The sequence below is a fragment of the Felis catus genome, chromosome B1, assembly GCF_018350175.1.
Source record: "Felis catus isolate Fca126 chromosome B1, F.catus_Fca126_mat1.0, whole genome shotgun sequence".
Taxonomy (NCBI): domain Eukaryota; kingdom Metazoa; phylum Chordata; class Mammalia; order Carnivora; family Felidae; genus Felis; species Felis catus.
This window is the reverse complement of record NC_058371.1, coordinates 204,770,962-204,899,597: the sequence shown is the minus strand read 5'-3', so window position 1 is coordinate 204,899,597 and position 128,636 is coordinate 204,770,962. Positions and strand designations below refer to the sequence as shown.

The window sequence follows — 128,636 nt, the reverse complement described above, 5'->3', positions numbered from 1 at the left end:
CTATGTTGCACCACTCCTGGGAGGACATCAGTGCCCACCTGGATGCCCCTTGACCCCGGCTACTGTCCCCTCCATTTGGTGTCCTCTCCCATGCAGGGACAGCCGATGGGACAGCAGCGGGGATAGACTGGTAGGTCTAGGGTGGGGGGTGGGGGCTGGGGACAGTAGGCACTGGTCCCGGGTGTGGGGGCTGTGGCTTGCAGAGCGTGTGAAAGACAGGGCGCAGCCTCACAAGCCCGGGGGTCCGAGGGCCGGGCCTCATCAAGCAGACGTTTGCTGACTGGCCAGCAGTGGGCTTCTCTGGGAGCCTGGCCGTTCCGCCCCCCTCCCCTTACAGCCGAGCCCACACCTGTGTCTCTGCAGGTGTCCTATGGCCCTTTGGGGACTCCCAAGCCTGATGCAGACGGAGGAGACTCGGTTGGTGCTAAGGATGGGGTCCCCCACCCAGGATGGGGCCCTGGGAACAGAGAGAAGGGGTGGGTGCGGAAGCGGGCTTCCCCTGCCCCTTCTGCCCACCCCTGCACGGCCAGAAAGTCAGTGGGCAACTGCCAAAGCCATGGGGACCACTACAAGAACACCATGCCTGGTGCCCCCAGCTCTGTGGGGCTCTCCGGGGCCCCGTCTGTAGGCAGGTGCACCCTCAGAGTGACCCCCGGCCGAGCCAGGCTGGATGAGGACTTCTGATGGGCCATTTTGGGAGGACGCTCCCGGCATCCTGGGTGGGATGCCGGTGTACTGGGTAGGCGGGACCTGAGTACTGAGCCGGGCCAGCACCCTTCCCTCTGATCCGTTCCTGTGTGGTGATAAGCCGGTTCCCGTGAAGCCAGAGACCTTGAAAGGGCAGCTCACGCTCTAACACTTTGGGTGTGACCCCCCCCCCCCCGCCGCATGCTTCCCGCCATCCTGGCTTCAAAGGGGAGTCTCATCCCACAGCTGTCCAGAGTGGGGGCCTCAGGCTGACAAGGATGGGTCGGGAGGGCCTGGCAGGAGATCAGAGCCTTGTCCTGGGGTCAGGCCAGGGGACCGGGGACAGGAATGCAGGATCCGGGACGCAGGAGAGGCGTCGGGAACATGGGGATATACAGTCAGGACACAGGATGGGGACAGATCAGCCTTGGCCTGGGACTCAGGGCTCAGGGTTAGGGGCCCACAGGTGACGGCCAGGCTGCCGGCCTCTGAGGCTGAGCTGTGTAGGGCTTCTGAGGTCACGGACCCGCCGCAGGGGCCGGCCTCACCAGGGGCTGCATGTCGGCCCAGGCCCAGGGCACAAGGCCAGGCCACCCAGGGACAGGCCGGCCTGTGGGGCAGGGGCGGCTGTGAGGTGAGGTATAGACAGGGCCAAGGCTGTTCAGGGAGCTGGGTCCCCCAGCTGGGCTGGGGGGAGGGGAGCAGACCCTGCCCCAATCCCGGCACCAGCACAGGGTGTGAGAACCTCCTGGGAGTCCTAGGAGACCAGGGCCCGGTGGGGGGGTGGGGGGCAGGCTGCTCATCACGTGGGGGAGCTAGCCCTGGGGGCGGGACGGGGGTGGGACCTGTTGGGCAGGGGCGGGGCCTGGGGCGGGGGTGGGGCCTGTTGGGCAGGGGCGCCCTCTGTGCCCTGTGCTGACCTCAGCATGTGCCCAGCTGGACACGGCCACCCAGGCCTGGGGGAACCCGGGGCCTAGAAACTCTCCTGGGGGGGCCTGGGTGATGTAGGGTCCTCGGGTCCAAGGTTTATTTTTAGGCCTCATGAGGTGTCTCTGAGGAAATATTTGCTTCAGGGGTACTAGTCCTGCCCAGGGCGGTGGCTGGGGTGCTGATGGGGGGCCCTATCCCCACTGTCGCCCGTGGCCAGCCCTGGTGGGCAGGCAGGACCCAGGGAGGACCCCGCTCGCTGCCGGACCTCCAACCCCCACCCTGGGCTCCCGGTGGGCGTGGCCTCTGGAACAGGGGCGGGTCCAAGTGCTCCCTGGGGTGGAGCAGGGCCGGTTTGCCGCAGAAGTGAAGGAGGGACAGACCTGGTCTGCAGGCAGCCGCACCCCCGCCCCCCCCACCTGGTGGAGGCAGGGCCACCCCCGGGGGAAAGGCCCGTCCCCCTGGGCGTCTGGGGGCCTAGCAGGACTGCCGTGCATGTGCAAGGCCTCCGGGCCACGGGCTCCGCACCGAGCCCTCGTGCTGTCTGGCTCCCTCGCAGGTAGGTGTGGTCACCATGACACGGACGCTCACGAGGCCTGGTGGGGGCTTCTGGGCCAGCCCCTCACCGTGGCCCCTGGTGCAGTCCCTCAGGTGTCCGCTCCCCAGCCTGGGCCTGGCCCATGGGCAGCCCCAGCCTCCCGCACTGATGGCCCAGCTCTGCCTGCTGGACCTTGTGAAGGTCTGTTCTGTCCTTCCTGAGGCCCCACCCAGGGCACACCCCGCCCCCCGCCCATGTCTGCCCTGCTGAGCTCTCCACAGATCCACTGCAGCCGCACAGCCCCACCTCTCTGACCCCCGAACGCGGCTGCCTGCACGTGAGACTCAGCACCCCCCCACCCTGCACAGGCCCATGTGCTTTGGGACCCTGGGGAGGAGCTGGTGCCCGCCCCCGGGCCCAAGGGGGTCTGGAGTACTGAACCTGCCTCCCACCTGGGCTCCTCCTTGGAGACCACCCAGGGCCAGCCCCCATGGAGCCACTCCTGATGGCTTGTCCCAGCCTCACAGACCCAGTCCTCTGCACTTCCGGGGGTCGGGGTTGGCCTGGGGTCCCGCCTGGTGGGCTCAGGAGCTCACCCCCAAAACTGCCTCTGCAGGGCAGCAGCCTGGCCCAGATGCTGCGGCCGCTGAGGCCTGGCCGGCTGCTCGTGTCCTAGCACCGCTGCTTTGCGGGCGGGAGCCGCTGAGCCCGGACGTGCACTAGCCCCCGCCCGTCTACCACGTGTCCCCTGCCAGCCAGGCTTCCTGTGCCCCCACCCTGGGAATCTCGGTCAGCTCAGGGCGTGGGTGGGTGGGGACTCAGCACAAATTCAGCATCAGCTTGGGACAGGCCAAGGCTCTGGGGTCAGGGGCCCCTCCGCACACGTCTGCCTCTCAGGGTGCCGCCTGGTCCCTCTCGGGGGAGTCTTGAGTCTGCCGTTCGTCTGGGAGGACAAGACAGCGTGTTTGGGTCGGGCCCTGTGGCCCGCACAGGGGCCCGAGGCTTCCTGGGAGCCGGAACCCCGAAGCCGAGGTTCTGCGCCGGGCACACACATCACCTCTCGCTCCCACTCGGGCCGGGTCCAGCTGGCCATGCCTGCTGGCTGGAGACTTGCTCCCTCCTCTGGCCGGGGAGGGCTCACCCCCCAGAGGCTGCAGTGACCCCTGCCCGCAGTGTACCTTTGGGGTTCTGGGAAGGCCGAGGGGAGAGCCAAGCCCCGGGGAGGAGTGCACTGGCCTGGCGGGCATCTCAAAGGGGGAGCAGTGTGCTGTGGAGGGATCTGGGCGGGGGTGGGGGTGGGGGGTGACTCCAGGGAGGGGACCGGACCGGGCCAGATGTCTATCCCCCACAGTGGCTGAGTTGAAACACACAGTCCCAGGCGGGGCTCGGGGACCCCCGAAGGGTCTGCACTAACCCCAGGTAAGGGAGTGGTGGGGCCTGAGGCTCCCACACCCCCAGACAGCTGTGTGCCCACTCCCACTGCCTGCGACAGCCGGGAGCGGGGGGCATCTGGCCCTCGGCCGGCAGGTGGTGACAGCTGCCAACAGCTGGCCGGAGGGGCGGGCGCCGGCCTTTTCCTGAATCGCAGGGTGGGGGGTGGGGTGGGTGGTGGGTTTTGCTGGGCCCTCAGGGAGCCGGACCACGTTGCCATGGAAGGGGGTTGCGCGGTCCTAGAGAAGGCCGAGCTGCTGTGCTCCCGCCTAGCCGGGCCCTGGGCTCCGGAAGGGGAGCCGGAAGGGGTGTCTCGGCCCGTGCGGCCCGTGCGCATGGGCTGAGGACTCCAGGAGGTTCCATCTGCCTCTTGCGGGGGCGCAGGGTCTGGGGGCTTCCTGAAGGGAGGGGCAAGGGTGGCAGAGCAGGGGAGGTGAGGGAATGGAGGAGGCTGGGCAGTGGGCAGATGTCTTTGCTGGAAGGCAGTATCCCCTCCACCCCACCCCCCGCCCCCGGAGGGAGACAGAGCAGGTGAGCTACTGGGGGGAGGGGGAGGCCCTGGCAAGAGAGGAAGCCCGACTCCGGCTCTGGGCGCCCAACTCCCCAAGCTTGAGATAAGGGGGTGGGGGCAGCGGGTCCTACCCAGATTCTCGACCTTCCTGGAAAACCATGAGCCTCTGCCGGTTCCTGGAGACCCGTGTGACTCTTCCCTGGGATGACTGTCCCTGTTCCCCCAGACCCTTCCCAGCATCAACCCAGCAGCCTCCCAGGAAGACCCCCAACTGGGGCGGCACCAGGGCTGCTGCGACTGCCTGGCCCAGACCCTCCTCTGGGCCATGCCCCGGGGCCCTGGTTTGGGGGGGGGTCACCTAGCTTTGGGCAGGCCCTCGGGGGCACGGGGCAACGGGCTCTGGGGGTCGCGAGCCCCTGCCCTCTCGGAGCCTCTCTGTGAGCCGGTGTCTGGCTCTGACCTTCTGACGTGTGGGCAGGAAGGTGGGAGTCCCGGGTCACAACCCCACCCCTGCCTGGCCCCGGGGAAGCACCGCCCACCACCCCGAGCCTGGCCGCTCCCCCAGGGCTCTGACTCAGCCTTGGGCACGGAGGGGGGCGGGATGGGCAGGGCTCCGCAGAGGCGAATTCCTTATTCCTTCACAGCTTTTTCCTCTATTTTGTTTCCACTCTCTTCTAAAAGCCGTTCTCCACTGTTCGTTCCTGGAGCCCCTCCAAGACCATCGGCACCCGGCTCCGCGGGGCAGCCACAGAGCTCCTTTGACGGTGGTGGTGTGGTGGCGCTAAACCAACAGTGGGGCGGGGGCTGGTGGCAGGGCGCCTGAGGCCTCGCGGAGGCTGTGCAGCCCGGCGGGGTGGTGCTGTGCCCGGGGCCCCGGGCTCTGCCGGCCGAGCTGGCTGTGGCCAGGCTCCCCGCCTCCCCTCCCCTCCGGCTCCTCTGGATGGGGCTCAGACACGCTCAGCGCTGGCCCCGGGTGTTCTGGGGGAGGCCTTGGAGCACGTCCCCGGCCCCGCCAGTGTCCCGAGCGCGGGTGTCTGGCCAGCAGGGCCAGACTGCCTGTCGAGGCAGCGCGCAGCCCCAGGACCTTGGAACCGCCTGGGAGAAGGGGTCCCGGCTGCCTTAGGTTGTCTGTCCCCTGCCAGATGTCCCCCAACCTCGGGCTCAGGAAGGCTGTGGTTCTGGTGCCCACAACTGCACACAGTGGCACTCATTAAATGCTGGTGGGAGAAGCAGCGATGGGGCCCAGAATGTCGTGGTGTGTGGCACCAGAGTGTGTCTGCCTCCCTCCTCTCCCCCAGTGACCCAGGAGACCTGGCCGTAGACAGACAACAGGGGCTTTCCTCCTGGCCCAGCAGCCGTCACAGACCACGGGGAACCCAGGCTGGGGGCAGGGGGGGCGAGGCTGGACAGCCATGAGCCACGGCCTGGCGACCGGAAGGGTCTGCATAGGGAAAGGCATGCGGAGGGCACGGCCGAGAACATCCCGGCTGATGTCCCTGGATGTGCGGTGGTCGTGCGGTGGCCACTGGAGAGGACGGCCCAGGACAGACTCCCAGGCTCCCGGGCCTGTAGCTGGTGCCCACGGCCCTCTGCTCACTGGGCCCTCGCAGGCTGGAGGAGCCGTAGCTACAGACATGAGCACTGCCTACGGGGCCCGGCAAGGGCAGTGGCCCGGCCAGGGAGCGGGCCCAGAACGAGGCACAATCCACCCTTTGTTCCTGCGGCTGCTGGAGCCTGCGGGCCAAGAGGAAATGAGGGAGAGCCAGCCAGCAGCCCTCACCCGCCCGGCAGGCCCGGCGGCCAGAGGCTGGCGGACGCCACGGCAGGGCCCAGCGGAGGGTTGGAGGGGCTGCTCCAGGGAGGGGCCGGCTGCCCGCCTCGCCACCCTCCGGCCCCGCACAGAGGGGCGTCTGCAAGGGGCCTGGGAGTCCCGGGCCGCAGCCTCCTGTGCCCCGACTGGGCAGCCGGCTCTGTGCACCCCAGCCCTCTCCCCTGCCCGCCCCCTCCGCTCCCAGGCACTGGCGGCCGGGGTGGCTGAGGGTGGCGGAGGCAGCGCGCCCTCGGACGCGAGCAAAGGGGTCCGCCGTCCGTCCCGTGGCAGGCTGGGCTTGCTGCCTTGCCCGTGGGGAGGGGGCACCCGGGAGGGCCAGCGCCCTGCCCCGTCTCACCCAGGGACAGTACAAGGCCTCGGATGGGAGTGTGTGCACACGTGTGATGCGTGGCTGTGTGTGTGTGTGCACACACGTGGGCATGTGTACTAGTGGGGGGGGCGGGTGTGTGGGGCTCGAGACCCCTTGCATCCCTTCCCCTCCTCAAACTGCATGCACCCCTGCTGGGGCCTCGTTCAGGAGGCTGCTGGTGGGGTCTCCCTTGGGGTCTCAGGGGAGCCGTGAGGAGGCCCGAGGCCGCCCGATCTGTCTCGGGGTGCATGGCAGCCTTTGCCTGAACCTGTGTAGAGGCTGAAAGTGACCCCGACGCCCCTTTGTGGCGCCATGATCCTTCTCTCCCCTGGGAAGAGCTGACTCTGCCCAGCCGGGCCCGGCTTTGATCTTCACGGGCCGCAGTCCCCATCAGGGCTGGGCAGCCCAGCAAGCTGGCCCCGAGGGGGCCTTATCAGGTGCCACCGGGAACCCGAGCCCTGGCCTGCGGCCCCTCACCGGGGGCACGGCAGCGTTCGGGTCACCAGGGAGCGGGTCCTGGGGGCAAACCCCACGGCCACCGTGCCCACCCTCAGGGTCTGGGTGCGGGCCCTCTGGGAGGCCTGGGGTCTGAAGGCCGCCCAGAAGTGGCAAAGGCTCTGGGGGGCGAGAGGGCCTGTCCCAGGGCAGAGCAGGGGGATCGCCGTATCCCCAAGGTCCAGGCTCAGCCAGGGGATCCCGGACGAGCTGGCTCCCTAACTGGGTGGCACCGCCGTCAGGGGTGCCTGGACGCCCACCTCGGGGAGGGCGGATGGCAGCCGGCCTGCAGTTCTCACCCAATAGCAGACCTGAGCCCACTCCTGTGGGCCACGTGTCGACGTGCGTGGACACGCATGTGCGTAAGGACCCTGCCAACTGCCACGCACCAGGGTCTGCGCACACCCACCCAAACAGCCCCGTGGCCTTGGGCTGAGGTGGCGACCGCTGCTTGGAAGGCTGGGGCCTCAAACAACGCGGCCTGCCTTCCCCACGCCTGAGAAGGGGCCCTGCCTCTGGTTTCAGGGCGGCCGGGCCAGTCTGGCCTCACCCTGGCTCTCCCAACTGCTGGGTCCCCCAGACTTTCCCCCAGCCTCCTGCTGGCCACAGGGAGCTCGCCCAGATGGAGGGGGGTCCCAGGGCTGGGGTCCTGGCGCACGGCAGACGCTTCCGTCTTGAGGCCGGGGGGGGGGGGGGCGGGGGGCGGGCAGCCCGAGCTGTGACATGGCAGCTGGAGCTGTGGCACCAAGTGCTCCCGAGGCGAGGCTGACCTACTGTGGCCTTCAGGCCCCGTCGAGCCCCTGGTGCCCAGTGCTTATCCAGGAGTCTGTCAGAGCTGAGTCGAATGCCAGCCCGACCCCCTAACCCGATGAGGTGTCCCCTGGCAATGTCCCCTTCCACTGCTGGGCCTGGAAGGTCAGGCGGACTGCAGACTCAGGACCCAGGAGCACGTCCTCCAATTCAGGGGACCCTCCCCCCTACCCCCCGCTGCCGATCGTCCCACGGCAGGTCTGGCTCTGTTCTCTCCCCACGGACTCAGTGAGGCAGGGGAGTGGCACATGTCCCTCTGGTGGGGCCGCACCGTGTACAGGACTACACTTTCACGTGACAGGTGAACAATTTTGCCAAGGGGTGGCCTTGGCGTTGGTGAAGCATGCGACTCTTGATCTTGGGGTCGAACCCCATGTTGAGTGTAGAGGTTACTTAAAAAAAATAATAAAATCCGTAAAAAAATATTGCCAAGAAGGCATGTACCAAGGAAGCCGGGATGGTGAGCAGGTGACAGGCTGCCTCTGCAGAGACGCTGTCCCCGGGGGTCACCTGGAGTCAGGTGTGCTGGCGTGTAGCCCCAGGACCCTCTGGGCCCGGAGGGGGGCCGCCGCTGGGTCTGGCAAGGAGTCCTCAGCGCAGGTCGAGTGTCCAAAGGTCACACGCCTCCCCCAGTGCTCACCTCCAGAGGCCAACCAAGACCGTGGTTTGTTCGTGTCCTTCTGGGAGGTGGGCGGGGCAGCAGCCTGGGGATGCGGTCCGTGCGGCAGGGACCCACCTCTGCACCCCTGCAGCCGCAGCACCAGGGACCCCGGTGGCCTGCACGCATGCTCAGGGGTGCTCCGTCCACAGCTAGTGGGGGGGGCTCTGTCTTCTAGACACGTTTGCACCGGGGCCTGGGGCTCCACGTCCAGGTGGGTGGGAACAGACGCCCCCCAGTGGGGTGTCAGGGCAGTGGGCCGGGGCTCTCAGTCCTCCCTTGGGACCGAGGTTCCTAAAGGGAACGTTGGTGAGGACAGCCCTGCCGGGGATCAGGAAGGGTGGGGGCAGGGCAGACCCCGCTGGCGAGTCTCGGGGAAGCTTCTTCTTCCGGAGGCTGCAGTGCTGCAACTGAGGTTCCAAAGGGCCACCACTTATCCGCTTGATCCACCGACATGGACAAAACACCGCGGGCCCCTGCCTCCCGGAAGGTCTCCGGGCCGCAAAGCCGGTAACTGTTGTCTGTCACCTGCAGCTTCTTCCGGGGAGGATGAGGCTGCAGGGGAGCCCAGCCTGGCAGCCTCAGGGCCCTCGGCCCCTGGGGAGCCTGACCCCCCCCCCCCCCGCCAGGCTCACGGCTCAGACGCCCACTACCCGGTGGTCTGGGGTCACGGCCTCGAGGGTGTCCTTGGAGGAACAGGCATCTGTCAGGAGCTGCCTGAAGCCAGAGCCCCTGTGGTGGGTTCCTCTTCTCGCGTCCCCCCCCCCGGCCGGCCAGGGCGCTGAGGGACCAGCCTGGCCTGGCAGAGGGCTGGGGGCGCACGAGGGGGGCTCACTCGGGCAGGGAGCAGAGACTCTGCCGGGGCGTCTTCGGAGTCTTCCCAGCCCTCACCCTCCACCCCCCCGCCTGGCCTGGCGCATCCATGGGCAGGAGGGGGCTCTGGGCGTGTGCAGGGCCGGGCGGGTGCCGCCGCGGGGGCCACCCTTGGCGGGGTGCGGGAGCTGGCCGGGCACGGTGGCAGAGCCGGGCGCCAGTCTCGCGTGCAGGGGCGTCGGGGCGTCTGTGTGCGGCGAGCGGGCGGGAGCGGTTCTGGGCTCACGTTACAGTTTCCACTGGAAAACAGCCCCATTCTGAACATTGGCTCCGAGCTTTTAAAAAATTGCAAATATATCCAGTTTCCAGACGAGCGCTCACCAAGTGAACTTGGCTGTTTCTGCCGGGCCCACCGAGGGGGGGCGCCTGGCCCAGTCGCAGCCACAGGCTGGGGCCAGGTGGGCGGGGCCGGCCCGCAGCTCCGGGGGGCGCCTCGGCTGGCCTGGCCCAGGGCTACCGGGCCCCTGGCACCCAGAGGGACACAGGGCACAGGCCGAGGTTCAGGGAGTGGCCACCTCCCCACCACGCAGGGCTGTGTCAGGCCGCACCCTGGGGCCAAGGTGTGTGGCCACCGACTGCCACGTGCTACTGAGCCCTGTGCGTGCCACACACTCACGTGCGGCTGGAGACGGAGCAAACCCAGGCTTCTGGGGTGTCGGGGCCACGAGGTGGCGGCTGACTCCGGGGCCCTCCCTAGCTGTCACCTGCAGTTGTGTGTGTGGAGGGGGCTCGGTGTGCACACGTGAGTGTGCAGTGTGCGTGTGTGTGTGTGTGTGCGTGTGTGGGTGTCCCACGCCTCCCTCACACTCAGGGATCAGGGCAGGGCTCAGGCCCCCAGCACCCTTAGGACATCGGGGAGACCAGGTCCCCAGGGAGGTCCCGGCCCTGGGGGCAGGCGGGCCATGCTGGGCCCTGGGAGGCAGGCCCTTTGTTGACCTTGGCACCCCTGGGGAGTGGACCGTGGGGGGCAGAAGTCTGCTGGCCTGGTCCCTGTGTGTCCCCACGCCAGGCACCCCAGGTCAGGAGTGAAAGCCCCATGCCTCCCTCTGGATGGCCTGTTTTCCTTGGAAGGCGGGAAACATTCTCCCGTGCAGTGTGGCTGAGACACCAGAGGGCAACAGTGCCCACCCGGTGAACCCGGACCCCCGCCCCAGCTGCGTCCCCAGCTTCAGAGAAGGCTCTTTCTGATGCCAGAAACACGTGGAGACTCTTCCAAGGACCAGATTCGAGCTCTTGGCGGGTGGGAGTCGGGCAGCCCAGAGTAGGAAGGGGGGTGCAGGCAGCTGGGAGCCCGGGCCCTGCCCCTGCTGCCTGCACTGCCCACACGGGACATCTCAGCTCCCGGGGGAGGCGGCCGGGGCTGGACACGGTTCAGGAAGGTGCTGACCCATCTCACAGATGGGACAGCGGCCCCGCTCATTCGTCCTGAGGGGAGCTGGTGTTTCTTCCTTTTAAACCTAGGTTCTGTCAAATGTCTCCTCTGAAGGTGGGGATCCCTCGGAGGGTTCTAGAAGCGCTGGTGACCCCAGTTCCTCCCCGAGGGTGGGGGCCACCGGCAGGGCCCTGGGGTTGTGTGCCCGGAGACTTCCGTGCTTTTCCTCATGGGGGACACACCCCTTGTTGGTTTATGCCCAGGAGGCGCACTCGGCAGGAAGAAAACAAGTCTCGCGGCTAAGAACCCCCCTCCCCCTGCCTCCGCGCCCTGTCTGTGCTCCCAACCGCCCGCCCCTCCTCCCCACCACCTCCGCGCTCCGACCGTGCTCCCAAACCGCCCGCCCCGGGTCCTGGCTCTGAAAAGTCCTGAGGCAAATCGTTTTTCTGCCAAATTTCAGTGTGAGATGTAGAAAGGCAGAAACCAGAAGCAGTAAAAGCGAAAACAGAAAGAAAGGAGGCTTTCCTCAGGGGAGAAAGGTCTGGAAGGGGCGCGGGAGCTGGCCACCTGCCTGGGGGACACAAAGTGGGGTCAGGAGGGCCTCGCCTGGCACATCCTGCTCACGCCCACCAGGGCCAAGGCCCCACATTAGGGCCAGTCACCCAGGGCCGGGGACACAGCCAGCAGCCCGCGAAGGCCATGGCCCTCCGGGCCCGGCCCCAGGGCGGTGTCCCATGTCCAGGAGCGGGAAGGGGTTTGCCGAGAGGGTCCTGAGGGTGCCAGCCGTACGTGTGGTGTGGCCGGCCCGTGTCCTGGAGGCCCGTGCCACGTCCGCACACGACGGCAATGGACAGCCTCACCCGGGAGGGCAGGCCAGGCAGGGAGCAGGGGCTCTGCCCTCACTGAACACGCGGTGAGGCTCGGAGCGGCTTTGTGCCTCAGTCTCCCCAGTTCTGCAGCCACGAGACTGCACTCACAATCCCCGCACTCTGCGGACTCCAATGCCCTTGGTCGTGTCTGGACCCTTCAAGGACACTGGCGTCCACGACGTCATATCACTCCTCACCCCTGGGTCAGCCCCTACCCCCCAGCAGGGGCTCCAGTCACCCCCACGACGCAATACCTGTTTGGGCCACCCCCTGCCCGGTGCCTGCCGGGGAGAGCAGGGGGGGCGCTGGACGGGGACCCTGTGTCCACTCCCTCCCAGCCTGGCTCTGCGCTGTCCCCTGGCTCCCGCCCTGTGTTCTGAGCCGCCCCCCCCCGCCACCACCCCTACACGTGGCCCCAGCCCGAAGGGCAGGGGGCTTGCTGTCTGCGGGGTCCAGGCTGCATCTCAGTGTCTCTACAACGGTGAACTAACATTTCCTGAAGATGAATTTATGAGGTTCCTGAAGGTCTGTAACTCTAGTTACCGAATTCCTTCCTCCCTCCCGCGCTTCTGCAGCTGGCGATTTCCCTTCCTCGGGGAAAACGCTCCTCCTCCCCGCCCCCCCCACCCCCCAGCTGTGCACGTGAGGCCCCACACCTGCCGCCAGAGGACACAGTCCGGCCGCAGTGGCCACAGTGACAAGTGAGGGGTCCGGGGTCAGGTGCAGAGCTCCCCCCGCAGTCCCGGGAGGCAGGAGGCCCTGCTTTCCAGCCGCACGTGAGGCCATGAATCCTGAGGAGGGGCATCTGAGACCCCCAGCCGATGGGTCCCAGGCCCTCCGCTCAGGATGTGGCCACCGTCCTGCGCTGTGAGCCCCGGTGTGGCCGCCGGGCACACCCACCGCACAGACCACAGTGTCACTGAGTGTGTTCGGTGTCCCTGGGGTCAGGCTGGCTCTTCTAGAAGCAATTTTCCAAGTAACGTGGGTGCTGACTGTGACACACAATTACTTGCTGGAAAGATGTGGAAGCCCCCACCCCAGCCCCCTCCCGCTCTTGCAGGAATCTCCTACCGCACCTGGGATCTGCCAGTCCTGTCCAGAAGCTTCCGCCCACTCTGTGCACACCCTGAGCACGCTAGACCTGCAGTCACCCTCCCGCCAGGCTCCAGGAGGTGGCTGTGCCCGTCTCAGCCCGTCAACATCGGCTTCCTGGGCTGTGGGTGCAGCCAGCACGCGTCCACGAGCCCAGCAGGCAGCGCGGTGAGTGCCAGAGACACAGGCCCTGCAGCCCCCTCCCCAGATCGCCTCCAAGGACACAGGCAGCTTCGCCCAGACTTCTAATCGCTCCGTGACGGGTTGGAAATGTGAGAGTGAAAGTCCTCTGCCACAGAGATCCCAGGGCGTCCTTGGCCGGGGCTCACGGCGGCCCCGGTGTCTCCGCAGCCGGCAGGACAACAGGCCCTTGGGCGCCTCAACCACACGGGCTCCCTCCACCCTTCGCCGGGCCCGGATGCGAGTTGGTCACTCGGACTTTCTGAAGCAAGTATCTACACGGCAGTGCCCGGACGGCCACCCGAGTGTAGGTTTTCATCTGGAACGCCTGCTTTGGCCACGAGGAAACGTCGGCTGAAGCCGGATGAGAATCCTTCCGCTTGCGGGATTGGCCCCTGTGCTTAGAACATGCCCGTGGTCGTGGCTCAGGGAGGCACGTGTCGGTGTGAGCATGCCGCGTGTGCGTGTGCCAGCCTGCGTGGCACCAGCAAGGAAGGGCGGCTGTGTGACTTTTCTGTGTGTATGAAAGTTGAGGCGAAGGGCTCAGCTCGGCAGGGGAGCCCGAGGAGGCCCCCCGGGGGGGGTGGCCTGACATCCGAGCACCAAGCACCTGCCCCGGGGTGTGGTACCAACCTTCTCACCAGGCAGCGGGGTGCCTCCCGTGACACAGAGTCCAAGGCTGTGTGGACATCTGCCGGTGTGGCCGTCCCTCCCGGGGCCTCTCCCTGCCCGGATAGCGGGAAGATCGAGGGTCCAAGATGGGGCGCAAACAGGGAGTCAGGGACGCCCGCCCCTCCTCCTGCCGTGTGAGTCCCGGCTCCACGGGTCCCTTAAGCACAACGCAAAATCGGTGCAGACTTGGATTTACCACCGAAGAATTTGAGGAATTTCCTCCCGTCTGAGAAGAAAACTCCCTCCATGTCACTACTGCGGGGGCGTGGCAGGCCTCTGTGCCCTGGGGGTGCGCTTTGAGCCTCTGGCTGCACAGTTTAAGGTCCAGAGCACCAGGGCGTCCGGGCCGGGCCGGGGGCCTGGTGGCGGCAGAGCCCACACCCGCTCCCTCCACGCTCGCCCTTCCCGGGCTCAGGTCCTCCTGTCTCCCTGGCAGTCCCAGTTCTGCATCACTGTCCCCAGAAGGCTCACTGCTGGCCACGGGCGGGGGTCCACGGCGGCCCGGTCTCCGCTGCTCCCGGTGGCTGTAGTTGGGAGACAGTGCCGGTCGGACACCCTTTCTTTCACTTTGTAAACTAATATCCAATTTGACACTTCATCCAGGGACATTTTACAGCTAAAACCAAAGTTTCTGACAGACGGCGTCAGCTCGGTCTTAGAGGCCGGCGCCTGGAAGAGGCCGGGGGCGCAGCCTTCTGCAGGCTGCTGGCCTCCGAGGGGGGCGGGGGGCGGGGGAGGACGGCGAGCGCTTAGTGACCTGTCCTCCGCAAGGCAAGGTCGCGCCGGGTGCACGGGGCCACCGTGTCTGTGAGCTTGTGAGCACTGGTCCCAGATGCAGGACGTGGGAACGCAAGCCGGGGAAACCTTCTTATCTAGGGAAAAGGGACCAGAATGTGTCCTTGCTTACATGAAAAAAGGAACCACAGGACTAGGGCTGTCCAGGGGAGTGGGGAGCCGGGGGCCAGGTGGTCCTCTTTAAAGGCCCTCCTTTTGGGCATGTTGGGCTTTAGAACCAGGTAAACGTGTGCTGCAATGATAGAGAATTCGATGGAAAACAATCCCTAAAAATGAGGGGTTTGGAGAAACTGCACCAGCTGCAGGCGGGGATCCCCGGGTGGTCCCTTCACCCGAGTCCCCACGCAGCCCAGGGGCTCCGGGGCTGGCCTCAAGGCGCAGGTGACGGAGCTTCTGCAACACCCAGCCAGGGATCCCCACCCCTGCCACCTGCCCTGCCCTCCCCTCCCCTCCCCTCCCCTCCCCTCCCCTCCAAGCTCCAACAGTCACCCTAGCCCTTCACCGGGCTTTCCCGGGCCAGGGGCTCTGGGGGCTTTGGGGTGCCCGTGACTCACAACCTGCTGTCCCTCCCCACCGGGCCTCCCTCCTGTCCTTTCCCGGCACCCAAGAGGAGCAAGGCTTCCAGGCCTCCGTGGGAGGGGGAGGGCGAGCAGGGTGGGGTGAGTGCACTTCCCTCAAAGTGCCTGTTACAGAAGCTGCTCCGGGGCCCAGTTTGGCTGAAACCAAAACAAATGGTCCCACAAGTCCGGCGTCCTCCGAAAGATGACAGTCTGGAAGGTCCTTTCTGGCCAAATGGCAGACTGAGCCCTTGGGGAGGGGGCAGGCAAGGAGGGAGGGGGATTGGGGGCCGGGGGGTGTGGGGAGGAGGGTGCAGGAGGGGGCAGGGATTGGGGGTGGAACTGGGGGACGGAGAGGGAAGGGGATTGGGGCCAGGGTGGACGGGGGACTCTGCCCCAAAGCTAGGCTATTTCCAGGCATAAGTGTCATCTTGTAATTGAGACAAGATGAGGAGCACACTGAACACATGGCAGATAAACTGTCAAATATCTACTCCGCACGTATTGGGCGCACCGGGTCAAGGGGGTTGGGTACAACACGCAACCCTACTGGGCGCACCGTGTCGAGGGGGTTGGGAACAACACGCAACCCTACTGGGCGCACCGTGTCGAGGGGGTTGGGAATAACACGCAACCCTACTGGGCGCACCGGGTCGAGGGGGTTGGGAAGAACATGCAAATAGCCTTCACAGGCACATTTGAACAGAGTACATTATAAAAACGGGGCCAGTGCTGCCACCTGAGAGGCCTGCTCTCATGGTTTCACACCCACCCCTGCACGGAAGCCCTGAAGTGCATTGAAGAGGTTTGTCCCACCTGTAGAGGTAAGAGCTCAGTCCAGAGATGGGCCCGAGGCCCGGTCTGCACTTGCAAATATGCAGGTTTCTGGGCACCTTACTACCACTGGTGCTCAAGGACCTTCCCTGGGGGCCGAATGCCAGCCCCCCCTCCCCACAGCCCCCTCCCCACAGCACATCCTGGGTGGTGTCCCTCAGACAGGTGACCAGGCCTCCGGTGGCCGTGAGGGGGCCGCTCCGCACTGCCGTCCCGCGTGACAGAGCCCCGTGGGGCAGATGGTCGCACACTGGAGGCGCCCGGCGCTGCCCCCCAGGCCGCGTGTGCGGGGCACGGCTGCCATGTTTGTTCGCGGCAGGGATGGCACTATTAATCAGATATCTCATTTAGTTTTGCCTTTCCAGTGAAAATTATTAAACAATTTTTTTTATTATTAAGGTTTATTTATTTTTGAGAGAGAGAGAGAGACAGAGCGTGAGCGGGGGAGGGGCAGAGAGAGAGGGAGACACAGAATGCGAAGCAGGCTCCAGGCTCTGAGCGGTCAGCACAGAACCCGACGCGGGGCCTGAACCCGGACCGTGAGATCACGACCCAAGCCGAGGCCGGACGCTCAACCGACCGAGCCACCGATGTGCCCCGGAAGTTCTAAACACATCACATGACGCCATCCCAGGTCATCAGAAAAATGCTTTATTCAACGGCGTTACTTCATTCCACGCAGACGCACGCACGAGCACGTTTACTGCCTAACGCACACACGCCAGCGCCGAGGGGGCCCGGAGGGCCAGGCCGGGGACGGGAGCTCGTTCACCTTCCGTGCGGGACTCCCTCGAGGCCAGCAGACCCTGCGGGAGCATGGACAGCCGTGACCCGAGGTGGACACGCCCGGGACCGCCACTCACGTCTCAGCCACTCACCAAAGCGCCGCGGCACGACCGTCAGGAACGCGCAACGCGTCGCGTCTGCTTCTGCCACACACGCGCGCGTGCGGGAGAAGCAGCTGCCCTCGGAGCGGGGCACACTTGCCTGCGTGCTGTCTCTGCAGCAGTGCGGAGATGCTGATGGGCTGCCTGGGGGCCGCTGCCTGGGAGCCCCCCAGGCTGGGCGAGCCCCCTCTTCCTGCTCGGCCTGGGGCCTGGGGCGCGGGCACCTGGGACAGCCCCTTGCCGGGGACAGGCAGCGGTGGGACCCTAGGAGTAAACCCGACAGACACAGAATCCTCAGCGACAGGGCCTCCCCGGCCCCCCCCGCCCCCCGCCCCCCTCCCCCCCACCCCACCGCATCGACCACGCCCCCTCGGAGCTTTCCAGTTCTTCGGTTTTAAAAAGCAAAGCATGAAGCGGTCTACACGACATAACCCTCCTCGGAACACACGCAGAGGGGTTTAAGAAGCAGTACACAAAGGTCAGCGGCATGAACTGCAGTGAGTCAGGTGGTGGACACCTGGGGCGGGGACACTACCTGAGGGCCTGGGGCAGCTCCCTGTGACTTGGCGTCGGGCCGAGGGGCTGAGGGCCGCGGCGGGCGACGCTGCCTGCGGTGGACAGGAGCAAAAGGTGAAGACAAACACAGAGGCCCGTCCCTCTGCCCTCGGCCGCCCCCTGCCACATCCCCGACCTCCCGCACCCACACCCTTCCCGACCGGGCGGACGCACCCACAGGACTGGAACGGAACTCCTGGGATCCAGTGCTGTGGCCCCCGTGCCCGGCAGCTGCCCAGGGCACACCCGGACCGGACCGCCAGCCCCGCAGAGCCTCTGCCCGACACCGAGCTCTGGGCCGCAGGCTGGGCTGGGGAGGGCACCCGGGATGCAGACGGCTCAAGACGTGTGCGGAGACCTGCTCTCTGTCTTACTCTGTCCCTGCTCCTGTCACTCAGAATCACTGGCAGGGAAAGGCACTTTCACCAGCTTCTGGCTCTGAGTCCCTTAGCCCCAGGACCGGCTCTGGTCTCCGCCCACACCGCCAAGCTCCCGAATTTCTGCTGACATCCTCCGTGCTAATAAGAAGCTTCTTTGAAAGACGCAAACAGCCCCTGGCACGCATTAGTCACAGCAGAGAGCAAATCTGAAGACTACTAGCGTTTAACACCCGAATTCCTTTGCATCCAAATCTTGGAGAATTTGAACAGAAGAATGGCAGGGAGAACGGGGAAGACAGCATTGAGGCTCCCCGTGTTTCCTTTCACATTGAAGAACCCGGATCAGAGAGGGGCAGCGCCTTTCCCAGGGCCGCACGGCACCCGGTGGCCAACAGGGACCTCGTGTCTCTGCCTACCGGCCGTGCCGCAGCACAATGGCTGAGACCAGAGACGCAAAATGACTCGTTACTTATCTCCTGTGTTTTATGATGGTTTGACACCACGGGGCCTTGCTTATTCCGGGAAGACCACCCCTCCCAGGGCTAGCTGACTCCCAAAGAGTAACGACTCGTCGGTGAGCTGGCCTGTGACATGAAATCTGAGTGCCTAGAGGTGCTCCCCATCACCTCGCCGCTCTGCCCTACCCCCACCCCCAAAACTGCTGAAATGATCCCAAGTAGCCAATCCCAAGCCGTCCTCACCGCCCACCACTCCTTCCGGTGAAGACCAGCCTCCCTGCTCCCTCTGCCCGAGGGCCCCTGTGGGGCGTGCCCGCCTCCGGCTGCCGGGGCTGTGAGGAAAACCTTGTCTCCTGGTGGGCTGGCCACACATCTCATCAGACAAGTCCCGGGACATTTTAACCCCGGCGCAACACAAACGGTAATGGCAGGTTACGTGCTCAACGTGCTACAGCCCACGGAGAGGGAGTCTTAGTTACTCTTTGCGGGACTCGTGGCGATGACGGTTATCCACAGCGATGAGGGAACCGAGGCCCCCGGAGGTGAACTCACAGGGGTTTGGGGTTGACGCCCCGCATGCGGCAGGTGGGAACCTCGTGGCACACGGGGTCTGAGCGGGAACCCCGGCCACGCGGGAACTCCAGAGCAGGGCACGACCGAGCACTCGGGCGCTGGGGCGTATCCCCTGCTTCAGCCCCGCTGGGACCGGGCGCTCAGACCGAGGCTCCCCGACCGACAGGACGGGCAGCAAGTCAAGGCCCGTAGCTCCTGTTCCAGAAAGCCATGCCGTTCAATGAGGTTAGAAAGATTTCCGTTGGCAAACGAGAAATTGGCCGTTTAGAGAGGACAAGTTCCCTTATCCAGAACACGGAAAACCTCACCGGCCTGTGGCGGCAGACGGACGAGCCCGCGCTGTTTCCTGAACGAGGCACCAACGTGCCACCGAGGCAGGTGCCGGCGGGCGGTCGCTGAGGGGGAGGGGTCCCGGGCGGCGGGGAGCAGGGCGGCTGTGCCCGGGGCAGGGGGGAGCTCCCCGCTCCGTCAAGCGCGCTCGTGGGGAAGGGGCCCAGGCCGCGCAGAAGCCGGGACCAGCCGGACACAGACGTGAACCCCGGCACGGCCGCCACACGGGGCAGCCGGCAGCCACACGTGGACCGGGTGGTGGCACAGCGAGGTGGGGACAGCCAGGGGCGGGCGGTGCCGAGCCGGCTCCCGCACGAGAGACGAGACGGTCTTAAGACGACAAGGCCGGAGGGCTCCCCGCTCGAGGAGGAAACCAGGGCGGCCCAGGGCAGCATGACTCAGGGCCGACTTCTCACCGGCGGCAGCAGGAACCTCCACGGGCTGGAAGCGGTGGCCCACGGAGCCACGTCCAGGGAAGCGAGCCTCCGAGATGCACACGAAGCGAAGCCACTCAGACGTGGACAGAGACCGGGAGAACCCACCGCCGGCTGCCCTGCCCTTCGACGACAGCGCGCTTCAGGCCGAAGGGAAAGGAGAGAGGCCGGTAACGAAGCCCCGGAGGCGGTCAAGTAAAGGGTGTGTACGCGTGCCTTTGTCTCAAGACCTTCAAGAAACGGGAGTTTAAAATCATTCGCGTGCCGTGTTCCTGGCTGACACGTGTGGATGCCGTATGCGTCCCCACAGCACACGTGGTTATACGTCAACGAGACGGCACGCAGCGGAGGAGGGGTGTCGGGGGACAGCGCTGCTGAATCTCGCCACAGGTAAGTCAGCTTTCACGTCAAGTACGTTGCGATGGGCGCGCGGCCCAATTCCTAGGCAATCACGGAAAATCACAACACGTTGCCGGAATATCAGCCGCAGAATCGAACGTGTGTCGATTCAGTGGGCTCGGCCACCCTGACACGGCACCCCAGGCCGGGGCCGGGTTTTACCAGCGGACACGGTCCTGGAGGCCGGCTGGCGTCCAGGAGGGCCTGTCCCCGGTTCCCCGCTGGCACCTTCTCTGTGCGCCCTCACCGACCTCTGGGGCGGGGAGCCAGTGAGCTCCCCGGTGTCTCCTTTCTTTGTTGCTGTTTTACGGTTTTGTTGACATAAATACAACGTGCTTTTTCCCCCCTCTCCTGGTGTCTCTTCTTATAAAGACACCAACCATAGCAGACTGGGGTCCCACCCAAGGACCTCATTTACCTCTTAGAGGCTCAGTCTCCAAATACAGTCATGTGGCAGGGGGTTAGGGCTTTAACGTGAATTTTGAGGGGAAACGATCCAGCCCATAGCAAAATCATACACTAAAAATATTTAATGCGAAAAAGGCAGTTAAGGAGATACAGACAACAAATCCCAAGACATACATAAAATAAGAGCAAAACGGCAGACATATATCCAAACATACTAATAACTGTGTTAACTATCAGTGGACCAAGCAGTCAAGAGGCAGGGATTTTAAGAATGCAACCAGGCAAGAAGGAAAACATCTCATACTGTCTGCAACAGGCACACTTTGCATTCAGACACAAATAGGCTGAACATTTTAAAATGGGAAAAGACGGGATAGAAGGAACATACTTAAAGATCATAAAAGCCATTTATGAAAAGCCCACAGCTAACATCATCCTCAACGGGGAAAAACTGAGAGCTTTTTCCCTGAGATCAGGAACACGACAAGGATGCCCACTCTCACCGCTGCTGTTTAACATAGTGCTGGAAGTTCTAGCATCAGCAATCAGACAACAAAAGGAAATCAAAGGCATCCAAATTGGCAAAGATGAAGTCAAGCTTTCGCTTTTTGCAGATGACATGATATTATACATGGAAAATCCGATAGACTCCACCAAAAGTCTGCTAGAACGGATACAGGAATTCAGCAAAGTTGCAGGATACAAAATCAATGTACAGAAATCAGTTGCATTCTTATACACTAACAATGAAGCAACAGAAAGACAAATAAAGAAACTGATCCCATTCACAATTGCACCAAGAAGCATAAAATACCTAGGAATAAATCTAACCAAAGATGTAAAGGATCTGTATGCTGAAAACTATAGAAAGCTTATGAAGGAAATTGAAGAAGATTTAAAGAAATGGAAAGACATTCCCTGCTCATGGATTGGAAAAATAAATATTGTCAAAATGTCAATACTACCCAAAGCTATCTACACATTCAATGCAATCCCAATCAAAATTGCACCAGCATTCTTCTCGAAACTAGAACAAGCAATCCTAAAATTCATATGGAACCACAAAAGGCCCCGAATAGCCAAAGGAATTTTGAAGAAGAAGACCAAAGCGGGAGGCATCACAATCCCAGACTTTAGCCTCTACTACAAAGCTGTCATCATCAAGACAGCATGGTATTGGCACAAACACAGACACATAGACCAATGGAATAGAATAGAAACCCCAGAACTAGACCCACAAACGTATGGCCAACTCATCTTTGACAAAGCAGGAAAGAACATCCAATGGAAAAAAGACAGTCTCTTTAACAATGGTGCTGGGAGATCTGGACAGCAACATGCAGAAGGTTGAAACTAGACCACTTTCTCACACCATTCACAAAAATAAACTCAAAATGGATAAAGGACCTGAATGTGAGACAGGAAACCATCAAAACCTTAGAGGAGAAAGCAGGAAAAGACCTCTCTGACCTCAGCCGTAGCAATCTCTTACTCGACACATCCCCAAAGGCAAGGGAATTAAAAGCAAAAGTGAATTACTGGGACCTTATGAAGATAAAAAGCTTCTGCACAGCAAAGGAAACAACCAACAAAACTAAAAGGCAACCAACGGAATGGGAAAAGATATTCGCAAATGACATATCGGACAAAGGGCTAGTATCCAAAATCTATAAAGAGCTCACCAAACTCCACACCCGAAAAACAAATAACCCAGTGAAGAAATGGGCAGAAAACATGAATAGACACTTCTCTAAAGAAGACATCCGGATGGCCAACAGGCACATGAAAAGATATTCAGCGTCGCTCCTTATCAGGGAAATACAAATCAAAACCACACTCAGGTATCACCTCACGCCAGTCAGAGTGGCCAAAATGAACAAATCAGGAGACTATAGATGCTGGAGAGGATGTGGAGAAACGGGAACCCTCTGGCACTGCTGGTGGGAATGCAAATTGGTGCAGCCGCTCTGGAAAGCAGTGTGGAGGTTCCTCAGAAAATTAAAAATAGACCTACCCTATGACCCAGCAATAACACTGCTAGGAATTTACCCAAGGGATACAGGAGTACTGATGCATAGGGCCACTTGTACCCCAATGTTCATAGCAGCACTCTCAACAATAGCCAAATTATGGAAAGAGCCTAAATGTCCATCAACTGATGAATGGATAAAGAAATTGTGGTTTATATACACAATGGAGTACTACGTGGCAATGAGAAAAAATGAAATATGGCCTTTTGTAGCAACGTGGATGGAACTGGAGAGTGTGATGCTAAGTGAAATAAGCCATACAGAGAAAGACAGATACCATATGGTTTCACTCTTATGTGGATCCTGAGAAACTTAACAGGAACCCATGGAGGAGGGGAAGGGAAAAAAAAAAAAAAAAGGTTAGAGTGGGAGAGAGCCAAAGCATAAGAGACTGTTAAAAACTGAGAACAGACTGAGGGTTGATGGGGGGGGTGGGAGGGAGGAGAGGGTGGGTGATGGGTATTGAGGAGGGCACCTTTTGGGATGAGCACTGGGTGTTGTATGGAAACCAATTAGTCAATAAATTTCATATATATAAAAAATAAATAAAATAAAATAAAATGGGAAAAGATACGCTATGCAAACCGTCACCAACCTAAAAATTGAATGAAGAAAATCCCACCATCAAACATAATTACTGAGGCAGGAACGTATCAGTAGAAATGAGACCTGTACGCTGAAAACCGCAAAAGATCCCTTGGGTAAATCAGAGATGCGAGAAGCGAGGAGACGTCACCAACGGATCCCGAGACTCAAAACTCTTAAGACATCAGTTCTCCCCCAAACTGATTTGCAGATGCAATGTAACTGCTATCAAAATCTTAGCAGGATTTTTTGGTAGAATTTGACAAATGGATCTTACGATTAATGTAAAAACGCAAAGGACCTAGAACAGCCAAGATTATTTGGGTAAATTAAGAACAAAGTCAGACGGCTCCCACTGATTTCAAAATTTACGGTAAAGCAAGAGTAAGAAGATGGTATTTTGGGGGCGCCTGGGTGGCTGAGTCGGTTGAGCATCCGACTTTGGCTTGGGTCATGATCTTGCGGTCCATGAGTTCAAGCCCCGCGTCGGGCTCTGTGCTGACAGCTGGGAGACTGGAGCCTGTTTCAGATCCTGTGTCTCCCTCTACCCCTCCTCCGTTCATGCTCTGTCTCTCTCAAAAATAAACATTAAAAGATGGTATTTTTGAAATTTTTATTTATTTTTAAGTAATCTCTATACCCAATGTGGGGTCAAACTCATGACCGTGAGATCATGAGTCACATGCTCCACCAACTAAGCCAGCCAGGCATCTCCAGGAACACAGTATTTTGATTAGTGGAAGAGAATACAAAGTGCAGAAGAATACTTTGACAGGACCGACCAATTAACTTCAATTTTGGACTTTTTATATGCAGAATTACAACTGACTTTTACGTATGGATCTTGTATCCTACAATCTTACCAACCTTGTTTATGATTCCCAGTATTCTTAAAGATCCCTCATGATTTTCTGCACACAAGGGCACACCATCTACAATAAAGACACTCTACTCATTCTCACCCAATCGATGTGCCTCTCACTTCCTTCTCTGGCTTCCCTGCACCGGCTGGAGCCCTCAGTGGATGTCGGACAGGAGAGGGGCTGTGGACTGGAGGCATCTCACCATGTCCCCGGTCTCAGAGTACAGCATGATCCCTCTCAACAGTACCTGGTCAGCTCTGGGCTTTCTGCAGATGCCCTTTACCTGGCGAAGAGGTTGCCTTTTATGACATGTTTCTTGAGAGTTTCTACAGTGAATGATTGTAGAATTTTGTCAAATTATCTGTTGAAAAGCTCTAATGTTTTTTAGGTCCTTTACTTCTACTAATATACTAATTAGTCGATCTTCAGATGTCAAATAACCTTGAATTCATAGGATAAATCCCACTTGGTGATGGCATACAATCCTTTTCCTAGGTTGCTAGATTTGATTGCCTCATATGTTTTTGAAGAATTTTGTATCCATATTCATAAGGAATACTGCTCAATTATTTTTCTTGTGCTGTCATTGGCCTTAAGATATTGCTGACCTTATGAAAACTGGAAAGTGTTCAGTCCCCTCCTACTTTCTAAAAGAACTCATATAGGACATTAGCTCATTAAATGTCACATAAAATTCACCCATAAAGATATTGGGAAAAGGGCTTTTCTTTATGGAAAGATATTAAAATTACTAATTCAACTTCTTGATGGAGGTCTATCCAGATTTACTATTTCTTCTTGAGGTAGTTTTGATAATGTCGATAGGAATTTATTCACTTCACGTAAGTCATCTACTTTGGTAGTATAGAAGTATTCACAATATTCTTATAACCCTTTTAATATCTGTAGGGCATATAGTGGTACTCCTGATACTGGTAATTTGTGCTTTCTTGGTCACTGTAGGTAAAAAGTTTACCAATTTTGCTCCTCTTTTCAAAGGACAAGCTTTAAGCTCCACTTTTTCTCTGAGAGTTTTCTATTTTATACATTTCAAATTTATTTCGTTGTAGTTAACTCCCTAAGGTGGAAGCTCACTGGTTTTAGGTCTCCTTCCTTTCTCATGCATTTATTTTTTTTAATGTTTTTTTTTTACTTATTTTTGAGAGAGACAGAGCAAGTGGGAGAGGGGCAGAGAGAGAGAGGGAGACACAGAATCTGAAACAGGCTCCAGGCTCTGAGCTGTCAGCACAGAGCCTGACACGGGGCTCAAACTCACGAACTGTGAGATCATGCCCCAAGCCGAAGTCAGACGCTCAACTGACTGAGCCACCCAGGCGCCCCTCTCACACAAGCATTTAAAGCTATACATTTCCCTCTAAGCACTGCTTCACCTGCATCTCGTATATTTTGATATGTTGTATTTTCTTTCATTCATTTTCTGGTGTTACTAGCAATTTTTTCTCCTTGATCCATTAAAAGCTATAATTGTGTTAATACTTGTTTTATTATCGGATTTTCCTTCTGCTGACTTCCAATTTAATTCCACTGTAGTCTGAAAATATACTTTACGTGATCATGATCCCTTTAAAGGTGTTGGGACTTGTTTTGTATCCTGGTATGTGGCCTACCCTGCAGAGTCCCCCTTTGCCCTGGCAAGGAACGCACGCCGTGCTGTTGTCAGGCGGGGGACAGTGCCGTTCACGTTACTGGAGCGGGGAACTGAAATACCCAAATCTCAACTGTTGAATTAACCATCTCCGCTTTTGTGTTTCGACCTTATGTACTTCCCATTTTGGTGTGTCTACACTAATAATTATTACATCTTCCTGGTGTGTTGACCCTTTAATCATCATGAAATGCCCTTCCTGATCTCTGGGAATATTTATCTCAAAAAACCTGCTTTGTCTGATGTGAAAATAGCCTCCCCAGCTCTGTACTTGCTATGCCTTTCCCCATAATTTTTCTATTTGTCTCCTTGAATCTACAAGTGTGCCTTCGGTCAGGGTAGCTCTTGTGCTGTCTGACAATCTCCGCTCTTCCACTGGGGTGTTTAGCACGTTCACATTTAATGTCGGCCCCGATGGATCAGATCTGTGCGTGGCCACGATGCTATTTGTTTCCTTTTACCTTCCTGGTCTAGCTGCCCCATTAACCTCTGAGAAGAGAGCACTGAGATCTCTAAGACCGAGTCTATTCCTTTCCTTCTCATCTGCTTTTGCTTCGTTAATCGCCTCTGTTGTTGCGTGCGTACCGCTGAGACGTTGCTCGTCTCCAGAAGCGTCCTTTGTCCAAAACCACTTTGCTCGTTATTCACACCGCAGCTCCAGCTCATCTGCTTACTGTCCACACGGTGCGTTTTCCACCCTGTCCTCCGCTTCCTTGTGCTGCTGGATTACAGGCCTCCGGCAGACAGCGCGTGGCTACAGCTTCTCCACCCGGTCTGACGAGCTCTGCCTTTTCATCGGTCTTTAGCGTTCGTGATGAAGGGAAGCATCGATAGGATCTGGTTTGTACCTATTCTGCTATTTATCGTCTACGGTCTCGTGTCTTTTCCCTTCTAGTCTGCCTCGCCTTCTTTTGTGGCAAACAAATGCCTTTTAATGCAATATTTGAATTCCTCTCGACTTAACTGTATCTTTGAAGTCATGTTTGTTTGTGTTTACTTGAAACAAATCGACTTCCAGGTAAGGCTGACTTCATTCTGCTGGGCTGTGTCACCTCTGCTCCGACGCGGCCCTGTCCCCCGCTCTGTGCGTACCGCCCCAGGTGCTGGTTTGTTGTGTTACACTTGCCACTTCCACCAACTCAGGTCTGCAAAGCACCAGAGAATGAGACCCTGTTCCCTCCAGTCCCGTCGGTGTGTATCCTCCACTCAGTGCCTCCCATTGGATTTCCTGTAGGGCAGGTCTGCTAGAGACCCTTGTTTGAGTTACTCTGTAATGTGTTTATTTTGTCTCAACTCGATTTTTTTAATGTTTATTTGAGAGAGAGTGAGCGTGAGGGAGGGGCAGAGAGAGAGAGAGAATCCCAAGCAGGCTTCAAGCTGTTGCAGAGCCCGATGTGGGCCTCAATCTCAGGAACCGTGAGATCATGACCTGAGCCGAAATCAACAGTCAGAAGCTCCACCAACTGGGCCACCAGGCACCCCTGTTTTGTGTAAACTTTTAAAGGAGAATTCTATTAGATACAGAATTCTTGGCTGACCCAGGCCTGGGGGGTCTCTCAGTCTCTGTTAGAATTGAAGGTCTATAACTCTTAAAACTGCTGAAGACAGAAAAGACAAGGAAAGTGACTGAGACACAGTGGCTGTATGAGATGCAGGGTATCCTCACAGGGGACTCTGAGCCCGAGAGCAAACAAGGCTTCTCAATGGTCAAGGGCAGAACCATGCTGACGCTGAGCTGCCTGCAGGCTGTGCTGGTGCTGTGAGCACCCCTGTCCTTTGTGGGGGGGCTGGGGCGCCATGCCTGCAACATGCTCTCAGTGGTTCAAAGAAACACGGACTATAAAGGGTAGGCAGCAAATGTGGCAAAATCTTAACAGTTGGGGAATCTGGGTAAGGGGAACAGGGAGTTTCTCATACTTTTCTTACCATTTTTCTGTGTGTTATTTCGGAAATATTTTCAAAACAAATTATAAAAATACCAGGTTGGGACACTCATATTACAATATATCTCAAAATACACTGTAAAGATTTTGGAGAAAGATAAATATTAAGAACTAGAATAAAATGATATAGGTATGGAAAAAATCTGTCCAAACAGAAATGTGGAAACAAATAAAAATTAACAGATTTGAGAACATAAAAATGTTAAGCATTTATGGCACAAAAACAGACACTCAGATCAATGGAACAGAACAGAGAACCCAGAAATGGACCCACACACATATAGCAAGCTAATCTTGGACAAAGCAGGAAAGAATATCCAATGGAATAAAGACAGTGTCTTCAGCAAGTGGTGCTGGGAAAACTGGACAGCGACATGCAGAAGAATGAACCTGGACCACTTTCTTACACCAGACACAAAAAGAAACTCAAAATGGATGAAACACCTCAAAGTAGGAGAGGAAGCCATCAAAATCCTCAAGGAGAAAGCAGGCAAAAGCCTCTTTGATCTTGGCTGCATCAACTTCTTACTCAACACGTCTCCAGAGGCAAGGGAAACAAAAGCAAAAATGAACTACTGGGACTTCATCAAAATAAAAAGCTTCTGCACAGAGAAGGAAACAATCAGCAAAACTAAAAGGCAACTGACAGAATGGGAGAAGATATTTGCAAACGACATATCAGATAAAGGGTTAGGATCCAAAATCTACAAAGAACTTATCAAACTCAACACCCCAAAACCAAATAATCCAGTGAAGAAATGGGCAAAAGACATGAACAGACATTTCTCCAAAGAAGACATCCAGATGGCCAACAGACGCATGAAAAGATGCTCAACATCACTCATCATCAGGGAAATACAAATCGAAACCACAATGAGATAGCACCTCACACCCGTCAGAATAGCTAACATTCACAACTCAGGCAACAACAGATGTTGTGAGGATGCGGAGAGAGAGGATCTCTTTTGCACTGTTGGTGGGAATGCAGCCACTCTGGAAAACGGTATGGAGGTTCCTTAGAAAATTAAAAATACAACTACCCTATGACCCAGAAATTGCACTACTAGGCACTTATCCAAGGGATACAGGTGTGTGTTTCGAAGGGACACATGCACCCCCATGTTTATAGCAGCACTATTGACAATAGCCAAAGTATGGAAAGAGCCCAAATGTCCGTCGATGGATGAATGAATAAAGAAGATGTGTGTGTATATATGTATATATATATGTATATATATATATATATATATATATATACACACACATATATATGTGTATATATATACACACAATTTGATCTTGTATATGTATACACACACACACACACACACACACACACACACAATGGAGTATTACTTGGCAATCAAAAAGAAGGAAATCTTGCCATTTGCAACTACGTGGATGGAACTGGAGGGTATTATGCTAAGTGAAATTAGTCAGAGAAAGACAAATATCCTAGGACTTCACTCGTGTGAGGAATTTAAGATACAGAACAGATGAACATAAGGGAAGGGAAACAAAAATAATATAAAAACAGGGAGGGGACAAAACATAAGAGACTTAAATATAGAGAACAGAGTTGCTGGAGGGGTTGTGGGAGGGGAGATGGGCTAACTGGGCAAGGGGCATTAAGACGACACCTGCTGGGATGAGCACTGGGTGTCGTATGTAGGGGATGAATCAGTGGAATCTACTGAATTCATTATTGCACTGTATGCTAACTAACTTGGATGTAAATTTAAAAAAATAATAAAAAAATGTTAACCATCTAAAATTTAAAAAAAATCAAATGTAAAATTAAACAGCAAATTGGATAAAAGATGGCTATCCTTCATCTTGAGGATTTCATACACGTGAAGGACAAAAGGGAAAAAGAGATAATTCACAGTCAAAAACAAGAAATGACTAAAATGAGGACACTCAGGATCACAGTCACAGCATGAGGACCTGTCCCTTCCAGGCGCATGGGGCAGGACATGCACGAGGCAGGCCCCCCTCCCCCGTGTCACTTCTCGATTTTAATCGATACATCTGGAAGCATTTAGGATGTTCACTGCGTTCCCTTTGGAAACATGCGCCAGGGAGAGGACCCAGTGAGGTCCGGGGTCCCACTAGCCCCCGCCCGGACAGTGAGGGGCAAGAGGAGGGAAGGGCGCAGCGAGGCTGGGCGGGCAGACCCCAGGCTTCTGTACGGAAGGGAAGCAGGGCAGGAAGCTCCCATTCGTGCGGCCTCCACGCCTGAGTCCTGTGAAGGCAGATGTGACCCCCACAACCACGTGGGAACAGCGCACGTGCCAGGGCCTGCAGGCCCTGCCCTGCTCCCCACAAAGGTGAGTGGCGAGGCAAGAGCCGGCACCTAAGGGGACCGCGACCTCGGACACCACGGAAACACGGCATCAACGTGTGTCACGAGTTCTCACTGGGGTGTGACAAGGGGCTCCATCCGGGGGAACTGGCTCAACTGGGAAACTCCATCCATGGCGGTGGGGGGTGGGGGGTGGGGGGTGGGGGGAGGGGGGAGGGAGAGGGGAGCCGCATCGCGAGCCGGATTCTCTAGAAGCTGGCACAACAGGCCTGAGGGGGGCTAAGTGCAGGGAAGGGGGACAAGAGGCTGTGAGCAGGGTGGACACCCAGGATGGGGTGCCGCTCAGGCGTGAAAGTGCCGCGGTGAGGCCCCCGGAGCAGGTGCTGGGGGCCCCAAGCCCACTCGGCTGCGTGGGTGGCAGCGAGAGGCGCCAGATGCGACCACGCAGCCTGCCTGTGGGTCCTCCCCCGAGGCAGTTGCTAGAATATCCCCTCCAGCAAGAAGCAAAGGTGAGGCGGAGAGCAGAGAAGCAAACGGGGTCATATGTCACGAATGTGAGGGTCTCCCTCACGGGCCTAAGCTCAGGGGCTTGCTGAGGGCATGAAGGCGACAGCAGAGGGGCCGGGCCGGGGGCGGGGGGGGGGGGGGGGGGAGGGGCTCACCCTGCTCCCGCTGGGAAGGGGCCTGAGCCTGCGGTGGGCACGGGCACTTGCTCTGGAAACCCACTCGTGACTCCCACACCCGCCAGGAAGGGACCATCTTGCCGAGACGGAGACATCTTGCTGAGACAAGAGTACTCGTCAAGGGTCCCCAACGGGCCCAGCAGCCACACCGTTTTGGGGAACAGGTCACTGCCCACGCTGACTTTGTGGCAGGACAGCGCTGCCCTGGGTGGGTTCCACTGGGTTCCCTTCTGTGGCAGGCAGTTCCGTGGCATGTCCGTTTGGGGCAGGGGACAGGGACCCCCGTCCATTTGGGGCAGGGGACAGGGACCCCCGCTTACCCATGCGTCCATCATGAGGCGGGCTGATCAGAGAGATTCTTGCCGGGCCAGCCGTGACCTCAGGCTAAGCGTGTAGAAAGAAAACAGGTCAGTTCCTGGAGCTGCCCGTTCGGAGGGCCAGACCCACCCCATTTACCGCGAACCACCGGCTCCAGGCCCACAAGGGCAGGGCGCCCCCCTCCGCTCCCCGGCCCCAGGGGGCGCGCAGCAGCGGGGGGGGGGGGGGGGGGGGGGGGGGGGGGGAGGGGGGTTGCTGCACCAACCGCTTCCAAGAATCTCAGAAGAGAGAAAATGTCAAGTCCTTGGCTGAGGTCAGGAATGTTGAAATCCCACACAGATCCTCATTTTGGGCTCATGATCTCGTCACCCTGCGCTCCAGTGTTGACGGGGTGTTCTCGCTCGCAGGGAGCCAGCTCTGGCCGACCCGGTTGTGTTCCCCAGGGGCGCCCCCCCCCCGATCCCCTGAGGATGGCACGCTGGCACTGTCACTAGTGATGGGGGGCCTCCTCCGACCACAGAGGCGATGCCAGGCGTGCAGGCCAAGCGCTCCCTTCGCTGCCATGGCCGTCCTGGTCTCACTCCCGTGGTCCCTGACAAGCCCGGCTCCCACCGGTCTGTCTCCAGACCCGGCCACCATCCCCTGTGCCCATCTTCCCAGTTCCCACCCCGGCACACCCACCCCTGCGGCCCCCTGCAGGGTCCCCTCTGCGACCCCAGCCCCTGGCTCACGCCCACCAGCAAGCCTCAACCAGGAAGGACCAGTGCGCTTAGGTGGAGACACTTCAGACAGTGCTGCCCCGCCTGGAGGGCGTGTCCATCAACTGCCTGTTCACGCCCCGACAGCTTGACAGCTTCCGGGTGAAGCATCCCTCCCGGCCACGCGTCACGTGACAGTGGTGGGCTCGGCAGCTGTCCTCCCACGGGCTAGAGCTCTGGTCCCACCACACTTGGTCCTTCCCATCGGCCCGTCCCCCCCTCCCCCACGCCGGGGTGCCCCCTCCACAGCCACGGGCTGAGTCGGGGTGCGCAGATGTCCCGTGCGCCCCTGCCGCTGGCCCTTTGCACCTGCTCCTCTCGCGGTCCCGACCCGCACCTCCGTCCGGCCTGCTCTGCACATCGTTGCCACACGTGCCCCCTACACGCCAGCTCTCAACAGCGGGCAGAGCGTTCGCAACTCCAACAGGAGAACTCGGCACGGCGCGACGGCAAAAGTCACTCCGCTGAGTTAGAATCGGGTAACTGGTCTCTTCTCACCTTGGTTTCTACCAGCAAGGCTTTCTATTTGCTGGGTCAGCTCTCGAGGCTCCTGTGTCAGGGAGGATCCAGTAACAGGTGAAGAAAAACGACCTGGAGGCACGGCCGGCCGGCCGGGCTGCGCAGGCACAGGGCTGAGCACGGGCTGCGGCGGGCGCCCTGGGTCCCGGTGAGGACCCGTGCTCTGGAGCACGACCGGGAGCTGCGGCCTAGGATGGGTGTTCGCGAGGGCCCCACTGAGCAGAGCAGGGCAGACCCACCCCAGGCGGCACAAGGAAGCCAAGACGCCCCACGGAGGCGGACCACGCCAGGCTGCACTTTGCGGTGTGGACCACAGAGACCGCAAGCGGCAGATGTCTGCGAGGAGGGGTGTGTTCCACGTGCTGCAGGCGCTCCCACGGGGGCTCCCACGGGCACTTCCATAAGCGCTCCCACAGGGGCTCCCACGGGGGCTCCCACGGGGGCTCCCACAGGGGTTCCCGTAGGTGCAGCTTCGAGGCTCTCCCTCTATTCACAACTTGCTCATGGAGAGTTCTTCCTGCCAGAGAGCAAATACTCTAGAAAGATCTAGCACTTCCCGGGTGTCAGGAGAGTATGGAAAACTCTGAGTCCAAACCTCCCCTCCAGGGTGTCTGCGGTCGGTGTCCTGAGGCTGCCCCCTGTAGAGCAGCCCCGCGTCCTGCTGGTGGTTTCGGCGCATCCCGGGATGCCGCGTGGAAGCTGCCGGTTCCGCGTCTGTCAGCACAGTGTTTCTGCGTTCCCGATGGCTGACGTGTTTCTCTTTGGGCTCTCCCTCAAGTCGGTTCTCGCACTTTACCGGCCCCCCTCGTTAGCACGTGCCGTAGAGCAGGCCTTCACTGGGTACCTGTGAGTTGTCATTTCCCTGTTCACACCGGCCGACTGTCTCGGGTAGAAAGCTGCAGGCCAGTGTCCACGTCTGACACGCCATCGGCGCCCTGTGCACCTGCAGGGTGTGTGTCTCTCACCTGCTCTCCCAGGACCCCGGGGTTGGCCAGGGCAGGAGGTGGGAGGGGGACAAGGCCCTCTACGCCCCAGGCAGCTGACCCCAGGCTGCTTGCGCCAGGTATCCTGTGGTGGGCGTGGCACCTTCTCGACCAGCCGGCCGCAGTGCCCTCACCCTGCTTCCCCTGCAGCCGTGGCCACTCACCCTGGATGAGCCCGCAGGGGCGGGGACCTCTCCTAAACCACCAGACAATACCCCTCAGGGCAGCCCCACACCGGGGCCGGAGTCCTGTGCTCCCCTCCACGCCCTGCCCCGGGCCGGCTGTGCCACCCAGGGTCTCTGGGCCCGGGGTGGGGTTCCCAGGACACAGCCGTCACCCTGTCCCTACTCCAGGGCTGATGGCGTCCGGGGGCCGGGCGAGGGGGTGGACAAGTTTCGAGGGCACTTGCGTCCTGCTCTGGTCCAAGGCGGGCAAACCATGGCCCGGAGCCCGATTCTGTTGATAAAGTCTTACTGCCAGGCAGCCGTGCCCGTTCTCCTCCATCCTGGAAGCCTCACCTCCCGGAGGCCTGGGGGCAGAGCCTCAACTACTCCCAACCTGCCCTGGACGGCAGCAGGCGCTACCCCCCGGTCCAGCACCTCACCGCAGTTTCGAGACTATGGGCTGTGTTCTGGTCCCTCAACTGTAACAGCCGGGACATGGGGGATCAACTCAGGATGTCAGTCTCTAATCTCCAAAACAAGGCCACACGTGGGTGAGGCTGAGTCCAGCCGCCGGGGCGCCAAGGCCAGCAGGTGGTGTGTGGGGGCCGGGATCCACAGGCCAGGGAGGAGGTGCCCCCGCAAGCTCCCTCTCAGATGTGACGGGGGATGGTGAGACAGGAGGGTGGGGCGGAGAACCGGGCACGGAGGGGAGGCGCACGCTGGCACAGCCACCAGGGACTAGGGTGTCCCCTCCACCCCAGCTCTGAACGGCTTTGCGTTCCTACCTGCTTATCCTGGAATCCAGATTCCTCCTTAATCTGCTTGCGGGACGGCCCCCGTGGAAATGAGCGCTACTCCTCACTAACCAACCTGAACACCTGCGTGCATGTTCCGGGGCGACCGGGAGACCGAGCTCCCACGTACCGGGTGTTCGCGGACAAGCAGCACCAGGCGGTGTATGAGTCACCAACACCGAGTCCGTGTGCACCAGGTCGCTCCCTCTGGGGACCCGCTTCCCCATCCTCTATCCTGAGCCTCCTGGTGTCTGGCCTTGGGTGGGGGGTGGGGGAGTCCCAGGCCGCGCTCCATCCGGGCCAGGCACCGATGGCCGGAACTTCCGGCCGTGTCTCCTCTGGCCTTGCCCCTCTCCAAGTGGGAGCCCTGCCTCCTCTGGCCTTGCCCCTCTCTCCAAGTGGGAGCCCTGCCTCTATTCAGGGGCCTCGGGGTCTCCAAGCCTCTGCCTTTCTTGGCCGGACCGGGTTTATCCTGACTTCACTCAGCCTCCCTTCCTTCTTCCCCACCTGCTGCTCACAGAAGGGAGTGTGCTCGAAACCGAAACCGTCACCCAGGACCTGCTTCGCGAACCACATCCCCGCCCAACACAGGATGAAGAGACCCCGCTGTGATCCGTCCCTGGGGCCTTGAACGCTTGTGCTTCCTGGAGCTGCGAAAACCACACACCGTATGCGGGACGAGGTGGGACCCAGGGAGCGGGTGTACTTACTTTTCTCGCTGGGGAAGGAGTGAGGTCGACCTGCATGGACTCCACCCTGTTAAATGACAAGGGGACAGGGGCCAGGGGCTCGTCAGCGATGCAACACCACCAACCGAGACTCGCGCCACGGGACCTACGCTCACCTACAGGCCCCGTGCTGTCGGCCCGCCTGCCTCGCTGGCCAGCGCCCACGCCCACGGAAGCCTTGTGGCCTGGGCCCCGGCCCGCCCACTCCACAGCCCCCTCCCGGCCCTCGTCCTCACTCCTCTAATCGGGCCTGAGCTCCTGCAAGGCGGCGACAGGAGTAAACATCCTTTTTCCTTTCCTTAACGCTTACTGCCCGACCCACACGCTTCACACAATGAACACTCAACAAGTGTTCGTTCCGACTGAGCCCGAGTCTGACAGGGACGCACCACTCGGGCAGCCTCGTAGGAGAAAGAGCAGAAGAGAGAGAACAAGAAAGGGAGGGAAAGTGAGCTACTGAGCTCCCGCAGGGCGGGCCTGCCGGACAAAGCCAAGGTGAGGGGCGCGGCTCCCCTCAGCCAGGGTGGGTCAGGGTCCGGGGGAGCCACCCGCCCAGCTGCGGTCTCTCGTCCTAGTTTTGTCTGTGCTGGATTAGTCTCCGAGCCGCCTCCCCTGGCCTGGCCATCCCGGTCACAGGTCAGTCCCAGGGTTGACACCCGTTGGCGCGGTGTGGTCGCAGGATGCCCCGCAACGAATCGCTAGGACTGTGGGGACAGAGTTGTGACCGGCCAGCCAGGACCACACACCTGATTGTGAGGCTGCGTCCCGCGGGGCAGGCAGGAGCCAGAGGGAGGGGCGAGGTGCCACGTCCTGCACTCGACTCAGGGTCCCTGCCTGTCCACTGCTGACTGGCGGGGTTGGGGTGGCGGTGAGGAGATGTGCAGGGTGGAGGGAGGAGGGGAGGACCGGAGGCGCGTCAGAGGACGGGCTGTGCGACCTGCCGGAGCCGGCCAGTGACGGTCAGGGACACTGGGGCCGCCCCGCTGCACACGCACCTGTTGGAGGCTGACGAGTCAGGGGGCCGGAGGTGTCCACCTGGCCGTGCCGAAGGAGCTGCAGCAGGGGTCTAAGCGTCAGGCCGCGTTCGCCGGCCTGGCTGCCTCTTCACATCCCTCCCAGCTCAGGCCCCGTCTCACTTACTCGAAACTGGAGTTTTTATTGTGCTGAAAGCTGTCTGCTGTGACAATCTCACACTACACAGATAGAGAGGGGGTGCTAATCAGCCGCAAACGTTTACTTTAACGTAACCCATCCCGGTTACAATCGTAAGCCGACAAACACAGCCAGATGCCCCACAGGTGCCCCGGCCCCCAACCCTCGCCAGCTTCCCCCCCCCCAACACACAGCCCTGAGGAGCCCCCCGAGGACACCCAAGTGGCCTGTGGCTTGCTCTATTGGCTGCGCCCGGTGCTGCGAACAAGCAGGTGCTTGACTACGGGTTGGGGGCAGGCAGCCATCCGCCTCTGCGGTGTGGGGACCTGGAACCTCCAAGGCCCTCGCTCCTGCCCGCGGCCTCCGTGAAACCAGTGTGCTCTGTGCCGCCCCCCCGCCCCAGGACATGAAGGTAACAGAGAGCCACCAGTACCAGCGCCCCCCCCCCCGCCCCCCGCCCCGCGGGTGAGTGTGCACCATGCTGCCCCACCTGGGCTCCTCCTGCTCTGGCGGGGTCGGGGGGACTGGCAGATGACGTCTGGGAGGGGCGCCCTCCCCGGGGAACGTGTGCGGAGCCAGCCCGCGGGACGGGACGAACCCCCCTGGCCCCGGCCGGGCAGAACAGGCAGATCTGGACTCCGAGGAGAAACACCACCTGGGACGCGCCTAAACAGAAGGTGGCGACAAAGATAAGCTGACACCACGGTGGTAAAGATGACCAGGAACGTTCTAGAAACGGAAAGCTGAACAGCCAAAACGGACCCGAGATGGAAAAAGTGTGCCGCAGGCAGCTGAGCAGAGCACTGGGACTGGGGGCCCAGGAAGGCACAGGGAGGCTGCAGGGACAGAAGCTACCCGGGAGCAGCTCTGGGCACAGGCCTGCCAGGCTCAGAACAACGGGGCACGAGGCCGCGGGAAAAGAGCAGGATGTGGAAAGGTGGCGGCTGTGAGTGGCCAGAGCTCACGGAAGACACGATTCCCCAGCAAGAAAGCAAACTACTCACCCAGAGGGATGGATCGGAGACCCCGCGCAGGCGCCTGGCACTCTCCGCCGTGCCGCTCCCCTCCCGTCCCCTCCCCTCCCCGAACTGAGCAGGGCCGCGCACCCTCACGTCCCTCAGGCTCTCCGAGTCTGCTGCTGTGATCTCTTGGGAATGAGGCAGGACCCCTGAGCACACGCTCACACTGGTGTCGGCTTGGGGGCCCCTTCACCCCGGACGGGGCCCCAAGGTGACGGAGAGACTTCCAGAGGCCCAACGCGACAGGGCAGCAAGTGCCCACTTACAGCGCGTGGGTCATCCCTGCACACATGACCAGCCGGATGGACGCCAGTCCCCAGGGCCGCTGGCTCTGCCACCTTTACCCTGACGTTCGGCCTACCAAGCTGGGAAGAGCCACCACATTAGCACAGCTCACGAGACCTCGCCCCGTCTCAGAACAGCAGGCACCGTGGACAGCGGGAGCCCCCCGCGGCCACTGCCCCAGGGCACGCCACGGCCTCCGCACGTGGGGCACACGCGCTGCGCGTGTTCACCTGTCACGGACCCCATGGTTCCTGGCAGATGCGCACGGGGCCCCGGCAGAGCCTGGCCGTGGGGCGCCTCTGCCTCAGGGATCTCGGGGAGCCCCTGGGGGGTTTTCACATTTTCCCTTCTGTCTCCCTTGGCCTCCCTTCACCTCCTACTGGACTGCTGCTCTGACAGAAGCTTGTAGTAAAGGCAAGTGCTCTTTCTCCGGCCCCCTTCGTTACAACAAGGTCTCAGACAGATGGCCAAGGGCACAGCACGGTCGGCTGCCCTGTTCGCACTCTAGAGAGAACTCACCCCTGCAGCTGTTCCAACCGCAGCACTGACTTCCGAAGGGACTCTTCCAGCTTTGAGATCTAAACACAACCAGAGTTCTGGTCACCAGGCGGTGTAGGCCAACCTACAGTGTTGAGAGCACGTGCTGACCCTCTGAACGTCTTAAACCACAAATCAGAATGTGGGAGGCATGGGAGCTGTCCTCTTGCTGCTTGAGTGAATGTGCACTGAGAGCAAGCCACCAGAGGCCCTGGGGACCAGCACTGGGACGCCAGCACGAGGCAGCCTCACCCAGGTGCTCCCGGACCCTCTGTCTACACTCGAGAAGGCACTGCTCTGAGTCAGAAGCTCGATTAACGCTGCTCTCACTAAAGCTTTGCTTTCCTTTCATTAAAGGCGAGTACTTACAAGGCTAGAGAAGAGTGCTCACAGGGCTAGAGGGGAGTGCTCACAGGGCTAGAGGGGAGTGCTCACAGGGCTAGAGGGGAGTGCTCACAGGGCTAGACAGGAGTGCTCACAGGGCTAGAGGGGAGTGCTCACAGGGCTAGAGGGGAGTGCTCACAGGGCTAGATATTAGTGCTCACAGGGCTAGACGGGAGTGCTCACAGGGCTAGATATTAGTGCTCACAGGGCTAGAGGAGTTGCTTGCAGGGCAAACGAACAGGCCCCTCGAATGTCCTTTACAAGGACTGGCCAGTGCAACTTCACAGTTGCTGTGGACGGAGAGGTGCCTCACGAGTTTGGGGATGTCAGCGGGTCAGTGTTGGCATTCCAAGGTGAAACTGTCCTGGCCACCACGGCTGGGGCCCCCAGGCAGCCACATGCTGTCCACAGGCGGGATCCCCGCACCAGGTTGAGGGTGGGCAGGACAGGCGCCAGCCCAGCGGCCCGCCGCCTTGAGACGCAGCCTCGGAACGAGGCGGCACGTCACCGGACTTACCTTTTCTCTATAGAAGGCCAACAGTCTCCTTCTGTGCTTTTCTTGAAATTCTGAAACCTGAGAAGACAGTACGCGTCAGCTGCTGGCGCCGGTACAGGGCCGCGACCGCACACGCTATCCCGGCGGCCAGAGGTTGGGAGGAAGCGTCAGTGCGAGCACCGGCGTGCCCATCTCCCTGCGCCCCGTCCCCCCGCCTGCCCGCTGGCCCAGGCGTGGGCTCCGCTGGCTGCCACCCTGCGTCCGAAGCAGAGCTCAGGACCGCCGCGCAGGACGCGCGAGCAGTGGCGTGTGCCCGGCGCAAACGCGAGCCCAGGCCACGTGCTCCGCGGGAAGCTCGGGCTGCCTCCCTCGCTAGCAGCTTCAGCGGTGTTGAGGGCCTGGCCGAGGGACGGGACACGACCAGCGGGCCAATCACAGTGCTCCGCCCCTTTGGGAGCAGCAGCCGGGTCACAGGATGGCCTCCTGACCCAACAGCACCAACAGGGTTGGGGTGACCCCGGAAGTGCTAGGTGGCCGCGGCCAGCCTGGGAGGGAGGAGCCGACGCAGGCAATGGTGCCCAGCGGAGTGGAGAGAGCGTGAGAGCCCACGGACCCTGTCTGGTCCCCCAGGGCCCACCACACCTGGTCCGGCACCATCTCTGGTCTTCCATTTGCGGGAGCCCCGACGTCCACATCTGTAGCGGGCTCCCGAAGGCACCAGCGTAAATCAGAAACCGTGACCTGTGATTTACTCAGGGGAGAAAAGAGCCAGCCCAGGAGAGAGGTCTCCAGACGTGATGCCTTCCCTCTTGAAACACTAGACCGTGACTGCTAAAACCCAATTCTGCTGCCCCGGGGCAAGGCCTCCGCATGGCTGTGCAGGGCTGGGCGCAGGGCCAGGTGGGACGCAAGGTCAGCATCCCGTAGGTCCTTCCCCGGGACTCTGCCAAGTGCACGGACAGGAAGGGACGGCCAGCCCACAGCTGGTCCAAAGACCTCGTCTGCGGGCCAGGCCACCTCCAGAAGACGAGACCGCAGTCAGGAGTGACAGACACCCTCCTATTCTTCTGCCAAGCCCCCGCATCTTCCGAAGGGTTCCGCGCCCTCGGGGTCCAGAGAACACACTGCCGGGGCCCTCGCTCCGCAGGACGAGGGCTGACAGACACGGGCTCTGCCGGAAGCACTAGTCTGCGGTGGGGGCGCCACCAGGGGCCCGTCCCAGAAACCTCCTTGATGACAGCTCTCAGGCCTCACGGCTCCTCAGGTCTGGCTCCCAGGAGGCGGGCCTCACCTTCGGGCAAGGTAGCATAGGCAGCGAAGCAGGGCCGGCCCGGGTCTAGATGTGAGGTGGGGGCCCGTGCACAGCGGGGAGTGGTTTTGGCGGGTCTGAAGCCACCCTCCACAGTCGTCTTCAGCAAGACAAGACTCCCCGTCCGTTTGCTTGGTCTCATTCCTCAACGGGTTCTACGCGTGTGGCAAGAAGAGAGCGTCACACCCTGACCCCAGACCTTGTGTCTTGGTGTAGACCCCGAGAAACAGAGAGCAGGAGCGCCTGAGCACGACCACAGGACGGCCACGTGGCGTGTCGGGGAGCAGGACTGCGGGCACGCTGGCCCGTGGGGCCTTCACCCCGGAGGTACCGGGCTTGGCAGGGCCTGTGGGCGGGCCCACGCCATCTTCACTCCGGCAGGCTGTTCTCAAACCAGAACGGGGAGGGCACACGCACCCAGGCCTCTGTGGCAGCACACGGCAAGGACGGGGCCACAGGCAGGGCTGAGCCTGGGAGACGGGCTTGTGGACGGAACGCCGAGCCCTGAGGGGCCTGGTGAGAGTCCACGGCCACGCAGACCCCCGTCTGTGTGCCGCCCACCTGTGCCAGGCAGGGGGCCAGCCTCCAGGTCCCCAGGGCGTCGGCCCGAGTGACCGCGTGCTGGGCCCCTCAGGCTGAGCCGCTGTGGACTTGATGGGGGTAGGCGACACCAACAAGGCAAGATCTAAAAGGGCCGTGAGCCCTCATCCAGTAGAGAACGCCCTCCTGGACGGAGAGGGCACGGCCTCCAGTTTGTGACGCGCCAGGCTGAGGAAGGCCAGGCCGGGAGCTGACCACGCACGCCTCTCCTTTGCTGTTCCGTGACTGGCAGGAGGTGTGGGATGGCCCATTCGGGGGGTGGTCCCCTCGGGTAGAGCCCCAGCCTCTGTGCAGGGGGATCAGGTCTGCTGGCTCATTTCTGTCCCCCTCCCGGAGGAGCAGCCGGTGTCCACACTCCGGCCAGCACGGACCAGCCCTGGCTCAGGGGAGAGGAGGGGAGATGAGAAGGGGTCCCGGGGAGGGGACAGGAAAAGGAAGACTTTTCTATGTCTTCCCAACTGGATCAGGAAGGGTGACCTCCCGATGGCTTCAGTGGAAGGACCTGCCGTGATTCTGACAGTCTCACACGTGCCAGGGCCTGAGGGCTGGCTTTATGTTCTTCAACTTACTGGAGACCCTGAGGGTTCCGTCTACGTGGGTTTTATCTGTCAGTGCTGACCCTACTAGAAACTGATATTGAGAGAAACGGATGACACATAGCAATTCATTTCAGAACGATAAACCCAGTTTGTTAACATGGGTAACAACGCGACATCCCGTCGTGTGGCCTCTGGAAACTCCACTCTGCACCATGACAGATGGGCTCGTGACCGTGGGAGAGAAGACCCAGAGGCGAAAAGGAGGTCACTTGGCAGCTGCCTCCACGGCCTCTGTCCCCACCCCTGAGCGGGCGCACGGTCTGGGACAGCGTGAGTGTCTGCAGAGCCGTCTGGGAACACCACGTCAGGGCACAGGACTGCCAGTGGTTCTGAACGTCATGGGGGGCAGGGTCGCCAAGCTTGAGAACGTGGACAGTTTCCGGGCCTCAGGGGACCCGGCCCACCCATGAAAGCTCCCGCTGTGGACGTGGCGATGGAGACATCCGGGCCCCCGCTTGGCCCCTGCCTCGTGCCGCTGTTGTGTCCTGGGGCGCCACCCAGGCCTTCGGCGCTAAGTGTAGATGGGACGGCCATGAGACCGTGGTGGCTTCAGGCCGTGTCATAGCTAGAAAGGGCCTTGCAGAGAAGACGAGGTCTCGGTGGGGCTGCTGGACCACAGCCTCCAGACGTGCAACGGGCCCAGAAGGTCAGGGTGGGACCGCTCTCCCTTGGCCCGCTGCCCTACGGGAAAGGTCTCGGCTAGAGGCGGCTCCTGGCTGCTGTCCCACTTGGCCCCTTTCCCCAGAGGGTAGGTGGGAGGTGGCCCACAGCAGGGGCTCCACACTGCAGAAGGGGGAGAAGCAGGATGGCTGGGAGCTGGGGGCTCCCTTCTCTCAGGAAGCTTCCCGGACAGAACGGTGGCCCGCACATGGTCCAGGGATGTCTGGGAAGTCAGACCTCTGGGGTGGGACGTGGGGTGAGCAGGGGTTCACAACCCTGGAGGGAGACGTGAGGCACACGTGGTGGGGGGGGGGGGGCGGCGGGAGGAGGACAGCACAGCGTGGCCGAGTGCGCTGTGACCCTCAGAAAGGACAGCCTCATGAGGCAGCCGCAGCCTGCCGGGGGTTATGCTGAGCAAGAAGTGCCCCGTGCAGGACTCACCTGGAAGGTCTCCTTTGAGTACTTCCTACACAGGTCGTCTATACCCATGAACAGCGCCCGGATATCCGCGTCCGTCTGAAAGAGAAGGAAAGCAGGGTCCCCGTTACCGCCTCTAACACGGGCGTGCGGCACCGGTGAGAAAACCGCACCTCCGGGTCTGGAGTCAGCCACACGTGACACAATCGATCGACACCTCACAAGCCATCTCCAGGGGCCCCGGGAGGGACACCCACGTCCCAGCTGCCGGTGGCTGTGGCAGACGAGGGGCAGCGCCACGCCTCCAGCGCTAAGGGGCTCCGGGCACCCACCGGGGGGCAGAGCGGCCAGCGGCCGGCTGAGCCCCCGGGCCGCACGTCCTCCTCTGTGAGGCGTGAGACACCCCTACTTGGACGGGTTCCCCCAAAGGTTGAAGGAGGTGGGGGTGAAAGCCAAGCAGAGGAAACGCGTGGAGCTCGGAAGAAGGGGAAAGCCGACGATCGCGGCCAAGTCGGCACAAGTACGCGCCGAGTTACCGAGAAAGCCAGCTCGAGAGACGCAGGAGAGCGAGGGCTGAAGAAACCGTCTCTGCCGACTTACGACGCTAGTGCAGACGTGCCCTGTCCCCCACCCCCCACCCCCCCACGTCAGCAACGGCCGTCCTGCGACAGGAGTCAGAGAGCGGCCGCCGCTAAACGGACAGGACAGCACGAAGCGTGCAGGGGCACCCGGATAAGGACACGCACGCACCAGAGCGAAGAGGTGCGGGAGGGGCGTCGTGCGTCCTCCCCGTCTGGTCTTTGGTCTGGGCTGTGGGCAAGTCACGAGCTTCGGGATGTGCCCCCGAGCCCCAGCGAGACGACAGTGAAGCTGAACTCAGATGAGCAGCAGAAACGGGGAAATGCTCCCCAAAGGGGGCCAGGGCCTTCTGGGGGAGCCAGCAGCGGGGTGGGAGCAGGTCTGGCTTCGGAAGGTCAGGGGGCCGGTGTGGTGAAGCAGCCCCGGGATCCGCTCCTGGGCGTCAGGTCGACAGCGGGGGAGCCCCGCACGGTGCTGCCTGGACGGACCACCGCAAGGCGAGGCAGCACGGCCCACGGGGAGGGGCCGGGGCCTTCAGGTACGTGCGAAGCCTGCTCTGCACCAGCTGGACCCGCCGCCCTGGCACACGGCCCAACATGTCCGAGCTTCCGTCCCCCGAGCGAGGTAAGCAGAAACGGTGCCCTCCCGAAGGTCACGTGGAGCGCGGGCAAACAAGAGGGGAGCGGCGCCCCCAACAGAGCGTGGCCGGGCCTGGTGCTCGACAAGTGGGGACCACGCCTGTTACGTAAAGACACATACAGAGACGGCCCAGAACAAGATGAGCGGCTCCGTGGGCCAGAAGTGAAAGCACCTGGAAAGGCTGGCTGTCACTCACCTGTCAGGGTCTACTACCTTCTGTGACGGGAGTCGGTCACTCTACACGTGACAGAGGCCCCGAGGGGCAGGGGAGGGTGTGGAGACAGAGCAGCCGAGGGCCCTCCAGGCTAAGGAACGACCTCACTGCACAAGCTGTGGAAACTCTGCGAAGACAGGCAGGACAACTACACAGACAACCGCTCACACACAGGAGAGCCGGGTGCGGAAAAAGACAAAAATGGAGGAGTATGGTCAAAGCGCCAAAAAACATGAATTTCCATTAAAGAATTCTAAGCCCAGTGAAAATATGCTTCCAAATGGAGACAAAAACAGAGGTCCTTTTCAGACAAACAAAAAACAGAGAATTTGTCACCAACAGAAGCCACGGCCTTCAGGTGGGAAAGGGTTCCTCGGTGGGAACAAGTGGGTTCAGGAACAAGTGAGGAGCGCGAGGGAAGGGGACTGTGGGGTGACCCAAGATCAGAATGGTGACCGCACACTCGTCATCCCGTGGGGCTCTGTGCAGACAGAACTGAACCACACACCGACAGCATGAGGGGAAGGTGGGACAAAGGCGACAGAAGTGTCTGAGACCCTTGCATTGGCAGGAAGACTACTTCATGTTAGACTGCAGAAGGTCAAGGGCATTCCGTAGTCTCTGGGGTCATGGAAACAAATGCTGTCTTGGTCTGACGCTCAGGTCACAAACAATTCCCACAGCCATGTACCCATACTTGTGCATTCTTCTGTATTAAACTTGAATAAAAGTAAAAATAACAACTAACAATCCCCAAATATTTCTAAATTAATCAATACAGTTTCAGAAAACACACAGGTCACAGGAGTAATCAGAAAAAATTTCAAAGTATTCTGAAGTGAAAGATAACAAAAATGTAACACAGCCAATTGCAGAAACGCAGGCAAGGATGAACAGAAGGGTGCCACAACCCTGCAACGTAGATATCAGAAGGGAGAGGCTACAGGTTCCTGTAAGCAATTATCTTAAAGAACAAATTAAATCCAAAGAGAAAAGAAAAAGGAAACGATAAAGAAAACAAAAGTCGAGAAATGCAAAGTGACGACAAACAGAGCCAAAACACCTGAGAACACTAACTTACTAACAATAAAACCAGGTAAGACTGTTGAAGAAAAAAAAGAGACAAGGCAACAAAAAAAGGACATCACTACAGATCTCACAGACATGGAAAATACAGATGGCTACAGACATGCGGATGATGAGAAATTTCAAAATTCAGAGGAAGTGCACAAATTCCTAGAAAAAGACTTACTTAAGCTGACCCAAGAATTAGGAACTCTGAAAAGTTCCATGTCTAATTAAAAAATTAAACCCTAGTGGGGCACCTGGGTAGCTCAGTTAGCTGAGTGTCCAACTTTGGCTCAGGTCATGATCTCATGGTTCATGAGTTTGAGCCCCACGTAGGGCTTACTGCTGTCAGCGAGAAGCCTGCTTTGGATTCTCCGTCTCCCTCTGTCTCTCTCTACCCCTTCCCCGCACGTGCTCTGTCTCTAAAAAATAAACAAGCATTAAAAAAAAAAAAATTAAACCCTAGTTAAAAACCTCCTCAGCCTTCTAGGATCAGAGAGTGTCACACATGAATTTTACCATTCTCTGACTAACCCCAATCTTAAAAAATCTTCCAGAAAAGAGGAAATGAAAGAATATCCAACTCCTTTTATGAAGCCAGCAAAACCCTGATTCACCAAAACTTGAAAAGGGCATGTAAGAAAGGAAAATCACAGGTCAGTTCTCACATGAACGCAGGTGCACAAAACCCAAATTCATGTACACATACAAGCTATACCGCATCACAACCAAGTTGCAGTATTTGAAATTCTACTGTGAGTTTAAAATTCTAAAAATAAATGTAATTCACCACATCAGCAAAATAAAGAAGAAAAATAAAATGATAACCCCTTAGTAAGAAACCCAGAGCTCACATGAATACTCCATGGTGACCCACTGGAAGCTTGACCCTGAAATCAGAAAGAGACAAAGGATGCCTGCCATCACCACTGTGTCCCCTTGTTGCTTACACAGTGAGAAGAAGGTACAAGGAAAGAAAGGGGGGAATGACACAGAAATTCAACATTTGGAGATGACACGATTGTGCACAGAGACAGTCTAGACGGATCTTCACATCGGCCAACAGCATTATCAAGTGAATTTAGCACGGTCACCAGATAAAGGTTAATAAACAAAACCAACCCATTTTTACACACCAACGAGAAGCACTTAGGAGATGAAATTATCCCATATCATCAATACGCGAGGGTGACGCTAACGGCGGCACCAGCCTCTGTACAGAAAACCGCCACTGAAGCCGGAACGCATCTAAACAAATGGAGGCGTGCCACACTTGTGGCCCAGAGGCCCCACTGTAGGGATGTCAGTTTAGCTGTGTCATCAGTGAAGTGCAAACCCAACAGGGCTTTGTGTGGAAAATAACAAGTGGTTCCAAAATTACATGAAGGCGCTAACTTAAGAGGGACACCTATCTCTTGCCTGCGCATTAGTGGAGGCCTGTGCTCAGTGGATGGCCTTCCGCTCGGAAACCAGCAGCCCTCCTCTGCTGGGTCACCAGCATCCACTTAGCAGAGTGTGTGTGTGTGTGGGGGGGGGGTGCTGTCCAAGAGACTGCTTTGGGGGCCAGGCCTGGGGAGGCATTGTTCACGGGAGGCAGGCGGGGAGACTGAGTCTAGCTGGGGACCCCACAAGGAGAGCAGGGCCAGAGACAGCCCCCAGCCAGGCCAGCGTGCTGCTCCAGTGGCTGCTGTCCACTTCTCTCTTCCGCCATACAGGAAGGTCATCCCCCCAAACCCTGTGGGACACCCCCCAAATGCCCTAAACCCAGGTCCTTGCCGGCACGTGGTCATGTCCTCCAGGTCCCGATTTGGGCTGCGGCCCAGGAACCAGGCTCATCCTCACCACGAGCAGCCTCCGACCTGGGGCCTGGGGCAGGACGGCTGAATCCACCCCTCAGAGGTCAGGGGAAGGCAAGAGGGCACAGCCATCACGGAGACCCTGTGGGTGGGTGTCCTGGGGTTCCTGCCCTGGGGCCACACACGCATCTTCCTTAGCCAGGCCTCTGCTGTCCAGGGGAGCCTCTGGTCTAGCCACCTCCAGCCCCCGACTCTGCCCACTTCTCCCAGCGCCTTAAGTGGGCATGTGGAAGAGTGCCCTGCACACTCACGGCCCCAGGTCCCACGTCCTCACACTTGGGGTCCAGACGCCGTTGGCTTCTCCAGGGCTCGGGGCCTCCCCACTGCAGGGGCTCCTTTCCATCTCCACTGGAGAACCAGCCAATTCCAGCCCAAGTGCAACCCCTTCCGGCCCATATATCCTTCTGCTGTGCGTTCATCACAGGCTCTGTCCTGCGGGCCCGGCTGCCTCTCCCAGGTCCCCGCGGGCTCCCCAGCTTCAGTCTCCCCACCACCTGACAGATAAGGCCCTTTCCGGTGACAAACAAGTCAACAAATACAAAGCAGGTGGTGTCCTGTGTGTGAAGCCAAAGGAGCAGGTGCGGGCAGAGTAAGAGGCGTGGGCAGCTTTCACACAGCAGGTCGCAGAAGATCAGCTTGGCCTGGTCCATGCACTGTGTCTGGCTCTGACAAAAGAAAGCCAGTCAGAGCAGAAACCACCAGGGGCACTGCGTTTACAAGGGTTCGTGTTGTCCTGTGAAACGTCGTTCACGTACGTGCACACACATGGATTCATGCGCACCCAAATGCACACACACCGTGCCGTGATTCTAAGTGTCCTTCCTGCCACAGGTCAAAGAAACCACAGTCACGCAGAACCATAGGCAGAGACCTAAAGGCAGTGGGGGAAGGAGGAGGTGGAAGCAGCCTGGCCCCAGGAGCAGTGGCAGGTTGGAGTCACCGGCCAGGGGACCAGGTGTCCACCAGAGGTCAGGTCCCAGAGCCACGGGCATGAGGGGACTTGGGTTTCACTCTGAGAAGGCCGGGACACGTGACCCATGTGCGCAGACCTCTCTGGCTGTGGGGGGAGAAAAGATTCCAGGAAGCAGGAGGGAGGGCAGGAAGAATGGCTCTTAGGCGTCATGGTGGCAGAGGAGAAAGGAGGGCCCCCGAGAGACTGCTGGAAGCGGCCCCAGAATGCAACGCAGGGGTGCGGGAGAGAGCGGCCAGGAGCAGCACTGGTGCCGCGAACAACTTCACTCACGCGTGTGCACAGAGAATAAACAAATACGTACATCTTCAAGCATCTGTAGAACATTAACAATTGCCACGTACGAAGACACAGTGAAAATCTTGACAATTAAAAAAAGAAACCACATGGCCATATTCTCTGATCACAAAGGCATAAAATTAAAAGTTTTCTACAAAAACGGTAGAGGAAATAAGATCTAATCTCTCAAAAATTAAGGAATATTCTCCCAAGTAATTCTTGAGTTGAAAAAGAAGTTAAGAGAAATAAGACTATTTAGAAATGATAAAACCAATGCTCAAAGGGATGCAGAACAGCAGTCAACAGAAGGAAATGGACAGTCTGAAATACATTTATTAGAAAACAAGACAGAGCACACATAAACTGAGCGTGCAAACCAAGAAGGCAGAGAAAGGCGGGGGCGTCCCTCCCTCGGCCGCAGGCCCGACCAGCTGCACCAGTCAGCAGAGCCTGGAAGCACAGCTGAGGGCCTAAAGCCGTACATTTCTTTCCCCCTCCCCCCATGTTCTTACTTTAAAAACATTTTTTTAAATGTTTGTTTATTTTTGAGAGAGAGAGAGAGAGAGAGAGAGAGAGAGAGAGAGAGAATGAGCAGGGGAGGGGCAGAGAGAGGGAGACACAGAATCCGAAGCAGGCTCCAGGCGTCGAGCTGTCGGCACAGAACCCGACGCGGGGCTCGAACTGAAGGACCACCAGATGGTGACCCAAGCTGAAGTCGGACGTTTAACCGACTGAGCCACCAGGCGCCCCTTCGTGTTCTTACTTTTAATTGTTCATTTTAATAATCATTTGTTTATATGCTTATCTCCTTTTCAAAGTTCCTTGAAAGCCTCTTTTGTCTCTTCTTTTCCTTTTTTTAAAAGATATAACTTATTGTCACGTTGGCTAACATACAGCGTATACAGTGTGCTCTTGGCTTCAGGAGTGGATTCCTGTGATTCATCGCTTCCATACAACACATAGTGCTCAACCCAACAGATGCCCTCCTCAATGCCCATCGTCATTTTCCCCTCTCCTCCGCCCCTCATCAACCCTCAGTTTGTTCTCTGTATTTAAGAGTCTGTTACAGTTTGCTTCCCTCTCTGTCTGTAGCTATTTTTTCCCCTTCCCTTCCCCCATGGTCCCCTGTTAAGTTACTCAAATTCCACATATGAATGAAAACGTATGATGTCTTTCTCTGACTTACTCCACTTAGCATAATACTCTCTAGTTCCATCCACGTTGTTGCAAATGGCAAGAGTTCATTTCATTCTTTCTCATTGCCAGGTAGTATTCTGTTATATATATATACATATATATACATATGTATATATGTATGTATATGTATATGTATACGTATATGTATATATACATATACACATTATATGTAATATATTTTTTCTTTTTTACTTATTTTTTTATTTTACATCCAAGTTAGTTAGCATATGGTGCAACAATGATTTCAGGCACATCTTCTTTATCTATTCATCCGTCGAGGGACATTTGGGCTCTTTCCAAAATTTGGCTATTGTTGAAAGGGTTGCTATAAACATTGGGGTACATGTGCCCCTATGAACCAGCACTCCTGCATCCTCTGGATAAATTCCTAGTAGTGCAAGTGCTGGGTCGTAGGGTAGTTCTATTTTTAAATTTTTGAGGAACCTCCATACTGTTTTCCAGAGCGGCTGCACCGGTTTGCATTCCCACCAGCAGCGCAAAAGAGATCCTCTTTCTCCACATCTTCACCAACATCTGTTGTTGCCTGAGTTGTTAGTTTTAGCCACTCTGACCGATATTAAAAAAACCAGAACTGGACCCACAAATGTGTGGCCAACTTATCTTTGACAGAGCAGAAAAAATTATCCAATGGAAAAAAAGACAGTGTCTTCGGCAAATGGTGCTGGTAGAACTGGACAGCGACATGCAGAGCAATGAACCTGGACCACTTTCTTACACCAGACACAAAAATAAACTCAAAATGGACGAGAGACCTAAATGTAAGACAGGAGGCCATCAAAATCCTCGAGGAGAAAGCAGGCAACAACCTCTTTGACCTCGGCTGCAGCAACTTCTCACTCAACACATCTCCGGAGGCAAGGGAAACAGAAGCAAAAATGAACTACTGGGACCTCATCAAGATAAAAAGCTTCTGCACAGCGAAGGAAACAATCAGCAAAACTAAAAGGCAACCGACAGAATGGGAGAAGATATTTGCAAACAACGTATCAGATAAAGGGTTAGGATCCAAAATCTATAAAGAACTTATCAAGCTCAACACCCGAAAAACAAATAATCCACTGAAGAAATGGGCCAAAGACATGAACAGACACTTCTCCAAAGAAGACATCCAGATGGCCAACAGACACATGAAAAGATGTTCAACTTCACTTGGCATCAGGGAAACACATATCAAAACCACGTTGAGGCAACATTTCTTAAAGGAAATAAGGCACTTTCTACCAAACATTTAACTCTTTGACCTTATTTTTCCACTTCTAGGAATTTATGCTACAGAAATATTCCTACAGATATGCAGAGACATGGTAAAAAATGTTGGCTGTAAGACTGCAACCGTGAAAAACTAAAACCCCCCACGAGGAAACTGCTGAAATAGTTTTGCCAATAGGAAAATACTGAAACAGTATGCAGTGTTTTTGGAGAGGGTGGGCGTGCCAGAAGTGTAAAGTCAACTGAGCAGACACCATTACGTAAGAAGATGAATCCCAGTAACACACAGCAGGAACTATGTTCCCACTTGTTGACATCTGTGGGAAACGGGATCTGGGGGACTTGTACTTCTCCATTATGATTTACTGTATCATTTCAGTTTTTTGTGACATCGTATTGTATTTGTAATCAGAAAAAAAACCAATTTTGTTATAGATTAAAACATCCGATCACACACATCTCTTAGAACCTAAGTATAAAGACAATAATTATTTACAACTAAGTTTAAACCAAACAAGTTAAACTGATGTATTTTCAAGAGAAAACAAAAGTCATCGTTTCAAGCCTACGGTGACAGTCATCAACTCTGAACTGACGTTCCTCCAACCCTCTTCATTAGGTATGAGCCCCAGGGAAAGCCAGACTCTGTCGCCTTCTTCAGGGGTCTGTACTGTACCGGAGACCCTATTCACCTCATCTTCGCCTCCCGGAACACAGCACGGCAAACTACAAACAGGGCCAGTCTACAAAAGAAGGTTATCCGAGGCATTCAAAACCAAACCCTGATTGTACTTTACTCAGAAATCCTGGAAGATCTTCTAATTAACCTAGCAAAATGAAAAATTTTTTCAGACACTCCAAATGACTAAATATTGAATCTCAACATTAAAAAAAAAATACCGATCGGGGCGCCTGGGTGGTTCAGTCGGTAAAGCGGCCGACTTCGGCTCAGGTCATGATCTCGCGGTCCGTGAGTTCGAGCCCCGCATCGGGCTCTGTGCTGACAGCCCAGAGCCTGGAGCCTGTTTCAGATTCTGTGTCTCCCTCTCTCTGACCCTCCCCCGTTCATGCTCTGTCTCTGTCTCAAAACTAAATAAACGTTAAAAAAAATAACATAATACTCTAAAAAAAAATACTGATCAACATTCAGATAATACATATTTGAACTTACGTGTTCTGAAAGTAAAAGTGTGCGACAAGGCACTTTACAAATCAAGCACTCGCCCTTTCTACCTGTAAAAGAAAAGCAAACTTTACTATATCATAGTGAGTATTGCTTCTGAACGCGTGGAGATGCAGATTCAAATCACAGTTTTCTTCACAACGTAGCATCCACACTTCCACACTCCATCGTGACACTGCACGTGGCCAGAGTTGGGACACCGTTTATGCCGCGAACGATCCACCTCTTCCTGCCTTGCAGAACTGCCCCAAATTGGTGACTGTGAAGATCAACAACACTGAAACTAAATGTGTCTCAGAACTCCCTTACAGTTAGGTTTTGCAACGATATCTTAATTAACAATGGTCAGTCCTCAAAATGAAAGTAGCTCCTTGCACCCCACCCAACACATGAAGTCAGAGTTTTGCTCTGCTCCCGCAGCCTCACCTCTGCGACACCAGGGACCGCTCACCGGGAAAGGACTCTGCGTTTGCCGAGCTCCTGCCACCTGCACGGCGGCGCCTGGACGGAGGCCTCGTACCTCCCACCTGCTGGCGTCGGCTGACTCACCTGCTCCTGTCCGGCGGCCCCAGTGACCCGCACCTGCCGCAGCATGCTGGTTTCCGCCACGCTCGTCCTCACTGGGAAGCCCGCGCTAAGTCCAGCACTTCCTGGCCTGCCCCCACAGGGGCCCCTTCTCCCGTGACTACGCCCTGGGCCCCCGGAGCGGCCGCTGTCGTGGGCAAACTCAGACTCCTTCCTACGCCTGTACCCACGTCACTGGCGGCAGCAGGGCCCCTCGTCCCGGGCTCGGCCCCGACCCCACATGTCAGAGTCTCACTTTCCCACAGAGCGGCCTGGAGCCCGGAGCCGGCCAGTCAGTACCGCGCTCCTCACCCTTCCAAGCAGCACACCCAGCCCAAACCCGGGCTCTCTTCCTCCCCCGCTTCTGGTCCAGTGCAGCTAAGAACCGGGCAAAAAACCACTTAACCGGAAGTGGATTCAGAGACGTGGGTTCCAACCTGGATGAACCTGCAACACTGCCGGCGCCCATCCATTCTTCTTGAGTGCCCCCCCAACTCCCTGTGGGGGGGTGTTCGGACCAGCCCCAGACCGCGTGCTGACCTCCCTCAATCCCCCGCCTCCCCTCCAGTTACCCACCACAGAACAACCCAGCTCACTCTGCCTTCTTCCTCTGTCCCGTCCCACCCCCAGCACGTGGGACGACGGTCCTGGTACAGAAAGAGTGGGCTCCCTTCCGGTGGCCTCCAGAGCTACCCCCTTCCTCTCTCCCTACAAACACGTTCAAGTCGCCCTCTCCTGAAAACATCCACGCCTGGCGGTACGTTCCCGCCCCCCCCCCCCCCCCCCCCCACGTCTCTACTGCGGATTCTGGAGCACAGAACTTCCCCTTGAGCATCGCTGCAGCCTGAAGCCGTGGAGTCAAAGATTAACAGAGCTGACTCCGAAAGCTCTGCGAGTTGTGTTGAGGGCGGGGGCAGTAACAGACCGGACACAGAGAGGAACTTGTCTGCAGCTAATGGACAGGAAAACTGACATTCATACTTAATATGCAAACAGAGCTCACTAACCCACTAAGCACTCCAGCAAAAGGCGTGAGGGCCGCTGGCCAAAGCACAGACCACCAGTAATGTATGAAAAGAAAATCCAGGCCATCGGTGCTGGGAAGTGGCGCAGCCACGCCTTCTGGGCGGGTTGGTCCTAGGTGTCGGCTGTGACGGGCACGGCCCAGTGAGGCGCTTCCACGCTTACACACACGCAAAGGAGAAAACCACACAAGTGAACAAGTGCTGTTTGCCAGCAAAACATTAGAAAAAACACACGTCTTTTACCAGGGAATCAGTTAAATAGGTCTTGGTACGGCAACTAAAAGATATACTGTGCGACCTTAAAAAGGATGATACACACCTAGTTGAACATGAAAAAATATCCACGTCCTGTTCATAAATGCAGGTAACTAAACGGTATACACGCAATACCATTAAGATTTTTTTTAATGTTTATTTTTGAGAGGTGGGGGGACAGAGAAGAGAATCTGCAGCGGGCTCCAGGATGACAGCAGAGAGCCCGACGTGGGGCTCAAATTCGCAAGCCTCGAGATCATGACCTAAGCCGAAGTCTGACGCTTAACCCACTGAACCGCTCAGGCACCTCCATAGGAAAGAGTCTGGGAGGACACACACCAAAGCTTAAGGAGGGCTTATCTCTGAGTAACGGTCACCAAACAGCTGGGAAGCTACGGTCAGTGCTCCATCCAGAGCCCTCAAGCCTTTCTGCTGTCTTTTTTGTTTTGTTCTATGTCCCAGCACCTGTGGCTTTTTGGAGGAATGACCTAGGGCTACTGGAATGTGCTTTGGCCTTAGGCTTCAAGAGCTAGAGGTCCGCTGGGAATCGCCCTGCCCGAGGCCCCAAACCAGTCCCCCAAGGCTGAGAGCATGCACTGGTCTCCACTGTTTTCACCCAAGTTCACCCACGCCACTAAATCCAGGGGGAGGTTCCACTCTGCCCTGGGACGCCAGGTCCCAAATACTCTGCTTTCTTTTCTTCCACAGCCTCCTCCTACCTTCACCCATCGTCTTCAAGAAATGCTCCTCCCAGGTGATACCATGCCCTGGTTCCCTCTGCCCTCCACACTCTCCTCACTCCAGTATCTTCGATGACTACATACATGCTAATTCCCTGACGTGTTCCTGGCTGTCCTGACCCCGAGCCCCAAATACTCAATCCCTCCCAGTCTCCCCGCCTCGGATGGCTCTCACCGGAATCTCAGTGTCCAACGTGAGCCCCTGAACCTCACCCTGGGAGCTGCTGTTTTCTCTCTGTGCTCAGTGCTGCTAACCCAACCCCCAATCCTCCAGTCAGAGGCCAGGCCGCTCCCCAGACTCCACTGTGCTATATCTCTCTAGGCCCACGGCCCCATCATCGCTCCCGTGCTCAACCGCACAGCCTCTTGCCCAGTTCCTGTCTCCCACCAAACTACCTTTTCACCCAGCTGCCAGAGACTTTTCAAACACACGCGTGAGACTCAGCAACCCTACTGCAGATATACACCCAAGGCGGTCCACAAGATAGACATCGGGTTAGTGGTTCTCTCTGATGTGGCTTCTGAGAGGGTGGTGATGTTCTCTCAATCTGGGAGCTGGTTTCACAGGTAAATTCACCCTGTAAAAATTTTTGTGCTTTGCATTCGTGACTTTTTCTTTGTACTTCAATTTAAATATTTTTAATGTTTATTTATTTTTGAGAGACAGAGAGAAAGTGCACGAGTGGAGGAGGAACAGAGAACGAGGGAGACACAGAATCGGAAGCGAGTTCCAGGCTCTGAGCTGTCAGCACAGAGCCTGACGCGGGGCTTGAACCCACAAACCGCAAGATCATGACCTGAGCCGAAGTCGGACGGTCAACCGACTGAGCCACCCAGGCGCCCCTATTTGTCTTTCTCTCCCGTGAATTATCAGTTTATATTCCTGGCTAACTTTTTTATTGGGACGATATTTTTCTTAATCATTTATACTGAGCTCTTTACATAGGGAGACAATTAACTTGGTCATTAATAAGATAGTTATTTTCATGAGTGTGCAATTTGCCCTTTAACTTTGTGTATTTTTTGGCATGTAGGGCATACAGAGGTTTCACTTTTTTTTTTTCTTTTAGGTCAAATCTATCTTTTCCTTTGTGATTTCTTCTCTCTTTTTTTAAATGTTTATTTATTTTTTAATTTTTAAAGTTTTTAAATTTATTTTTGAGAGAGACAGAGCGAGTGGGGGAGGGGCAGAGAACGAGGGAGACACTGAATCCAAAGCGGGCTCCAGGCTCCGAGCTGTCAGCACAGAGCCCGACGCAGGGCTCGAACCCACAGACCGCGAGATCATGACCTGAGCCAAAGTCGGACTCTTAACCGACTGAACCACCCAGGCGCCACTCTTTGTCTTCAACTTAAAATTTTCATAGAAAGAGACACCTGGGTGGTTCAGTCGGTTGAGCGTCGGACACTTGAAGTCGGCTCAGGTCACGATCTCTTGGCTCTGTGCAGACAGCACGGAGCCTGCTTGGGATTCTCTCTCTCCCTCTCTCCCTGTCCCCTCTGCCCCTGCCCCGCTTGCTTTCTATCTCAAAATAGATAAAGTTAAAAAAAATCTCATGAAAAGAAAGACACCTCTGATCACATCACCACCCTGCTTAAAACCAGTGGTTTCCTACTGCCCGGAGAACAGGGGGGGATCCCCTGCAGCATGCTTCAGCCGACTTCACCAGCACCCTCGGCTCCTCCAGCCCGTCCACACTTCCTTCTACCCTAGGATCTCTGCACTCGGCGTCACCTCTGCCTGGGAGCTCCCAAGTGTCCCGGCTGTCTCTCACCTTCCCGCCCCCTGCCCCGCAGGCTCTGGCTCCACCCTCGCTTGACGCCAGGTGAGGACGCGCCTTCTGGGGCCCTGCGCTGCTGTTTAAAGGCATCCTGGACACAGGGCCTAGTTTAACCCGCCTTCCGAAAGGGCAGGGAGAGCCATACTCCCGGGGCTGACACCTGCGATCTCGGCCAGCACGTTTTCCACCATCCCTCCGGCCGCCCACCCAGCAGGACGTCCTGCTGCCTCTGCACCCGAGGTTCGGGAAGGAACCCGGCGCCCTCGGCCCCGCCCCGCCGCCCGGGTACTGCCCGACCCCAGGGCCCGCCCGCCTCACCTTTGTCCAGGCAGACGTCGCAGTATACGTGGCCGCAGTTGGTCAGGCTGAAGCACGACGTCCGGTGCGGCGGCTGGAAGCAGCGATTACAGAACACCCAGCTGGCCATGTCGAACCCCGGCGTCCGCGCCGCCGCCGCGCAGAAGCCCGGGCCCGCAAGAGGCCCACACGCCGCCTCCCGCCGCGGGCAGAGGGTGGCGACTCTGCACCTGCGCAAACGCGAACTTGTAACCCGGCGCCTGCGCACCAGAGAGCGGTGTCGCTCCCGCCAAAACCCGAGCTGGAACATACCAACCCGGGGAAGGGAGGGAGGTGGGGTTAGATAGATTCTTCTCCTCGCAGGCTGTCTTGGCTGGACGTGGAGAGGAGGAACGTGCACACCGGGCCCTGGCCTCCCTCATTCCATCACTGCACTCCTTGCCAAGTCTTCTGTGGAGCCGTGTGTCCTAGTCCAGGCCCGGAGACGGTGCTGGTGTCCCCGGTTGGCGCCCACATGGGCGTGCCGGGAAGGCGCAGGCGCAGAGCACGGGCAGGGGAGGCCAAGGCGGGGAGGGGAGCGGGACCGGCGGGAACGGCAGTGATGGCTGGGAGACCGTGTGCGCACGCGGCACCCTGCCTGGTGCGGGGAGGGGGCCGGGGGGGGAGGGTGGACGGGTTAGGGACACCGGGCTGACCAGAGGGACCAGGGGTCCTGGGCAGACGGAGGTGCGGGGCCACAGGCGGGCCGAGTGAACCAGGACGGGGTGTGACTGCGGCCGGGGCCCAGGTTGGGACCATTTGGTGGGGTTGGCGTCGCGGCCGCTGCTGCCCTCCTGGGGCAGGTTATTCCTTTTGAAAGAGCATAGATGGTGGAGCTGGGGGAAGGGGCTCCTTGTACTATTTTTGCAGCTTCCGGTGAGCTTATGATTATTTCAGAGTTAAAAGCTAAAGAAAATAGTTCTGTATCACGGTTGAACTCCCCGGATGATGCCGCATCTCCTCCATGACTCGGAAGAGCAGAGCTTCCATCCACTTGTGGAGGTGGACCGACTGGGGACCAGGGACGAGAACTCGGTTCAGAGAACTCTGGGCCATTTGCTTGTGTGGAGGGAAGTTGCCATCTTTCAGGGAACTAGGAAAAAGCAGAGGTTCAGGGCGGCTTTCGGAGTGGAATGCAGTAATGGGGGAAGGATGGACTCCCTTGTCCAGCACTGTAGCTATGAATGTCATGTGACCATTGAGCCCCTGAAAGTGAGTGGTCCAGATTGGGACGTGCTTTGAGTGTAAAATACACTTGGGTCGCCAAGAGTTCATTTCAAAAAAGGAACATGGGGTGCCAGTGGCTGAGCGTCCAGCTTCAGTTCAGGTCGCGATCTCGTGGTCGGTGAGTTCAAGCCCCCCATCGGGTTCTGTGCTGACAGCTCAGAGCCTGGAACTCGCTTCAGATTCTGTGTCTCCTCTCTCTGTCCCTTCCCTGCTCACACTCTGTCTCTGTCTCCCTTAAAAGAAATGTTAAAAAAATTAAAATAAAAAATAAATTAAAAAAAAGAAACGTGAACTACCTCAATAATCTTGTACTGTTTACATATTAAAATGGTAATTTTTTTTTTAATTTTTTTTTCAACGTTTATTTTTGGGACAGAGAGAGACAGAGCATGAACGGGGGAGGGGCAGAGAGAGAGGGAGACACAGAATCGGAAACAGGCTCCAGGCTCCGAGCCATCAGCCCAGAGCCCGACGCGGGGCTCGAACTCACGAACCGCGAGATCGTGACCTGGCTGAAGTCGGACGCTTAACCGACTGCGCCACCCAGGCGCCCCAAAATGGTAATATTTTTGATGTTTTGGGTTAAATATATATCACGGGTTAATTTTACCTTTCAAAAAAACCCCGTTTTTTTTTTTTTTATGTGGGAACCAGCAGACTTAAAATTTACATATGTAGCTCACATTTTCTTTCTATTGGACAGTGCTGATCTGTACCAAGTTAAAATAACTGGGTGGTGTGCTTATTCTATCAAACTCAGAAGCTACATTGTTCAAGTAATATTTTATCATTGCTACAATGCTGTAACATGAATTTCAATCTGATAATCTTTGAAATCATAAAGGCAATACTCGGTTATGAATACATACTGATTTATTAACCAAACATTATGCAAATTAGCAAGTAGTTTTCTTTGTTAACATCTTAAACAAGTTTCTTAGCTATAAAGAAGTCTTTAAGGTGTTTCATTTGGAAAATTCCAATTGCGATGAAGATTAGTGTTTGTGCAAAAGCCCACCATAACACATTGCTATTTGTATCTTCGCTGGTCATTCGAAAATTTTCTTCACGGTCCTATGTAGAAGAGAAATAGGCAGGTTTAGTTTCTTAAAGTATTTAATGTATGAATTTGAGGGGAAGGTGCTATATGCTTTGAAGATGTTTAATATTTCCCAGTTAGTATCTCATACCAGAGTGCAGTATCTGATTAAGCTGGGGCATGTTGTTAGCTTAACACAAGGACTAAGAATCAACCTTATAAAGCATGTTTTTGCATTTTGATGTAGAGTGTCTGCTATTTGATCCATTATCTTTTACATTTATTTCCCAGCATTGAGCAAAGTGACAGGTTTTCATCATCCGCGTCCTTGCTTCACGTTAAGCTGGGCACTCTGTCAAGCACGCCTGTCCTCCTCGTATTTTCCAGGCGAGGAAACTGGTGTCTGGAGACGACACAAGGTGAGCAGGGGGCAGATCAGGCCCCACGTGTGAGCAGAGTCCACTGAGCACAGTGACCCGGAAACACACAGTGTCACAAGAACAGAACTGTCATTTGCAGAGCAGGCACACCGCGCCTCTCCATGTACGTGGGGGATGTTGGGGAGCATTTATTTATTCGCTCTGTCGGCTCACACCCCAAGAGCGGATGGGCCGCAGTCCCCCTTCCTAGAGGAGCTCACCATCCAGCAGACAGTGAAAAGGTAGTGACAGCTCACTCTTGCCCTTCACCCTGAGTGTCCCCACCGTGCTAGCTCGGAGAGAGAGAGACGGGGAGCAGGCAGTCTATTCTCTCTGCAGTTTGGGGGCTTTGTCTCCAGAGCTGTGTTCCTGGCAGGAAGAGAGAGAGTAAGTCGAATGGGCAGACTGACCCTTTGATAGTTTTGTTCTTTGACTATTTGCTCAATTTGCTCAATTAGACGTTCCAGCTTGAAGCTAACTTCATTAACTTTGTCCTTCGCTTGAGCAGCGGCTGCATCAAGGTCGTGTTGTCCAACTCGGATCTCTAAGTGAATCCGCTGTACAAACAGTGACAAGGAAGAAACGTGCTTAAAACAGCTCCCCTCCACGTCTGCCTTGTGTCTCCCCGACTCCTCTCCTAGCTCTCTCCACCCCCCACCCCCCTGCCCCTTCTAGAGCAGGCCCCTCTTCTTTCTAGTCTCTCACTGGCTCTCAGTCCCCTGCCGTACTCAGTAGTCTTTCTTGGTGATATTAACGCATTAGATGGTGACCCACGACCCAGAGAGAGTACTCACACCCTCCTGAACGTCAGATTTACCATTAGGCAAACGCCTTTGGTGCCGAGGGAATTTGATGACTTTCAGGAAATTTTTCTTTACGTGAAGCTTAATTTCTGATGCTAACATACAGATTCTCTTCCTCTGCACTCAGCACCTTTAGAAAATAACCAGTCACCGTCTGCCGTGTAAGAGTTGTATTTATTGCAATTGCGTTGTTAATTTACCGTCCAGCCTTCGCTTGTTTTCAGGCCTGAATGATCACAGTTCTTTTAACCGTCCCTCACAGTTCTTGTTTTTCAAGCCCTTTAATCAACACCGCGCCTCTCCTTTGAACCCCTTCCAAGCTGTGCAGCCCCTTCTGTGGTTGCTGCACTGAGATGTGGTCCCAGGACTTTCATAAGGCTCTAGCCAGTCGGGAGTGATGGTTCTGCATACCAGCGTCACGCCTGAGTAGCACTGACGCCCTGTTCATCAGCACGGACACGGAAGGCATGTACTCACCAGCTTACTCCCTCCAAATGACACAAGCCTCGTAGAGTTAGATTCCAAGCAAATGATGTGTTCGCCAGGTGAATGTGAAGTAAAATAGAATGTTCCTTGTGGGCCATATAACTTGGACAATAACACCTAGGATTGAGGATATCCATAGTTTAAGTTTATTATTCTCTACTTTCCCTTCTTAAAAATAAATCTCCCCTCTTTCATGTAGTAAAAATTGTGCTATTCCTAAAGAAGAAATGAAGTGGTTGATGAATGTGAAAATTATTTAGCCTTGTTGGTAAAAACAACACACACAAACACACGGTAAGATATCCCTTATTCGCTATCCGATTGTCAAAGATTTAAATAAAAGTATCCGGGGATAGTATTGAGAAATACTGTCTCTAAACACTGATTTGGGAATGTAAGTTGAACAGCCATTTTGTAGAGCAGGTCAGCAATATGTATTAAAACTTAAAATGTATATGACCATCAGCTCAGTGGTTTTACCTATGGAAACTTATTCTATGGAAATGAACAAGTGGAAAAAATTATATGTAAGAGGATATTCAGTGTGGTGTTATTTGCAATGGTAACCTTGCTTTCTTAAAATTACTTTAATACTTTTTAGTAGGGGATTGATTAAATTCAGACAAAGCCAAATAAAGGCATATTACATGGCCAAAAAAGAGAGTACTATACCCATGCCTGTACTAAAGGTGTCCATGATATCCTGTGGTGGAGCAGTCTGTATAGGATCCTATTTTTTGTTTAAAAAATCATTTGTAGGGGCCCCTGGGTGGCTCAGTCAGTTACGTGTCCAACTCTTGATTTTGGCTCAGGTTATGATCTCACGGTTCGTTGGTTAAAGCCCCGCATCAGGCTCTGTGCTGACAGCACGGAGCCTGCCTGAGATTCCCTGTCTCCCTCTCTCTCTGCCCCTCCCCGACTCGCACTCTATCTCACTCTTTCTCTGTCAAAATCAGTAAATTAATTTAAAAAAGCATTTGTAAGCTGTAATCATCAAGACAGTATGGTATTGGCACAAAGACACATAGACCAACAGAATAGAATATGAGAACCCAGCAATGGACCCACAAATGTATGGCCAACTAATCTTTGACAAAACAGGTGAGAGTATCCAATGGAGAAAAGTCTCTTTAGCAAATGGTACTGGGAGAACTGGACAGCAACATGTAGGAGAATGAAACTTGACCACTTTCTTACAACGTACACAGAAATAAACTCAAAATGGATGAAAGACCTGAATGTGAGACAGGAAACCATCAAAACCCCAGAGAAGAAAACAGGCAACAACCTCTCTGACCTCAGCCACAGCAATTTCTTATCTGACACATCTCCAAAGGCAAGGAAATTAAAAGCAAAAGTGAACTATTGGGACCTCATGAAGATAAAAAGCTTCTGCACTGCAAAGGAAACAATCAACAAAACTAAAAGGCAACCGATGGAATGGGAAAAGATATTGCAAATGACATATGGGACTAGTATCCAAAATCCATAAAGAACTCACCAAACTCCACACCGAAAAACAAATAATCCAGTGAAGAAATGGGCAGAAGACATGAATAGACACCTTTCCAGAGAAGACATCCAGATGGCCAACAGACACATGAAACAATGCTCAACGTCACTCATCATCAGGGAAATACAAGTCAAAGCCACACTGAGATACCACCTCACACTGGTCAGAGTGACTAAAATGAACGAATCAGGAGACTACAGATGCAGGTGAGGACATGGAGAAATGGGAACCTTCTTGTACTGTTGGTAGGAATGCAAGCTGGTGCAGCCACTCTGGAAAACAGTGTGGAGGTTCCTCAAAAAATTAAAAATAGAACTACCCTATGACCCAGCAATAGTACTGCTAGGAATTTACCCAAGGATATAGGAGTGCTGATGCATAGGGGCACTTGTACCCCAATGTTTATAGCAGCACTTTCAACAATAGCCAAATTGTGGAAGGAGCCTAAATGTACATAAACTGACAAATGGATAAAGAAGATGTGGTTTATATATACAATGGAATACTACTTGGCAATGAGAAAGAATGGAATCCTGCCATTTGCGGCAACGTGGATGGAACTGGAGGATATTATGCTCAGTGAAATAAGTCAGAGAAAGACAGATACCATATGTTTTCACTCATATGTGGATCCTGAGAAACTTAACAGAAGACCATGGGGGAAGGGAAGGGGAAGAAATAGTTACAAACAGAGAGGGAGGGAAGCAAACCATAAGAGACTCTTAACTACAGAGAACAAACTGAGGGTTGGTGGTGGGTGAGGGAAGGGGAAGGGGGAAAGTGGGTGATGGGCACGGAGGAGGGCACTTGTTGGGATGAGCACTGGGTGCTGTATGTAAGCCAATTTGACAATATATTTTTTAAAAAGAGCATTTGCAAAACGCATGTATGTATGTTTCCAGAAGCTTAGAAGAAGACTGTATTCTTAGAAGAATACACACCGACCTGTTAGTTGGTTATTTTTGTTGGGCAAATTTGATTTACTGTTTAGCTAATTTCTATATTGTTTGCCATTTTTAAGAACAGGTGTAGGACTTCTAGTCTGTCATCAAGGAGCTTGGAAGTTGCCACTCTGTCCTAACAAGTAAAAAGATGAACAAAAAGAAAAGCAGTTCTTTTTAGATCTGTCAGAGAATTGAGGTCACAGGGTAAACCACTGCCCCCAACACTGCAGAGACCAGTAAATACAAAGAATCACAACTTACCAGAGCGGAAACCGTGGGCACCAGTACTGGGTTCCTTTTACCTGGTACATGATGTCCAGTTTTCATCAACCACAAATTTCAAGGACTATTACTAGATGGCAAAAAACATAGTTTGAAGAGACAGAGCAGGCATCTGAACCAGACTCAGACATTTCAGGGATACTGGAATGAGTAGACACCAGGCATTTGGAAAAACTGTGGTTAATATGCAAAGGGCTCTCATGGAGGGAGCAGGCAGTATGCCAAGAACAAAAGGGTAATGTAAGCAGAGAGGTGGAAGTTCTAAGAAACTTTTTAGATGCTGTAACAGAAAGTAAGGATGCTTTTGATGGCCTTATTAGACTGGACACGGCTGAGGAAAGAATCTCCCAGCATAAGGATATGTCCATGGGAATTTCTAAAACTGAAAAAGCAAAGAGAAAAAAGACTGAAAAAAAAAATGGAACATAATATCCCAGAACTGTGGGACGATTGTTAAAGGTGTAACATTCACGTAATGGCCATACTGGAAGGAGAAGAAAGAGGAGGAAATGGAAGAAATCCCTAAAACAATGACAGAATTTCCCCCTGGTTAGTGTCGGACACCAAGCCACAGAGCCAGAAAACTCGGAGAACACCAAACAGGATCAATGCCAAACAAACCAAACCAGAGAAAGACCCTACACCCAGGCATATCATAAAACTGCCGATATCAATGATAAAAATATCTTGAAGCCAGAGGAGAAAAACACCTTCACTGTAAAGGAGCAAAGGTAAGAGTTACATCCGACGTCTCCAGAAACCACACAAGCAAGAAAAGCATGGAATGAAATGGTTAACGTATTGAGCGAAGAAACCCACCAGCCTAGAATTCTGTATCCTGCACAATTCTCTTTCAACGGCGAAGTAGAAATAAAGATTTCCTCAAAGAAAATCTGAGGGAGTTTGTCATTGCTAGACCTACCTTGCAAGACTGGTAAGTTCTCAAAGAAGAAGGAAAATGATATGGTTCAGAAACTCAGCTCTCCATAAAGGAAGAGATCGGAGAAGGGCTAAGTTAAGGTAAAGTAAAAACTTATTTTCCTTAACTGATCTAATAGATACTAGTTTGTTCAAATAATGACAACAATGCATTTGGTTATAGTTCACATGTAAGTGAAATGGAGGACGGCATGACGGAAAGGGACAGGAGGGAGGAAGCCGGAATGCTTGATTACTCTAAGGCATGTGCACCCCCCATGAAGAGGTATGGTGGTACTTGAAAGTGGACTTGTGTTGGCTGCGAATATATATTGCAAATTCTAGGGCAACCATTTAAAAAAAAAGTTCAAAAAGTATAATTGATATGCTAAGAAAAGAGACAAAATGGAATCACATAAAATACTCAAAGTCGTGAAAGATTGGAGCTCCTGGGTAGTTCAGTCACTTGAGCATCTGACTCTTGGTTTCAGCTCAGGTCATGATCCCAGGACCTGGGATAGAGCCCCATGGAGGTCTCTATGCTGAGCGAGGAGCCTGTTTGAGATTCTCTCTCCCCCCCCCCCCCGTCCCTCTGCCCTGTGTTCTCTCTCTCTTTCTCTCAAATAAAACCTACAAAAGATAGAAAAAGTGGGAGACAAAAATAGGAACAAAGAACAGGGCAGTGAATAGGAAATGGGAACAAACATGGTGGACATTCATCCAGTGATACCAGTAATCACTTTGAATGTCAGTGGTCTACATGTACCAATTCAAAGACAGGGACTGTCAGAGTGGATCAAAACCAAAACTGTATGTTGTGTATAAGAAACCTGCTTTAAATATAAAGACACATGTAGATTAAAAGTTGCAGTATGGAGGGGGCACCTGGGTGGCTCAGTCAGTTAAGTGTCCGACTCTTGGTTTCAGCTCAGGTCATGATCTCGTGGTTTGTGAGTTTGAGTCCCATATCCGGCTGTGTGGCGGTGGTGTGGAGCCTGCTTGGGATTCTCTCTCCATCTCTCTCTGCCCCTTCCCCACTTGTTCTCTCTGTCTCTCTCTCAAAATAAATAACGTTTAAAAAAAGTTAAGGGATGGAGAAAGATGTATATGCTAACTTTAAGCTAACCTTACAAAAAAGCTGGAGTACTCATATTTGGATACAGCAGACTTCAGATCAAGGAAGGTTATCGGGGATAATTACATAACAGAGCTTTACATAATGACAAAGAGGTCAATTATCCAAGAAGACAAAACAATCCTTAAAGGGTGAGCACCTAACAACACAGCGCCCAGCTACGCAAGACAAAAACCGACAGGACTGCAGGAGGAAGAGGAGAACCCGCCCGTAGTCGGGAGGCTCTGACGCCCACCCCTCTGTCAGGAGCGGGCAGATCCAGCAGCAGGTCAGGAAGGACATCGTTGAACTCAACAGCACCATCAGTCAACGGCACCTAGCGGATGTCTGTAGCCGACTTCATCCACCAACTGCACAATATGCAAATTCTCAAGGCCACACTCACCAAGACAGCCCACATTCTGGGCCACAAAACACACCTGAATCCATTTAAAATAGTAGAGATCATCAACTACATTTCAATAAATAATAATGATAATAGAAACCATACAAAGTCTACCCTCAAAACACAATGGAGTTAAAGTAGAAATCAGTAACAAAGATAGTTGGAAGATGCTAAAATATTCAGAAATTAAACACACATTTAGAGATTAAGCACATTTTAAATTAACACATGGGGCAAGGAAGAAATCCTAAAAGAAATTTCAAAATATTTTGAACCAGAAGAGGATTGTGGGAAGATAATGGAGTAGGCCGCACCAGGAGTCTGTCTTGCCATCTAGACGACAATCACACTGTTGGAATCTGCCCGATGTAACTATTTTGGAACTATGGAGTCTATGGAAAGCTTGCAGCTTCCAGGGGAAGCCTTGGGTGGTGGACTGTGGTTAATTTTGGTCAGTGTCAGCTCTTAGCACAGTAGAGTTACCCATCCCATCCCCGTGCGCGCCCTCATCCGCATCTGTAGCCCAGCCACATGGCAGGCAGCTGTGCGTGTGTTGCTAGAACAGCTTGCACGTAGCGTGTGGAAGGAAGCCAGGGTGGCCGAATGACCTTGTCCTCCCAAGATCAGGGATCTGCATAATGGTCATTGAAGGGATCTTCAAGAAGATTATCAGCAGACTTAAAAAAAAAAGAAAAGAAAAAAGATTATCAGCAGACTTCTCATCAGAAACTTTGGAGACCAGAAGGCAGTGGATTGATAATCTCAAAGTGCTAAAAGAAAAAAAGTCCAAAAAGCGCATGAAAAGATGCTCAACATCACCGACTGTTAGGGAAATAATGGACAATGGGATACAAAATGCATGTGTTTGTATGGGACACAGATGTTGTTACTGCCTGCCCTACCAGCCGTGTTATCCCCTTGGGCTGTCAATCACACGCTGTAGGAACGGGGAGATGACCAAGGGGGGCAACTTAGAGTGCCCTGTGCTCCTAGACACACTGATCAGGTAACAATGGTCAGAAGCTTTGTGAAGGTGCTGATAAGGGCCTTAAAAGGGGGTCTTGTAAGAAATGTTGAAACTAGGGCTGTTTCTTCTTCCTTCAAATAGAGTTTTCAAGAAAACCAGGCCTATGCGGTGAGAACTTGGTCTCTTTTAGGCCAAGAAGAGGGTGGGGTATGTATTAGGACCATGATAAATATTTGTCGAATGCAGAATGAATGAAAATATTTTTCATCCCTTCTAGAAGGATGTATTGTTTCAGGGGGTGCCTGGGTGGCTCGGTCAGTTAAGTCACTGACTCTCAGTTTCTGCTCAGGTCATGACCTTGTGGTTCGTGGGTTCAAGCCCCAAGTTGGGCTCTGTGCTGACAGTGTGGAGCCTGCTTGGGATTCTCTCTCTCCCTCTATTTGCCCCTCCCCACTCACACTGTCTCTCTCAAAATAAATAAAATTTAAAAAATTTAGAAGGGGGTATTGTTTCAGGCAACTATGCTTTTGAAGTATGAATCTTCTCGGTCTTAGAAACAGTAATTGGGATTTCTGTGACAATTTTTAGCTCAACTAAAATTTCAATTCTGCACTTAATAAGCCATAGAGACATTCCCAGATAGTTCATAAAAGGACAAAGAAGAGTTGGGTCTCAGCATAAGGGTAGGGAGGGGAGGTAGCTGTGCAGACAGGAGTCAGGAAAGTGACCCCGGCAGAACCACCATTAGGCCGGTGCCAGGCGCACCAGGAGAAGGTGCTGTACCAGGCCAGGTTCAAGCGTGCCAACAGTCCAGCTGGAGTGGAGTCTCCACAGGAGCAGGGATGTCAAAATATCTCCTGCGCTGGGACCAGGCAACCATCCAGTGTAATGAGAACAGGAACTTTCTGTCCTCTCCCCCCCAGAGGAAATGCCTGTTCTGCTCTGTGAGGCTTTGCTCCACCACGAGCACATCCCAGGGCAGCTCCACGTCCAAAGGGAAGTAGTTCTTGCAACTGCGTTTGAATTCGTGGACCGAGCAAGTCAGAGTGTCTTGAGCTGGTGTAGTGGGGACTGGAGGTCTCCGTTACATCCAACGTACAGACGACAAGACAGGATTGGAGCAGTCAACCTGCTGAAGATTCAGCTTGACGGTCTATACTTGAACTTGGCTCTGACTCCAAAATTGCATCCTTCCCACTCGACCATGGTGCCTTTTCTACTCCCGTTAACCCCAAACGGACCAAACAGACCAGAGGCTGCCACATAACTAAAGAAAGTGCCTGCCAGGGAGGAGGGCGGGGGCGCCTCTGTGGCCCTCCGGCGTGGGTGAGGCTGTGGTCCTGACAAAACCACGGGGATGCCTCGGCCCCGGGGGTCCCATCTTCCCAGCACGACCAGCAGACCTCAAGATGATGCGCACGAGGCCTAGCATTTCTATTATTTTAAAATGTTTTGCGTTAAGGTCTCTGCTCTTCAGCCAGACTACAGGCTCCCCGGAGGCGGGCACTTGCCACGTCTTTGTGCAGCGCCTCTCTTCGGGGCTGTACACATGAAAAATCGTAAACTCTGGTTGATGAGTGCCTATGCGGACGCGTTTCAAGTTTGTGGGGATACGTGGCGTAAGAGTTTTTCGCAAATGGAAACTTTTCGTGACAAAACACCAAAGAATGCTTTACCTCATCGTTGTAGGTTGTAACAGTCACAAACATTCCCAGACCCGGAGCCGACTCCAGGAAGTCGTGTCTGCGTGTGTCCCATTGCTGGATCCTGAAAGTCCCTGTTTCACAAACGCGAGATGTTCATTACAAGATAGGGGTAAGAAATATTTACGTCACGTTAACTGATAAATGAATTTTCTTTTCAGCTGATCTGAGTAGAAAACACCGTTAGCGTCAAGAGCTTAGGTCCTGGTGATTAGGTCCCGTGGCTGAGCGGGAAGGCCCCGGAGGAGAGAGGAAGGCGTGGGCTCGTGTTCACACGTGACTTCACCGCTCTGCACTCAGCTCCCTCGGAAAAAGGGGATAAGCTAAGTCCCTCCTAAGTCTCAGAGCTGCGGGGGCTGTTGAAAAAACAGAGCCGTGACAGATTTCTGCCTCGAGTTCCAGTAGCTGTGTCCGTCACCCAGCACAATTCCTTTGCTGAGGCCTAGGCGTGTCCTGTCGAGTCCTTCCTTTCCCTGCTGTCAAGGCTCCTGCTCGGGTCTGCGTCCCTGAGAGAGCCTCCCACTTTCTCCTTTGGGGCACGAAAGCGTCGTGTGGCTTACCTTTCCCCTTCAGCCCTTGCCAGGTACAGTGCCAGTGAAAGGAGTTCACGTTTATTGAAAAACATTGAAAAATAGCTAATAGTCCTTGTGTGTGCCAGGCACTGTGCTGAGCGCTTAATGTGCCGCCCCGTCGATTCTTGAAATGTGCTTCGAGGAGGCATTGCTATTCCTTCACCAAGTCAACTGATAAGTATACAATGAGCCCCTTCCCCAGTGACAGCACCGTTCCGGGAGTGAGGACAGACGTAAACAAAATAGACACTATCTTTGTTTCCACGGAGCTCTCGTACAGAGAGAAACAGACAACAGGGAAATAAGTATACAATATACAAGGACGCTGTAAGAAAAAGCAGGTGACAGGGATAAGGGACTTGGAGAATTCGACAGGGCAGTCGGGGTGCCCCCTGAAGTTTGAGTGAAGAACCAAAGGACTAGGGGAGTAAACGATGTATACAATTTCGTACTGAGTATCCTTATAAACATGTTTCTGTCTCTACATCACATTCAGTTCTAAGTATTTGCCAAGCATTCTAGAGAATTTACACATGTAGTCTGAATTTTCATGACAACAGGCGATACTATTTTTATGACAAGTTTACATATGATGAAACCAAAACAGAAAAAGTAATTTGCCTAAGGCCACACACCTAGCAAGTGGCAGAGTCAGGACAGAAACCCAGGCCATGCAGTGTCTCTCCCCTACTGCCACACGATGCTGCCTCCATCTGGGGGAAAGACTGTTCCTTGCAGGAGTGTATGCAGAAGTCCTGGGGTGGGAGCATGCCTGGGGTACCAAGGAACAGCAGGGCTGCTGGGGTGAGGACAGCAGGCAGAGAACGCTAGGAGATGAGGTTGAGAGTACGGCAGGGACAGGATCACAGAGAGCCTGCACATCCGTTGTTGGGATCGGGAAAGTAGTTATTTGGAGGAGTGAAATCAAGTGGCTTTCACTTTAAACTATTTGTCGCGTGGGGGCGCCTGGGTGGCTCAGTCGGTTAAGCATCCGACTTCGGCTCAGGTCATGATCTCCCGATTCGTGGGTTCGAGTCCCGCGTCAGGCTGTGTGCTGACAGCTCGGAGCCTGGAGCCTGCTTCAGACTCTGTGCCTGCCTCTCTCTCTGCCCCTCCCCTGCTCACACTCAGTCTCTCTCTGTCTCTGTCAAAAATAAACATAAAAAAAATTAAAATATTTGTCATGTGGAGAAAAGACTGAAGGATCCAGAGTGGAAGCAGGGAATCGGGGTGACTTGGACCAGGTGTGAGTGGTGGATTCTGCATACTGTCCCCTAGTCTACAAGTTGGAAACTGAATCTCCAAGACAGAAAGTCGTATAGCTAGTGAGTTGTAGAGGCAGAATTAGAGTCAAGGTAGTGTGATTCCAAAGCCCAGAACTACAGGCGCAGGGCCACATGGCCTCCCTGGATGGCGAGGAGACAGGTCCCCGACAGGAACGTCGCCTGACGGGAACGTCGACTGTAGGGAGCAGCCCCTGCAAAGTGGGGCACTCTGGGGGGAACACCGGAAGAGACCACCTCCTGGCATGGGAAGATCCACAGCAAAGTCTCAAGCCCTGCCTGCACTTGGTCCTAGGCACCTTTTAACTGTACTGGTCCTTTGTCCCTGCAGACATTTAAAAAACTGTACCAAATGCACATTGTATGCTGATTCAAGGGCCCATCTCCAGGAGATCTTTTTAAAAGTATCATTGATGGGGACGCCTGGGTGGCTCAGTCAGTTAAGCAGCTGACTTCAGCTCAGGTCATGATCTCATGGTCCATGGGTTCCAGCCCTGCATCAGGCTCTGTGCGGACAGCTCAGAGCCTGGAGCCTGCTTCGGAATCTGTCTCCCTCTCTCTCTGCCCCTCCCTGATCATGCTTTGTCTCTCTTTCTCTCTCTCTCAAAAATAAATAAACATTAAAAAAAAAGTTGTTAAGGATCACTGATGATTCTAGAAAAGATGGAGTAAGCCCATTCCACCCTGTTCCTTCTGCTAATGACAACCAAAAACGTTGGGCAAAATGTGTAAAACAACAATCAGAAGACTCCGAAAGGTAGGAAAAAGGTGATTGGTTGAGAGCCTCAAGGCTCAAAGCGCAGCTCAGCAGTGAGTGTCCTCCAGCTGGCCTGCCCTGGCCTGGGTGCTACAGCAATCTGCAACTGCAGACCAAACTCAAAGGGAGGGAAAGAGAGAGAGGGGAAAGAGAAAGCTTGCTCAAGAAAAACCTGGTTTCTTTAGCCAGAGGATCTGGAAGGGCCTGCAGGACGGAGCCCCTTTGGGTACACCTGCCCTGCCCCAGATGAGTACCATGAAGGAAGCTGCACCCCTCCCCACGGGATGCTTCACGCGAGGGCTGGGGTGGGGTCCGGGGGAGATGCCCACCCTGTCTGAGGGCTGCAGGGAGGCGCGAGATGCACAGACGGATCTTTTCATCTGCCTATGAGGTTCCGCGGGGCACACAACAGAATTAACGCGGCAAAAGGCGCAGTGGGAGAACAAAGCAGAGGACGCTCTCTCATAGAGGAAAGGGGGTAGGAGGGCTGTTGTAAACAGAAAGTCCATTGGAGGAAAATGGGAGCTGGAAGTGTAGTGCTTTTCATTGGCTGACCCTTGGCAGTCTCTCATTGGCTGGGCTGTAATTGTCTCTCATTGGTTGGGCCGTGGAGTCTCTCTTTGGCTGGAACTGTTGCTGGGGGAGGAGGAAACCTTCCTTCCTCCTGATGGGCTGGGCAAGTAGTAGCTACAGTGGAACCCACCCACCCGCAAGGTGCGTCAGTTCCTGTTGGGTCTGCAATTGAGCAGGGGTGGTAGAGCTGAGAGCTCCCCTGGGGCCACCCGACTCCATTCTAAATGAGGCTTCCTTTTACTCATTTTCACAAGACAAAAATATATATGGAAAATAGAAACCATGCATGACTGATAACGGAACAACAGTTTGAATGACAGTATACTTCGCATCAGAAACATGGAGGCCGGAAGGAAGTAGCACATTTTCAAGCGTTGAAAGAAAACAATTGTCAAACCACACTCTATACCCAGCGGAAATACCCCTCAGAATGAAGGCGAAATATTCTTAGGTCAAGGAAAACTAAGAGAATTTTTCACCAGAAAACCTGCCTTAAAATAATTTCTAGGGGCGCCTGGGTGGTTCAGTTGGTTGAGCGTCCGACTTCGGCTCAGGTCATGATCTCACAGTTCGTGGGTTTGAGCCCCGCATCGGGCTCTGTGCTGACAGCTCAGAGCCTGGAGCCTGCTTCAGATTCTGGGTCTCCCTCTCTCTCTGCCTTTTCTCTGTTTGCTCTCCGTCTCTTTCTCTCTCTCAAAATAAATATACATTAAAAAGTAAAAAAAAAAAAAAACAAAAAACTCGCTAAAGGAAGTTCTTCAAACAGAAAGAGAATAATAAGGAAATTTGGAACACCAGGAGGGAAGAGAGAATGACAGAGTAACTAGGGAAATGATGACAGAGCATTCTCTATTTTTAAAATCGTTTGACAGTTGAAAGCAAACAGTATACATAATATTGTCTGATGTGATTCTCAAAGTATGTAGAGGTTACATTTAAGACAACTATATTATAAAGGGTGGGGAGGGCAAAGGCACTTCCATGGTCATCAGGTTTGTACGTTCCTCTTGAAAAAATGCAAAATATCGATCCTCATGGACTGTGATAAGTTAAGTATGTGCATTGCAATCCCTAGAGCAAACACTACTAAAACTATACAGAGGTATAGTGAAAAATACTATAGATAAAGCAAAAACAGGTTATTATAAAACACTGAAGTGACCCGCAGAAAGGTAGCAAATGGAAAACAGGAACAAAAAGCAAAGGGAGCAAACAGAAAACAGTAAAATAGCAGACCGGAACCCAGACAGTATACATTGCATGTAATAATTACGTTAGAGATAGTTGGTCAAAACAGATTAGACCAAGATTGGCAGAATAGGTTTTCTCTAATGACCCAACTAGTACACAGCATATGAGGAAATCACCTTGATATAACGCTGTATGTAGGTTAAAGGTAAACGGATAAAAAGGGTAAATCATTCTGATGTTAATAAAAAAGCTTGGGTGGCTCTGTAAGTATCCAGTAAAGTGGACTTCAGAGCAATGAAAATTACCACGGGCAAAGAGGGACATTACATAATGAGAAGGGGTCAAGTCACTAAGAAGACGTCACCCTTAAGGCATAAGCGGAGTGTGAGAGCCCACGAAGGAAAACAACCGAAAGGAGACCACACAGGCACTGCTGGAGTTGGACCACGCTGGTCAGTAATGGAGAGAAACCTGCAAGGAGGTGGAAGCTGGCAGGACCGCCAGCCGCCAGGACCCGCCGGACACCCAGTGCACGCCCCCCGGCAAGGGCACACTAGGCCCTTCTCTTCAAGTACTTACGGAACTTTCACCAACTGGAGCAAGAAAGCCCAGAGCCCGATCAGGCAGGCACCTCTGCGGAAGCAGCTGAGTGTTCTTGGGGGGGGGGGGGTGGCGAGCACACGGCCAGGCAGACGGATCACTTTCCAAATGTGTGACCACCTGGAAATCTGTTTCACGAGCTTCCCATTCTGTGAGATGAGCCTCGTCTTCCTCCCGGCCCACTTCCGGCACGCCCGCCCCCGCCTCTCCGATGGGAATAGTCAGCGTCTCCGTCTGGCCACCACCAAGTGTCTTAACCCCTCCGGAACTCACCCTTGCTGCCTGTGTCTCGGAGCGGTTGGGGTGTCCCCGCTTAGTCAAGCCCCCCCCCCCCCACTTTCTCTGGGAGTTTGCTCCTGTCGCCATTCCTACCCTTGCCCATACTGGGCCATTCCGGTCAGCCTGCCAACTGGTCTAGCGGTCAGGCGTACGTTCTGTAAGGTGCTAGAACTCGGGGAACATGCTGTGTTCGTCTTGCGTGGGCCTCTTGGGCCCGGCCATTAGCCGAGAGCAGTGTTCAGCTCTATGGTAGAGGCTCCATGAGGTTCTGTGACACGTTCAATGAAGATTTTGAACGAATGAGTACCAGTGGGGCTCAGCGTCACGACGCCAGTGATCCTGGCGGCCGCCTGAGTTGTCCGAATGAGTGGGAGTGGTTTCCGTCGGCTTCGCCTCGATCTGCGACCGCCAAGGTGGGAGGAGGGCAGGCGGGAGGTGTCACGCCCCTGGGATGCCACCAGATGGCAGTGGAGAAGCATTGTTCAGGGGCCGGCGGAGGCGGAGGGAGGTCACCACCGCGGGATGGAACATGGGACAAAGGCACAAGTGTGGACGGGGACAGGCTGCCCCGTCACGCTTCTCACCGCACGTCGATTGAGCGGCGGGGAGTCCTGGCTAGGAGCTGGGACACGGGCAGGGCACTGCCCCGCTCTATGCCTCAGTCTCCCCTTGAGTGAAACTGCATAATAACGGGTGTATCCCAAAGGGGGTGAGGAGTTAAGTGAGTTGGCATTTGCAAGTTGCTCCGTGCAGAATTTAGCCCGCGTGAGCGCTGTGTAAGCACTTGATGACTTATTTCTGCCGTTGTTATTGGCCTTCGTGGGCACTGACTTCTCTCGCCTCCCGCTGAACCCTCCGACCCTGCAGTGTTGGTATTGACACCCACTTGCACAGGTGTGGAGCCTGAGGCTGAAGAGGTGAATGGCTCATCTGAAACCATCCAGATGATAACAGGCCAAACCAGGATTAAAACTCAGCTTGAGTTCCAAATCGAGGGCCTTGGCCCCCTCGCTTCAAACCACACCACTCACTCCGCGGCCTTGGTCTCTGTGTGCGCGTGTGTGGTGTGTGTGCACGTGTGTGCACGGCAAGTGTGGCGTGTGTGCGTGCGTGTGTGTGTGTGCATGTGCGTGCGTATTAAAGCTCAGGTGTGGTTCACACGGAGCTCCCGGCCGACCTCGCTTCCTAGGCGCCCTTCCAGGGTGTTCCCTCCAGGGAGCCCTGGTTGGGAGCCGCTGGGTGCCTGGCAGGCAGAGTCCCTTCCGGGGCCGTGTACACGCAGCTCTCCAGTCCCCCGGGGACCCGTGCACACCCTGTCCAGGCACTCGGCCCCGCCCTGTGACCCCTGATGTGGCTGTGCCTTCCACCCCAGACTGTGAGTCTTCCTCGGCTGCGACCGAGGGCCATTGGATTGGTACTAGACTAGTCAGGTGCATTCACTGTAGGAAGTGTAAAAAGCAAAGTCTCCTCGAGAAGGTTTTGGTGATCAGTATCGCCCTTCTGGTCTCTCTCCTGTAAACGTGTGTTGCGTATTTTGTAAGAAGTGAAGGCAACCTGTAGATACTACCTGTGACCTGATTTTCCCACCCAGTTATGTGACCGTCTTCCGGTAGACCTAACTATTCTGCTGTTACCTAAAGTGAAGTCTACACAGAGAGCTGAAGAAAGGCCCAGTGTTGTTTGTCAGTGCTGAGCATGAGCGGAAGAACGGAGGCACAGGAGGCCCCACCGCGCGGTGGTCAGCGGCCCGGTCGTCTGGTCGACCCCTGGTGCGACCTGGCACAGAGAGCCAGCGCCCTCAGGAGTAACTTTGAACATGGAGCGATGTCTTCTAGAACGTTCCGGGTTCCCCAGGGACTCTTCGTTTCCCTACACACCGGCCAGCCGCGTGCAGACTCCATGGAGGGGGAGCGCGGTGAGGTGGGTGCGGCCGACGGAGGTCCTCGTGACACGCACACCGTCAGCGGGCAGCTCACACCTGCATCATCCTGGTCAGAAACCGTCCGCTTCCCAAACGCCCCCGCTCACTACCTAACTCCTAAGGGCGACCGCATTCTCACTTGTACAGACGCACAGGCTGTGGACGCGCTCTGGTGTCCACACGCGTCAGCGGGTCCGTCTGCGCCGTCATGGGCAGGACGGACCGTCCGGCGTTGCTGCCCCGCGAAGCAGCCACGTGGCACCTGTCTGTCGGCGGGCACGTGAGCAGGGTCCGGCTTGGGGCCCTTACGAGTGGTGCCGCGTAAGTTTGGCGGCACGTGGACACGGGTGTGCAGCCCTGTGGGGAGCGTCCCGTGGCCTCGGCGGTGGCGAAGCTCATGCCCCATGTGTGAGGCCCTGCGCCTGACGGACACGTGAACACTCGGCCGCTTGCTGGGGGTGGTGGCATCTTGCTGGGCTTTGCTTTGTGTTTCCCACCGACGAGCAGGGCGAGCGCCTGTCCGCCACTTGCCGGCTCTTTGGGTCTCCCCTGTCACGAAGTGTCTGCTGGGCTCTCGCCCGTTTCTCTGTCCCGCTAACGTGAGCCCGTCGTCCACGGCGGTTTGCCAGGTGGTGGACACCTCCTCCTCCACGTTTATCCTCGGGAATCGGCGTGTTTTCACTACGGAGAAGTGATTGGAAGCACAGACGTTTCTCCCAAACCGGTGGCGGGTTCGCAAAGGGCTTGCGGCACGGTCTCAGGTGGCATTAGTGACATCTGGGGCCAGAAGCGCGGGTCCTCGCCGGTGGGGGGGAGGGGGGACAGCTGCCATGACTCGCAGGCGCACGTGGACCACATGTTGGGGCCGCTCCGGCCCCCTCACCCCCCTCTCCTGGCTCGGGTCAGCTTCGGTGGGGGGACCTGACCTGACCCAGCCCTGCGGTGGGTGCGGCCTCCACAAAGATGCAAACGCAGCTGCCCCAGGGGAGGGCGAACAAAAGCACTCGCGGAACTTGGTCACTTGCCCTGTGTCCCACCTCTAACGCCCCGAAGAAAATGCAAAAACCCTGGTTATTTGGGCAAACTGAATCCTATCCAAGGACCTTTTTTTTAGAGAGAGAATACGAGTGTGCCCAAGCAGGGGAGGGGCAGAGAGAGAGGAGAGTCGCAAGCAGGCCCTGCACGGTCAGTGCAAGCCCGCAGGGGGGCTCCGTCTCACAAACTATGAGACCGGGACCTCAGCCAGCCAGATGCCCCATCTAGGGACCTTTTGAACGGGAGCGACCAGGAGCAAAATTTCTATTGGTTCTGAATTCTAATTGTTTTATTTTTAGGGAACAGTCTCTGGGGCGCCTGGCTGGCTCTGTCGGTCGAGTGTCTGACTCTTAATTTCAGCCCAGGTCATGATCTCACGGTTTGTGGATTCGAGCCCCATGTCACGCTCTGTGCTGACGGTGTGGAGCCTGGAGCCTGCTTCAGACTTTCTCTCTCCCTCTCTCAGCCCATCCCTGTCTCTCTTTAAAAAAAGAAAAGAAAAAAGAACGGTCTCCCACGCTATGATCACTGTGCTCCAAGGTGCATCTCTCTCTCTCTCTCTCAGGGCCTGCTTTTCACGAGGGACTAACAGCCTTGTTTGAAAAATGTCTCCAAGGACCAGCAAGTAAAACTCATCGGGTCAGCAGTGGTAACACACAGCCTCCCCCCCCCCCCAGCCCCTGCCTCTGCCAGAGTTCCCTCCCTCTCCTCTGCTTCTCGGGCAGTGTCCTTCCTTTCGGGGGCGGGGGCCGGGCGGGGGGATGTTGAGCCAGTCAGGGCCGCACCTGTTCTGGCAGTTTAGGACAGAGCCTGGGAGGCCAAGTTGATAAGGTGGGAGCCAGAGCCCGGAAGGGTGGGGGCTAACACTGGTGAACAGCTGCGTCTGGTCACGGGCCACGCCAGGAGCTTCGCTGCTCCGGGGCAGGTGTGAGCTCCGGTTTACAGATAAGGACACAGAGCTCCAAGGCACCAATCTATTGGGCAACGAAGGTGGTTGCAAAGCATACCTCTTTGATACCAGAGGCCGGGCTCTGCCTTACGAGGCGCCCCGAGCCGCCTCCACCTGGGGAAGGTCGATTCCTCAGACCCACTGCAGGCTACTTCTTTGTAGTCCCGACAAGCGAAAACACTCCTTCCGGTGGATTTGGATGACCGGCCCCGAGGTCATCTCTCTCAGGCTTTCTAGATGGGTGTGTTTCGTTGGACTCCATCGTACCTCAGAGGTGAAGACAGAAGGAGACATCACTGGTGTGTGCTCTCCTGGACCGGGGATCTCAGACGTGGCCTCAGAGCCCCACAGACCCTGGAAAGCCTTAACATGTTTGTTTTCATTTTAATGGTCGCCTAAAAATTAAATATAAGCACATTCTGGGTTGGCACCTCTTAACCAAGCAGCGTTTGGCACGGGCACTCACAACCATGGACGCCCTGAGTGAGCGTCAGGGACTCACTTCGTGGACACTGGAGACTAGGTAGCAGTTCAGTGAGGCAGGCAGTGGAAACAGAGTCGTTTTGTGGCTCGGGCAGCACAGGCACCCAGAACTCAGAGAACCCAGCCCACAGCGGTCAGGAAGGGATTCACGCTGTGAGCAGGTGACCTGAGCCAAGGTCCTGGCTGTACATATAGGGGCTGCAACACACAATGAACAAGAAAGCACAGAGGGTGCAATGAAATTTCCTCATAAAAGGGATTTTTGGAAGTTTATTTCTTTATTTTGAGAGAGAGAGAGCGCACGCACGAGCCCCTGCTCGTGCAGAGGGGCAGAGAGAGAGGGAGAGACCCCAAGCAGGCTCTGCACTGACAGCATGAGCCCAATGCAGGGCTCGATCTCACAAACCGAGATCCTGACCTGAGCCAAAATCAAGAGCCATATGCTTAACTGACTGAGCCACCCAGGTGCCCCATAAAAAGGAATTAAAAAAAATTTTTTAATGTTTATTTATTTTGGGGAGACAGAGAGGCAGAGTGGGGGAGGGGCAGAGAGAGAGGGAGACACAGAATCCGAAGCAGGCTCCAGGCTCTGAACTGTCAGCATAGAGCCCAATGCGGGGCTCGAACCCATGAAGCACAGGATCGTGACCTGGGCAGAAGTCAGATGCTCAACCGACTGAGCCACCCAGGCGCTCCCCATAAAAAGGAATTTTTAATGAAATGTTTAGGAATTGTATTTTGGGATATGCTATTCCATTATTTGGCACATCAAAGTAATGGGCTGATGATTACACATACAATCATAGTTAAAGGAAATTTTTTTTTTAAATAAAGGAAAAACAATGACAAGAATAGAGACTTAACTGATGGCTCGTCATGCTCAAAATTCTTTTAGAAGAAACTCAGAACAGTCAAGTAGGAAACCTGCAAAATATCTTTCTGTTATCAAACCCAATATTGTTGATTTGTATGTCTCTTTGATTCCAGTAATACTTGGTTTCTTAAAGTCTACTTTGCACTTTCTTTTGGTTCATACTTACATGTATGTCTTTTTCCATTCTTTTACTTTCAAGCTCTCCTTATACTTAAAGTATTTCCTTTTGGGGGAGCCTGCGTGGCTCAGTCGGTTGAGCGTCTGACTCTTGATTTCAGCTTAGGTCACGATCTCACAGTTTGTGAGTTAGAGCCCTGTATCAGGCTTGCCCTGACAGTGTGGAGCCTGCTTGGGATTCTCTCTCTCTCCCTCTCTCTCTGCCCTTTTCATGCTGGCTCACTCTCTCTGTCTCAAAATAAATACATAAACTTAAAAAAAAAAAAAAGAAAAAAATTAAAGTGTTTCATTTGGGAACAGTATATAGTTGTTTTGTTTTTAAATCCAGCCTGATGACCTTTGTCTTTTAGGTGGAGAGTTTTGTCCATTTGCACTTAATGTAATGTAAAATGTAGTTGGGTTTATGCCTACTATATTGCTAATTGTTTTCCATTTATCCTATTTGTTCCTTGTTCCTCATCCTTTCCTTCTTGCCTGTTTTTAGGTGGGGGATTAATCAAGTATTTTTTTCTCCATTAGCATATTATGGGACTTAAGGACTACATTCTCTCTCTCTCTCTCTCTCTCTCTCTTTTAATGTTTTATTTATTTTTTGAGAGCGAGACACAGAGTGTGAGTGGAGGAGGGGCAGAGAGAGAGGGAGACACAGAATCCAAAGCAGGATCCAGGCTCTGAGCTGTCAGCACAGAGCCCGACGCGGGGCTTGAACCCACAAACTGTGAGATCGTGACCTGAGCCGAAGTCTGACGCTTAACCAACGAGCCACCCAGGCGCCCCTCTCTCTTTTTTAATAATGGTGTTTTATAATTGGTGGCATTTAACATTTTTTTAATTTTTTGATTTATGCCCACATGGGGCATGAACTCACGACCCCAAGATCAAGATTCACACACTCTACCAACTGAGCCAGCCAGGCTCCTCAAGGCCATATCCTCTTTTTAAAAATATTTAAAAACATGTGTCCCGACGCGTTTCCACAATTTCCCTGTAGTTAAACCAGACTGTAGGTGGCTGAGCTCTGGCCCTAAATAACTGCACGGGGGCGATGGCTAAGAAGACCACAGAGGAGGCAGAACACAGATGGAGGCTTGGGGAGGCAGGGCGAGGGGCAGTCAGAATTGGAAAGGACCAGAGCAGGACAGTTTGGACGGGGAGCCAAAGAGGCTCCTGACTCAGGCCTCCGGGGCGCCGGCACGAGACCTCCACGTATACACCACCACCCTCTGGCTGCATTCGCCTTCCCGCCTCAGACCCCTCCGGCGGGTCAGGTGATTCTCAGGCTCCCGCCACGGGTGTGCCCGGGACACGTCCATCCAGCTGGTGGGCCGCAAGGTAGCAGGCAGGGTGGGCGGGCTGCTCCCGTCCCTCTTACTCCTCCTCTGCCCCCTTCATTGCAGGTTGAAATTCACAGATTACTAGGAAAATGGCCGCCGGCCACGGAGCTCGGCACCCGAGTCACGTGTCCCCTGGGAGGCGAGCCGGGGTCGGGGCGTGCGCAAGCACGTGTGTTCTGTGTGCCTGGCTGCATTCTAAGAGTGCTACAAATATTAATTCAGTCGCCATCACAGGAAGAAACAGGTGTCATCATTATTTTTATCCCCTTTGACAAAGGGAGCAGACAGCTTCCGTAGCTTGGCCAAGGGCACACGGCCTTGGATCTGGGCGGCCCCGCTCACGCCACACTGTCCCAAACACCCCTCCTCGGAGTTGCCACAGCAGCAGGGGCTCCCCCATCAGGGGGTGAGTGGAGAGGAGCATTTGACACTATTCAGTGTGAGACGGGAATCGTGATCTGCACTTAACGGAGATTCTGCTGTGTTCTCCCTTTCGGCGTGAAAATCAGGGAACCTGATGCCAGTCTTACCTGAACGTTGGAGGTACTGTATTTACCATGCGATTCTGCAGCCCTGGGCACCTGTTTCTTTCCCAGCAGGCCAGGGCAGCTCAGCTGAACGGAGACGAGCTTGGAGGCGGTGTGGGGAACGTGCAGAAATCTCCGTGCCCATGGCCGGCTTTATGGACGCTTTGCTTGGAGAGCGTCTCAGATCTGCGTACCCCTGCCCCCCCTCCAGCACCACTCCCCGCGGGACACCGTGAGCCTCCGGGGGCGAGGCTCAGAGACACATTAACGTGTGCTGTTTCCTGCTATTTCGCTGCACCAAGCCGGAGACATCACTTACCTTTGAGAATTCGGCCACGATTAGCATGATTAATGGGACCAGAAATTCTTTTCCTTCACGAAACCCGATGACCGGAAAGACCAATCAGGCTTGGATTCTGTGGTGCTATGTCTTTGTTTCCCGGTCTACGGATTATGCAGTTCACTCCCAAGGCTACTTTCGGGTCAGGTTCGCCAACCTCGATACACTCTCTCGAGAGGAAACCACACAGCGCGCTACTCCCCGCCAGACAGCTCAGCACCAAGAAACCAGCACGGTCCCGGAAGGCGACACGCTGAGTGGAGCTACCCACCTGTCACCAGGGTGTCACTGGGAATGTCTTCTATTATGCACTTCTCCTCTCGTTCCCCCGCGTGGAAATAAAAAGCCGTCGAGAGTGAAAAGCACAAAGAGAAAATAAATGTTAACGTCGGCATCTCTGGGTAGCGCTCTCCTTGAAACGGCTCGATCACAAGTGCGCTGCTCAGTGGGCGCTCGTCTTCCATTGGACAGTTCTGTCCATTGATTTCTGTGAGAAGTAACATGTGGCCGCTGCCCTTGGGCGGGTGACGGCAGCAATTCCCAGGGAACAAGATAAAATGATGTCTGAACCTGGGGCCTTTCCAGGCACGGTGGCCTCACAACTCCTTCTGATCTCTTTTTGAGGACTTTGAAATGTGACGAGGGGACGAAAGACAATGCAGGGCCAAGGGACCAGCACGGTCGAAACCCTGAAGCACCACGGGCAACAGCCCCGCCCTCGTGGTCCTGTCCCTGGTCCCTGGTTGTCCCGCGGGGGAGGGGCATGTGAGCTTGGTGCCAGGGGGTGAGAACCGAGGGCAGGGGTGCAGGGGAGGGGCGGTGGGTGTGGACGAGGAGGAGGTGAGAGCCCGGTTTAACTGAGGACTGGCTGTGAGTCTGAGCTGCGATCACCCAGTGTGGCCCCTCAGGTCCTTCCAGCTCTGGTAAACAAGGATTTCTTCTTAACCCTTTTATTTTGAAATAAAATCTGTCCCCGTCAGGGGTGCCTGGGTGGCGCAGTCGGTTAAGCGTCTGACTTCAGCCAGGTCACGATCTCGCGGTCCGTGAGTTCGAGCCCCGCGTCAGGCTCTGGGCTGATGGCTCAGAGCCTGGAGCCTGTTTCTGATTCTGTGTCTCCCTCTCTCTCTGCCCCTCCCCCGTTCATGCTCTGTCTCTCTCTGTCCCAAAAATAAATAAACGTTGAAAAAAAAATTAAAAAAAAAAAAAAAATCTGTCCCCGTCACCCAGCTCCCCCCAGTGGTGACACTCTGCGGAGCTCACAGAGCTCGGAGCCGCTATGGACACCGGCAATTTGACACCGTGGGGGGACAGGTCACTGGCCCACAGAGCTGACGGGGGTTTCACGGGTTTTGTACACCCTCTTTGAAAAAAAACATGGGTACCTGGGTGGCTCGGTCGGTTAGACGTCTGACTTCGGCTCAGGTCACGACCTCGTGGTTCGTGGGTTCGAGCCCCGCATCAGGCTCTGTGCCGACAGCTTGGAGCCTGGAGCCTTCTTCGGATTCTGTGTCTCCCTCTCTCTCTGCCCCTCCCCTGCTCGCACTCTGTCTCTCTGTCTTAAAAATAAGTAAATGTTAAAAGAAAAAAAGTTGGGTGCCTGGGTGGCTCAGTCGGTTAAGCAGCCGACTTCGGCTCAGGTCGTGATCTCACGGTTCATGAGTTCAAGCCCCGCGTCGGGGGCTGTGCTGACAGTTCAGATGCTGGAGCCTGCTTCCATTTCTGTGTCTCCCTCTCTCTCCGCCCCTGCCCTGCTCACGCTCTGTCTCTCTCTCTCTCTTTCAAAAATAAATAAACATTTAAAAAAATTTTTTAAAGAAAAGAAGTTAAAAAAATAACAAGTGTGTGCGGGGGAGGGGCAGAGAGAGGGAGACACAGAACCCGAAGCAGGCTCCAGGCTCCGAGCTGTCAGCACAGAGCCCGATGCAGGGCCTAAACTCACAAACCGTGAGATCGTGACCTGAGCCGAAGTCAGACACCTAACCGACTGAGCCACCCAGTCGTCCCTGAACTTTTTTTAAAGCTTATCTATTTATTTTGACAGAGAGACAGCACAAGTGGGGGAGGAACAGAGAGAGAAGGAGACTCCCAGGCAGGTTCCACATGGCATTGCAGGGGCGCAGAGCCCGATGCGGGGCTCAAGCCCACGGACTGTGAGATCATGACCTGAGCCAAAGTCGAGAGTTGGATGCTTAACCGACTGAGCCACCAGGGTGCCCCATTTCCTGGACTATTTTAAAGCACATTCCTGACCAGACGTCATTTTTACCCATCAGGACTTCGATGCACCTCTGACCTGTAAAGACTGAAAAACAAGCCATAAAGCACCACGCTGTTGTGAGCACAGTTGTGATGACCTAACAAAATTAATACGAGTCCTTCCTGCCATCCAACACCCAGATCATAGTCCGTTCCCCTGATCGGGAGGGTCTCTTTGCCGTTGATCTGTTTGAACCAGCGTCTAAACAGGATCCACACGTCGTACTTGATCATGTCTCTTAAATCTTTTGTTCTCTTGGGTCCCCCTTCCTCTCAGCCAGCCATTTTTCTCCCAATAATTCACTAGAAACAAGGTTGCATGGCTCAGAGCGGCCTACACGCCAGGTGTAGGATTGACTCAGCACAGCACACACCCCACACGCACATGAATCTCCCAGGGCCGCTGGGACGGGCGCCTCTGGGTTCTGGATTCTGGGCCCCACACTGCCGCTGTGGGGCCTCGTCTGCATGGTGAGGCTTTTTTTTTTTTTTTTAATGTTTATTCATCTTTGAGAGACAGAGCATGAGCAGGGAAGGGGCAGAGAGAGGGAGACACAGAATCCGAAGCAGGCTCCAGGCTCCGAGCTGTCGGCACAGAGCCCGACGCCGGGCTCGAACTCACGGACCGTGAGATCGTGACCTGAGCCGAAGTCGGCCGCTCAACCGACTGAGCCACCCAGGCACCCCCGCACTTGTCTTCTTGAATCCTCTCGCCGCACCCTTCGTAGCCTTCACCGTGTGAGTGCTTCACTGCCGGGGCTGAGGTAACTCCCAGGCACGTTCTTCTCTTTGATGCTACTGTAAATGAACCTGGTTCTGTGATTTCCTTTCAGATCGTCCGTTGTTCGTGTGCAGACACGCAGCTGATTTTTGCGTGTCGACTCCGCGTCCCGCCGTTTGCTGCAGCCGTACTTAGTCCTGAACGTCGTGCGCGTGTGTAATCTTTGGGACTCACACACAGAAAATTATACGACAGATGACTTCACTTCTGCCTTCCCGGTGTGGACGACGGCTTTTCTCTTGCCTAACTGCTCTGACCAGAGCTCCCGGGACCGTGGTGAACGGAAGCGGTGAAAGCAGGCATCCCTACCTTATTCCTGATCTTAGAGGAAAAGCTTTAACTCTCACCACGAGCAGGATGCTTCCTGTGGGTTTTGATATATGGCTCCAATGATGTGGGACAGTTGACTTCTATTCCTAGTTTTCTGAGTGTTTTTATCATGGACTTTCGTCAAACGCTTTGTCTACGTCAGCTGAGATGATCACGTGGTTACCCCCTCCACTCTGTTGAGGTGACGTATCACACTGATCAATTTTCACATGTTGACCCTCCTTCCGTCCCAGGAATAAATCCCACTTGGTCATGGTGTGAAGTCCTTTCCATATATTGCTGAATTCTGTTTGCTTGTATTTTGTTGAGGATTCTGCATCAATGTTCATAAGGGATGTTGGTCTGTAGTTTTCTCACAGTGTTCCTGTCTGGCTTTGGTAACAGGGTAATTCTGGCCTCGTAGGATGAGTTGGAAAGCGTTCCAAATTTTTTTGGAAAAGTTTGGGAAGGACTGGTGTTAATTCTTCTTCAAATATTTGACAGAATTCACCTGCGAAGCCGACAGGTCCTGGGCTTTCCTCTGCTGGGAGATTTTTGATTAGTGATTCAGTCTCCATACCAGCTGTACGTCTATTCAGACTTCCTGTGTCCCTGTGACTTAGTCTCAGCAGGTTCTGTGTTTCCAGGAATTTGTCCGTTTCATCTAAAGGGATCTGATTTGTTGGTGGACAACTGTCCACAATACTTTCTTACCATCCTTCTTATTTCTGTAGAATCGGTAATAATGTTCCTGCTTCGTTTCTGGTTTTGGTAATCTGAGACTTCTCTCTTTGTCTCTCAGTCCGTGTATAGCTAGAGGTTTGTCAACTTTGTTGGTCTTGTCAAAGAGGCAGCTTTTGGTTTCATGGACTTTCCCTGTTGTTTTTCCATTGTCTGTTTTGTTTATGTACGCTCCCACCTTTATGATTTCCTTCCTTCTGATGGCTTTGGGTGTAGTCTGCTCTTCTCCTAGTCCATTAAGTAGTAAACTTCGGTTCCTGATTTGAAATCTTCTCTGTTTTAAGTGTGTTTGTAGCTATACATCTCCCCTAACTTCAGCATCACCTCCACTGTCTTCCCTAAGTTTTGTTTTGTTGTGTTTTCATCTTCACTTGTTCCTAAGTATTTTCTAATTTTCTTGTGATTTCTTCTTTGATCAATTGATTTAAGAGTGTTGTTACTTAATTTCCACAAATTTGTGAATGTTCCCGTTTTCCTTCTTATGGACTCCTAACTCCATCCTGTTGCGGTCACGGAAGACACATCTTTTAAAACCTACCGAGATTCACCACGCGCTCTGACACACGGTCTGTCCTGGAAGACGGCCGTGTGCGCGTGAGGAGAACGTGTGCGCTCGTGGCTGGGCGGGCTCTGTGTGTCTGTTGCGTCTGGCTGGTGGCTTGGGTTGGGCCTCTTTCCCGGACTCCTCTTCGGTCTGTTGTTTATCCACCAGTGACAGTGGGGGGTTCAGGTCACCACCACTGCCGGACTGTCTATTTCTCCCTCCGTTCCGTCAGTTTTCGCTCCATGTATTTTGCTGGTCTGTCGTTAGGCGTGTACATGTTTGTAATTGTTATGTTTTCTTGTGTCAGGATTTCATCAACATGCACCGTCCTTTGTCTCTTGTAACCATTTTGAATTTAAGTCTGTTTTGTCTGGTATTTCCCTGCTCTCCTTCGGTGACCATTTGCCTGGACTGTGTTTTCCTTTCTTTTACTTTCAACCTGTTTGTGCCGTTGGATCTCAAGTGAGTCTCCTATAGACAACCTGTGTTTGGATCTTGTGTTTTTATCCATTCTTCCAGTCTCTGTCTTTTAACCGGAGATTTTAACCCACTTACATTTAAGTAATTACGGATAAGGAGGAGGTCCTATCTAGTTCTCTGAGCAACTTTAGAGTCGTTTTTTTAAAGTCTGTGTCTACCGTATCTGCTGTTACACCTTTATCAAGAAGTAGTTCTTGTTGATTTACTTTTTTCCTTTGAATGGGGCATGCTTTCCTGCATCTTTGTATGCCTTGGGATTTTTAGTTGAACACTGGACATTTGCATCTGATAATGTGGTAACTCTGAAATCAGATCTCCCCCTTCGCCAAGATTTACGTTTTTACTTGGATTGCTGTAGGCCGTCTCTGTGCTGAGGACCAGCCTGAGGGTAACTTGAGGTCTTCCTGGGTCTTTTTGAGACTTTCCCTGGACATGCAGGGTAACTTCCTAATTTCCCTTATACGTGCATTTGCTTTTGAATGTACTTACCTTTAATATTTAGCTCCCCAAACAGGAAAAAGTGAAAAATAAAAGGGGACTTGGGAGACATGGGTGCTCACCTTTTACCTCCCCTGAAAGTTCCTCGGCTGGACGGGAGGGTCTTGCGACACGGAGGGGGGGGTAGGGGGCAGGGGCGTCAACAGTGGTCCCCGCCTCTGTGTCTGCCTCTCTGTTATTAGAAGCATCTGTCAGCCATCAGAGAACAAGTCCCCAGTATTTCAAGGACACGGTCTGTTTGCCCGTCTTGGTTGGGGGTGGGTATAGGTAGCTGCTACTGTGCTAAGAGCTGAAAATGGCCACAATTGGCCACCGTTTCCCATCCCAGCCTCTCCCCTGCAGCCTGTGCCACGCTGCCATCCTCCCTTGTCTCGTGCTGCCTGTGCCCCGGGCAGGACAACACTAGTCCTTTGACGCGAGGGCACGAGGTCCAGGGCGCGTGTCCTCCGGACGGCACCGCGCCCACGCGGCCTCAGAGGGGCGGGAGATACTTCTGTGGGGAAGCATCGGGGAGGCCCCTTCAGCGCTGTTCCCTTGGGATCCCACGTCCTGTTAATTTGAGGACGCACAAAAGCCTTCATCCTTCAAGGGGGTGTTGAGCTCCCAACTCTAGGGTTCCTCTTTCGTGTTTCTCTCAACAGGCTGCAAGTATTATTTGACTGCCTTCTGACTCCCTTTGCTGCTGTTCAGAAGTTTCTGTCATTTCTACCAGATGCTTCTTTCCAGGTGCACCGTCCTCTCGTGCTGGGCCTGCGTCTGGGGCTCAGCGGTTTCGTGTGACACGAACTTGGGCTGCTTTCGTTTGTCCCTTTGGGGATATATTGTGCTTTCTGGCTCTGGAGACACTTTTTTAGTGACTTCTGAAACTTTTGCCTGACTTTCTCTTTGACCACGATCTCTTCTCCAGAATCCCTGTTACATCCTTCAGAGCGTCTCATGTAAAATATTTAGAGCCTCTCGTTGTATCTTCCGTATCTTTTTGCAATTTTTCGCCTCTTTGTGTGCTGCACGCTGGGTGACGTCTGGGGCCACGCCCCCAGCTCGCGAGATCTTTCGTGCCTGGAGGAGCCCTTGCACCTGTGTCCCTCGCTGGGCTTCTTTCCAGATGGATGTTTGTGCCTAATCATCCCTCGCTGGTGGGTCATTTCTCTTGGCCGTTTCTGGCACTTTCATGATCTAGGACCTCGGGCGCATGAGCCCCTTGGGGCCTTTTTTCTGTTTTCAATAGTGAAAAGTGTTGCCCTCACGGCTTGATTTGATTTGTGGGAGGCCTGAGACCGTCCGGGGAGCTGGGAAGCTTCCTGCAGAGAGATCTGCTTCTGTGCTCCCTTATGCGGAGGGAGGAGGGACGCGCTGACCTTGAGGGCCGCTCTGCACTTCCGTTCTGCACTTCCGGGGTGGCCGGCTGTCTCCTGACTCTGCCCTGGGCCCTGCCTTTCCCAGCTCTTCACGCCCTCCCTTGGCCAGCTCCTCTTGGTCCCAGGACCAGTTCGATTGTTTCGATTGTTTGATTGTTTCGTTTGCTTCTTTGTGGCAGCGGGAGGAGGGAGGGGGAGCCGTGTCTCAGATGGAGGTCACGGGGGATTCAGGGTGCGGCCAGGGTGCAGTAGTATGTGTGGGAGGACAACCCCCTCCCCCCCCCCCCAGAGTGCCTGGGCAGACACGGAGCTGAGTTGGACTTCAGTTCTCAGCCCACCCTCTCTGCGGGAAGACCCCTCCTGGCCCTTCTCAGGGCCTCACCCTCTTGAGTGCTCAGCCCCGGCCCCATCGCCGGCCTGTGGTTGCCGAGCACAGTGGACCGTTCTCGTGGTCCTCCCCTCTCCTGGACGTGCGGGCTCTGCACCCTGACTCCCCGGGGCCCCGCGCCAGCCGTCCCCTGGGAGCCCAGAGCGCACGCTTCCGGCCACCTCATCTTCCAGCACGAGACAGCAGTGCAGACGCCACAGGAGCCTCAGCAGAGGACCCTCCCTCCCTCGGCCCCTCCCCTCCCTGGACTGACCCAGCAGGACCACGGGCCATGAAGGGGTCCACGTGGACAGTCCCGGGAGCACCATTAGGTGCTGCTTGCTGAGCATCTGCTGCCTTTACATCAAAATGAACCTGGACTTCATCCCCTTCTTACCACTTTGACCATGTCCTTGCGGCCCCGGCCTCGCTCTCCTCGGGGTTAGTGCGGCGGTCTCTCACTCTTCCTTATCCTGCCCCTGCCCCTACGCGCTGGTCTCGGAACAACCGGACGACCCCACGCAACGTACGCCGATGAGTTATTTTCTGCTCAGAGCCCTCCCGCGATGGATGCTCCCTCCTCCCTTCACCTCACGAGGAGCAGAAGTCACCCGCTGCCCAGCCGACCGGGCCCTCCTGCGGGACTGCCGCTCCCCGTGCGGGCCACACGTGCCTCCTGGCTGCCTCCCCGACACAGCAGGGCCTTGGCCTCTGACTAGTCCCTGCTCGGGACACCGCGAGCCTTCCTCCTGCGTCAGGGCTCTGCTCAGAGGGGGACTCGTGAGTGAGGGTGCCTCTGAACACCTTCCTGGAAGGGCACCCCACCACCAGCAGCAGTGTTCTTTCTGGCCACGGCCTCCTCGCACAGAGCACCTTCTAACGTAGGATTTATTTACCGGCTTATTCTCCATCCTCTGCCCGCCTCGAGTCCCCGGGGTGAGTGTCCGTGGAGTGTCGGCAGGGGGCTTCTGCAGAGGCTTCTCCATGCTGACTTGTGTGCTAGAATCTGGAGCATCTCGGGGCAGCAGATGTTCGGACCCCGAAGAACGACACGCATCACCCGAGGGGCCCCGGCCAGCCCCCCGCCCCAGGGCGCCACAGGGAACTCTAGCGGTGTCTGCCCCCCTTTAGTGTCCCGGCGGGGCCTTCCGCCTCCTGCAAATGGCACGTGGCTTTGTCATTCAGCTGGAGTGTTCAGTCCACCGTTGCAGGCTTAGGTCTGTAATCGTGCGAGGGGCTTGGGTCTACGGTATACTTTTGAGTTTCCAGTGCGGGTCTGGAGAACACGGTCAGCATGCTTAATCATGTCCCGTTCGTGATAATCCCATCAACGGCTTTGTGGTTCTGATTTTGTAGTTTGTGGTTTCCTCTGATTTAAGGGTCATGCTGGTTTTTCTCAGGTGATTGGCGAGTTTTGATTGTGAGTTCATGTTACTGTGGGAATTCTCTGAGTCCTGAGTCCACAGTGAGGCGTCCAGGGAAGATTTATGCTGCCGCCTTCCGAGTGCCCCAGGGTGTCCCCAAGGCCAGGACTCTTGAAGCAAAACTTGTGATTGTGGGTTTTTCAGATTTCCACTGAAATCTCAGACCTCATGCCGGTGTGAGTTTGGGCTTATGTTTAGGAATTGTCAGAGGTAACTTCTTTCTTCTCCGTCAGCAGTCAAGTGCAAGGGAGGCTGTGCCCTCGTGAGGTTGCCTGTTTGCTCGTGCCTGCTCTGGGCAGGTGACCGGGAGAGCCTCCGACGCCCCAGCCTAAAGGGGCGGAGGGCCAGCCACGTTGTCCCAGGTGCGGCCTGGCTCCTGCCACTCCTTACCTCGGCCTCCGAGAGACCCCCTGCTTTCCACCACCTCGTCAGCCCGTTACGCACACGTGTCGCCTACATCTAAGAGGTGTCCCATTTGCTCTAGTATTTTTAGGTGCTCGGTATCGGGACTCTCGTCAAACAGACAAAGTGAATTGAGTTCTTCGTTCATCCGGCAGGTATTGGCCATCTGCGCTGTGTGCCCGAGCCGTGCGGGCTGCCACCGTGGGCCTGCCCTCTACCGCAGCCTATTTCAGGGAGCCCTAGTGCCAGCTCCTGCCCAAGGGCAGACGCTCGGCTGAGGCGCAGGGAGCCGAGCACGTGAGCGGCTCCGGCGCAGCCCCCAGAAGGTCGGACCTCCTTGCGCGGTCCAGGCCCTTCCCGGGCTCTCGGTGGGGCGCGCAGGCTGGTACCCCACCCCCGGAAAGCGCTGGATCATGAAGTACCTCGGTTGTGCCCCAAGATCACGTGTCCAGAGGTCCACGGAAAACATCTGCTGAGAACATTTCACAGGCAAGTCTCCCCTCTTAGCGGATGCCCCCAGTCTATTCAGCAGGACACTGAGGCATCAGCAAGCGTCTGAGGTATTGGCTGAGAATCTAGCCCCCGCTGGGGGAGAAATGGGTCACGGGCAACTGCTCTCACTGCTTCCTCCCCTAGGTCAAGGGTCAAGGTGACCGTTTGGATCTAAATCTGTTCCGGAGAGAAGGATGGGTCCAAGGAGGGAAGCAACAGTAGAGGGTGGAGGGGTCTGGGCTCAAGCTCACAGACAGGGGTGTCAGGGAGTAGAGGACGGCCACCAGAGAGACGGGGACGGGGCATTGCCTGCCGGGGGGGAGGGGCTGGGGGGGCCATCAGACCTCCTGTCAGTTAAAGGGCAAGGACAGAGAGCATGGAGCATGGACCCCGGGTGCCACAGCACGGTAGGCATGGAGCCCACGCCAGCAGTGGAGGGGGTCTCCCGTGCGGAAGGAACGCCGGGAACAGGAAACGGGGAGAATCCTTTCTAGGCATGTGGCTACACAGGGCACACAGGAGCAGGAGGTCTCAATGAGGAAGGGGAGGCCACGAGAAACACCCTCGGGATGGGAGAGAGACCTCGGCTGCCAAGCGTGACCGAGTAGGGGACAGGAGGAGAGTGTTTACAGGGTTGGCACCGAGTGAGTGCAAGGCTGGGTGTGGTGTCCCACACTAGGTACTTCTATGGGGCGTGGGTGGCTCGTCAGCGGGAGGTCTGGGCATGTGGGGGTCCAAGACTGCCACTGAGACAGAGTGGACAGGGGAGGTGGCCGACAGCCGGAAGGTGTGATCTCGATAAAATGGAGAGACAGAGGTGAGAAGGGTTTCTACATGGAAGTGTAGTGACCAAGAACTGGCAGGAACATTGAGGGGACAGTGGAGAGGAGTGGGGAGGTGGGAGGAGGGGAGGGAGGGGGAGGGGGGAGGGGGGAGGAGGGGAGGGAGGTAGACGGGAGGGGGGAGGGGGGAGGAAGGGAGGGAGGTGGATGGGAGGGGGGAGGGAGGTGGACGGGAGGGGGGAGGGGAGGGAGGTGGACGGGAGGGGGGAGGGGGGAGGAGGGGAGGGAGGTGGATGGGAGGGGGGGGAGGAGGGGGGAGGGCGATGGACAGACAGGATGGTGGGAAGGGAGGGGGAGGAGGGGGGTGTGGGCAGGAGGTAGGAGGAAGGGAGGGAGAGTGATGGATAGACAGGAGGGGGGCAGAAGAGAGGAGGTGGGTGGCTATTGGATCCGATTCCGCATGTGTCCAAGCGAGAGGAAAAATGTTCTGGTCCCAAGGAATGGAGAGCCGGCCTTCCCCATCTCCTGGCTGTTCCCTGAGGGACTAGCCCAGCCCCAGGGCTCAGGGACCCACCGAGGATCTATGCCAGTAGGATGAGGTTGGGACGTGCGACCTCAGTCAAGGGTTCAGGAGGGTGCCCAGTGAGCCCTGAGGGCATCTCCGGGAGGCCATGGGCCTTGGTGGTGAGTGTCCGGGGCAGGGACAAGCTGCCGGCAGGGACACGCAGTGCTGCCCTTGTGAAGTCTCGGGGAGTGGGGGGGCCCTACTCTGGGGGCGGGAGCATGGCCCGTACCTGCTCACGGTGCCCTTCCCAGGGCCCTTCCCGGAAATGTGAGACGAGGGCCCCTGCGGTCACGAAACAGTCTTTATTCAAGTGCAGGGAGATCGGTCATACGACAACGCCAAGGTGAGGGGTCAGCGCCTGCTCTCCTTTATGCACCTGACCTGCGTGGCCTGCCGAGGCAGCCTGGCTGAGAGGGGCAGGCAGGGGTGTGGGCGCCTGGGAGGGCAGGTCCGAGGTATGTCATGCACGTGTGGCTTGGGACTCTGGGCCTGGGGTGCGTGGCTCTCCTGCAGGTGGCCCAGCGGGCACCATGTACAAGTCGTCTGCGTGCAAGATGGCCTTGAACTATGGTGAACAGGGCAGGACACGGTTTACAGCAGAGACTCACCCACGAGAGGGGACCTCAGGACCGGGCGCCCGAGAGGAAAGCTTGCGGAAAGGAGGCGCCTCTCCCGCCGTCCTGCTCCAGCAGCCCGAGGCACGTGTGTCAGCGGTGGAGCTCAGAGGGGTGATGGACGAAGCCCCGCCTGGCCCGCTGCACAACCAGGCTGGGCCACCACGTGGGGTCGAGGGGCCCGGGGCTCTGGTCTCAGACGCAGTTGTCGGGGACGCACTCCGCCTCCTCCTCCAGCTCGGGGCAGGGCGTCCCGTGGTTGGCAGGCTGCACGCGGACGTAGCGAGTCCTGCTCTTGGCCCCCAGCTTCCCGCAGGGACCCCCACACAGCCCCCAGGACGACCACAAGGAGACTTCGCAGTCCAGCGGCGTTTCTGGACCTGGACCGAGCACAGGAGAGGCCGTGAGCATGCGTGCGAGGTGCTTTGTGGCAGAAGGGGACCCCCGGGCGTGTGTTCGGTGCACAAGACCAGCTCCCGCCTTCAGAGTCGTGAGGGGTGCTCGATTTTATCGGCGTGGTTTGGAGCAGGTTACAAACCCACCGATCGCACCGCCCAGGGAAAACCACTAAGATGCCTCGAGGGAGCATTTCTGCGTCCACTGTCCGGGACTCTGGGAGGCCAACTCTGGCCCCTGGGGGCAGGGGGGACCCCGTGTTGAGAGATGTTCTGAAGGCAGCACAGGCGGGCCGGGGTCTCCGCTGCCCACGGTGCTGGCTTTCAGAAGGCGACCGCGGTGGGGGCTCCCCTTCACCACCCACACCATCCCCTTCGCCAGGGAGGGCGCAGAGAGATCCATTTAGTGGAATGTGCTGCCCTGTCAGTTGTGACATGGGCCACACACAGGCACACCACTGACAGGGGTCTCGGTCACGAGTGTCAAAGGCTTTCCCTTGCAAATGTTGTGCAAGAGTTAAATCTTCAGTCTAGAGTTTGAATCAACGAAATCCCAAATCTCTCAGAACCCCCACTGTCCTGCACCAAATGCGCAGAACCCCCAGAACCCCATCTGTCATCTTGTACTGAACGCTCTGACCCCCTGTAATCTCGTACTGGACGCTCTGAGCCCCCAGACCCACGTCATCTTGTGCTCGATGCACGGAACCCCTGGGACCCACGTCGTCCTACACTGAGTGCTCAAACCCTGGTGTTTGAGTTTGCTCACAGACAGTGGCTCGTATGACTCAGAGTGGGGCACCCTAAGCCCATCTGAGCAGTGACCTGGTCTGACTCCGTCCCCTGCACCCCTGTGCACCCCATGGGTGGCCTGGCCCCACCTGGCTAAGGGCGCATCACCCCCAGGAGCCCGGCTTCCAATTCAGCACCCTTCTCCATCCTGCCGCCTCATCTCAAGTTGGGACTTCCGGGGTGTGTCCTGTGCGCTGGGCACACAGCGGGGCCTAGTCCCTGGATTACCGGCCCTCAAGGGGTTGCGTGCAGGTGACCGGCGTGGCCTTGGGAAGTAGCTCGTGTTGAGGTGTTGTCGCTGCCGAGTCACAGATGGTGACTCTTGGGCGGTTTCTAGCCCCTTAGGACCCTTTGCTGTTTGTACCCGGTGGCCACTCACCATTAAGGGTTATTCTGCAGCTGAGACCTAAGGGCCTCACGCATGGGGCTCCGTATTGGCGGCTGCCTGGTCACGGTCCCCGCGTGCCCCGCACACCTGAATGGTGCTTCCGCCCTGTGCAGCCAGTGGGACGTCAGGGCCCCCCCGGAGTCGGAGCACTCGCACCCGGGATCACGGGCGTGCCGGCCGGGCACCTGCAGGCTCACCTGAGAGGCTGTCCGTGATCTCATTGCCCCCGCCCAGCGGGCCTGGGGGGGGCAGCACGAAGGTCCTGGGGTTCTGCCGGAGTCGCACCAGGGTCACTCTGGCGATGGGGGGCAGGGACTTCAGCCGGGGGTAGTAGAAGGAGTTTGCCGGGTGGCTGGGAGAGGAGGAGGTTATCTGTGGGGAGAGCAGGGGTCTCAGCACAGGAGAACCCGCAGCACACGCTTGCAGTGGGCGGCCCAGGCTCTGGAGCGTCGGGTGGGGCGGGGTCAGGAAACCCCGCCCCCTCCGAAGGCCGCTAGCTCCTGGGGGCGGGGCGCGTGGCCTCAGGCTGCGTAGGCTCCGAGGGGTGGCGCAGGCTGCGTGGACCGGGGGCGGGGCACAGGCTCTGGGGGTGCGAGGCCGCAAGCTGTGTGGAAGGGGGGTGGGAGGCCGCAGGCTGTGTGGAGCGGGGGAGGGGGGTGGGAGGCCGCAGGCTGGGAATCAACCAGGAAGGGTTGGGCCCTCCTCCCAGACCTGCGGGCCCCCTGCAGACGGGCCGTCTTCTGGGGGGGGGGGGTGTCCAGGGCCAGCAGGGCTCTCGTCCCGTCCCTCACCTCCTCACCTCCGTCACCGTGTCCTGCGGGATGGTGGCGAAGTTGGGGGAGGAGAAGGTGAAGCCGCTGTCCGTGCCAGCGTCGTAGGGGTACAGGTCGACCTCGACCTGCTCCCTCCAGCGGTCCCCGTCACACAGGTCCAGACTGTCCACGCCCACGAACCAGTCGGGGCTGGGCACGATTCGGACCACGAAGGAAACCTGCAGGGGCGGGGTGGGGGGGACGGGGGGGGGCGCTTAGCGACCCCCCCCCCGCAGCCCCGGCCCGGCCCCCCGGGACCACGAAGGGCACCTGGGGGGGGCGGGGCGGGCGCTCAGCGAGCCCCCACCGCCACGAAGGACACCCTGGGGGGCGGGGCGGGCGCTCAGCGAGCCCCCCCCCTCCCCGCGGCCGCCGGCTCACCAGCGAGTGCCTGGCGTGGGCCTCCAGCTCGGCGGACGTGTGCCCGGTGCCGCTGGGCACGGCGGGCGCCGAGAACACCTCGTGCACGCTCTGCAGCTTCTCTCCCGCCGCCTCCAGCTCCCGCATCAGCGCCCAGGCCTCGCCCCGCTCGGCGAAGTCCCTCAGCCCGTCGCTCACGTACTGGTTCTTTCTCCACATGCTGTAGTCCGAGCTGTGCGCCGCCCCTGCGCGTGCGGCCGGCGGGGTGAGCCGACGCCGGGCCACCGGGGCACCGCGCAGGGGCCACTCTGGCCGCCCCCCCTGCCGCCCCCCCTGGGCCCCGCCATCCAGCAGTCGGCCCGGCGCTGAAGGCAATGGGATGGGAGTGCCCCCCCCCCCCAGCTGCGAAGTGTGGTGCAGCTGTCGTGTGACCGGCCCCTCCAGGAGGGGGGCCGCTGCTGGACAGGCAGGAACGGGAGGCGGGGGCTGCGCTTACCCAGCAGTGACGACCACTGTGCGGGGGGCCGGAACAGGGGGTACTGCTTGGGGAAGGCCGTCTGGCTCCACTTGCCCGTGAAGGTGAGGCTGTACTTGGCCAGCGGTCGAGCTGTGCAGACAGACTCCGCCCCCAGCGGCTGGCTCGCCGCGGACCCCAGGGTGGCCAGGAGGAGAGCCCAGAGGGCCCTGCCCCAGGTGGTGGCCTGACTTGCGGCTCCCATGACCTAGGAGCGGAGGGAGAACCCGGCACGCCGGTCCCGCTGGTCCCGGGAGCAGGGACCTCCGGAGTGCAGAGCCCCCCCCCCCCCAGTATCCCTGCCCGCTGCCCCACCCCGGTCTCGGGCTCAGGCTCAGACCCCATCCCCGAAAGCAGCTGTGTCCGGTTACAGGCGGATTCCGGGCGCCCCTACGGGAGGCCGGGCGCCTGGCAGGTTTGGAGCCCGGGCTGGGTTGCGCCAGCAGCCCGCTCTGCAGCCGCGGGGATCCCCGAGCGCCACTCCTCAGGGCTGCCGTCAGAGGGAGTCCCGGGAGCCGGGAGGGGAAACTTTGGGCTCGCTGCGCCCAGAACTACACAGCAAACTCACGCCTCCGTCTTGGGGTGCTGCTAGCTGCTGCACCCTGGGAGGAGCCCGGAGGCCCGGCGTCTCCGGATGGGGACAGAGGCGCACGCACACGCAGTACTCACCCAGCAGGCGCGGCCAGAGGGCGGGTGGCGGGGGTGCGGGCAGCGGATGGTCGCGGCGGGAGCCCCGAGCTGCAGTTCACACGCAGGACAGCGCCCGGCTGGCCGGTGAGGCCCGGGCCCTGCACCGCAGCTGCGGAGCCGCGGAGAGATCTGCCGCGGAGAGGGGAGAGGGGAGAGGGGGCGCCTCGACCTCGGCCCGCCCTCGCTCTGAGGCTGAGCAGATGCTTCTCTGGCGCTGAGGTCACTCTCCTCCCGCGGGCGCCTGCCACTTGCCGCACCCCTTTCTTTGTCTTTCCCTCCCGCCTCCCCGCCCTCCTCTCCTCTCCCTCCCGCTCCCCCTTCCCAACAAACCCTTCTTAGTGTCTCCCTGGAGGTGGAGGTGGGGGGCGGGGGTGGCCAGCGAGTTACACCCTCAGGGCAGGGTGGGGACCTGAGGGGCCGCATTCCTGGCCCCACATTAGTCCACGTGCCTGCCTGCCGGAGAGGGGCTGGAGAAGTGGGGGCTCCCAGCTCGGGGATCCCTGGCCTTGGGGCTCTGCGTTTTGGTGAACACAGCCCGTCAGAGTACAAGGCTGCTGTCCACACGGCTGGGGGGGGGGGGGCTCCTGATGCCCTCCCTCCAGAGGGGAGTCAGTGGGAAGGGTGGTCCCACTTCCAGAAAGGCTGGCTGGGGCAGGGAGGCGGCCCACGGGGGTGCCTGGCTAACAGACTCTGAAGGTGGTCACTGCCCACTGTCAGGAAAGTAGAGCCCTCGTCAGGTGCCTGGGAGCAGAACGCAAGCCAGCATTGTGGGGACGCCCAGGGGGCGTCTGAGCTCCAACAGAAAGCTTTTTGGAACCTTGTTAATATTTCACACATGTGGGGAGGGATGGAATAAATAGAATCAACCAGAATAGAATGCAAACAAAAACGAATGACCTAACCTGTATTTCAAGTAAATAACACAGCCACAGAGAGGCAGCCCGATGCCCACGGAAAATGGAGGTGCTCAGGCCAAAGACAGATTCTAATTCTGGTTTTCAAACTGTTTGGTCTCGGGACCCCCTCCGCTCTTAAAAATGCTGAGAACCCAGAGAGCTGCTCTCTGCGTGGGTTGTATCTGTCTGTGCTGTCCGCGCTTACCACATTTGAACTCATCCAAAAGGTTCACAGTCTGCATTCATTCGAGTACAGATGAAATACATTAACGTAAACGGCATGATGTTTCCTGGAAAACAACTCTACTTTCCAGAAGGAGAACCTGCCTGAGAAGAGCAGCCCGGTTCTCCGTTGGCACAGACCCTCTTGCGCCTGGCTCTCCTGCAGGACAGCTGGCCTGCTGCACGTGTCCCCGCTCCGCTGACCGGACGCGCGGTGTTGGGTGGCTCTGTGCAGAGCCCGGCTGGGCGAGGACAGGCCCTGCAGCCTCGGGAGGGTCCTGCACCTGTGGGACGGAACCGAACCCAAGGTCGGGTTGAGAAGCAGCGGCCTGTTCCAGGAGAGGAAGCCACAGACAGCGCAGGGTCGCGTCTCTCCTGCTGTGGTTTGCTCACGCGCTGTCCAGCGGTGGCGGTGGCCTCGGGCTTGCCCTCCTGTCCCAGCACCCCCGCGCCACGTGGAAGGCCTCTGCCACCCAGGGATCCCCCCGCCCCACCCCGGGGATGTGCAGCGGGGAGACCCGACCCGAGGGCTCCGGGGCCCCGGCTGGCTTGCTGGGAGGGCCTCCCTCCCTCTGCAGTGGCCTGCCTCCCAAGAGCACGATGGGACACGTGGGAAGGGGCATAGAAGAAGGCTGAGGATAGATGACCTGTGGCCCCTTGGCCTCCGTGGGGCCTGGGGGGGAGCCCGGCCTGTAGGGAGTCAGCTGCAGGGCCCTCTGCTGCCAGACTCTTCCTCTGAAAACCCGGGCACCCTGTGTCCCTTTTCTCCGGAGATGCCCCTACAGACCCCTCGACGGATACCCCTGCTGAGGCAGCCCCACCCCACCCTTACCAAGGAAGAGTCATCATTCATGAGCGCTGGAAGGGCACCTCCACCGTCAGTACTGGGGGCACAGAAATGACTCTGATGACAAAGCCCAACTCCCCAAGGATGCGGGGGCGGGGCAGACAGGATGTCTCTGTAGATCCGATTCTGTTACTAGGTGTGGGATTGGTTAATTGGTTGACACTAATGCAGGGTCCTTCCCGGTCAGTCACTCCTTAACTGGTTCAGGGCAGTGGGGCTCAGGACTATGGCTATTGGTCAGGTCTCCACACTCTGACCCTCCCTGTCTGCACTCCCCCCCTTCTTGTCTGCACCCTTCCCCTCCTTGTCTGCACCCCTCCCCTCTGTGTCTGCACCCCCCTCCCCTCCCTGTCTACACCTTCCCTTCTCCGTCTGCACCCCTCCCCTCCTTGTCTGCACCCCTCCCCTCCCTGTCTGCACGTTCCCTTCCCTGTCTGCACCCCCCACCCTCCTTGTCTGCACCCCTCCCCCTCTTTGTCTGCACACCCCTACTCCTTGTCTGCACTCCCCTCCTTATCTGCACCCCTCCCCTCCTTGTCTGCACCACCCTCCCCCTCCTTGTCTGCACCCCCCACCCTCCTTGTCTGCACCGCTCCCCTCCCTGTCTGCACCCCTCCCCTCCCTGTCTGCACCCCTCCCCTCCCTGTCTGCACCCTTCCCCTCCTTGTCTGTACCCCTCCTCCTCCTTGTCTGCACCCCTCCCCCTCTGTCTGCACACCCCCTTCTCCTTGTCTGCACTCCCCCTCCTTATTTGCACCCCTCCCCTCCCTGTCTGCACCCCTCCCCTCCCTGTCTGCACCTTCCCTTCCCTGTCTGCACCCCCCACCCTCCTTGTCTGCACCCCTCCCCTCCCTGTCTACACCTTCCCTTCTCTGTCTGCACCCCTCCCCTCCTTGTTTGCACCCCTCCCCCTCTTTGTCTGCACACCCCCTCCTCCTTGTCTGCACTCCCCTCCTTATCTGCACCCCTCCCCTCCTTGTCTGCACCACCCTCCCCCTCCTTGTCTGCACCCCCCACCCTCCTTGTCTGCACCCCCCACCCTCCTTGTCTGCACCGCTCCCCTCCCTATCTGCACCCCTCCCCTCCCTGTCTGCACCCCTCCCCTCCCTGTCTGCACCCCTCCCCTCCTTGTCTGTACCCCTCCTCCTCCTTGTCTGCACCCCTCCCCCTCTTTGTCTGCACACCCCCTTCTCCTTGTCTGCACTCCCCCTCCTTATTTGCACCCCTCCCCTCCCTGTCTGCACCCCTCCCCTCCCTGTCTGCACCTTCCCTTTCCTGTCTGCACCCCCCACCCTCCTTGTCTGCACCCCTCCCCTCCTTGTCTGCACCCCCTCCCCTCCCTGTCTACACCTTCCCTTCTCTGTCTGCACCCCTCCCCTCCTTGTCTGCACCCCTCCCCTCCCTGTCTGCACCCCTCCCCCTCTTTGTCTGCACACCCCCTCCTCCTTGTCTGCTCTCCCCTCCCTGTCTGCACCCCTCCCATCCCTGTCTGCACTCCTCCCCTCCTTGTCTGCACCTCCCACCCTCCTTGTCTGCACCCCTCCCCTCTGTGTCTGCACCCCCCACCCCTCCTGTCTACACCTTCCCTTCACTGTCTGCACCCCTCCCCTCCTTGTCTGCACCCCTACCCCTCCCTGTCTACACCTTCCCTTCCCTGTCTGCACCCCCCACCCTCCTTGTCTGCATCCCTCCCCTCCTTGTCTGCACCCCTCCCCCTCTTTGTCTGCACACCCCCTCCTCCTTGTCTGCACTCCCCTCCCTGTCTGCACCCCTCCCATCCCTATCTGCACCCCTCCCCTCCTTGTCTGCACCACCCTCCCCCTCCTTGTCTGCACCCCCCACCCTCCTTGTCTGCACCGCTCCCCTCCCTGTCTGCACCCCTCCCCTCCGTGTCTGCACCCCTCCCCTCCTTGTCTGTACCCCTCCTCCTCCTTGTCTGCACACCCCCTTCTCCTTGTCTGCACTCCCCCTCCTTATTTGCACCCCTCCCCTCCCTGTCTGCACCCCCCACCCTCCCTGTCTGCACTCCCCCCTTCTTGTCTGCACCCTTCCCCTCCGTGTCTGCACCCCCCTCCCCTCCCTGTCTACACCTTCCCTTCTCTGTCTGCACCCCTCCCCTCCTTCTCTGCACCCCTCCCCTCCCTGTCTGCACCCCTCGCTCCCTGTCTGCACCCCTCCCCTCCTTGTCTGCACCACCCTCCCCCTCCTTGTCTGTACCCCCATCCTCCCTGTCTCCACCCCTCCCCTCCCTGTCTCCACCCCTCCCCTCCCTGTCTGCACACCTCCCCCTCCTTGTTTGCATCTCCCACCCTCCTTGTCTGCACCCCCCACCCTCCTTGTCTGCACCCCCATCCTCCCTGTCTCCACCCCTCCCCTCCGTCTGCACACCTCCCCCTCCTTGTTTGCACTCCCCCCTCCTTGTCTGCATCTCCCACCCTCCTTGTCTGCACCCCCCACCCTCCTTGTGTGCACCCCTCCCCTCCATATCTGCACCCTTCCCCTCCCTGTCTGCACCCCTCCCCTCCTTGTGTGCACCCCTCCCCCTCCTTGTCTGCACCCCCACCCTCCTTGTCTGCACCCCTCCCCTCCCTGTCTGCACCCCCCACCCTCCTTGTGTGCACCCCTCCCCTCCATATCTGCACCCTTCCCCTCCCTGTCTGCACCCCTCCCCCTCCTTGTCTGCACCCCCACCCTCCCTGTCTCCACCCCTCCCCTCCCTGTCTGCACCCCTCCCCCTCCTTGTTTGCACTACCCCCTCCTTGTCTGCATCTCCCACCCTCCCTGTCTGCACCCCCCACCCTCCTTGTCTGCACCCCTCCCCTCCCTGTCTGCACCCCTCCCCCTCCTTGTCTGCACCGCTCAACCCCTCCCGGTCCTTGTGTGCACCTCCTGTGCTCTCTGTGGTCGCCCTCACTTGCCCCAGGGGCAGGGTGGTCTTCTGTGCACCTGACTCCCCAGGCCTGTCTGTCCTCCACTCGAAATGGCTGCAGCAGGCTCACCTTATCCCCTGACCCCCACCTCAGGGGCCTGTTGTAGCTCAGGCTGGCCTAAAGCGCGGGACGGACAGTCCAGGGGGACCTCCCTGCTGAGGGTTGACTTGGGGCAGATGTGAGGCCCTTTGCAGCCGGGGTGGGGGCCGTGGTTTGTGCAGCTCACACCGGCCCTCCAGGGATGTGAGGGGCTCCCAGAAGTCTGTGTTTGTGCGAGGACGGGCCTGGCTGGCAGCGGAGGGCTGGGCAAGCTCGGTGTCCTCATCATCCTCTGTCCCCGCCCCCCCCCCCCACCTTGAGCTGTGGCCCTGCCACAGGGTCCCAGAGCCCGGGATGCCCCCGCGGGCTTCGTCACCTTTCCATTTGGATTCTGGCTGAGGAGCTCCCGACGCCTGATGCAACAAGGACTCTTTCAGGGCCTTTGCCGGGTGTGGCGCAGGCCCGCCTGGAACCCCACCCGGGGACGGGCTGTCTCCACCCGAGCACACAGACCAGGCGCTGGTGTCTGGCTCCCCAGGGGGATCCCGCCAGTCACACAGGCACACGTTTGTTTGCTCGTTTGCCCACTCACCGGACAGTTACCAAGGGCCTCGTTCCGGCCAGACACCACAGACTCTGAACACACATCCTTTCCAATGGCTGCCTCAGTCCGGGATGGCCGAATATTCCGGCAACAGCCCGGTAGTCCGGGGGTTCTCCCCACCGTGCCGGACACTCCCAGCTTGTTCCGCCTCAGGGCCTTTGCACTGGCAGCTCCCCCTGCCTGAAAGAGTCCTCCCTGTGTGTAAGTCCCAGGGAACACCTCCTGGCTTCCCGGCCCAGTGGAGCTCTGTCTCACCCCGTCACATCCCACATCCCGGCTTTGTGTTTAATTAGGGCCCCTGCAGGGAAAGTCTGACTAATGCAAGCAGGCAGGGATGCACCACAGGGCCTGGCTTCCAGAGCAGCGAGGAAGGCAGTCGCTGAGCTTCGAGGAGTGACTTCCAGGGCCGCGTGCTGGGGCGCCGCTGACCCGTGGCCCGCCCCACGCCCCACCCGCCTGGGGACCGGAGCCCACCTGCCTCCCTCCTCCCGCTGAGCTCCGTTCTGGATCCAGATTTCTCCAAGCGCTTCCTGTACGCGCAGCCTGAATCTCTCTGGGAATCTTGGGTCCTGGGTTGAGCTTTGCAGAAGGCCCCGGAAGGGGTAGGTGCTCGGCAGCTGAGCCCTACACCCACAGCCCCCGGGCCTGCTCTTCCCTCTCGCAGAGCCAGAGGGGGCCTTGTCTGGTGGGGGCCCTGCAAACCAGGCCCCTGGTGACCAAGCCTGACTTGCAGGAGGCCAGCGTGCCCAGGGGTCCCTGGGGACTTCACGGTGACACCTGCAGGCCCGCTTTCTTGAGGGGCCGGGGCCGTGGCTGCTGACCCGACCGTGGGGCGCAGACACCTCTTCGAGACCCTGCTCTCAGTTCTGTTGGGTGCGGTGTGCCCGGAAACGGAATCGCTGGGTCATACGGCGATTCTGTGTTTAATATTTTGAGGAGCCTCATGCTGTTTTCCACGGCGGCTGCCCCAGTTTCCATCCCCACCGACGGTGCACAGGCTCCCAGTTTCCTGTGTCTTCACCAGGCTGAGGTGTTTTAACTTGCCCGCCCCCCACTTCAGCTCGAGTAGCCTGAAAATGAACCGTCCAGGCTCGTGCTGAAACCCAGCCCCCCGGGTGGAGCCCTTTCAAGGCAGCGTTCCTAGAAAAGTCAGCGCACCTGCCTGTTGGTTTCCGGGGAGACCCCACAGGGCTGTCTGCATCTGACTAGACTCAGAGCTGACCCGGTAAGAAAAGTCTTTTCCCCTGAGGTGAAGGTTGAAGACGAGTCCAGGCGATTAAAGAACTTTGCATTTGCCTGGGGCGGTGGATAACAGGACGCTAAGCAAAACGCGGAAGAGGAACATCTGAGAGATGGGATGTCCCCAGGGAGCTATGGAAACGCCAGTGCATTCCCGGCGATCTAGAAGGCCACACAGATTCCTAGGGTGGGACATGATCAGGAAGGGCCTGAGAAGGCCCCAGACCTGCGAGCAGCCTCGAGGGTCCGCACAAGCAGTCACCCGTCGCACTGAGGGCCACCACGGCCAGCACCGCACAGAACAGGATGCAACACGACAGCACGGTCCCGGACAGTTAACGGAGTCTCTGTCCGGTTATTACCTGGCCGCTAAGCTAATGAAGCAGCGGCTTAGCGGCCACGTGTGGCAAAAATACAGATTTTACAGAATTCAGAAAAGTCACTAAACAGGCAACGAAAGCAACAAGTTCTGAGGAGCGGCTAGAGTTCGACTTCACGATCGCCACATTGTATTATTGGAAATGTTCAGCTTTCATCAAAAATTTATGAGACGTGAGAAGACATGTGAAACCGTGGCCCGTACGCTGGGGGGAAGGCGGTTAATGGAAAGCGTCCCTGGCGAATCCCAGGGCTGGACTTGGCCAGACACGAGCGTAGACAGCCTTCGGTGCGTTCAAAGAACTGAGTGATGCCCGGAGAAGTAAAGTTTGAGAACGCTGTTTCACCAAACGGAGATTCCCGGGAACGAACAGAACTTAGAACCAAACCCACGTTCTGGAGCTGAGAAGGGCACGGACCGAACCGAGAGTTTGCCGGAGCTGGTCCACGGCGGGTGAGCAGGCGGCATAAAGAATCAGCCAGAAGAAATAGGGATGGCCCAACCTGAGAAACAGTGAAGAAAGCTGAACAGAGGCTCAGAGACCCAGCGAACATGCCCGCTGTGCACGACCCAAGTCCCGGGAGAGAAGGGAGACGCGGGCAGAAGCAGGACTGGAGGAAGTAACAGGCAGACTTCCCCACGCTGATGAAGACAGTGATGTGGGCAGCCAAGAACCCGCTGACTCTGGGGGGAGGGGTGCGGCCAAGAAGCCGCTGACTCTGGGGGGAGGGGTGCGGCCAAGAACCCGCTGACTCTGGGGGGGGGGTGTTGAGAGCTGCACACCCAGGTGCGTCCTAATCAAACCGCCGCCGTGAGCCAGAGACAGGGAACCCCGAAGGCAGCAAGAGAGAAGCGCGTCCCACCTAGGAGGGGTCCCCAGGCGGGTTCCCAGCTGACTCCTTTCCAAACAGCAACTGCAGAGATCAGAGGCAGCAGGATGGCCCGCTCAAGGTGCTGAAAGAAAACGGTGGCAACCAAGGGGTCTACGCGTGAAGACTGCATTTCCAACATCAAGGAGAGGGGCGCCTGGGCGGCTCAGTGGGTCAAGCGTCCGACCTCGGAGCAGGTCATGATCTCCGTGGTCCGTGAGTTCGAGCCCCGCGTCGGGCTCCTTGCTGACGGCTCAGAGCCCGGAGCCTGCTTTGGATTCTGTGTCTCCCTCTCTCTCTGCCCCTCCCCTGCTCGTGCTCTGTCTCTCTCTGTCACTCAAAAATAAATAAATGTCAATTTTTTTTTTAAATGAAGGAGAAATGAAGACATTCCTGGGTAAACAAAACCAGAATTCGTCACCAGGAAACCTGGCCTCCAGAAATACTAGAGGAGTCAGACCAAAACGAAAGGGGTGCGGACTGTGGCTCATACGCGTGCCTGGACGGACTGGACGGACGGCGGCCGAGGGCAGGACAGAAGACGGTATAATTATAGTCTATAGGGCTTCCCTTCCTCCTATCTGATTTCGCGGACAACTGCAGAGGACAACGGTTAAAACAGCTACATGCCTTGATGGGCAAATGATGTGTACGCGTGTGATTGATACGACGATGATAGCGCTAAGGGAGGAGGGAACAGCGCCGTGTACAAGCACAGTTTCTGGCGCACTATTGAGATTAAAGTGGTCAGGAATGGGTTTGTTATAAATTAAGATATCCATGGTAGTTCCTAGGGAAACCACTAAGAAAATAAATGTTAAAAACACAGTGAAAGAGGGGCGCCTGAGGTTCAGTCGGTTGAGCATCCGACTTTTGATTTCGGCTCAGGCCACGACCTCGGGACGGTGGGGTCAAGCCCCACGTGGGGCTCAGCGCCGAGCATGGCACCCGCTTGGGGTTCTCTCTCTCCCTCTCCTCCTGCCCCTCCCTCGCTCACGTGCACGCACTCTCTCTCAAATAAAAAAAAAATGAAATAAAATAAAAACTCAGTAAAAGAAATGATGAACTAAAACGGGCCCCTAAAAGACACCTGTTTAGTACAAAAGAAGTCCATATGAAAGGACGGCGGAACAAAAAAGATCTCATACGTACAGAAAACGGGTAAAACGCAGAGCAAGTCCCACCCTATCAGTTAAAGATTCAATACAAACTGAGTGTCGACTAAACCCTCCGGGTGAAAGGCGGCCGGTGGCAGAGTGCACGAGAGTGAGGCGCGGTCTCCCCGCCCGCGGCCCGCGGGACACAGGCGTCAGGCGCAGGGACGAGAACGGGTTGAAGCGTGAGGGTGGAAGGCCCCGTGCGAACGGCAAACACAAGGGCTGCAGAGACCTTAGGACGAAACTGCGACTGGGGACGGGGGACATTTTGGAACGACGAAGGGCAAATCCAAAGGGAGATAGACCCCTCACGAGCACATAGACGCACCACTGAAAATCCACATACGGTTCTGCACCCGCCTCCCCGCCGGAACTTAGCGACCAACAGCCTGCCGTCGACGTAACAGGCGAGAAGCACACGTTTTGCGCGTCGTTGAACGTGCTTCGCGCTGTTTTCTTACAACAACGTGAGCTCGAGAAAACGGGTTACGAAGAAAACCACAAGGGGAAGAAAATACGCGGACAGTGCCGTCCCGTATTTGTAAAAAGAATCCACGTAGAAGTGGCCGTACGGCGTGCGAACCTGTGTCGCTCGGGGGTCGAACGTAGTCGGAGACTTTCTGTTTCAGTAGCTCGTTTTAATAATGGGCAGGGTAGCAAGCCAGGAAACAGAAGAAGGAGAACGGTCAGAAGGAAAGAGAATGCTGGAATGACGCTGCGAACCGGCAGGATCTCGCGGACGTCTGTGGATCACGCCGCCCGCTCTTAGGGGCCCAGGGGAGGGACGTCGCCACGATGGACTGTGTGATAAAACTAGTCTAACAAATTTCAAGCGATGGAAACCACGCACGTAGGTCCTCCCAGCAAAGTGGAATGAATTTGAAATCAGTAACAGGAAGAAAGTTGGCCTAAGCCTCTGTCCCGGAGCTCCCTGGGACGCGGTGCGACCGGGGACATGGGTGCCGGAAGGAGCCCCAGCCGCCAGCCGGCAGGCAGCACCCGGGACCCTGTGTGGATTCCGCTGCGGTTAGCTTTCGGCACCTGACCCGGCACCCGAGACCCGGTGCCTCGGAAGCCAGAGAAGCCCCACCGCGGGCAGGCCCAGGAGGCAGCCGGTCCCGGGTCCCCCCGGTGCCGCTGGGTGGCTGGCAGGCTGTGCCCAGAGTCACCGGAGGCCCCTTCACTCAGTGCCAGGGGTTCGCGCTGGGCGGGACCCCTGCGCGTGGCCTGCACTTGCTCCCGGCGTGGCGGCGGGTCCCCCGGGCAGCACCCGGAGGGCGAGCCAGTGAGGCTGCCTGGTTGTTCCTGACCTGCCTCGCCAGTCACGGGGCCGCCCAGGTTCCCGGGAAGGTGACCAGACCCCACCTGCTCAGGGGAGTGGCGTGGCTCCACAGGACGTGGGGCCGGACGGGGGCGGGGGGTACCCTCGGGCCTTCGCAGCAGCTCACGGGGCAGGTATGGGTGCCGAGCTCACACCCTGGGGCCGGGCGAGGCACGCCGGTGCCCCACAGGAGCCCCCGGGTCCCTGCAGGGACGTGCCGGCCCCGGGGGCTGCTGCGCCCACACCCAGGGGCTCAAGCGCCCCCGTTTGTTCACAGCCCCCGGTCCCCACGCAAGCCACCGATCAGCTGGGCTTCAAGTGACCTTGCCTTGTAACTAGCTGACGGGCCCATGTTCGCCTGCTTCTGGGGAAACCACTCCAGATTCGCCCCGGGTCGGGGGCTGAGAGAGCAAGTGAAGGTTTGTCAGCAAGTTTTCCCAGAGGGCTGGGGCTGCCCCCCGTGTCGCGTCCCCGTGCACGTGTGCCCCCCGCAGCCCCGGCCTGGCTGTGGGCGCAGGCCGCGCTGAGGGGTCTCCTCGCCGAAAGATCCCGCACTGGGGGCGGGGGGGGTGTCCTGGGCCTTCGCCTGACACCCACCCAGGGTGTCTTCCCAGGGGCACACGGGCCACCTCTCCCACACTCGGCGGGACCCTGTCCCACACGCTGGGCTTCGGGGACTGGCTCTGAAATCCTCAGGGAGGGCCTGGAGGGTGGCAGGATGTCCCATCCCGCCGGCCGAGGCCAAGCAGGGTGAGAGGCGTGTGCTGTGTGGGCTGCCCAGAGGGGCTGCCGAGGCCCCGTGCGCCCACCTGCCCAGCTCACATTCCCAGTGGAGGTTAGGAGGGTGCAGGGGCCCCCGAGACAGCGGCCCCTTCCCTCTGGGCCCGTGGGCCTCACACCGCACGGTCCCCTTTCCAGGTTTCCTGGGCTCCGATGGGGCAGCAGGAGCCCAGCACCAGAGAGGAGGCCCGGGGCCGTGGTGGGTGGGCAGAGGAGGAGGCACAGGGGGCGCAGGGGGGCGGGGGGCGGGGGGAGGCGGGCAGGCGGGCTGAGGAAGCCTGGAGCCGGAGTCTGGGCAAAGCTGTTTACCGGGCCCTCCCGTGGCTCCCCGTGTCCTGACCCCGTGCGGGCCACACCTCCTAGGGGCCTCAGTTTCTCCCTCTGCAGGGTGTGGGATGGGACCAGGCTCACAGATGGCCCTCCGGCCCCCACATGCCTTAGCACTGAGGTCACCCCTTTCCTCATGACCCCACAGGCCAGCCAAGCCGCGGTGCTGCGAACGCAGCCCTGTCCAAGCTCTGAGTCAGGCCTCGCCGGCGGCCAGGCTGGCTACGGACCCGGGGAGTGGGTTCGGACTCGGGGACGTCTGCCTTAGCCTTCAGTTTTCTTCTTCCCAGTGGGTTTGTGTTCTCTCTTCACAGCGCTGGGGACGCCGTTTGCTGACCCCGGACGGGAGGCCACACTCTGATAGGCTGTAAGGCGAGGATCCACTTCCTCAGGAAAAGCACCTTCCAAGGACGCCCCTGGGGTCACTCAGCAGACGGTGCACAGGAAAAGGGGTGTCCAACAAAGGGGTGCACCCAGGCAAAGCAAGAGGCCCCGTGAGGTCCCACACCCCTGGAGCAGAGAGAGTGCCCTCACCTGGCCCTTTCCGCAGGACCCCCCGGTCCCTGTGGCCCCATCTTGGGTCTGGTGAGCAGGACCGCGAGGCCCTGGTGGCCCAGCCGCGGTTCTGGGCCCTCACCTGCCACGGTGCTGAGCACCACAGGGGGTCTAGCACAGCCTCCCGAGCGGGGCTCTAGGGGCCAAAGAGTCGGGGCTCCAGGCAGCCTGGGCTTTGAGCATGGGGGGCAGGGCCCACGGAAGGATAAGACCCCTCCCAAGTCCTGCCCCTCTGGCCTGCCTCCGCCATCCCCCCAAGACAGGGACTGGCTCTTTCTGGCGTCTGTGGTGTTGTGTCCGGTTAGGAAGGTGGTGCAGCTTTGCCCCCGCCAGGGTGGTAGGGAGTGAAGGGGTCCCAGGGAGGGGGCCCCTTACAGAGACACAGCCAGCCCCCGTGGGAAGGGGCTGTGTCACCCAGTCCGGCAGCTGTGTCTCTGTCCCCTGCCCAGGCTGTCCCCCGCCCTGGGAGCATGGGAGGTGCAGGCCGAGGGTCAGACTCCTCGACAGAGCCAGTGAACCAGGGCTCTGCCCGCCCCCCAGCCCGGTGAGGCCAGCAGTCCCCACGGACCAGGGGAAGGCCTTCCTCTCCGTCTTCCAGGCCTGGAAATTCTGAGCAGGCGCTGGTGGCCCTGAGCCTTGCGGCTGGCCGCCCCGGCTCCAGCCTCGCTGGTGGCCTACTTTCCGCCCGGGCTCAGTGGAAATGTGGGTCAGCGTTTGCTCAGCTGGCCTGGGACCAGGACCAATGGAAGGAAATCACAGACTGGGGGCTGCTTGGCAGGGCCAGCCCCATAGCCACCGCCCCCCCCCCGGCGCCACCCCTACCCCCTCACCACCTTCATGCTGCTCGGCAGGCGGGGGCGGAGGGGGCCGGGCCGTCCAGCCCCTCACCCGCACGCCTTCACTCCTGGGTCGGACCGGCGTGTGGGAGTTGGATGGCCTGTCAGGAAAGGAAGACCCTGCACTGTCCTGGGTCTGCTTCTCCCCCAGAGGCAGCTGGACTGAGCCCACCCTGGCGGACGCCCCTATAGACTGCACCCAGCGAGCTGACCTACAGGCCCCCCCCCCCCCCCCCGCCCACCAGTGCCCGGAGCCTGGCACCTTCACCCCGCCCCCGCTGTCCGTACCACCTCCCAGAGTCTGCAGCACCCCGGAGCTGCCCGTGGGTGGCCCTGATACTCCACAACACTCCAGGGGCCCTGCTCGCGAGGGGCCAGGTACCCCCAATTCAGGGGGGCACCCTGGAGTTGTGCCTGCCGCAGCCCCCACGTCAGGACCCTCCCTCCTGCTCAGACCATGGACAGCGCACCTGGCGGTGGGCCGGGTGACGTGCAGAGGTGGAGGCGTGCAGGGGTGGGCCGGGAGGTGTGCAGGGGAGAGCCCAGGATCCCCCGTCGTTGCTGGGCGCTGCATTCTGCGAGCTGCCTGCCTCCCTGCCTCCTGGGGATTCCCAAAGATCTTAAACCCCTAGAAAACCCCGGAGCCCCTGATCTCAACTACTCAAAGAAAGGATCAGCCCTCCCTTTCCCCCCCCCGACCACCTGAAAGTGGGAGGGGAGAGCAGGGGCGGGTGCGGTTGGAGGGCACTGCTCCGTGTACGGTGCCCCACGTGGTGCCCCACGTGTGGGTGTGTCTGCTGACCCTCTTCCCGGGGCTGATCTGGGCGGGAATCCCACAGGAGGAGGGTGTGTGTCCTCAGGGTCACGTCAGGGGTCGTGCGTGTTGACCGTACATCGAGCCCCGGGCCACGAGTCCCCCGAGCCAGCCACCTGCAGGAGACGCCCAGCGGGGCACAGGCTCCTCGGGGGCAAGCCCTGGTCACCGTCTGAAATGAGGGAGGCCACGGCCTCGCTTCCGTGGCTTCTCGGCCGGCAACCCGGTCCTGCCTCCCTTCTCCCGTCTCTGGGCCCTTCCCGCCTCCAAGAGGAGGCGCTGGCCATCAGAACACCTGAGGCCCCAGATGTCGTGATCCCAGCCACCGGTCAGGCCCCATGGGTCTGGGAGCGTGACAGGTGGTGAGTGTTCCGGCTCAGCCCCCGAGTCCGGTGTCCAAGGGGGCGGCCCACCCTGGGGAAGCAGTGCCCGGACGGGAATACCCACCCTTGGGTTCAGCAGGGCCGGGCACCGTGTGGGTCCTCGGGAGGCTGGAGGGCCCCCAGCTAACCCACTCCCCTCCACCCAGACGGGCCCTCCGCCTTCTCCTCCCTGGTACCAGCCATGGAAGGAGGCCAGTGCTCTGGGCTCCGAGGGACCGGGGGGATTCCAGCTCCTTTTCCCGCCTGCTGAGTGACCTCAGGGAGGTCCTTTGGCCTCGTGGGGCCTGGTAGCACGGGGTCTGCCGGTCTGTAAAGCGTCGTGGGGGGTCCGGCTTACCTCTCACCTCTGCTGTTACACCGGGAAAGCAGGCACGGGCGAGTGTGCACGGCCGTGTTCTAGTAAAACGCTCCTGACCAAGACCTCAGGAGTGCGTGGGGAGCACACCAGGGGGGTCTAAGGCCTCCGGTCACCCACGCAGTCCGCTGAGGCCCCTGCCCGTCCTTACCCCTCACCCTCACACACCCGTGAGGCCCTGAAACCTTGTGGGCGGATGGGACAGCCGGGGTGGGGAGAGTTGCATGTTTACTGACACGAAGAACATGTTACTTCAAGAGAGAAAATATTAACAAGGCCTGGTGTTCTCATCTGTGATGTTGGAAGCAGAGGACAGTGAGATGTCATCCATGGGTCACGGAGAGAGAAGGACTCCACCCCTGGCCTCTCATACTAGCCCAGAAGCGGTCACTGTGAGCGTGAAAGTGTCAGTGCGTATGTCGTCCATATACCCTATTCAAGGAGAACACCAGGAAAAGACCAGAAAACTGACCTCGACTGAGAACAGAGGATACAAGACTGATGTCAAGACAGAGCTAAGAGGACAAGATCCTGAGTGCTGGCACACGGTGACATATGCATTAAGTAAGCGAGCACGTATCGGGAAGGATCGAAGTTCAAGTCATCAACTGTGTGTGCCAACCAATAGGATCTAAACCCCTAAAGCCAAACCGAAGGGTGAAAGAAGGATCGAGGGTGCAGACACAGCAACTCTCCCTGGCTCCCTTCATCATCACATTTAGTAACGGCTGAAAGATGCAAACAGAGGTGGACGTAGGTAATGATCTCCACCTTCCTCGGAGGGAAAACATAGTAAGTACTTCCCATGACATTATGTCCTCACACACACAGAAAACCTTGATGAATGAAAAAGTAGACCAATGAAAACGATCTTATGATAATCTAACAAAATTTAAAGTGAATAACAAAAAGTCACGTACGTACTCCCAACTTCAGCCACGCAGAAACCAAGAAACACATTCCCAGGGAACCCTCAGATAAAACAGGAAGTCGAATCTGAACATGCAAGGTCTCGGGAAAGCTATGAAAATGTAAACACATCTCGGCAGAGCCCAGAGGCCCGGCGGACACATCACTCAGATGCTCAGAGGATCTTGTGCCCATTTTAGGAAATCACAATGAAAACAACAAAGTACATCTTAAAAAGTCAAGAGAGGCAACTACGGGGAGAAAAACAAATTAATTAAGTAGAACAGAAATCAGTAAAAAGGAGAGAGGATAAAGTGCTTTTTCTTCCCCCAATAGAAAATAAACCAGAACCCGCTAGTGCTGCCTAAAAGCCTGATTGAGGATGACAGTCTCTGTCTAGAATATTCGTGTACCTTGAGATGTAGAAACCCACGTGCAACTGGGAGTGGGAAGGAGAGCCGGGGAGGGAGGCGGGAAGGACGGTGGAGGGGCGCGGCTGGAGCAAACAGGTAATTTTCTAGTGAATACCAATTATCAAAATAACTTAGAATAGGGGGAAACACGGACAGACGAATGTAAGACAGTGGAGAGGTGGTTTAAAAATGAAGAATGAAGGAAAGACGTTCACGGCTGAGTATGCGCTAACCGTAAGTCAGAGGAAAAGTCATTCCAGTGTTATTTTAACTTTTCCAAGGCACATAAAAGGACGGAAAACTCTGTAATTCATCTCATAACACCAGTATAATTTAATACAAAAACCTGATGTTAAAAAAAAAAAGAAAACTACAGACACATATCACTTATAAATGATGAGAAAAAAAATCTAAATAAGAGAATAACAAAAAGAATCCAATAAATTATCTGCAGAATTATATACTGTAACTTAGCAGATCTAGGCCAGGCTTCTAAGGGTGGCTCAATGATTGAGTTAAATAATTGTATTGACAAAATAGCACAGAAAATTCATAGAACCAGATCAATAAGTACTGAAAGGAAATATGACAAAATTCAGCAATCATTAATACTATAGGGTATCAATCTATATAATAATCTATCATGATAGTATTTAGAAACAAATTTTTAATGTTTATTTACTTTTGAGGGAGAGACAGAGACAGAGAGAGTGTGAGCAGGGGAGGGGCGGAGAGAGAAGGAGACAGAATCTGAAACAGGCTCCAGGCTCCGAGGTGTCAGCACAGAGCCCGACGTGGGGCTCGAACTCACAGACCACAAGATTATGACCAGAGCCAAAGTCAGATGCTTAACTGACTGAGCCACCCAGGTGCCCTATCATGATATTATTAAATCTGTATAATTCACTATAATATCATGATAATAGTAATTATTATTCATAATAGAAAATAGAAAAAGACTTTGGGGGCACCTGGGGGACTCAGTCGGTTAAGCGTCCAACTTCGGCTCAGGTCACGCTCTCACGGTTTGTGAGTTCGAGCCCCGCGTGGGGCTCTGTGCTGACGGCTCGGAGCCTGGAGCCTGCTTCGGATTCTGTGTCTCCCCCTCTCTCTGCCCCTGCCCTACTCACGCTCTGTCTCTCTCTCTCAAAATAAAGAAAAAACATTAAAAAAGAAAACGAAAAAGGCTTTGCACACGATAGTGGCTGAGATCAATCTGCATGGAAAACACAAAACTTTGAACAAATGCAGGTATGAACAGTGACTCTTGCCCCTGCCGTCGCTATTCAACATTTTTTCGGAGGTTCTAGCAACTGCGGTGAGATAAGAAAATCAAATAAATGATGTAAGCATCAGAAAAACATAGATGAGATACGACTGAGGGACGGCCCCTATTGTACCGTAGTTCAAACACTTAAAAATCAATAAGAAAATCTGATACGAGATAAATGTACGAAAGCAAGTGACTTCTCGCTTCTCGGCAATGAGCACCTAAGAACGGAAGCACGGGGACACTTGGTCCCAGCAGGAACTGTGGCCGAGGTGAAGGGCTGGAGCGATGCCTGGGTTGGGCGGTGGGCCACCCGCGGCTTCCACCTCCAGGCCGGGCGGCCGGGGCCCGCCGGGGCGGGGAGCGTGGGCTTGTGGCCGCCGCCTTTCGCAAGGCAGCACCTTGGGAGCCACCCACGTCTCCCCGCGTGCACTCTCGTGGTCCCCGCGTGGCGGGCTGTGGCCCAGGCACAGCAGGGAGGCGCTCTCGCCGCACCGGGGGTGGGGGGGGGGCACCCTGTCGCACACAGGGCCAGCCTGGTGGGCAGCGGCGATCTGGGCCCGACGGAAAGTGTCCAGGAGCTGACGGGAGCAGAACCGCGCACGCTCAGTGCAGAGCGAGCCGTGAGCGGCGGGGTAGACGCGGCGAACCCCAGCGGCTCCGGGCTAACAGCCGGAGACACGTGGGATGAAGCCACCTTGAAGTTTCCCCGGAAGGGTATGTGCGTGGGCCTGGTCCCCATCCTGGCTCTGCCTGTTGCCAGCCCTGTGGTTTCGGTGGTGACTTAGCCCCCGCCGTGCCTCGGTTTCCACATCCGTTACTTGAGAGTTGTTATGGCGAGGGATTTGACGTGTGACAAGTGTCCGCTCAGCTGAGTGGCATTTGCAGGTATCAGAACATCCCCGAAAACCACCAAAACCCAACCTGTGTGCTATCGACACAGACAGTAAATCATCCGCGCCCCCAAACAGAGTCCGGAACTGGATTCCGGAGCACTGTGAGGAGGTCCCGAGTGACAGAGCGGGCTTAACGTCACTGGGGACTGGGGACAACGCCGGCGTAAGTCATCAAGGAACGATGCCGGGAGCAGCGGGGCGAGGAGCGGCCTCCGGGGCCCGGGGTGGGGCTCCTGGGGGCGGAGGGGGGGGGGTCCCGGGAGGGCCGGGGCCACGAGCCGCGGGACCCCGCCCGGGAGGAGGGGCCGGGCCTGAGAGGAAGCGGCCGGGCCACGCAGGCCGGGACCCCCGGGCCTGAACGGGAGGTTCTGGGCGGCCAGCTGGCCCCGCACCAGCATCCGTCCGGCTCCCATGACATATCACCCGCCTGCCGAGAATGTAAACCATGAGCTAACGGCTTGGGGAATGTGGTTTCCGCTGGCGGCCCCGCAGCTGACAGCTGTTCCCCATCAGGGCCGCGCCGGCCGCCTGGCGCTCGCTGGCCTTGTTTTCCAGCGGGAAGCCCGAGGCCGCCCAACTGCAGGCCAGGTGCGGACACCGCCTGTTGCCACCGCGCCACCCCGGCTTGAGACGGGCTCCGGCTCCAGACCCGCGGGGAAGGCGGGCAGGGCCGGGGCTGGGAGGGGGCCTTCTACCTGCGTGGACGTCACACCCCCGGGCTCGGGCTGGCACCTGCTGTGGAGGGGTGTGGGGACCCGCCCACTGGGGACCCTCGGCACCCCCCCCCCGGGCAGGATGCAGCTCGAGTCCTTACCCATGAACGGACCCCCCGAGTCCACTGACCGGGCCCCCCGGGGTGCTGCTTCACCCCCAGCCCAAGCATCCCAGCTTCCCGGTGGGTTGCAGCAGCCCATCTACAGGCCAGAACGTTCTGGATGATTCAGAGGTTCCTGTGTGGCCTGGCCCCTCCCTGGTTCTCTATTTCCTTCCGTGCAAGCCCGGGGCTGAGCCCCCACCCCCGAGAGATCTGCCCCGGGAGGCTTCGTGGCTGCACCCTGCCCAGGGCACCCCTGCCTCCCGCCCAGCTGGGACCCAGTCCCTGCTGGTGATTCCCCCGTTCCCCCAGCCCCCCCTTCACTTGGGATGCGGTCTAGGCACAAAGGGTGGGGCTCCTGCCGGGTGAGGGGCAGCACCGACTCAAGCCGGGGTGAGCAGGGGTCCCTGACTACCCCACTGGACGTCCTGGCTTGGCCCTTTCCAGCCCAAAGCGTCCCCTCCACGGGCCCCAGCGAAGGCCCGGGCGGGGCTGTGTTCTTCCAACGGTGCTCAGCAGTCCAGGGGGCGTGCAGGGACAGGGCGTTTTGGGGGTCAGCCCTGCAAAGCCGCATGGGAGCTCGGCGACCCTTATAGGAGAGGTCGGAGGAAGGTCAGAACCTCGTATTCCCGAGGGAGCTGCCCTGCCCTGTGACACCAGGGGAGGGTCTGCCACACGTGGGACCCACACAGCTTCCATTCTGCCGGTGCTGCCCTCTCGATACAGGCCCCCACGGATGGAGCAAGGACATTTCTTGAAAAAAGGCCTTATCGAGGGGCGCCTGGGTGGCGCAGTCGGTTAAGCGTCCGACTTCAGCCAGGTCACGATCTCGCGGTCCGTGAGTTCGAGCCCCACGTCGGGCTCTGGGCTGATGGCTCAGAGCCTGGAGCCTGTTTCCGATTCTGTGTCTCCCTCTCTCTCTGCCCCTCCCCCGTTCATGCTCTGTCTCTCTCTGTCCCAAAAATAAATAAATGTTGAAAAAAAAAAAAAAAAAAAAAAAAAAAAAAAAAAAAAAAGGCCTTATCGAGATACAATTCACGTGACATGAAATTCACCTTTTCGAGTGTATAATTCGGTGGTTTTTAGTTTATTCACGAGGTTGTGCAACCATCATGTCTACTTCCAGAACATTCCACCACTCCCAAAGAGGTCCTGCCCCCGTTAGCGGCCCCTCCTGTCCCACGTGTCCCCCTCCCAGCCCCTGGCCACCACTCGGCTGCCTCCTGTGCCTGGGACTCTCCCGTTCCAGACGCATCACGTAGACAGAGTCATGTGCTAGGTGGCCTGTGGTTCTGTCCTTTTACTTCACGTGTCTTCAAGCTTCATCCACGTTCACGAACATGCCGGTGCCGAGTTCCTTCCACGGCGGGACGGGAGCCCGTCGCACGAGCGGACGCCGTGTGTTTATCGGTCGTCGGGTGACGCCATCCGGGCCGTTGTGGGAGTAGCGGTCACGCCACATGGCTATTGTGGCCCGGTGGCCAGGAGGCGCCCCTCGCTGGGGTCTACACCTCCCCGAGCGCTCGTGATGTTGGCGCACGTCACGGGCCCGTTGCCCTTTGTGTGAATTATTCGGAAAAGCGTCTGTTCAGCTGCTTTGCTCGTTCTTCAACTCAGCCGTGGTTTTTTGTAGAACCGTTCTCGCTCTCCCGCGTGCCACCGCCCGGCCCTGCTCCTGCCCCTGGCCAGCCGCCATCTCGTGCCCTGCCTCCCGCTGACCGAGACGTGGCCACGGCCATGAACTCCGGTTAGCTTCCGGTGGCTTCCTTGGTGCTCTTTTACTCCAGAACTTTCTTAGTTGTTTGTCCACATTTGTTCAATAGTAACCTTATAATCAACTGAGCTGGTTGCAGAGAAATTCTCAGGTGCTTTCCCGGGACTGTCTCGCTCAGATTAGCTCAGGACGAGGTGACATCACTGTGAGGCTCACTCCTCTTCCGGAAAGTGCCTTTCTGGAAGGTGCTAGAAGATGTCCCTCAGGAGCTTCTCAGGATGGTTCCGAGTACACAGGAAGTAGGCGAAGTTTGTGCCTAGATAATTTATAACTTTTACTTCTGTTATAAACACTGCCTTCTCTTTATCATCTCTTCTTGGAAACGGCTTGAATTTGAAAGATGTTGGTTTCTGAACATAAATTTTGTGCACAGCTGCCTCCCTGCACTCACCTGTGGCTTCTGACTCTTTCTTTCTTTCTTTTAAAAATATATTTTTAATGTTTATTCATTTTTGAGAGAGAGAGAGAGAGAGAGAGCAAGCGAGCGTGAGCCCAAGCTGGGGAGGGGCAGAGAGAGGGAGACACAGAACCCGAAGTGTCTGAGTCGTCAGCACAGAGCCCGACGCGGGCCCCGAACCCACAAACCGCGAGATCGTGATCCGGGCCGAAGTCGGACGCTCAACCGACGGAGCCCCCCAGGCGCCCCCCTTTCTGGCTGTTTCTAGGCACAAAGTCACAGCCCAGCATGTGTCCTGGGCTCTCTCTGGGGCTCCTGGCCGGGTGAGGCCTGGCCCGATCCTGTGGCTGAGGCGGGTCCCCTGTCCCCGAGGAGACGCGGCCGGGCGCCCCCGTGCCCTCCAGTGCTGCCAGGCCGGGCTCTGGGCCTGGTCCCGGGGGGACACACAGACACGCCTCCGTACGTGGGGGACTGGGGCACCAAGCGCAGCTGTGGTCACAGGAGGCCTGGGGCCTTGTGCTGGCATCACCTGGGAGGTGCCCCCAAATTGGCCCTCCTCGGAGCCGTACCCCAGGGCGCACCTCCCTGTCTTTATGAAATGTGCCCACGGGTGGGGAGGCTCCGGGCTCGGTGGCCAGCAGGGATTGGGGGTCTCCTAGGTTCCAGGCCCCAGGGGCCAGGACCTGGTCTGCGACCTCCTACCTTGAGCTCTCCCGGGGACACCCCAGCCAAGGAAGGTCTGGGAGCAAAGAGAGCGGGGGCCGGGGCCAGGCCTTGCCCTGCTGACCAGCCCAGGCCCCCAGCATGCGGTTCTCGTTTGGGTGTGGTGGTTCTTCCTCCTGGATCCCCTGAGCCGGGGGTCAGCAGGGTGACCCTGCCCTGCCCACGGCCATCGCAGGGCCCTGAGGACGCCTCGCTCCCACGTCCCCGTGCCCCTCCACGTGAGCTGGGCAGCAGCCCAGCCTCGGCCGCCTCGCAGGGTGTGTCGGGCTGGGGGCTGCTCTGGCCAGGCCTCCGGAGCCACAAAGAGCCCAGCCCGGGCGGGGACCAGCACTGGCCACCCACTTTCCCGTGGAGGGTCCTGGCTGCAGACCCCCCAGCGTATCCACGCCACTCAGGCCCTTGCACCCCTGGTCGGACCACCAGCCCCGTGCAGGGCTGCTACTTGGCTCGTGTGTGGCCCGTGGGTCAGGTGGCCGCCCCCGCCCCCACCGACTGCCGGCCACACTCACCCACCCATTCACTTTCGCCACCAAGAGTGACCACAGCAGTGACCACAGAGACCCGAGTGTCACCCCCGCCGACCCCGACACGGGGACCACAGCCGCTGTGCAGGGAGGTGGGCGGGGTGACAGAGCACAGGGGCTGACCCATAGCAGACACCCCAGCCCCGGGGTAGCCTCCACACCCCTCTGCACAGGGCGCTGGGCTCAGCCAGGACATGGGGACCCAGCGAGCCTCCTCGGGGAGAGGGTACCCTGGTGCCAGCAGGGCAGCAGGCCCCCCGAGCAGGAGAGGTCTTGCCCCTCCGGACCCCCAGTAGTGGCAACGAGGCCAGCACGCGTTCACGGCACCCTCGGAATAGGAGCCCCTCGGGGCTCGGCGCTTGGCCCGGCTCTGGGAGAGACGAGGGGGACGGGTCCTCTGGTGGGGAGTGGGCCTGCCTAGGGGGTCTCCGTCAGGGGGCAGGAGAGCTCCCCCCCCCCCCCCCGCCGCATCCTGCCAAGCCCGACCTCGGGGGTGTGCGTGAGGGGCTGGAATCACTGCTGGGCGGGGGAGGGCAGGTGAAGTTGAAGGGTGCCAGGGGAGGCCAGGTGAGGGGCAGAGAGGTGCCTGGTGGGCAGCGAGGATGACGGCAGAGGCTGCCGTGGCCTGAGTGGCCGCAGAGCTGGGGTGGGTGGGCCCTGAGAGTGGACCAGACCTGCTACCTCAGGCTCTCCCAACAAGGCCCGGGGGGGCCAGCGACGTGAGCGGCCCCCGCGGCCTCGGGGCACGGCCCCACCCCACCCCCACCAGCTCTGGTGGGGCCGGGGGCCAGGGACTGCAGCTTCCGGGACCAGCATTCCACTCCAAAGAAAGCCAGTGCCCACAAAGTGGCCTCGGCCAGGGGCCTGGCCACCTCTCTCCCCGCCGAGGCCACCAGGGCCTGCCCCCCTTTGCTGAGGGCTACTTCCCCCTCGCTGGTCTTCCTGGCCAAGCCTGGCTGGGCCCAAGGACTATTTTTTCCTTAGCAATTTCCAGAATCTCCCATCTGTTAAAAACACTCCACTTTTATTGGAAAGCTGGCCCCCGGTCCAGAGCGTGGGCTGCCGCTGACGCCCCCGCAACCGGTCACCAGGCCCCCAGGGCAGCGACAGGGGCTGGTGCTCGGAGCGGACGGCAGTGGCCCTGGGGGCAATGACTGCTCCCTTCCTTGATGGGGACACCGAGGCTGGAAACTTGCAGAAGGCAGGGATAGATGCTTCGGGGTCTAGCTCCCGGAACCCTGGAGTCCCACCAACAGGATGGAGTCTCTCCCTCCTCAAGGGCTGAGCCCGGCCCCCACCACGGGACCCCCTCTGCTTGCCCCCTGCCCACCCAGCCCCGGCCTTCCTGTGCCTGGGCGGGAGGGCGGGAGGGCGGGAGGGGGCAGGACCAGCTCCTGTTCTGGCTCCCACTGAGCTGTGGCACTGGGTGCGTGGTCAGCCCCGCGCCAGAGGCAGGTGAGGAGGAGGAGTGGGGAGGGACCACCTCCTGGAACAGGGCCATGAGGAGACAAGCGACAGGGGGCGGGGGTGGGGGGGGATAGTTCCTTTTCACATGGGGACACCGCGTGTATGTGGGTTTGGGGAGGACACCCTGGGACAGCCAGGTAGTACTGTCTACCTGGGGGAGGGGGCACTCGCTGGACAGGAGCCCAGAGTTGACCTGGCTGCCATGGAACTGCCTGTGCCCTGGAGACACAGAATTAGCTGAGAGCCCAGGGCAGGCTCCTGGGTGAAGGAGACACTGTGCTGGGGCAATTGGACATTCCTTGCCCTCCAGGCTCTAGTGGCAAAGAAAGATCATAAATGTGCATGTGAACAATTAAACAATAAATGAGGAAACTGTATTTACAACTCATGTTATAGATAAAAGTCTAATTTCCTCAATATATAAAGAGCTCTTGCAAATCGATAAGAAAAAGGCCAGTTGTAACTTTCCAAATAGAAAATAGAGTTTGAACAGATAATTCATAGGACGTGCAGACACGAGCAGTGTGCAATCTCACGAGTACTAGGAGAAAAGCAAATACAATTGCACAAAGGCGTGATGTCTCACTTGCTGTGGATTATGAAGTGTAAGAACTCATAATGCCTGGGTAGCTTTGGGGAAACAGCACTTTGTTAAGTGTTTATTTATTTTGAGAGAGAGAGAGAGAGAGAGAGAGAGAATGAGTGTGTGTGCAGGTGGGGGAGGGACAGGAAGAGAGGGAGAGAGAGAATCCTAAGCAGGCTCCAGGCTGTCAGCACAGAGCCCAACATGGGCTCAAACCCACGAACCATGAGATCATGACCCGAGCCGAAGTGAGACACTTAACCGAGTGGCTGAGGTGCCCCTTATTAGTCTTAACGTCTATTTATTTTTGAGAGAGAGAGACACACACACAGAGCACAAGAAGAGAGAGAGGGAGACCCAGAATCAGAAGCAGGTTCCAGCCTGCTGAGCTGTCACCATAGAGCCCAAAGTAGGGCTCGAACTCATGAACCGAGAGACCATGACCTGAGCCAAAGTTGGACGCTCAACCAACTGAGCCACCCGGGCACCCGGAAACAGGCATTCTTATACACTGTGGGGAGCTGGTTAATCCGTACAACATGCAATTTGGGACCGTCTCCCCCGATTACACATGTTCACATCTTGACTTAGCAGTTCCACTCCTGGGAATCCACTTGAGAAAGAATCTGCTCCGGGGCGCCTGGGTGGCGCAGTCGGTTGAGCGTCCGACTTCAGCCAGGTCACGATCTCGCGGTCCGTGGGTTCGAGCCCCGCGTCGGGCTCTGGGCTGACGGCTCAGAGCCTGGAGCCTGTCTCCGATTCTGTGTCTCCCTCTCTCTCTGCCCCTCCCCCGTTCATGCTCTGTCTCTCTCTGTCCCAAAAATAAATAAACATTGAAAAAAAATTAAAAAAAAAAAAAAAAAAAGAATCTGCTCCCCCAAGACCCCCACCCAAGGACAGGCCACAGGCTGGGCCGCAGAAGGGGCGAGGAGGGCCCGGGTGAATGAGCAGTGACTGGTCCCCATAGTGGGATCCTGCACAGACCCCCAGTGCTGCCCTTGGGGGCGGGGAGGGTGCCGGAAGCCCAGGCTCCTGTGCGTAAGAGCACGTGGAGAGGAGACCAGGGGCCGGCGGCTGCTGGCGGCGGCTGCCCGGGGGTCTCGAGACGTCACCCCTGCGGCATTTCCGTGCCGAGGTGGGGGTGACTGTCAGAGACGTCTCAGTTGGGCGCACGAAGCCCCTCGGCTGCCCCCGGACGGCGGACCGTAGTGGCAGCGGGTGGGCAAGCTGGCCGGGCCGGAGTGGGCCTGCCGGGGCTGCCCCGTGGGGTGGCAGGGACTCCGCGCCCGCGGCCCAGGCTTGTCTGCACACTCTGTGCCGCGGGGAGTCTGCAGGGGCACGGGCACGGGCACGGGGCGCCGGTCACGGCGACCCCGGGTCCTCCTCCGGGTGTTTGGCACGAGCCCTGGCCCCGCGGGCCACATGCCTCTCCTCATGCAGAGAGCACCGGCCGCCAGGGCACAGAGCCCGGAACAGCCCCGCAGCTGGCCCCAGTCTCAGCTTTTCTCCTTCATGTTGTTTTTTGCTAAAAAATCAATTCTGCAAACCCAGCTGGCGCTGGCCAGGAGCAGCTGGGGGCAGCGCGGCCGACACCGCGGCAGATGTGGACCCGGCCCTCCCCTTCCTGCCTCCTCTGGGCCTGAAGCGAGGGGAGGCAGGGGCAGGGGTGGGCGGCCCGCATGAGGCCTGAGATCACCCCCTGCCCTGGCCCTGGTGCAGACCACCCCCAGGACGACGTGCCCCCACGTCCTGCCAGGGGCCCAGCCGGCATCCACAGACCCCTCGCGGGGTGCCCACCCACCGTCTTGAGCCCCCAGGGCAGCACCCCAGCCCTCCCCTTCCAGCCACACCAGAGGGCAGCTGTGGCCGGCGGCCTGGATGGAGCCGACGTGTGGTCTGACCCCTCCCCCGCCGTCCCTCCACCCCACCTCCCCCACCCCGCCGGCCACCTCTACCCTCTGGCGGCAGAGCTCACCTCTAGCGGGGTGTGCCCTGTCCCTCAGCCCTTCCTAGACGGGAGCCCGTCCCGGGGTCCGGAAATCTGGGTTTTCTGCTGCGTGGTTTGTCCTCAGCGGTCCTAACGGAGACGCCGCTCTCCGCGCCCTGGCCACGGGGAGCTGCCCTTCTGCCCCGGGAGCCGCGCCGTCTCACCCGCTACAGGTCCGTCCTTCTGCACGGACTCGGGCCCCCGGATCACATCTCGAGTGTGCACGCCCGCGTGTGCGCGCACAGCCGCCACACCCGCTCTGGGCTCTCTCTTCCTTGCAGACCTGTCCGAGGTCACGGCAGCGCGCGCTCTGCTGTCACAGCGTCCCCGAGAGGCCACACAGGGTGAGGCGCGTCCCCCACTCCGAAAGTTCCCGTTGTGCCACTTGACAGAAGGCCTCGTCAGCGCCTGTTCTCGCAGAAAGAAATGCATAGCGGGCTCTCCGTGTCTACGAAAAAGGCCTTCACTGAATTAAGGGAGTTTTCCCAAAAGAAATGGCGGACACGAACTTTTGGAGGCGGTGTCACAATCCCAAACCCCAGATCACTGCTGTTCCACAGACGTTTGGGGATACGGTGGTTGAATTTGTTAAAAATAAACGGGAGGAGGGGCACCCGGGTGGCTCAGTTGGTTGAGCATCTGGCTCTTGATTTTGGCTCAGGTCAGGGCCCCAGGGTCGTGGGTTTGAGCCCCATGTCAGGCTCTGTGCTGAGTGCGGAGCTTGCCTGGGATTCTCTCTCTCCCTCTCCCTCTGCCCCGCCCCTGCTGGCACCCACTTTCTCCCTAAACAACAAAACAAGTAGGTGGAATTTTGGCCGGAACCGTAATGAACTTCTGTGCTAATTTGGAGAAGGCCTACTTTATGCTGTTAATCTCCCCCCCACCCCCACGACACGATCTGTGGTTGTTCGGGGTTTCGGGGTTCGCCGGAGAGGCCGGTGTGCCTGTGCTTCAGGCTTGCGGCCGGCGAGCGCAGCAGGCGTCCTGGTTCTGGTCGGGGCAGGCCACGTGCTGCACCTCACGGAAACGGAACGGAAGGGCCCGGAACTGACCATCCAGGGCACGTGCCCTCTGCCTCCCGCCCCCAGGCCAGGCCCTGCCCCAGGGCCGCCGTGCCCGCCCCAGGCCCGTGCCTTCTGCAGCCCCCGCAGAACCCCTCCTCGGGCCTGCACCCCAGACCCTGCCAGGGAGTCATCCTCACTGCCCCTCCGCCCACACGCACAGCCTGGCACCAGCTAACTGGCAGCTGTTTCCTCCAAACGCATCCAGAAGGCCCCCCCCCCACTTCCCGCTGAGGGCTGGGCCACCTGTGCGCCCGCGGGGCCAAGGCTCCTCTGGCGGCTGAGGCGGGTGGGGGGGGGGTCTGAGCGGATGCCGTGGGCTCGGGCAAGGGATCCACAGGACCTGGTGGGGGTGTGGGGAACGTGGGGTCTGGGGACCTTGGGCTCCTGGTCTGGGCCCTGGAGCCAATGCGGGGGGACAGCTAGGTGAGGCAGCAGTGTGTCTCTTCCGAGGCGGCCCGAGGAGGCCTCACAGGACGGGCCCTTGGGACAGAGATGCGCTGGGCAGCGTCCACCTGCTGGGCGAGGCCAGGGGCAGTGGACCCAAGCACAGCAAGGCAGGGACCACCCACAGGGTTGGCCCTGAGAGCCTGGGCCACTGGCCACACCTCCAGTGACCTGTGCAGAGGTGGGGTGCTGTCCTCAGGGGCTGGCACCTACACCCTCCTGTGACCAGGGACAGGGCTAGAGGCAAGGAGATGGGGACAGGGGGCTCACTTTAAAGGCCGGTGACTAGACCCCTCGTCTGGATGCAAACACCACAGAGCGGTCTTGCCCACGTGTGCTCCGCATGAGGGCACCGTGAGCACACACGCCGCAGCTGGCCCCTCCTCGTGCTGTTGGGGGCTCATATTCCGGTCCCTTCCGTTGCTGCGGCGTGTTTCGTTGTGAAAGAGCGTCCGAGGAGAGGACGTCTCCAGTCTCTGGTCGTCACGATCCCCACGACGGAAGCCGCTCCACACGCTCCTGCTCACGTCGGTCACGGCACATCCGCGTCTGCGCTGGGGACGCCGCCGGGGCAGGAACGCTGGCTCAGCGTCCGACTCAGCCTTCCTGGGAAACGGGCGTTTCCGCACAGCGGACCCACGGGCGCTCAGAGCTGGCACAGACCTTCAGAACTGTCTCCTGGAGCTAAAAGTTGAGATCTTTGTACCACGACGTCAGCAGGGAAGCTTCCCTGGGACAGTCCGCTCTCCAGGGCCGGGGACAACGCCCAGAGAGTACCCGGCTCGAGCCCTGAGCAGACATTACTTCTGCGGCTGGGGAATGGCGCCCGGGTCTCGGAGCAGACACAGCCGCGCCCCGGTCCCAGGGGGATGCGGTCCCAGGGGGACGACACCGCACGCCGCCCTGCTGAGCAAGTTCACCCCAGCGGGGAGCACTCTTCGGGGCGATTCCAGACGGGGTCTTTGGAGTGAGAGCCAACCTCATCAACTGCGTTGGGAGGGGCGTCCCCAACGTCCTGGCAAGTCCGTGCGAGAGCAGTTACTTCTCGACGCTAACAAAGGAAGCCATCTACCTAGATTTGTAACTTTCTTCGAGGAAGTACCTACGATGCAATTTCTTCAAGGTCACAGAGCTATCCGGACCGTTCACATCCCGTGTCGGTTTTAGCAAGCGGCTTTTCATCTCTTCTGCGTTTTCAGTGTGAAGCTGCTCGTCAGATCCTGTCGTGAGTGACCCCGGGGGCTGCGCGCCTACACTCACACGCAGCCTCACCGCCTTTGTCTGGCAGACTGATCGATGCTATTCGGTTTCTCAAAGGACCAGCTGTTAAATTTGTCGGTGCTTTTGCACGTGATTGATTCCCGTCTTGAGCTGCTTCTTCCTGCTCCTCTATGACTTTAAACTTTTCCTCATCATTCTTCTTCTAGTTGCTTGGGACGCACACGTGTTAATGTTACTTTTGGCCGTGACTCTTTCTAACGTGTCCTTAAGTCTGTGCTTTCTTCTCGGTCCATCGCTCTGCACGTGTTTTCACTGCCACTCGGGATCCCTGAAGGAGAAACCGAATAAAGGCGGGCACCTGAAGACAGAAAGGCCGAGAACGTCCCAGAACCGACTGAAGATGTAAATGCACCAGTTTGGGAAGCGTGATGAGCTCTGGTTGGGCAGATCACGCCCCACTGTGGAGGGGCCCGGCTAGGACACCAGCTGTCCAGGCCGGAGGCCGGAAGACCACGGAAGGGCGTGTGTGCAGGCGGGGGGGGGGAGGGGGCGCAGCTCCCAACCCGGAATCCTGTCGCAGCCAGCACCTCATCAAGTGTGGGCAAAGCCAAAGCGTTTCCCCAGAAGTTCCGCACAGGCACCCGCAGACTGTGTCCCCTCCGAAGATCCACGCTGGAAAGACCGCTGAAGGATGAGCTCCGGGAGGCACAAAACCGAATCGTGACGCGACCCTGGGTGCTGCCGTGGTGGCTCGGGTCGGGAGGGGGATGCCAGGCTGGGGGAGGCCCCATTCCCGCTCCCGGGGCCCCCGTCTAGCAGACCGGCGGCCGGTGCAGGGCAGGGGTGTGGGGGCCGAGGGCCGTGGGGGCCCTCAAGCTCCCAGGGGAGCCGGCGAGAGCCCGCGGCTGCGACGTGGATGACCCCGTTTGCCCCGAGCTACGGCCAGGAAAGCGTCGCTCTGCACGTTTCCGAGAGAGCACGGAACCACAGGTCTCTGCGGCGCCCGTGCGATTTGTGTCTGCAGAGGTCACGGCGTCTGCCCTCGTCCCAGGTCACAGTCCGGCCCGGGGCAGGGGCACGCGGGAGGGAGGGGGCCTCGTCCGCCTGCACCCCCGGCCCCCCCAGCAAGGACCACCCCCCCCCCCCGGGGCTCCCCAGGGCCGAGACCCGCCCGTGTCCCCGCGAGGCAAAGCCACCAAAACAGACGCCGGGCCTGCCGGCTCTTTCTGGGGTTTTTATTTCTTTAAAATAATTCATACAAATGGTTACAGTCACAAACATGATTTTAACCAAAATATTGCTAGCCTACCACGTCAGCAGGACGGCACCCGCGCAGGCCAGGGCGCTGCGCCCTCACGTCCCGGGCCCGGGGCCGCCGGCCGGAGCGCGCTGTGCGCCACACCCTCCTCTTCTCTCCCAGCCACTCACAGCGCCATCTTCGTTTGGAACAAGGGGGTTCATGCCAAAATGAGGAAAAACAGCCTCTGTTTTGTTTCTCTAAATTATTCTAAAAATAAGACAAGCAGGTAGAAAAAACAATGCACTGTGTGGCGTAGAAAGAAAAACGGGAAGGAGTCGTTGTCCTGAGAAGTTTGCCCAACTGCCTGGTCGCGGGTGTGTTCGGGCGGCAGCCTCAGCCCGGCCTGCGGAGCGCGGCCCCTCGGGCTCTCTCCCGTGGACAGCTGAGCAAACCGATCCTTTGTGATGTTCTAAAGACTGTACACGGACAAGAACATTCATGATAGAATTAACTACTAAACTTCTTTTGCTTAACGAGGACGCAAAGAACACAGGACAGCGGCTGGCCCTCGGGGAAGGACGACTACGGCTGACGCGGGGAGGGCGGAGCGGCCTCTCGCCCGCGCGGCGCCCGGACAGTCTCTGGAGCGCTGTGGCCTCGCAGACGCCGCCTCCGCCACCACCCGTCCGAGGGCGCCAAGGCTGCGGAGCTCCGCCCGGGCTACAACTGGTCACTCGCGTGGTCTCTATCTGCCTCGGGCTTGACGGTTTGGCCGGGAGAAGGGGCGTGGGGCGGGTGGGACACAGGGGGCAGGCCGTGGGACAGGGACATGGCGCTGGGGACGATGCCTTCGACGGCGGTTGGGATGCCGCTGGGGGCCACGCCCACCACGCCCGGCGGGTACCTGCTGGGGGGAGGACCGCAGGTGAAGCTCGCAGCAGGGATGGGGGGGCGGGGCCTGGGCCAGGTCCCTCCCTCGGCTGCAGATCCCACAGCACAGGGCCAGCGAAGCGGGGGCGGCTCCCAAAGGCCCCGCCTAGCAGGACCCCTCCCCGCCCGACTCCTCCCCTCGCTCCCGATTCCAGGGTGGTCTCTGCCCACGTGTCTGGCGCCTCCAGGCCAGAAAGGCCATCCAGCTCGGTCTCCCGCGCCCTGCCCTTCTGCTCCACTGGGGCCCAGGCCAGCAGGCACGTCCAGGCCTGGGGGCCCCCCACGGGCCCCTGCCCCACCCGCAGTCATCACGGAAGTGTTGTGTCCCCGCCCCCGCTCACCTGTAGGCGGCCCCGTTGAGCTCCGGGTGCACCACAGCCGGGTCCATGCTGGCCCAGTGGGTGGCCGCTGTCAGGTGATCCTTATTGACACAGTTCTTCAGGCTGTCGGGGATCCGGCCTGGGAAATGCGGCGGAAGGAGGAAGGGCAGTGCGTGTGCGGCGGCTGCAGCGAGGACCCAGGGGCTCGGGGTCCCTCCCTCCCCTCAGGCCCAGCAGGCGCCGGTCCTGGGTACGGTCACCTTGCAGCTCAGGGAGCCCCCATCACCGAGCGGTGCCCTTAGCTCTCTGCCGGGGCTAGGGATTTTGGAGGGCAGCAAAGGCCCAGCCCAGGTTCACAAGCACAGCCAGACTTTTAAACGCGGGGTGAGGGAGGACACGCGTGCCGAATTCCCACACGGGCGACAGAGACCGGGCATCGTCAACGTGCTGTGCGAGGAGGACCCGAGGGCTGTGTGGGAAGCACCGTGTGGAAGCCGAGTGCCGACTTCTGCACTTGGGGGCCTGTGCGGAAGGGTGTGGACCCGCCCCGGCGCAGGTCCGTCTCAGCTCCGCGGCCCCGAGTGGCGGGGAGCAGAGGTCCCTCTGGCGGCCCAGCGGTGCAGGCCTCCGAAGGGGCCGCACCAGGGTCTGCCCGCAGCCCTCACCTGTGATGGCTCTCCGGATCTCCCGGGCCGCCTCCTCCCGCATCTCGATGGAGGCCTGTTCGCTGTACCAGGCCGCGTGGGGGGTGCAGATCAGGTTAGGCGCATCCTTCAGGGGGCCCTGGCTAAAGCTACGAATGGCACAGAGCAGGTCAGGGTAGTGTGGAAGGTGCCTGACCCTGCCTGGACCCACACTTCACCCCTGTGTCAGACCAGGGGACCCGAGGATGGTCAAACCTGCCCACGGGCCCCTGACAGCAGCGGGGACGCTGCCCCTGCCCTCCCTGCAGGCGAGGGCACTAGTCCCCAGAGCCGCAGGGCCTCCAGGCCCTCCAGGCAAAGCTGACAAACCAGGGGCTAGCTGCCGACCCAGAACGGCTTCTCGGTGCGGGGCCTCTACAGACGCGGCCACATGAGGGTCGGCTGCCTCGTGCACCTGGGCAAACCCACTGACGTGGCACCCCGAAGCGCTCGGCATGGAGCGCGGGTCTGAGCCCTCCCCTTCCCCACCTACAGCACCAGTCACACGCCCACTGAGACCCGGCTG

At 57.5% G+C, this 128,636-nt stretch overlaps 4 protein-coding genes and 1 long non-coding RNA gene across 15 annotated transcripts in view; 1 reads left to right on the top strand and 4 right to left on the bottom strand.

The window, feature by feature from the left end:
• Positions 1-16,111: 16,111 nt before the first annotated feature.
• Positions 16,112-55,801, bottom strand: RNF212 (ring finger protein 212). 5 transcript variants are annotated; one of them, XM_011281927.4, is made up of 12 exons: positions 55,601-55,801; positions 50,906-50,967; positions 41,727-41,801; positions 38,139-38,195; positions 37,220-37,278; positions 35,385-35,437; positions 35,240-35,297; positions 34,227-34,272; positions 30,301-30,364; positions 16,904-16,976; positions 16,469-16,632; positions 16,112-16,287 (listed from the first exon to the last, which is right to left on the bottom strand). In XM_011281927.4, exons 1-12 carry the CDS (start codon positions 55,707-55,709, stop codon positions 16,250-16,252), a joined length of 858 nt encoding a protein of 285 aa, XP_011280229.1. In that variant the 5' UTR covers positions 55,710-55,801; the 3' UTR covers positions 16,112-16,249. The 5 variants fall into 5 exon arrangements, 4 of the variants coding, with proteins under 4 accessions (XP_011280229.1, XP_044912633.1, XP_044912634.1 ...); XR_006597285.1 differs by lacking the exon at positions 16,112-16,287 and adding an exon at positions 17,098-19,328 and having other exon boundaries at positions 16,577-16,632; XM_045056698.1 differs by lacking the exon at positions 30,301-30,364.
• LOC123385133 lies at positions 33,415-37,608 on the top strand. Its single transcript, XR_006597286.1, has 2 exons — positions 33,415-33,713; positions 34,037-37,608. It is a non-coding gene; the product is annotated as an uncharacterized LOC123385133 (long non-coding RNA).
• Positions 55,802-57,700: 1,899 nt separating the features above from the next.
• Positions 57,701-80,819, bottom strand: LOC101095254 (transmembrane emp24 domain-containing protein 11). 2 transcript variants are annotated; one of them, XM_003985534.4, is made up of 5 exons: positions 80,606-80,819; positions 67,413-67,513; positions 59,584-59,709; positions 58,714-58,860; positions 57,701-57,919 (listed from the first exon to the last, which is right to left on the bottom strand). In XM_003985534.4, exons 1-5 carry the CDS (start codon positions 80,796-80,798, stop codon positions 57,770-57,772), a joined length of 717 nt encoding a protein of 238 aa, XP_003985583.2. In that variant the 5' UTR covers positions 80,799-80,819; the 3' UTR covers positions 57,701-57,769. The 2 variants fall into 2 exon arrangements, with proteins under 2 accessions (XP_003985583.2, XP_044912631.1); XM_045056696.1 differs by lacking the exons at positions 67,413-67,513; positions 80,606-80,819 and adding an exon at positions 72,395-73,015.
• A 10,797-nt stretch (positions 80,820-91,616) lies between these two features.
• Positions 91,617-96,394, bottom strand: SPON2 (spondin 2). The gene is made up of 6 exons (XM_023253364.2): positions 95,878-96,394; positions 95,191-95,416; positions 94,716-94,939; positions 94,322-94,513; positions 93,720-93,894; positions 91,617-92,327 (listed from the first exon to the last, which is right to left on the bottom strand). Exons 1-6 carry the CDS (start codon positions 96,319-96,321, stop codon positions 92,143-92,145), a joined length of 1,446 nt encoding a protein of 481 aa, XP_023109132.2. The 5' UTR covers positions 96,322-96,394; the 3' UTR covers positions 91,617-92,142.
• A 29,757-nt stretch (positions 96,395-126,151) lies between these two features.
• Positions 126,152-128,636, bottom strand: part of CTBP1 (C-terminal binding protein 1) — a 27,016-nt gene continuing 24,531 nt past the window's right edge. For 5 of the 6 annotated variants that reach the window (XM_023253359.2, XM_023253361.2, XM_023253362.2 and 2 more), the window contains 3 exons: positions 128,093-128,220; positions 127,449-127,566; positions 126,152-127,084 (listed from right to left, as the gene is read on the bottom strand). In XM_023253359.2, coding sequence (XP_023109127.1) covers positions 126,898-127,084; positions 127,449-127,566; positions 128,093-128,220 — 433 coding nt within the window. In that variant the 3' untranslated portion in view covers positions 126,152-126,897. The remainder of the gene's footprint in view (positions 127,085-127,448; positions 127,567-128,092; positions 128,221-128,636) is intronic. The other variant, XM_023253360.2, reaches the window with a different exon arrangement.

Excerpts from the sequence above, each read along its gene's own strand:
- RNF212 (XM_011281927.4), bottom strand. The coding sequence starts at position 55,709 with ATGGCCAGCTGGGTGTTCTGTAATCGCTGCTTCCAGCCGCCGCACCGG. Across the intron at positions 34,273-35,239 it reads GACTCGTCAGCCTCCAACAG|GGTGGAGTCCATGCAGGTCG; the intron begins GTGCGTGTGCAG and ends GTCATTTAACAG. Across the intron at positions 16,633-16,903 it reads GAGCTGCCCCAGGCCCTCAG|GGTCCCACCGCTGCCTGTCC; the intron begins GTAGTGTCCCCG and ends GTTTACTCCTAG.
- LOC101095254 (XM_045056696.1), bottom strand. The coding sequence starts at position 72,781 with ATGGCGACAGGAGCAAACTCCCAGAGAAAGTGGGGGGGGGGGGGCTTG. Across the intron at positions 58,861-59,583 it reads CATTTGGAGGGAGTAAGCTG|CGGATTCACTTAGAGATCCG; the intron begins GTGAGTACATGC and ends CTGTTTGTACAG. Across the intron at positions 57,920-58,713 it reads AAGAACAAAACTATCAAAGG|GACCGTGAAGAAAATTTTCG; the intron begins GTCAGTCTGCCC and ends TCTTCTACATAG.
- SPON2 (XM_023253364.2), bottom strand. The coding sequence starts at position 96,321 with ATGCGGCCCCTCAGGTCCCCACCCTGCCCTGAGGGTGTAACTCGCTGG. Across the intron at positions 94,514-94,715 it reads CCCACGCCAGGCACTCGCTG|GTTTCCTTCGTGGTCCGAAT; the intron begins GTGAGCCGGCGG and ends CCGCCCCTGCAG. Across the intron at positions 92,328-93,719 it reads GATCACGGACAGCCTCTCAG|GTCCAGAAACGCCGCTGGAC; the intron begins GTGAGCCTGCAG and ends TGCTCGGTCCAG.